The sequence below is a fragment of the Rhyacophila brunnea genome, unplaced genomic scaffold (genome assembly GCF_057557595.1).
Source record: "Rhyacophila brunnea isolate RB1 unplaced genomic scaffold, BYU_Rbru_1.0 scaffold_11, whole genome shotgun sequence".
Classification (NCBI taxonomy): Eukaryota; Metazoa; Arthropoda; class Insecta; order Trichoptera; family Rhyacophilidae; genus Rhyacophila; species Rhyacophila brunnea.
The window spans coordinates 31,932,724-32,047,906 of record NW_028232763.1 but is presented as its reverse complement, the minus strand read 5'-3'; the positions used below and the strand labels follow the sequence as shown (position 1 = coordinate 32,047,906).

Below are 115,183 nucleotides of genomic sequence, written 5' to 3'. Positions count from 1 at the left end.
ATATTCAATGCGCCGCATCTTGGTGCAGGGTTTTGAATGCATGAGTGTCCTACGAAAATGAAGCACGCATTATGCACGTGCAATAGTGTGTGTAATACACCAACATTAAATGAGCGTAAATGCATACATAAACCGAGAGCAGTTTTCAGTATTCGACGTAAAACGTATTCTTGACACGTGTGTAAGTTTAACCCGGATTCTTCCTTACTCGAGTCGGTTACCTGCTATAGCCTTACCCGTTATGTATTTCAGTTCCCATTATTTCTGAGTTCCCTGGTTTTTACCTTGCCTAAGCCAAACCATTATGGTTTTAGTATATGATGAGCGATTCGACAAAATAGTGCAAATAAAATTCACCGATCCTTCCATTTTGTGGTAAGACGTGTCATTTTTTTGCAATCTGTGTACCTTCTTATCTCTGCTTCACATCCGCCATTTCCATTAATGGTCGATCCCAGATATACAAACTCATCCACTGTTTCTAGGTTTTGGAGTATACTTGCTGCCGGTAGAATGTTAGCCCGATTGATAACCATTAACTTGGTCTTATTCGTATTAATAAGGAGGCCGTATTTCCGAGTCTCTTCCTCTACCCAGTGTAGCAGCGTTGTGAGTTCACTTTCAAGAGCAGTGGTAATTTAAGATTCTCCCAATAGCTTGTTTTATTACTATGGCCATGGTCTACATACCTTGAAGCGGGCCCCCAGGCTCGGATCTTTGGTGCCCCCTACCTATCGCTAAGGTTAAAGGTAGTGTGACGATCTACAATTGTGTATTCCAAATGGTGTTCGACAGTGACGTCCCGTGGGGGTAGGCAGATTGAGCGTCGCTTGGGGGCGGCAGTTACTCGAAGGGCGGCAAATCGAGAAGAATTATTAGCTATATATATAAATAGGTACATAAACTTAGTAATAACGGAAATATCTTTATATTAAAAAAATCAGCTCACTGGTTGGAAACAAAATGACGTATTAAATAACATAAAATGTATAACAGGACTAAATTTTTTTGTCGGGTTTGCGATGTCTAGTTTACTTAGTAGTCTAGGTATAGGTAGGTACATACTTACACAATTAATCTATCCATATATTTTTGCCAGGCACTCACGAGTTTTGAAAGTTGTCAGGTGTACCTATATTTAAATGTATCTGAAAACCTGGACTTGCAATTTTGTCTATTGAAGTAGAGATGGCATTTAAATTAGATTTAGTGATATATATTTTGTTAGTAATGTATCCATACAGCACATTTCTTGAATATTGGAGTCATGAAAGAATGATAAAAAATGCTGTATAAAAAATGGGCCTGCCTATGGGCGGCATTATGTCTAGGGACGTCACTGGTGTTCGAGGTAAAATTAAAAATTAAAAGGGTATTTTTAGCGAGTTTTTGTATTTTTGAATTATGGAGTTATCGAATATCGACAATATACAATATCTAATCAAAAATTGCATCGTCCAACCACATATCTTACAACGTTTTCCTTAGCTTGTATTCTTATTTGTCCGGCGGTTCTTTGTCCGGTACAAATCTTGCAATCGATTTTTACTTTAAGTAGAATTGAATTCATTTTCAGTTAATTCTGTATTGTATGAAAAGTTATTTCGACACCATTGTTGGTTGCTAGGGGTCTGGGGTCCTAGCAACTAAATTATTAATATATACGTGCGTAACTATGGAAATATGATATTTCAGTATTAAGTACAAAATTTTTTGAAAGTTCAAGCTAGTCAAGTCAAGTTTATAAATGATTCAACAGAAAATTTAAAAACGTTTTATATAAAAAGTTCTTTTTATCTTGTAATTATTTAAATGTTAGTATGCTTGAAGTGAAATAGCATTTTTTTTACTATTTGTGCAATTTTGTGATGTGTCTTTATGTCACTTGGTTGGTCGATCTGCGATCCTTAAGCCCGGGCCCCCAGGCTAGAGCCCTGTCAGCCCTCCCCTTGTGGGGGCTATGACTACGGGTGTTTTTTTTTTACAACGGGAGTTTTCAATACCTCAGTTGTGAGGCGAAAAAGAAAAAACATTAAACAGGTAATAAAAATACGATATCATTGTAATAATGTTGTACTGTTTATTTCAATTGTACAACAGCGCCATCAAATTTTTCATCGAGTTATTAAAAAACAGCACTCCTTTCCAATGTAGGTATATTCATATTTTACCGCGGGAATCCTATCGTGTTCATGGGGTATAATCTTAATATAGCTCAGAGCTTAATCGGAAAGGAAAAATATTATATGATATTTTCTCCGTAAACTTTGTGGTCTCTGCACAAACAGTCGAGCGGAAAAATTGGCGGTTGGCGGGACAATCTTGAGCAGGGTCAACATTCATTCATCTTGTCATCAGGCAATGGCGCCTCGTCGCGACGCATTCGCTTTATATAAAGTATATTATTTTATAAAAAAATATTATAAAAGTCCATTCATGCAGAAGAAAGAGGTAGGTATGTCCTAAATCAAGATCACAGACTGACTGTATTTTATTTTTAATATACTTCTACGTCGATATTAAAAAAAATATTTAGTTTCCTTTGTATGTTTTACAGTTTTACTATGAAGTATACTGGCACTGGACTGTATAAGTAAGTATACTGGCACTGGGACAACTGGACGCCTGAACAAGTGGGTGCTGCACTGTCGAATGAAATAACGTTGATTGATGAAATAAATATACATTCGTTACGAAATTTGTTACAGAAAGTAGATATCACTTCCCTCCATTTTGAATGTGAATAGCAAACTGTCACTTTTATTTTGTTGTCTGTTTTTCGTCGGGGCTCGGGATTTGGAGGTGAACAATAACACACCGGAATTGTTTTGGAAACGGCAAGGTATATTTACGTTAATATTATATAATAGTTACATTTTTAATAATTTAATTTTACGGAGCACGAAATCGGCGTGTTCGCGATTTAGCTGTTTGTAGCGTTCCCCGCGCCATCTTGTGTTTTCGCTTTTCAACGAGAGCCGTTGGCGAAAGAAGGCGACGTTGCAACATCTCCAACTGTCATCAAAATTTACGGCATTGCCTGCTCGGCTCTTTTATTATTATTTATTTTCGTAATCAGCGCTTTATTATTTGTTGGGTTTGATACCGATTCGGGCCTCTCCAGATACACAGAGACATCCCCAAATGGGGTCCATACGGGGGTGCCACATAGACTTAGTACTCTTCTGCAACATCTTCTTGGCTACGCTTCTAGGCGTTGTTGTCGACTAAATGGGAGGAGCTTGTTTGTTTATAATGAAAAAAATGGGAGGAGCATGTTAGTTCACAGTTTTAACACGTAGCCAAGAAGATGTTGCTGATAAGTAGTTTTAATTGATTTTGCTCTTAATATATTGTTTTTTATATTGCGGATTGAGAATTATTATGCCTGACGCTTCATATAAAAATAAAAGAACTCTCTTCACGTTGGAACTTAAACATAATATGCACAATTAAATCATAATTTACGTGTGCATATTTAAATTCTCACCAAGTATTAGGTAATATAATAATATATAAGTATTAAATATATGCAGATATTATAAAAGTACCTACCTATAATTAACGAACGTCTATTTATTTTCGAATTTCATTCAAATGCGTAGCGCCCAGTTCTCCTCTCCACTCTGGCGACATCGCTATAATTATGATCTCGTCAAGCGATGCGATAAGCCTGACGTCGTTAGATTTAACAGAAACCGTAGAGCCCATTTAATGTTCCATAATGAAAACGGAGTGCTTGTTGAAATTGTTGAAATAGTCATTATTTATTATTTAGTATTTAAATAGTTATTAATATTATAATATGTACATATTAATTTAGCAATTAAAACCTCAACATAATTTGATATACTCACCTACATATAATAAGTATTGTTATATCTTGAAACGCACCAGTGGATAAAAGAGTATACTTCAATATGTACTTAATTAGGTATTTACTTGAAGTTATTTTTACACCGATATGATTACGGACTCGTTATTGTTAATCAAGCAGTCGTATCAACTGGTCGCGTTAAGAACACCGATATTAAATAACTATTTAAGTACTAACTAAAAAATCCCATCTCAATATCTATAACCGTGTATTGATCTGTCAAGATTTTAAATAAATAGTTCTACTGTTAATATAAAAACTGGATTTTTTTCCTTTATAGCTTAAGGCTATACTTCAGTTGAGGCATGGTCTAAATAAAAAGATCGTGGCTAGGCGATGCACGGATTGTGCAAATGACGCGTGCCGAACGAAATATAATTTGTCATAAAAATTCAAAATGCGTCCTTTTAATGTTATGTTTATTATTATATTCGTAATAATAATAGTATATTCATCGACATGTTTTCTTTTTCAAGTACATGCGGAACGTTTTTTAGTCATCTTTACACGATTTAAGAATATATTCCTCCGACGCCATCACAAAACAAATTGACATGCTCACACCTCGACTATCAGTCTCCGATTGGCGACGACTGCGAAATTTCGTTCCACCTACTGTTGAAAATTATTTGCCGTTTCACTTATGTATGCTCTTAATATAAAAACTGGATTTTTTCCTATATAGTTTAATGATATTCACATAAATACAACCTTAATAATACCTAATAAATAGGAGTATAAGTGTACCGATTCTTGTTATTGTGTATTAATTATGTTAAAATATTACCAACTACATCTACCCTTAATATATATCTAATAATTTAATGTTGACGTAGTATTATAGCCCGTTTACACGTGCATGGATTTACTGCTAGTACTCGTAGTACGTATTATCGCAATGTTAACAATAAAATTCTAGTATAAATACGTATTATCGTGCAAGTTCCAAGACCGCATGCATGGATCAAAAAAGTTCTGCAGTTTCTGAATTTTCATGCGGTAGTTGCAACTTGCGAGATATCTGCGCATGCGCAATAGAACGACAGCGGCGAACCTGTCGGAGAAAATACGAACAACCAACGCGTCGCCCTGACACTTGAAAGATGAGATTGGTCCGATAATTACTATTTTTGTGTACAAACAGTTATTATCGCGGTTGTTTAATTTACACTCTATTGCTGAAAGTAAATCCGTGCACGTGTACAGGCACTATTATAAGGTATTTATGTTGAAAAAGTTCACAGGTTGAATAAATAAATTTGCAACATTTTGTTTCCATCTGTTATTTATTGAAAAAGTCTCAATATGAAATGGAATGATATATTTTTATTTTCAATTTACATTAATGTATCTATTACGGAATGTAAAAGTCATCAACAGAAAATATCAATGATTATTATAAAAAAATAAGACACTTTCTGGAAACAACAATAAATATTTGAAAACAGTAATAATTTTTCTACCATTCATTTATATATTAAGATAAATTTGTCTAAAGATGTATAAAATATATTTCTGAAATATAAAAAGAGATTTATAAATGTAATAATATATAACATACGAAAAACATACGTATTTCTATTGATAAAGTCGTTGGTGATAAATAAGTAAAACTCAACAATTGAGTTTTGATTAAATAATTTGGCTAATTGAAATTATTGTTTGTATACAGTAATTACTTCTGGTCTTTCTAATACTATCTTGTACACATATTGATAAATACTATTATCTAACTGTCAATTTGACAATAAAGAAAAAAATGTATTTGCTTACAATATACAAAATAACGGTTTTACCTAATATGACTCTCTATCACTTAATGAGTTTTACTTGTCCACTGACAATCATGCTTACATTGTAAATGCTGTGAAGTCAATAAAAATAAATATTGTTCTATGTTTAAAAATCACATTCAATAAATATATTCAGTTTATCACTTCAAGTTATAAAATATACGATAATACAATTGTAGGAATGGTTAAATTCATATTTTATCACCGATTTTATTATAAAGATATTTTTTAATGTTGATGTATTGTTTTTATTCAAGAAACAATATATTTAACATTTTATTTTCATTTAAAATGGACCATTAAAAACATTTTTACTTATGCTTTAAACGCGTTCAAATGTTACTCTAAGCTTTGGTATTCTTCAAAATATATTTATACATTCTATCTGTATTCATAATAATTGGTTTTTAATGTGTTTAAAGTATCATAAAATATATTTTATTATCATCTGCAATAATTTAATACTCGTAAACAACAAACTAACATTCTTAAGCAAGCATCACTGAGCATATTTATACTATTAACGAATATCTACGATAGTTTATATGCTAATAATTGTTGTATTTAATATCTACATTAAACTAACATTTAAAATACATTACATATTTATGTTTGTACAAATATTATATTTATTTTATAAGTTAGCTTTGTGTAAATCTTAACGCCACCACTGGGAAACATGTGACATCAGAATCTGAATTACACTGATATTGGTAATTGTTTGTATTGTCAAATATTTCCTTTTCATAATGTCGATGAGGATAGCGGACCGTGTGTCGTTGTATATACCGTTTTTTGGTCAGTATAACATTATTATATACCGTGTCCAGAAACTTGTACGTATAAAGTTCTCCGTATCACACTTCACCGTGAAATGTTGTATGGGAAATATTCAGTGATGTCCCGTGGGGGTAGGCAGATTGAGCGTCGCTTGTGGGCGGCAGTTACTCAAAGGGCGGCAAATCGAGTAAAATCATTTGGAATATATAGAAATAGCTACCTACCTAAACTTAGTAATAGCGAAAATATCTTTCCATAAAAAAAAAATCAGCTCACTGGTTTGGTCGAGTTCGCGATATCTAGTTTACTTCCGTCGCTCTTCGACGTCCTTGGTGACCAGACACGACACGACGTGCAGATTTGCGAATAATTAGTCTTATATTTTGTTAGTAATGTATCCAAACAAAATATTTCTTAGGTATTGGACTCATGAAAGGATGATAAAAATAATGTATACAAAATGGAGGCGGCATTTTGGCGCTGCCCAGGGGCGGCATTTTATCTAGGGGCGTCACTGGAAATATTATATGGCCTCATATCCAACCATCCAACCTCTTTGGGTCGTATAGTACCGACATAAAATTCATGTCTAAATAAAACACGGTTCTTGTCGGTTTACACTTTACAGGGAGCCAGCAGGAAACAAATTTTGAAAATAGCCGATATACTGGATTATTTGTTAGGTTAGGTTTTCATTCTTGAATTCATAAGTTTTGCCAAAATAAGCTATGAAAATTGAATTAATATTCATATTGAATCAAATAAAATTGGGGACCGTAGAGTATACGATCATCTCTTTCCGATAAGAGAGGTCACGGCGAACTGTGCCACGGTGAAATATTTTACGTACAATTTACATGTAACCATTATAATATTCACTATTTTTTATGTTAAAATGTGCATTTACTCAAGGATTTAGATCTACCATGTAAAAAGCAGATCATTGAGTAACCTTTCATATTATCAATGTAGTAAATACCAAAACTATGTTCTCATTTTTTTTAAAGGAAATAATCTTATCTGGTAAATTACGGCGTTCAATGGCGAATTGGTTATCATTGACCGATCCAGGAAATTGTATAGTCAATTGGTTTAAGATTTAATTATACATAAGTAATGTACAATGTGTCAATACATAACTTTTGGAAGCATGTTGGCTATGTGAATCAAAGTGCACATTTCCAAACAGTTTTTATATCTACAATGTTTATTTTTATTTGCAAAGTCTTAATGTCGGTTCAAATTTGTCGAGTAGTTTAGTCGAGTGGCGAATGATTTAATTACCACTAAATGATTTAGTAACTGAAACGTGTTCGAACACAGTAAGTGAGTGACGAGTCAAAATGAACAGAGCCCAACCAAAGCAAAAATAATTAATTAGCTATTTTTTTTATTCGACGAATAATTTACAAGATTTAAGAACACTATTATTTGAAAACACTTATGAGAAATAAACAACCAATAGAAAAAAAACTTTTTTTTCAAATACGACACCCAGCATGATTTGAACTACGTCTCTAGAACCATTAGTTTAAATTTGTTGCAATTAGATAAGATTCTTATAGCATAGCAGGTTTGAATCCTGCTGTGTCGTATTTTTTTCAAAAATAAGATTTTTCTATTGGTTATATTATATTACTGTATGATTATTAAATTATATATGTTCAAAAATAAATAAGTTAATAATTTCATTTGTAATGGCTATATTAGAAGAATTTTGAACTTGACTAAAGGTAACGTGTTCAGACTAAGACTGTCTTGTGGCTTGTATTTAGTGAGAGGTGGTGGGGGTGCTACTCGACCGAAAAATTAGAAGAAAATGGATTGACTCGACTAAATGATTTTACTAAAATTGTCTGTTCATACATGTTTAGTTACTAAATTACTCCCCACTCTACTAAATTACTCGACTAATCCAAACCGGCCTTACAGATACATAGTTGGTAGTTACTAGGCTTCAGGAAGCACCGCGTCTGCAGATACACAAGTGTACCAGCAATATAAAACCATTATCCGCGAGCTACGATGTACGTCTGTCAGTGCCATTATGGCCATATTACGTTACATATATTATATTGTATGAATCTATTTTGTTATTTGTTTACAAACGGCGCATGCACATTTGAATGAAGCATTACTACGTTTTTAGTTATTAGTGGGTACTAGGAATAACGTAGGAAATGCGCTCGTTGATGTTGATGGAGTGTCTGGAATGTTAGATATCAATCAATGAATGGTCTCTTTACTCACTTCCATTACATTAATATGTAAAGATAGTGTATCACAATATCTGTATATGTAATCGTAACAATGCCTAAAAGTCGATAATTTGATTTGTATCAACATATGAGTCGGTACAGTCATATTTTTATCTACGTTTTTATCAACTCATCCAGCGCTCGCAATTGAAAAAATACGGTCCGGAATGCATTAAAATTTTCCGAAAAATATTAAAGTGTACTTTTTGTTATATCGTGGACTTTAAATGAACCAAATTCCATTATTGTTTGTAGATATATGGGTTTACGTTCATATCTCTTACAATGTCTCATGACGACATTATTTGTGTTAAACTGTAGTGAAAATATAATATGTGTAGTTTTATCCATTGGCCCCACAAGGGAGGGCAGGGTTCTAGCCTAGGCTATTAATATGTGGCTGTACGATGCAATTAGACGTGATAATAATATGATGATTGGCATAATTAAATGATAGTTCACGTGTACAATTTTATTTTAAAATTATGTGTGTTTCCTGACTAATAAAAATGGCTATTTATACAAACAATATGGCAGAGGGCGCATGTTACTTTACAAAAATAGCTAAAAATACACGGAATACCCTTAATTTCTCTAATTTCCCACGAGACCCAAATGGACCGGATCTGCGCTCCGGTCCATTTTTAGTCCTGACTCGTCATAAATACTTATTTCGTAAACGTTTCATTTTTATATCATTATTAAAAACACAAATTTACAATAAATAGCTGTCAATCACTACGTATATAAATATTCGGATTTTATCCCAACATAAATTTTACTATATAGGTACTACCACTTATTTAAAAAAAAAAAAAAAAACTAAACTATATCTAAATTAGTTTAAATATAATTCAACCATTTACAATACAATATTGAATTTATTATAATTTGTCCATGTTGCGTTCAATTCCGTGCAATAGCTTTTTTAATTTGATTAACCCCATGAATACCGAACAACAACTTCACCAACAAACACATTAAACACAAAACATCTTTTTAGTTCTCGGCTCTACATGGGTTTTCTTTGGTACCACAAACAACATTCATCACAAACAAATTAATAGTATCAGAAGAAGTGACTAAAGCGTGTATTTAAAGTAGTTTTTGGTCAAACTGAGTTTCAGCGTATTAATCTCCTATCATCACTTTGTAGCTTCCTCGTTATTAGGCTGACTGGGTAACTGCTGATCTTTCTCTTGATGGTGTGAGACACGATTGACTATCACTGGATGCACTTTGACTAGAAGAGGCATAGCCCCAGGAGTGTGCTCCAAGTCGTTCTTGGAGACAATCGTCATGGAGTTTGCGGCGGTGGCTGCTGCGTTCTCCAGTCTGTTGCGCCGCTTTTTGACCCGTTCCTTCTGGAAGAAGAGACGAAGGTAGTAACACGGGAAAACAACACATTTTCCTCCTTCTTCTTCGGCGTCGATGTAGACTCCTCGGACGAGGACGGAATTGGCGCAGTTCAGCAGCATCAGTAGTAGTAGACAGCCACCGTGCGTGATCCAGTTACTCAGGAGAGGGTCTTCTGTTAAATTGAAAAAAAGAAAAATATTCAGACTATGGTAAATCACATTTACAATTATTATAATATTCTATTAAACTGTGGGGGACTCCACAAAATCAGTGCAATGTTAACAAATTACACACCAAAGTTAATAATAGTTAACGTGACCATACGTCCCGTTTTGAACGGGACTTTCCCGTTGTCCTCAAGCTCAGCTTCGAGATGCCGAAATGTCCCGTTTTCAGAAATTAAGAAACCCACGGTAACAATTTCAAAAAAGGCACGAAAAATAAAAAAAAAATCGAAATATAAGCACACGTAGAAAAGGGTCTTTCTCTTATGAGTAAGCTGTGGACGAGCGAAAAAACACAGTTGCAAGTCGCAGTACTTAAGGAAATATTAATTACCAAAGTAAATTATAAGAAGTCCTGCCAAGAATTTCATTCTTATTTGAAATCAAAACCAAATATACTTTGTTATTCAGAAAAATACAAGACCACATAAATTATATATGTTCACAATATGTTCCTTCGTGTTTTTTTTATTAATAAATGAAAACTATAAAGAAATATGCGTTTCAATACTATTACTTAAAAATTAGTAGATGTCCCATTTTGAGGACAAAAATAAATGGTCACGGTAAGTATTATCTTTGTGTTTTTTTTTTATATTAAAAGCAAGGGATCACTACCGAGTGGCTCGATTGTTATGATGATGAGTTGTGAGATATAATGAATTACCAGGTAAGAAGTAAATGTCAAGAAGCGACCAAACGCTTCTCCAGACGTTGATGGTGGCCGTGAAGCTGAGGAGGAGAAAGAGGTCTGCGGCGAGGAGTCTGCGGGCCCCCGTCAAATGGGCGCAGGCGCGACGAGCTCCCGGCTGCAGCAGGAATGTCACCAGCGCCAGACCGTAGCCCAGCACCTATAATAATAGAAGCAAATATAGAAAAAACTGGGTCGCGTAGTGTCTTACTGCTCTATGCGTAGAGGCCATCCATAGACTGAAACCGTATGCGGTTTAGAACCGTGTGACATACTAAACTTATGATTTCTGTTCATGAAAATATATTAGCTAAGGGCTCAGACACACGACACTGCAGTTTCCGTGCATCGACACAGGACTCAATTGATTCCAAATGTATCCGATTTGAATGATAAAAATATATAATTGGATGTTTGGAATCAAGTAAAACCTACGTAGACTCATGCTAACTGCAGTGTCGTGTGTCTGAGCTGACACTGAGTGTCTGTACAGTGTACATCCACAGTTAGTAAGCATTAAGCGTTGAAGTTCTTTGAGCGTTGTTTCTGTGATTGTCCACGCATCCACTCCATATAGCAGGACCGAAGAGACATGGCATCTTGCCACTCTCAATTTTATGTAGTTCGAGAAACCCATACTGAAATTGCTTTTCAAGAACGAACAAAGAAACCATGCCAGGCAGTGGCGAAGGGTGGAGGTAGGCTGTTAAGATCCACTATAAATAGTGAACACAATATTATGTCAGTTATACGTATTTGTTATCATTGAACTAAGACAGTAATTTATAATGAATGGTGTTGGTTAGTTTTTAAAATTCAATTGATCCCTGCGAAAAACAAACCATAATGGATAATAGTAAAAAAATACTCGTCCATCTATAAAATATCTAAAATTATTCCTAAAACTATTAGAATAATAGTTTTTTTATCCATTATAGTTTGGTCTAGACCGGGCTTAATGAATTCAAAAAAATAAGCAACAGCATTCCGTAATATTATGTATTTCTAATTCAACGAAAACAAATAAGTATGAATGAAAAAGTGTGCACAATTTTGTCGGATCGCCCAAAATATATCTATAAAACTATTATGCTTTGAGTTAGGCAGGGTTTAATTAATTTTAAAAACAAACCAACACCACCTGTAAATAATTGTAGTCTTAGTTCAATACAAACAAATACGTATGATTAACAAAGTTTAAAGTGAACACTTTATGTCGGATCTTAATAGCCTACCTCCACCCTTCGCCACTGATTCCAGGATATCAAAACTAATAAGCAATTCGCACCGTCTTTGCTATTATTTGATTCCTTAAAGTGCGCCTTCCTGTTATATTATGATTTTAATTTTTATTAATGCGTACCGAAAATTCCAACATGGCCTGTCCGACACATATATTGAGAGCGAAGGTTACACATTGTGAGCGTCCTTTGAACTGGAAATAAAGTATTTCTATTGTGCGACGTCCCGAATACAAATGAAAAAAATTGTCACGTCCACCTTTCATCAATAGCCTAGATATTGCGACCTTACGATGCGGTACAGGCTTGAGATTGACCGAATACTTCCAAAGTCAGACAGTTTTTGAACAGACTAAAATCTGACGGTGTTAGCTGTTGCTAAGCAATTAACCTGTTGTTATCCAAAGAAAAGCAGTTGGTAGTATTGTTTATACCTTTATATAAAACTACGTAAGTCTGCATAACTACAATAATAAAACGAATTTCACGCTATCATGGCACTGCATTCACAAAATTTAATTGACAAAGGAATCCTCACTAATTGATACATATAAACATTACATATTATGTTTTTTTTTAATTATTTATACTAGGTACTTTAAATATTGTTGTTACACATCCACGATGGCCGCGCGGCTTAAGCGTTCGCCTATTGTGTCGTGGGTCCCAGGTTCGAATCCTTGGTCTGGCAAATACACATATTGTTGTTTAATTTGTGTATGAGCATGGACCTAATAGGTTGAGCAAGTGGCTGGCATCCATTTCTCGTAAAACCAAAAAATGTCAATACAAACTTCCACTCTGTGGAGGTCCATATGATCCTATTTTTTATTATATTGTTTGGTCTAACCATTGTATTATTTATTTAGTAAATGGAAAAGAATGGGCATTGATTCAATTCAAATTATATATTTTACATATTATAATGAACATAACAAATTATAAATTTAAAGCGTTCACGATATGGCATAAAATAAGTGTTAATAATTTTTCAAATAAAAACAGAGCATTGTGAGTTAATAATACAATAAGTAATAAAATAAGAAATAAAATAAAATAGCAAAAATAAAAGTAGATGGAAGCACACAGAGTGAACTATTCATAAATCCTATGTTAAAAACTTATAAAACAACGCCCACCTAAATTCACTCTCTTATATACATATATCAATATCTGAAGCGATTTCATTAAAAATGGTTATTGCCCTCCCAATTGGCATTACTAATGCCAGGTTAGTTCTGCACATTGGAATAACAAACAACGGATGCCCTCGATTCCTAAGATAATTATCAGAGACACACAAGCCAACACCACCAAGAATGGCAGAGTATATAGGTACTCATTATATATTAAATTATCGTAAAATATAACAAAAATTACAAGTCAATTGTATACTCCAATAAATCGTTTTAGCGAATACATCTTACTCTTACTATTATTATAATGCTCGTGTTGACAAATCGATAATTTGAAAAATATGCTAAAACTACTGATGAACCGAAATAATATGACTGTTTATCAATTTTAGAACGAATGCCTTTAAAATAATGCTAGTTTACAAATAATTAATTTTGTCATACGTTGAGGAACGATAAGATATAATGACCAAAATAATTTTCCCACAATATTATACGGACTCTTCAGACATAAAACCCCAACACCCGTAATTCAATTCGACCGTATAAATTACAAACATCGCATAGGTACCTATTCTTTGGATTGCATCTTCAAACTCGATGATATAAAATAATATTTAATATTATAATATGAATTGGTGAATAACAACTGATAGATAATTATTTGTATTTAATAATCTTATTTATTTACAGTAAAACCTGTAAGAAAGCACGAAAAAATGATCGCAATTGCAGGTATGCAACGATTCCCCTTTGTGTTTTTATTAGATAATGGACGATAAAGTAATAATACGTCGCACAGTTCCGGTTGCTCTTGAAAATTACCGCCATCTCGCGTTGGCGTCGCAAATTAATGCGAGCGCGCGTAAAAATGGAAAATTGCCTCAACAAACGATTTGTCCTCACAGGCGAGCGTGAAAAATGTCGTTTTAATGGAATGATTTCAGTTTCACGCGTTTCATCTCAGATAACAAGACAATTTTGACACAATTATGTTAAAAGGCACACCATTAATAACTTCAATTTTGCATTATCTTAAAACACATTTTGACAGATAGTTCTGTGTTCTCTTTTCAAATATAGCAATGTTGCAATACAATTAATTGATATTCGTATGGATATATTATATATCTTTCCCTTTTTATGGCTGTTAAAGACATGTTTTGTTTTAACATTGGTTAGATACTAAAAAATGTCATAATTTATTTACCTACGTACCTAAATACAATTCTACATTATAAATTCTTATTCAAATATATATCACCAAACAATAGTGGAGAAATCCCAAAGATTATTTTTAGAATAGTAGAACTGGCCATTGGTTTTGTTAAGTATTTTTCAAAAGTGTAGCGACAGAATACAGATCAAGGAATTTAATACATTTTTAGTGTTTTCTGTAATTACTATGTACTCGCAGGGGCGGCTCTTCCTTTGGGTACCTAGGGGACAGACCCCGGTCCCCTCATCATTCTATAGTCAATATTCAATTGAATATTCATGTTATACGTTCCTACCATAATACATTGATTTTGTATAAATTAATTAAGTATATATTTTATTTGTACTGTTTGCCCATCCTTGATTCTTGTTTCTTGGCCCATCTCTAATGCTCTATGTGAGTTTTGGCACCACCTACATAGTACAATACAACGATACTGCCGGGGTCGAAATTCGGTGGTCCCTTTAAAATCAAAGCAATGTTATTCTCAAAATTCATAAGGAAGCTGAACAATGCGTACATCTGTAGGCCGTTCTGCACGTGCTATGCACATTTTATCCGCATGTGCCGATGCTGGACCGGGGACACTGTAGTAAATACCTGGTCTTGCATAAGTGTGAGTTTATAATATATTATCAAGTTATCTTGTCGGTCGGCTGTAAATTCATATCCCATGACCCATCGGTTTAGTTTATTAGTTAGTTTGCCAGTAAGTGATCAAATATGTCATCTATCTCCTTAAGTTTTAAAATATATTTGTTAATACATACTATAATAATTTATAATATTATCTTGAATGCTTAGATTATATTGAATGATAATAAAAAAGAGTAGGTAGGTATGTGCTATTTCAGTTAATTAAATCAATATTAATTTGTATTACCTACCTACCTAAATATTAATAATTGTAATGTACTAGTTGTGGATAGATGAATTTCACGTTAGTAAAATATTTTGATTAATAATATTAGGTATTATGATGAATGAGGTGGTTCATTTATTGAAATATAAGTTCAGTACATTGACATTTGAAGACAAACTAGAAGTGAAACAATTAGGACCTCATCAACCAGTCACCAACAGATTTAGTTATTGTGTATGAACTAATCAAAACAAAAAAAGCATTAACCTCCGAACAGTTTACCAAAAAACATGGTTGACGGCAAGTGTATCCTTCAAAAAACTATGTTGTTTTTCTTGTAGCAATAAGATTCTTTCGAACGCAGGAGGCATATGACGATGAAGTAATAGCTAAAAAAGATATGTTTTTTACGCTTTGATTAATATTGATTAGGTAGGTACTTATTAGATATTTCACGCCATCTGACCCCACTTACTAAAAGATGCTAGAGCCGCCACTGTGTACTCGTATCTGTTACCATTAAATTCTTCGTACATATTCTGTTGCTAGATACCGTTAGTAGTATTACGCTCTTCATCAAGGCCATGCAATAGTAGCAAAATGATCGACAGCCATGAAATACACGGTATGATATGGTTTCTTAAATCAAAAATATTGTATAAATAAATAAATTAAAAATAATCGATATTTTTTTCATAATTGAAGGCATCCCCGGAAAAGGGGTCTATATGCAAAAACAAAATTGTTCTGGAGAGGAAAAAAACGTTTTATTCGATCATGCGGACTTTTGTCTTTTTGGCTTTTGTGAAAATAATTATGTTCATGAAAACACTCTTTATCATTAACAACTTTTTTATTTTTATTTTGGGTAATAAAATAATCCTATATAGACCCCTTTTCTACGGTAAGCATTTTAGTGTTGCTAATATCTCAAAAAGTGTGGCATTTAAAATAGTAAAGCTATCCAATATCGTGAGCAATGCTATTTCTACCCGTTTTAGACAATAACATCACTTTGTGACTTGCTGTATAAATAGACCCCTTTGCCGGGGACGCCTTCAATTTTTGTGCTGGGACAAAATTTAATATAACCATTGAAATGTTATTTTTAAGAATGGTAGCATGAAGGAAGCAAGAATGCTGGCCTGTTGGCTTACTTAATGATGCAATATTATGTTCCATCTAGAATCACAGCTGGAAAAATCCACTGATGACTCTGTACCACTCTTATGGATTGGAGTAACCTTCGACATCTTCCACGTTTCCGGGAAGATACCTGTCTCCATTGCGAGATTAAATATATATGAAAGCGGGCCTTTAACGAAGTCAAAACAACCCTTTAAAAAAAATGTAGGAACATAATCAGGTCCCAAAGAGCGAGTATTCTTCAGTTTTTTAATAAACTGAAGTACATCGCCCTCATTAATTGAAAAAATATCGACGGATTGGGCACCACATGACGGTTTTCCTGACGTTGAGGCAACATCCAGATTTGGAATACTACTTGCGTAGACAGACTTGAAAGAAGACTTGCGGAAAAGACCAGCAAATGCTTCTGCCACTCCATGTCCGGTCACCTCTTCGCCCTTCCAAATCATCCTATCAGTAAACCCACCATCTCTTCTTAACGATTTTACGTAATTCCAAAACAATTTAGGATTTTCGCGAATGGAATCTCCTACCGTTTCCATATATGTTCGATAGGCCCGTCGAACAGCTTGTCTCACTTTCGAACGATAGATGCTAAACATGATATAGTCAGTCTGATCATGCCCAGCCTTCCATACTGTATGATAGTTATGCTTGACCTTAATGTCCCCAATAATCTCCCGAGAAAACCACCTCGGGTATCGCCTTCCACCACGACATGGCGACTTCCTCGAAAAACATTGATCAACAATATTATACACAATATTGTAAAAACATTGTACCGCCTCATTCACATCACAAATCTCGAGCAACTCACTCCAGTCCACTTCACTCATCAATGAGTAAAGTAGCTTGAAATTTCCGCCTTCAAACCTCCACCCGCCGAATTGGTTGGTTTTGTAAGAGGGAATTGGAGTCTGAAGCGGACGAGTCGACCGAAACCTGAGCAGAAAAACTAAAGTTGGATGATACACATCTTCGCGTACAAGAGGAGATGTGCATCGTGAAAGCGATAAGTCGATATTGCTAAATACCCTATCCAAAAGTCCATTGCTAGAGTTAGAGACATCATTGTGCTGAGAAAATCCAAAAACAGAAGATAGAAATTCAAGGTAATCGCTGACTCTTTTACCACTACGTGCTGAGTTTAGATTAAAATCTCCCATTACAATAATCTTTCTATCTCCAATTAAGTTGATATTAGATAGCATACTCTCAATAAAACACTTATACACCTCCAAGTCACTTGCTGGTGGAAAATAAATGACGCAAACGTAAATAGTGTCTCCGTCGTAGGTCAGTTTCACCCAAAGGTCCTCATTTTGAGTCTCCAAAGCACGGAAACGTTCGGCCTGTAACCCTTCCATACTTCTAACCCCCAAAAGACAACCCCCACCCTGCCTGTGGCCTGTGGCCTGCGCCGGAGTCTCGATCCCTCCTAAAGACTGAGTACTCACTTCCAAAATATTCACGACTAAAAACACTATCATTGAGCCATGTTTCAGTTAACCCTATGATGTCATAGTCATCAGCCAAAACATTGCTCAAAAAATCGACAGATTTTGTTTTCAAGCCCCGAACATTCTGGTAGTAGAATAATAATTGCTTAGGGCAATTCTTATTTTTATTGTTATTATTAAGTCAGCTACTCGGTAGTCGTGGTGTTTCCATCCTGGCAACCCATTCTTTAATAAATGAATGGCGGGGCCAATTTTCCGCCTTCAAAACCAACGTACTTAGCTTAGTAGGGATCCCTACCTTAAATGAAGCGTAATCACCTTTTGACTTCAGTTTAACTACTGTGAAATCAGCAGTACAATTAGTTTATTTACATATAGTACATTCTATTTATGTGTCGTTAATACCGAGTATTCTTGAATATGGGTCCATTATCTGGAGTCCTTATAATAAGATTTCAGCTTGAGCTTGTTTTAGAGCGTGTTCAGAAAAAAAATTTCTTCGACAATTTATTTTAATGTATATATATATTTTGCATTTGACAGTTTCTCAAACGAGTATTTTCCGACTAGCTTTCTTCAAGGAATGTTCGTGGTATAGTTTCCAATCCTGATATTCCGGAAAATTTGAAGTTCTATGCACCCGTCAATAAATTAGATGCGTGGTCGCAACGTGTCAGGCTCACCAGGCACCAATAGCGAGGACTGTGCAGCTGGTCAATGCACTCCCTAGAGATGTGGACATTTTCAGCGATGCAGTATGTATTTTGTTTTTAAAATTCTATTTTATTCTTTAATTTGTATTTTTCTTGAATTATTGTTGTTTTTTATATTGTTTCTTTTGCTATAAAATAATTTTTTTCTCTTCTAATTTGATTTACCTGTACATTTTTTTCTAAATATCATTTTGTGAACGTCTTGAATTTGTTATGTGATCAAGTTGTCTTTTTTAAATAAATAAATAAGTAAATAAAGTAAAATAGATGTATCAATAATAAAATAGTAGAAAAGCACAATGTAATAATTATAAGAAACCTTACTAGTATTACTTTTATTTTTTTGACATTCGAAGCAAATGTTTGGTATTTAATTTGCGATGGGTTGGTTTTAAAATAACTTCTGAAAATTGGATAAACGTAGGTAGGTACTTGATATTTACATAAACATACATATTATTATCTTTCGAAAGAATCATGGTATTATCTTGTTTTATGGATAAGATGTTTGTCATACAAACATACATTGCGTTATTTTGTGTTTCACTCGTGTATCCTCTTTGATAAAGACAATGGTATAATTTACTACAAAATGTTACCTCAGAATAATGTTCATTTTGACTTTAAACGTAGGTACACACCGTAAACTGAGGTAACTTTACTCCACAATAAAAAAACATAATTTAACGTCACCTGGCAAAGTAATACTCAATGATATACTTACCGAACCTTAGTTTTATCATAGATGACTCTAATGGAATTCATTAGCAGAATTATTTTGTAGTGAAAGTAAATATCTTGTATGATAAGTGTATTTTACAACGTTACAACATTTTTCTTAACTCGTATTCTTATTTGTCCGGTGGTTCTTGTCCGGTACAAATCTTGCAATTGATTTTTAACTAACTTCCCGACTAGCTAGACATTTGAAAATTTTAGAATATATCCAAACACGATGCCAATGCATTTTATAATACTTTTAGCCATCTTTTAGTATAATTGAATTCATTTTCAGTTAGTTCTGTTTTGTATGAAAAGTTATTTCGACACTATTATTGGTTGCTGGGGGTCTGGGGTCCTAGCAACTAAATTGTTGATATATACGTGCGTTACTATGGAAATCAATATGACATGTCGAAATGATATTTCAGTATTATTTCTATCAAGTACGATTTTTTTTGATTGTTTATATTCATATAAATCTATAATGGTTTACCCGTGTACATTATAAAGTGTTATAGTTTATGGAATAAAGTAACCAACTCCCTTACTCTTTACCCGAATATACATATAATATATATATATATATATGCATATTCTATTCTCTTGTATATAATATATAATATATATATGTATATTCTATTATCTTGTATATAATATAAATAAGAATATACAAGAGTGAGGTAAATAAATACATAAAAACGATAGTTTATATTATAAGCTTTAATTTAGGTAATATAATAGATTAAACATTTAATGACTATAGTCTATTTGTATGACTATTAAAAAAGAACATTAGGGAAAAGTGGACTAAAGTAATCTCGGTTTACCCTTAGAAACTGTGTAGGTATTGTAATGTTTGATAGAATCCTTCATATACATATGTAAATGGTACTCACAAATGACCCCCAAGCACTCCAGGCAGGGTTGCCAGGGAAGAGATAGGCGTCGAGAAGGTCCCATGCACCCCGCCATACGAATACCACCAAGGAACCCACCACCACCACCGAAAACAGGCAGTCCAGTGTGAAGAGAAGGGGATCTCGAGAACTCTGCAATAAAAAAAAAACGTATTATTGATTATACAATTAAATTACCGATATACCAAAGTAACGAATATTGAAACATGAATAAGGATAACCAGCCAACTATTTAGGTAGACACTGATATTATGCAGTGATGGTTTTAGAGATGGAGGACGGAAGCCCTGGGCAACGGCGGATTTTGAGACCCTACACTAAGGGTATCCAACCTTTTTGAGGTTGGGAGTTACTTTTTATCTTTATTTTCATGGCGATTACATCTAATAAGAATCTTATTAGAATTTTTCTTGTTGCTTATTTCATTTCTTCAAAGATATATATAATAATATTCATTTTAAAAGGTGAAATATTGTTAAATAAAAACAAAATAATTTTACTATTTTCGTATTTTTTATAGCAAGCAAGGAAGAATAAAAAAATCTTCATGCAGTTTTTCATTAATTCAAATATATTTATTAATATGCATAAATAGTGAAATTAACTATTTTCTTTATTCAACCAATAGGTAATTCACAAGATTTAAGAATGTAACATTCTTTTTATTGAACATACATAATTTTGAAAACACTTCTGAGAAAATATGTGTATAAGCAATAGAAAAAGATTTTTTTTAAATACGACCCCCAGCAAAAATCCAACTTGCATCTCTCGGGTTTAACTGCCACGCACATTGACCACAATGATATAGGTATCTTATTTAATTGTGACATATTTTAACTAATGGCTCTTAAAATACTCTCTGAAACGTTTTATAAATTGAGTTACTATTTGCGATCGGATTTTGTGTTTTAAAGTTAGTATTTATTTTTGGTTATATATTTTCTCAGAAGTGTTTTCAAAATTAAGTATGTTCAATTAGTGAAATGTTTGACAGTTTGTATGTATCATTGACAATCTTCAAATAATTCGGCCTCATCAAGGTGATCATTCGTTAAATGTTTTCGTTATTTAGATTATATAAATTTCATATGAGAAAATGAAGCTTCACATAAATATTATTTACTTCCAAAACACGACAAAATTCTAATATAGGTGTCCATTAAATATGAGTATTTTTCTGGATTTAATACTTTCCATTTATCAGAAGATTTCAATAATAAAATTGTGTCAATATAACGTCATTTTACAATTTAAACAATAATTGCCATTCGAAATTCCGCACATCTACTGGAAAAATCATTGCGATGGTTTGAGTTACACTTTGGGCATTATTTTCATTCATATTTAAAGGTAATGCGAAGAAACTGTAAATTTTATGAATCTCATTAAAATCAGTAAATCTTTAGTTAAATCATCTAATATTTCTTCAAATATGGTGACATAATCTTTGTAATAATTATAGTGTTTCGTGTACAAAACCAGACCGTAAAACAGAAACGTATTTCTAAAATTAGTCGTAAAACACTTGTGGATTAGCAAATTTAAAATATGGAAATCATTATTATTTCAAAAATTCACTATCGTAATTGGGATTGACCAAATTTTCCTTCGCGATGGACTGGTTGGGAACCTTTGCCCTACACACACACACGATAAAAAAATCAAATAAATAATATCATGAATTCCAACTACCGACATAGTAACCCAGTAAAAATGTCAATGTATCTCTTTCCTAGAAATACGTCCCGTAACTAAAAATAATTAATATTGAAGATGATAGTGATAACATAACATAGTATACTCATATTAGTGGTTGATATTTTTGTGTACAAGTACTAGATGTTTGAGTGGATATGTTATAGGTAGTTATGCCCTAATGATGTTAGTTACAGTGATTTTGATATGCGTTGGGTAATATGTTATACTAATTACATACTTAGTGTTAACAAGAATATAATAATATTATGTATAATTATATTGTAAGAATATATGTTAACGCCGAATGTGTGAAATTGCGTATTCCATGAAATCGGTAAAATTTTGCATATTTCGTGAGAAATGCAAGCCCGTTGCCTTATTCATGTATTAGGCAAAATATCTGCCGAGTGCGTGAATTCGCCAGTAATTTTTCTGCCTAGTTCATGCATTTGGCAAATTAGATAGTGGCGCTTTTTTGCAACTAAACCGAATGTGTCAATTGCTCATGCATTGGTCAAAATAGGTGGTAGCGCTCCGGTGGTGTTTTTTGCAACTAATCAAACTAACCAAATGTGTCAAATGTAATCTATATATGTGAAAGAAAGTCGGGTTAGTTACACCATTTATAACTCGAGAACGGCTGGACCGATTTTTACGATCTTTGATTTGTTAAATTTGTCTCAGCCCCGAATAGCAGAATAACTATTAAAACATCGGAAAAATTCACGATGAAGAAAATGAAGTATGATGAATGCTTCTACTTGCGGTTGCTGATGGTAAATGTTCGTGGGCCGACATGTGCTGCATGTCAACAGCTCAATTTGCTTGAAAACGATATTCATTGGGACATGAAAATCGCTGTAGCAATTGTTTCTGCATCTCCAAATACGCACATTATTTGCTATCATTATTTCGACATGCTTCCCATCAAATCCACCTGAACTGTGGAACAAGTACACGGATGACATGTCAGAAGACATTTTACATCGAATTCGTGTCGGTTCAGAGAATCCCGATCTCGAAGTGAATGAGGAGATACATAACCAGGCTTTGCTTTTGATCGAAGACATGTGTTATCTCATGTGCGGCAGTTTGTTAGTCAAGTTAGGAATGCCAACGCCACATCGTGGAATGAATGACGCTTTTAATCGAGAATTGGAACGTGAACGTGAATATGATCGAGATGCATTGAACCTATAGGTTCGATCGAATGTACCAATGTTGAACCCCTAACAGAAGGAAGTGTACGATACGTTAATGAAGGCAATTGATGGAAATGGTGGTTTATTTTTCCTCGATGCGCCTGTTGGAACTGGGAAGACATTTCTCATGTCATTGATTTTGGCCACTGTTCGTGCGAGATCCGAAATTTCTGTAGCAGTTGCTTCTTCTGGGATAGCGGCCACGTTGTTAGAAGGATGCCGAACGGCTCATTCAGCGTTGAAATTGCCGTTAAACCTTCAAACGACTGAAACACCGACAAGCAGTAATGCGAAACACTCAGCAATGGCCAAAGTTTTGGTAGCAAGTAAAAACATCACCTGGGATGAATGCACAATGGCGCACAAATGCGCATTGGCAGCACTCAATCGAACTATGAAAGATCTGCGCAATTACTCAAGATGTTTTGGTGGCGCAATGATTCTACTATCTGGCAATTTCCGCCAAACACTACCAGTCATTCCAAGATCGACCGCTGCCGATGAAATGAACGCTTGCCTCAAATCATAGACTCTGTGGCGCTATGTGAAGAAACTTCAGCTGACGACAAACATGCGAGTTGCATTGCTAAACGATCCATCTGCCGAAAAGCAATTGCTGACTATCGGTAACTGCCATGTTCCTGTCGACGAATCAAACGGATTGATTTCGATTCCGCTGAATTTTTGAAATTTCGTCTCAGCGAAGGATGACCTCATCAACAAAGTGTTCCCGAACGTCATTGCTAACCACAAAAATTACAATTGATTGAGTGAACGAGCAATTTTTGCGGCAAAGAACAAAGATGTGGATCACTTAAACTTCACAATTCAAAATCAAGTCGTTGGTGCAATGCATTCCTTCAAATCTATCAACTGTGTAATAAACGAAGACGAAGCAACCAACGATCCAAATGAATTTTTAAACTTTTTGGATCTGCCTTGCTTGCCACCGCACAATTTACAACTGAAGATTAACTTGGTAGTTATCATGCTTCGAAATCTGAACCAACCAAAACTATGTAATCTATTTCATTTTGATTTGATTTTTGCACATTTATTGAACTTAATTCACTTTGAGTATTTTAATTCAGCTAATAAGTTAACACAAGATTATTGATTCTGAGGCGGTACGAAGTTCGCCGGGTCAGCTAGTTGATTATATAAAAAAAATACTAATCAATAACTACAATGACGTTCATATCCATTTACCATGCCCAAAAAAAAAGCTAGAACTATAATATGATAACGGAAGAATTTTATTAAAATGTATTTTCGCGATTTGATTCGTGCTTGGGTATCAGGCAATGGTTGATTGTTTGTTTGTGATAGTTTGTTGACAGTTGTTAGCTAACCTCAAAATGGACATTCATTTCAATTCAGAATTACAAAACCTAACCTAACCTAATAATAATAATATTATATTATGTCCAATTATAACTAATAAAACCATCCGAATTAAATTTACTTTTTCTACTGCCATGTTGGCAGTTTAAGAATTCCATACCCTGCCGAATTCACGCACTCGGCAGATAATTTGTATAATTCATGAATAAGGCAACGGGCTTCCATTTCATTTCATTAGGCAAAATTTTGCCGACTTCATGAAATACGCAATTTCACACACTCGGTGTAACATATATAGTTATATATATATTCTTAAATAAGACGAGGTTGAGGCTAGTTGAGATTTTGAAAAATTAAACACATTGACGGGAAATTATTATAGGCTGTTAAATTTTTCACTATGACATTATACCTCATAAACGACACATTGCTGTATATATTTAATTCGATATCCGCCACTTCTACGGCATTTCCGCGACCGTTATGAGGAATGAACCAATATATATTACCGAGTAAAAAGTTTTTGTGCTAAGGCTAGGGTATTGACACGGCCCCAAAATGTAGGCCATCAGCCGGCATTTCCCCTTAATGAATTAGTGACGTCACAACTTTTCGATCCGACCGTAATTGTCGATTTTACTTGAAAATACGCGGCCTATCTCTAAACAAAGCTATAGTAATTGTGTATTAAGTCCCACAGTACAATCTGAGCGACTTATAGCCCCTCAGAATGAACTACGGATGAGTTTTCTTTCAAGGAGACCAAACGGTGTTATAAGGTGAACTGTAAGTAATTGAAATGTATAGGATTAAGGTTAAAAAAATAGATAATAAATTGTAAACGACTTATGGGATATCATTTGCTAAACATTGTAAATAAATGTCCATTTGCATTTAATCTGATTTTGAATTATATAAAAATAAATTTTATTTTATCAAATTTGGTCTCGATCTAATTGCCGATACCAAAGTAAAATAACTTAAATAAATAAATTATGATATCAAATATTGTTGTAATTAAAATCTAATGATTACGTTTTGTAAGTACTAATTACGCACACTCAATTTAAATAATAAATTAATATTTCGAACCGTAATAAAAATGGTACCAATTTAAGTACCTACTTTTGTAAAAGTTAAATGAAGGAATTTCGAAAATGGAAATTCTGATAATGTAAGTCTGAGGACTCGGTTGCTTTCCTAATTTACAAATAAAAATTGTTCTTTAGATCTGTCAATTAACCCTGACAGATCAATATTAAATTACCCGAAATAGGTAATTTTCAAACTCAATAAATGAATACTTGTCATAAAAATTTAGACTGAAACTAATGTTATACCTTTAAGTAAAAGTGTTCTTTAAATGTAATTAAATAAATTTTAATTTTAATCCCTTCTGGCTGTCCGTAATTAGCCCGCAAAAGTTCTGCATAAAAGAAACGGACAAGTTTGATTTCTACCATTCTCTTTGCGAATACGTAGCCGATCGGTGGTTTTAATGATTTACGCTTCTGTTACGCTTTATTTTTAGCGAAAAAAATTTTCATTTTCTTTACCGCTAACCCGGTAAACGAATTAATAGATATTTGGACAATCTATGTCAAAAGTACTATAAAGACTTTTACGAATGTTACCAAACTTGTACCACCTATAGGTATTAACTAATTACTTATTTTTATTCTATTAAACGATCATAATTTTCCGGAAAAGCCGGGAAATGAACGGCTTTTCTGTGATTGGTCCGTGACTTTGACTCTTGGCTCTGTAGAGGAGGTAAAAAGATCTCCCATTGGACCATTTTTCAAATGACGTCAAAATCTCGGGAAGTTCCCTTTCGAAGAGTATAAAGGAACGTGTTTTTTCTATACCGTCAGTCGTCGATTTTTCAATATTGCCGGGAGGTTGTGTCCGAAGGCGATCCGAATTCGCTTAGTTTTTGGATATTTCTCCGATATTCATTCGCGAGATATTTCTGTCGCGTCACAGTCTGACGTCACAGTGGATGACGTGTGTGATTCGAGTTGTCAGTTGATAACGTAAATAATACCGCGTCACGTCATCGTCCGCGATCTTATTTTCGCAATATCATTTTTTTTATTTAAAGAAGCATAGCTCTTTAAAGTTTACGGTCGGCGACTCATAGTTATAAGAGTGTAATCGTACATAAATTAAATATAAAATAATTATAATTAATTAACTTTACTTAATAATTAAGTTAAATAAGTTTTTATAAAATAATTATGCAATTATTTGAAATTAAACTAAAGTGTATAATTGTCAATCAACAATTAAATGAAAAGAAAATAAAGTTACTTATCGAGAATAATTTAATAAATAATTTAAACTGAATTACCACAAGGAGTTTTTATTTTGAAAATAACCAACGAAACATTTTATGAAAAACATCTGATACTAAGGAAAGTGACAGATAGTCAGCTGTCTTTGACGTTTACGTAAATATTTACGAAAATAAATTCGATTTGAAAGTCAATCGGATAATTAATAACCTATACACCAACCTATTGCTAGGTGGTGATCCTAAATAATATAAAGTTAAATAATATTGATTAAGTGTATTCCAAAAGTGTCAATCAAGAACTTTAGTTGATCACCCTCTCCCCGAATAGTACCGAGCTAGCCAAACAAAGGTTCTTAATCGGTCCGAGGGCAGGACCGGTTGAAGATAAAGTACCTTTGAGACTATTCCAGGACCGGGGTATCGTCACTATGTTACCAATCTAAATGAACACGTGCCCCATAAAATTAAAATAAGTAAGTTTATAATATATTGCGTTCAATACAGGTAAAGTTACTTAGCGTAAAACGGGGGGGGGGGGGGGGGAATATGAACAGTTCCCGGGGAAAAGATTCAGAGTACATATTTTTACAATTGCCAAAATGCTACTGTTTGCATTCCAATATGTATGTTATATTATGACAGATAATTTATTTTTCTGCTTTATGAAAACTCCGATAGGACAGGAAACTTGACCGTTTGTTATTCATCAGACGTGAAAAGGTTTATTGCGATTCGCATGTTTTACATGTCTGATAAAACTTTGTCTAACGTAGGATCTATGTACATGAATCAGGGCTCGAAATGAACCGGAGCGCACCGGAGCGCCGTTCCGATTCATAAAATCCCCAAAATTATCGCTCCGTCTCGTGGACAAAAATATTTGACCATCCGAGCTAAATAGGCCATATAACAAAACATCTATCACACTTATTATTTTCTTTTAAACACCCATAAAATTAGATAATAAGGTTAATATTTTTGTAAAATTATCGAGCGCTACGGTTCGTAAAATTTTCCATTTCAAGCGCTGACATGAATGAACTCAACGCAATTAAATAGTTACCTACTTTTATTACAGCTGATCCACCGATTAAAGACATATGTAATACAGTTTCTATTTTATAAATAAACATTTCTTTATTTAATAATAATTTTTATTTTTAGTTAGTAATTTTTCCTTCCCGTTCGTTTCGCTGGTAAATAGGAACAGCCCTTAATTTTGGGAAAATATTGATGGTGAGTGAATGAGCATTCCCACTCACCAAATCATTCTGCTGAATAGCAAACACAACTTTTTACAAGTAGATTTAGCTTTTCAGTCATCCAGCATAGGATTTAAATTGAAATGTTCCTTATTCACCCTATTTTACCATATATAACATTTAAATAGGTACTGCATCCACTGAAAATTTAACGTAATAATATCACTATTTATATTGTATGTATTCTTTTATTCAATGTAATTGGCTTTCCATTACCACGATTGTTTACTGATTGCTAATAGGTCTAATAAATAGAATATTATATTCAGTGTTAGGGTATATTCACAAATTAATACAAACATATTAGCTGCCTCAGTGACAAAATGTCAGTTTTGACTTATGAATTACAAAATATAAGGAATCAGTTTAAGTTTCTGGGAAAAACTGCACTATTTTTGTAGAAATTTATTTTTCCATAATATTTCAGATACATTTGTATGAAATCAGCATGAATATCAAAGGAGTATAATTGTTTTAGTGCAATACTACACTTTATTACATAAATTGATTTAATTTAAATATGGGAGGGAATTTAAGGTGGTTCTTTATAATTTTAGGTAAAATGTTAATTTATATAAGATATTTATATAATAAAAATATATAAATACCATAAAAATATCTAATTACTCTTTTATTGGTATTAAAAAACTTTGACAGACATTTTTTGTCACAACAGGTTTTTGTCAAATAGTGTATACTTGGACAGAGGTAGCGAATTATATAAAACAGTTAGTGCTTTTTTGTTTTTTAGAATTGCGTATCGATAGAAATTTACATACTTACTATAATCAGTGTATTTTGAGATTTAATCCGTTGCAGCTTTTAGTAGGGTACAAACTTAAAATCATCAGTTTTTAACACTTAGTTAATGCCTTTGTATGGTAGTATTTCTTATTTAGAATATTTAAGAAGTTTAGCACAAAATATTGAAATAAAATTTTTAATGATTTCTATTTTTATATCATTATTTCTAGGTACCTACTTATGTTTTTTTTTTATTTGTGTAGGTATCTAAAATATAATATTATGTAAAAATAACAATTGTCTCATTTCTAAATTGTTTTGGCGGCAATGTCTGGACGGTAATGTCCGGGCGGTTTTGTCGGGACCCCCAAGGGGACGCCGACGGGTACCGAATGGAATTTATCTCTATGCAGTGGCTACCTCTGATTTACAATATTCGTGTGTGATTCATTCATAAGAGTTAATTTCAGATAACTTCTTATCTAGAAGTAAATGTGAGTCTTATAATGAATATTAATGTTTCTTTAAGATAATAAATACCATTTATGGACAGTGCCCCCTAATGTAATCTATTGAAAATGGTATGCATGTGTTATTGTTATATATTTTTACCTATCGACTCCGTTTTACGACTGGTTTGTCTCGTATCTAATGTTGTATCGGCCTGTACTGACCACGTCGTAGTTTTATGCAAATCCGTGAGTCTATTGTCCGTTTATTGGCATCATCATTGTAGCGTATTTGTAATGCACACACTACACATGGTAGCAGAGCATGCTGGCCCAATAAAGCCTAATCGGGCCGAGACGGTGTTTTGTTCCTTATCAGAATGCAAAGAAATAGATAGGTAAGTCCTTGGCACTCTATTTGTTATCACTGTTATCGGTTGTAATATTCAAAACGGCGGTCATATATTTCGGTTTTTAAATGATGGAATTGATCTTCTGTTCTTGATAATTGATAACAAAAAGCCTTAATCAATTATTTGGTATTACACGCATTAAAATATTTCATGTGTATGCAACCAACAAAAAACAATCTGGGCAGTGCATTTCTTCAGTTAGTTGTCCGTTCAGTCTCAGTTGGGAAACGGCGATGGATATTTACGTATCTTTTATAAACTAAAAATAAATTTTATTCTTATAATAACTTTCTAAACACATTGGTTGGTTTAATGCAGTACATATATTTGAAGAAATAATAATATTTCAATTGAAATTAGAAGAGTAGTATGACAAATACGACAGCATAGTAATTTACAGATCAATTTAAGTGGCAACTCTAAAAACGAATACCTACGATAACTGATGGAAAACCCATCCTATCTCGTCTCCGTTTCCGCTTCAATCGGCCTCTTCAGTTTTCCGTTTACACGTCAGTTTAACTGACAGCTCGACTAAAATGGAGACTGACCGCTTAAAAGTACCTTTAATGTTCAACAAACGATCATGTTTCGTTTATCTTCTTCTCGCTAACACTACAATCCTATGTTGGTATTGGTATGCCTCCGGGTAATCTAGGTCTATCCATGAAGCTTCCTTCCAGTTTTGGATGCTTAGGGTGTTTAAATCCAATTTTGACACTATCACTCCACCTTGCAGTGGCGGCTCTATCTTAAGGGTTCGTAGGGACCCCACATCCCAATCATATCAAAAGAAGAGACTGAACTGTCGAGCCGTGCGGACGTGTTTTTGCATCGCTATTATTTCGCTTTCGTTATCTTCATTATGACCCTGCTATTCACAAGTTTTTGATCCCGTTTCTTCACTAATACCTTCGCCTGCCCTTGGAATACGATTTGTGAAACTTTTGTGTGTTTTCCCCTTGGACTTTCCCGGGAATTGTGACTTTTAATTCGTTTAATAATAGTTACCTAATTATTGTAACAATAATATTTATTGTGCGATAAATTGTGTTTGAGTGAGTAACGTGTGACGAGTGTTACCTAGCGCCATGGCCAACCACAAAGGGGACCCCATGCAAGTGGAAGTAATGTCCACTAGGAAGCGGAAGTCGGACGTGGCTGAGGGTATTTGTGACCCAAAGCAGGCCCCCAAGGTCAAGGATAAAAGGCCTGATAAAGAAAAAGAGAGAGACAAGCAGAGCGCTTCCACTTCAAAGGGCAAGGGCGTTAAGTCAAAGGCTGGTTCAGCCTCAGCATCTTGCGAGGAGATCAGTCCCGTGGCTTTGAGTATTCTCAGGAGAGTGTGTCCAGGGCGACGATTGCCATCAAGAGGGTGCTTGCCACCCTCGAGAAGGACAGTCGTATTTGCCAGAGCAACCGTGAACGCAGTAGCCGAGGAGCTTGAGATGGCAATCACTGAAACGTGGGCCATAGCTGTAGGCGCACAAGGCAATTGTGAAGGATCGTGCCTCCTTAACGAGAGCCATCATCCAGGCTCCTTTTAATGCTCCTCCAAGGGCTCTTTGGAGTGACGTAACCCGTAGAGAGGCTCAACCAACTAGAGTTTCTCAATGGCCACCAGTTCCTCCGAAAACTGTCGCCAGGCCGGGGGTGATGTTTTATCCGACTAAGGAGGGTCAGGAATCAACTGTCACAAAAGAAGCAGTCATGAAAACTATAGTGCCTGAAATTTTGCCTGATCACCGGGGTACGCAAGGTCCGGGGAGGCGGGATCATCGTGCATCCCAAAAGTGACGACGAGGCTAAGCGGCTCATGGCTTCCCCTGGGCTGACTGAGGCCGGCTTAAAGGCCCAAGTCGCGGGGAGAAAGCTTCCCCGCGTCATAATTTTTAATGTACCCATTGAGATGACAGAAGAGCAGCTCAAGGAGGCAATCATAAACAATACCCAGGAGGCGTCTGGCTTTGCATCTGAGGGTTACGCTGGAACCAAACTGAGCCATAAGGTGGGACCGAAGACCGAACATTGTCATATGATAATTTCGATCCCGGGAAAGGCTCGAGAGGCGCTGCTTAATGATGGCAGACTTTTCATGGAGTGGAATTCGTTCCCTGTGCGTGACTTTTGCGGAGTTGTCAAGTGTGCAAAATGCCACTTATACGGGCACATGGCGAAGAGTTTCAACGCTAAGGTTTAACGCTAAGAAGCCGAACGGCCACTTGGTCACCGATCCCGACTGTCCCGCGTGCCTACACGCTATTGAGGAGGAAAGAAGCCGCACTGATTACTGTCCGCAATGATCTCCTTCGCTCAGATCAACGTGGGCAGAGATCGAGCCACATCTGCCGAGCTGCTTGAGGTTGCTCGGGATCAGAATACGGACATAATTATGATACAAGAGCCATACGCCTTTGGTCCCAATTGGGGCCTAAGCGGTGGCCGTATCATACAAGCTACCCCGAAATCTCTAGCTTGCATATTTGTAATTGACACCTCACTGACTGTGTTGCATCTCTCGCATCTATCCAATGAGTTCTTCGCGGTAGCAGAGATTGCTAATAGCAAGGGGCTCTTCATTGTAGTTCTATCTGCGTATTTTCAGTACAGTTCTTCCAGTGGCGCACCCAGGGGGGGGGGGGGCAAGGGGCCTTGGCCCCCCCCAAAAACATTGAAATTGAAAGCCAATAGATTAGACAAATAAAAACACGGCAAAAAATGATTTGAAATTCTCCAGCAACCTCTAGAAAAATATCTTAGATTTTAATTTCTAATACAAAAATTTCGAAACACTAATGTCGGGTTTTTTTAGAAACCTAATCTCTAATGGAAATGTCAAAAAACTCTCGGTGTCCACCCGAATTCCGGAGTGGTGTACACCGAGTACAATAGACAAAAGTCCGATAAACGAGAAATTAGTCTGTGTTCTGTTGGGTAGGTTTGTGTACTTATAAGTTAAATGCAATAATATTTTTTTTTCTATTTTCAATTAATATTTTGGAATTTCACTATTAAAAAACCCAAAATCGACGATAAAAATTCAGCGAAAAGTACGACTACACCCACCACCATGGGCTGATAGGGCTACAGCCTGGGGGCCCGGGCTTAAGAGGGCCCGGCGTGGCGGCTCGTCTGAGATAAACACACACCAGAAATTTGTTATATTATAAATAAAATCGCATGTGGTGCTATACTACTTCATCAAAATTAACATAAAAAATATGAAGTATGATGAAAATATGATATACGTAACTACATGATAATAATTCACGTGTATCATTTTATATTACAATTATTTTTAGTGTTTCTAGAAAAATAAAAATGGTTATTTATCCAATATCGAAGGGTCGAATGCTACTTGGCTACCACAAGAGGGGGTCGCGACCAGTGGTTCATAGTATGATAACGATCGATAATATGATATGAGGTCCGACAAATCAAGAATTCAAGGGAATTATTTAACAATATAGATAAATCCACGGAATACCATTTGGGAACACTACTGTAGAACATCACATTCCCCTTAACCCTGGTGATAGGTAAGGGGGCCCGCCAAACATTCATGATGTGGGGGCCATGCCCACCACAGTCGGTGGTGGTGTAAATTTACAAAAAAACATTTTTATCGGTGGAATTCAGCATAAATATTGTGGCACTAGACCAGTGGTTCTTAACCGGTGCACCGCTGGCTTGTTGCAAGTGCACCGCGAAAATAATGATAAAAGCAGAAAAATCCGCGAAATAGCGAAAACCGAAAAAGTCCTTCGTGAAATTATGAAAGCCGATGAAAGATCTAATGTGATCTCGATGTTGCCGAATCGATCGCACGCGTCTACCGTTGGGCTCACAGGATTTCACTTCATAAATGAAAACAAAATAGTGGATCAATATCTATGCTGCAAACATTGATATATTGGATACATCAATGGCTGCAAAGAACTCACCGAGCGTACGACATGACAAGATGTTTTTGATTATATTTCTTCATATTTAGAACAATCTAAAATATCATGGAGGAATTTGTATGGATGGTGCTCCGTCAATGTTAGGCTCATTTAAAGGATTTGTTACCCTCGCAAAGACAAGAAACCCTAACATTATATCTACGCACTGTTTTATTTACACATGGAATCTATAGTTTCGAAAACATTACCGCAGTGCTAAAACCTGTACTAGACCAATATGGTAAATTTCATCAATTCCAGACCTTTAAAAACAGGCATTTTTAAAAAAAACTTTGCATTTCTATGGAAGCTAAGTACGAATGTTTGCTTTTTCACACTGAAGTGAGGTGGTTACAGTGGCGCACCCAGGGGGGGGGGGGGGGGGGGGCAAGGGGCACATGAAAATTATCAGAATGATTTTAACCATTGAAATTGAAAGCCAATATACCTTTGGGCTTAGACAAATAAAAACACTGGCAAAAAATGATTTGTAATTCCCAGCACCCTTTTTAGAACAATTTCTTAGATTTTAATTTCTAACACAAAAATTTCGAAACAATTAAGTTTTTTTAGAAACCCAATCCCTAATGGAACTATCAAAAAATTTTCGGTGTCCACCCGAATTCCGGAGTGGTGTAGGTCATGGCTGGGAGGGCTGACAGGGCTCTAGTCTGGGGGCCCGGCATGTCGGGTTGACGAGATAAGTGAGATAAACACACATCATAAATTAGCTTTAATAGTAAAAAAAAGTCGCCTGCGGCGCTATTATACTTCATAGCCGTGAACATTTTCAATTACTTATATAATTGTGCAATATATTTTTTGATTATTATGTGTCGATACTCGACAGCTCCATTATTAAAGTGGATGTATTGAAAATCGCCAATAATTCACTGTATAAGTACCTTTAATTTGAACTAAAACACAATTTGAAAAATATTAATGTAGTGTTTCACACTGCCTTTAATCTTAGGGGTAGGTAGGGGGCCCGCCAAATATCCTAGCCTGAGGGCCCGTTTCAGGATGTGGGGACCATGGTGTAGATACACCGAGTGCAATAGAAAACGAAATTAGGCTGTGAAGAAGAAAAAGAGCCTATGGGACTAATTTTAATTTACATTCTCCTCCTTCGGCCCCCCCCAATATTAAATCCTGGGTGCGCCACTGAGTTCTTCTACCCTGTATTGCACAAAACAACTGGAGAAAATCTTATATGATTGCAGAAACAAGCAGATAATTGTTGGGGCGGACGTTAACGTCCAGTCCTTGCTCTGGGCCCCCTCTGGGCCGAGACGTAACAAGGACAGTCCTGAGCCACTCGAGGAGCTCTTGGCCGCCTTTGATTTGACGGTGCTAAATGACCCTGACGGGCCGGCCACTTTCTCCACTAGAAATGGTGAGTCACATATTGATGTCACTCTGACATCCAGTGGCGTTGCCAGACGCGCCATGGACTGGCAGGTCCACACGGACGCGGTGGCTAGCGATCACCGTCTGATCACATTTTTGTTCAGAGTTGCGGGAGATGCGGCCCCATTGAGCCAAACCTAGAGCGTACTGCTTCCCAGGCGCTTTCGGACGAGCGGTGTCAATTGGAATGCTTTTGACATCAAAATTGGTGGACTGGCCTCTGCCATGTCGGCTGACGATCTCCACCAAAGAGCCAATGACTTGACTGCGTTCATTACTCAAACTGCGGAGTCTACGCTGGGTAGAACCTCTCTGAGGCCACCCAACCTTGCGCCATGGTGGATACCAAAATTTACGTCTTTGAGAAGGACCATGAGACTTGCCCAAAGAAAATTGCAAAGAGCTAGAAGATCTCAGAACGACTTACCCAGAAATGATGAACCTACGGAGATTGTTTATAAATCTGCAAAGGCAAAATTCAAAAAAAGAGTTAAATAAAGCCAAGAAAAAGCACTGGCGGGATTTTGTCTCTGAAATGGGGGGCTATAGTCCGTGGGGACCGCCTTTCCGCGTGATAAAGTGGACTCAAGGCCTGGTAAAGTCATGGCGGATATGCGGCGCCCCGATGGCACCTTTGCGATGGACAGTGCAGAGTCTGCATCCATACTGCTGGAAGCTCTAATTCCACAAGACATACCTACGGCACATGAGGATGACAGAACCTGTCAACTAAGACTATCTGCATTCTTGCCGTTGGAGACTCACCATTCTCCTGAGCTTACCCAGTCGGAGGTGGGATTAATTTTTGATGGCCTTAGGGCGGGCAAAGCCTCCGGACCTGATGGGATCAGCAATGTGATTGGCAGAAGGGCTTGGCTTCGAGCACCTCATGAGATAGTCGGGCTGTATGCTGACTGCATGAGCAGGGGCATCTTCCCGGACTGTTGGAAGAAGGGTCTCCATAGGATTATACCTAAGATGAGCACACGACCACCGCATGACCCAAAGCGTACCGTTCAATCACTCTTCTGCCAGTGCTGGGTAAGATATTGGAGCGGTTAGTCAGCAGAAGGCTGGAGGACCACCTTGAGAGAATCTACCCTATTTCGGATAGGCAATTTGGCTTCAGACCCGGCAAGTCTACTGAGGACGCCATCAGATTTGCACAGAAATTTGTTGAGGACTCAGAAGGAGTAATTGTGGCAGGCTTCTTTTTGGACATAGCCGGTGCCTTCGACACCGCATGGTGGCCATTAATTCTATCTAAGCTTCGGCTCCGACAGATCCCGGGGGACCTATTTTCCCTAGTGCAAAGCTATTTTAATAAAAGGGAAGTTATATACGACTCTAGCACTGATTTGATTTACAGGGAGACCACCATGGGGTGTCCGCAGGGTTCCGTGCTTGGCCCCTTGCTATGGAATATACTTTTTGATGATGTTTTGACGTTACCTCTGCCACCGGGCTGCGCGCTCGTCGCGTACGCTGACGACCTTCTTTTACTAGTTGGCTTGTCGAGCCGTCCGACACTCGAGCGCGTAGCTAAGGACGCATTATCGAGAATCCTTAACTGGGGTAAGCTTAATAAGCTTGCATTTGCACCTGGAAAAACGGAAGCTATCCTCCTCAAGGGCAGCTCAAGGATAAACATAAATAAGCGTTCACCCGCAGTGCGCTTTGGCGACTCCGCTATAAGGTTTTCTCGAGAGGTGACCTACTTGGGGGTCGTTCTGGACGAGAAGCAGACCTTTTTGAAGCATGCTAAAGTAATTGTGGCTAAGGCCAACTCAGCCTATCAGAAGGTTGCTCGCCTGGCGGGCAACAATTGGGGCCTAAAGCCTCGGGCCCTGAGAATCGCCTACGAGGCTATATTCATGGGCATCGCTGGCTATGCCTCCAGCGTGTGGCACACCAAAGCCTCGTTGACAATTGTGAAGAGGGCTCTGCTTAGCGGACAGAGGGCTGCTCTGATTGGCCTTACTAAGGCCTATAGGACCACATCTTCGGATGCCCTGGCGGTCCTTGCGGGGGTCTTTGCCTTCGACTTGCACGTTCAAATTAGAGGATCGATCACTCTCCTTATGAGGAGGATCAATACAACTCTCGCCGGTGTCCCTCTGACACCGCCATCGAGAGTGGAGGGCATGAGCTACAGAAAGACTGTATTTGCACCGGTCTACAAGACCGCATATGCGGCATGGCAGGCGAGATGGGTGGCCTCCTCTAAGGGCCGCCAGACTTTTCTATACTTTCCAGATGTCTCGGTGAGATACATGACGAGGAGACTGGTGCCGACCCACTGGACTAGTCAATTCATGACTGGCCATGGAAACTTTGCGGCCAAACTGCAGGGGTTTGGTTTGGCAGGACATGGGTCGGGTTGCTCATGTGGACACGACCAGCAGGACGCAGAGCACGTCCTGTGGGACTGTCCACTTATGGGCCCCAAACGAGCGGAGTTGTTTGCCCGGGTCCGACCCCATTCGGGCCCAATAGGACACGCGGACATGGTGGCAACCGAGGCCAATTTTGCGGTCTTTGCTAAATACGTCAGAGCGTACGGGGGGCGGGACACTCTCGACTCCCCTTCAAATTAAAGTCACTCTGATAGTTGCCATGTAAATTAACATCATGCATTCGCACTTCGATGCAAGGTTGCATCACCAGTCCCGTGCGGCTCTGCTCGGGACAAAATGAGGGCTTAAATTCTTTGATCTGGCACACATAAGGGTTATGTTAGCCGGCCGCGTATGACGTGGCTGCATATACACAACGGGTGCGGAGTGGGAGTTTTACACACCATCCCAATCATATAAAAAATATATGTCCGATATTTTTATCATTGTCATATAGGTACATACTTAATTACATGATTAAATTAACTATTAATATTTTCCATCTAAGCCCGTCGCTATTTTATAGAGATATTTATTATTATTATACGAATAAATAAAGCAGTGATTGTAAATTATGTAATAATATAATGATGATTACGCGGTATTAAAATACATATTTAATTAAATTAAATACGTTCTATTTCATATATGTATAAATTAACAAAGCTATGGCGTCTATTTTTCATTTTTAAAATATCTGTTAACTTCCTTTACTAGGTATGTACAGACAATTAAAAATTTATAAATTGGTTATGTATTAAACCCATGTTTCCACACCATGTTAACAAATACGTACCTATATATACCAGAAAACAGAAGAAGTAAGATAATAATTTATTGGCCCATTATAAAGAATCTGTCCAGAATCAAAAACGCACCTTTGGGTCTATTCTATTTACAAGGCGGCTATCGACTGTAGTTTATCATATGTATGTATTGAAGCGGTTAATTGTTACAATAAGTTAACCGTCTTTAAACTGTCAACAAATTTGTCCCTTTCTTGGCTGTGTTCAATTTTAATTTATTTTTTAACATATTGTGGGCATTACAGAAGTTTAAGACGCTCACAACATGACATGAAACATTATTATAAAAAAAAGTAATGAAAATGAATATATAAAAAGAGAACATAATATTATAAACATACAAAAGCAGTGAAATTACAATTATACATCTATATAAGTTCAAAGAAGTACACCGAGTTTGATAAGGATACCTTATTTTAACTTTTAGAGCGAGATAGACAGTTTTGATAGATTGTAACAATTATAATACCTCAATACATAAATATGATAAACTACCGTCGATAACCGCCGATAGCTGCCTTGTGTATATAATAGACTAATAGACACACTGGCAAGAAAGTTTTGGAAACTTTAAAGCTAAACACGTTCTGAGACGATACTACATTTAACCCCATATGCCTCATTCGGTTTTTGGAGGTTACGTCATTTAAGTTGTACTGGAAAGAGATAGCCGTATGGCATTGAGATAAATAAAATGACGCGTTGTTCATGGAGCATTACGGATAATAATGCTCAAATTGTATTTCAGTCAATAATAACATTAATATGATACTGATTGGTATCAAATATCTGATAATAACGTTGTCATTAATACTATTTATATAAATGATTGTATTTACAATATACTTTTCGATCTATTTTATTATGTATTTCGTTTGTATTCCGGTGGTTTTTATTACATATTTTTATGTGTTTTATTTAGACATTATTTTGATCTACACTATATCCCAATACAACCGAATGCCGCCTACTTGACGCTTGCATTCTGACGGTGCTGCTTTACGGTAGTGAATCACAGCACCTTACGAAGGCTGAGAGAAACCGTGTACTGAGCTTCGAAAACAGATGTTTGCGATGGATACTGGGCGTGCGGTGGGTATGACTTTAGGAGCAACGAGGAAATAAGAGAACGCACCAAGCAGTCTCTCATCACGCTGAGAGTGAAGAGGCGACGTTGGACCTGGCTCGGCCACGTGCTGCGGATGCCAGAAGAGAACCTCAACCTGGCTTGCCTCTTCTTCAAGGTCGCTAAATACTATATATCGTGGGTATTCTGCGAATAAGCATTAAGTCAAAAATACTAGTTTTGAGATAATCGAGTTTGAAAATTTGGACGGTCTTAACATTTTTTATATATATAAAAGGCAAATTCCTTTCTGCGATATTGCTTTGAGTATGACTTAGTGCAGTTTCGCACGCAGAATTTTGTGAATATAGCCTGAGAATGAGAGAAGCAAATGCACTAAGTCCCTTTAGTGCCTTTTCTCTGAATAGATGTATGTCTTTTTGACTTATAACATAAATTATCTTCACCAGTTTTATAGATATGACTGTGTTTTTGTAGACTATAGAGCGTACTCTTAATAAGATTACCTCATTATTAAGTCAAAACAGCAAAATTTTGACTAAGTGCTTTTTAGCAGGATACCCACGATATATAGTGTATACGGCGGACTGTACCTACGTCAAGTTGCGTAATTTAATTTCAAGAATTATGCTATACCTAACTCATACAGCAGTACCAACCGTGAGAAAGTTGCACTTGTACGTTATATAAATATTTTTTCATGTTGGTACATATTATTAATATCTATGAGCAATGCCCCAACGCCACATTCAGGGCGAAGGGTTCATATTTTCCACTCTCTAAACAAAAACGTGTATTTTCCATATACTGTTAGGTAGTAAAGAATATTTCTTTAAAGCATTATACGTAGTACCTACTTTTCTGCACTTATTTATATTTTATATTTTTAAATTACGTAAAAACTAGTCGGAAAATACTCGTTTGAGAGATTATCAAAAGGAAAATAATTATATAATATGTACATCGAAATAAAGATATCGAAGAAATTTCTTCTGGACACGCTCTAAAACAAGCTTATAGGAATCCTCATAATGACTTCAGATAATGGACCTATATTCAAGAACACTCCGAATATTATATTGTATATGCATATATCAGTAAGTCAGTCCCCACATCCCCAAGCGGGCCCCCAGGCCGCAATTTTCGGCGGGCCCCCCAACCCATCGCCAAGGTTAAGGACAGTGTAATGTTCTACAGTAGTGCTCCCCAAATGGTATTCCGCGGAACTCCAGTATTCCGTGTAAAATAAAGGGTATGCCGCATTGCCGCAAAGTATCTTTAGCGATTTTTGGTATTTATAAATAAATCCATTTGAATTGTAAGCACTCAGCATCATATTATGAAGCACTAATCGCCACCCCCTTTTATCATAGTCAAGTAACATGTGACCCTTCGCCATATTGAATAAATAGTCAGGAAACATATTATAAAACATAAAATAAAATTCTACTCGTTAAATAGTTTCAAAACACTCGTTTGACTTTTTAAATTGCGTAACTGGTTGAGTCGCCACTCCGGGCCCCCAGGCTAGAGCCCTGCCAGCTCCCCCCTTATGGGGGCCATGATGTCAGTATATACCTTCATACTTATCTAATCAGTGGCGAAGGGTGGAGGTAGGCTGTTAAGATCCGACATAAATAGTGTAGATAGTGATTGTTATTTTTTAAATTCAATTAAACTCTGCCTAATCCAAGCCATCGTAGATAATAGTAAAAAATATTCATTTATCTACAAAATATCTAAAACGATGCCATTAAACCATACTCACATAATTTTAAATATTTTATAGATTGAAGAATATTTTTAACCGATTATGGTTTGGTTTTTTTTTTTCGACCATGTCTGATCATAATACGATCATACGAGCCTCCACAGAATGGGGGTTTGTATTAACAGATTTTGTTTTACGAGAAATAGATATCAGCCATTTTGCTCAACCTATTAGGTCCATATTCTGACTCATACACAAATTGAAAAACAATATGTGTACTTGCCAGACCCAGGATTCGAACCTGGGACCTACGACGCTATAGGCTGATGCTTAAGCCATCGTGGATGTTTGGTTTAGGCAGAGCTTAATGAATTAAAAAAAAGTAACCGATACCATCTGTATTATTATATATTCTTAATTCAACAAAAACAAAAGTATGACTGAAAAATGCACGAATTTTGTCGAATCGCCCATAGCATACCTAAACTATTATGATTTGGTTAGGCAGGGTTTAATTGAATAATAAAAACTAACGAGCACGATCTGCAAATTGCATTCTTAGTTCAATGAAAATAAATAAGTATGACTGACAAAGTTTAGTGTGCAATATTTACGTCGATTCTTAACAGCCTACCTCCACCCCTCGCCACTGTCTAATATGTATAAATGACTAATTTCAAGTATTCAATTTTCATCTAGATTACTCTACATTCAGCTTCTTTTGACTTATCGTCTTATCCAATAACGTTAGTAACTTAGCAATACTTTCGAATATATCGGTTATATAATTATATACCTAAATCTAATGCCATAAGAGTGTAAGAGCCAGCGATGGCTGTGTATTTATCTGACGAAGATACCTCCTTTTGCTAGTAGGTATCAGATGCGCAGTAACAAAATTAAAACTAGAAACTTGTCAGGGGGGGGGAATCAGTGCCTACCAACATAACCATTTGTTTTCTTTTCCAGATGATTGGTGCTACTACTACATATTTAATAATATTGATACAGTTTTCAATTAGTTCTAAAATGAAAACAGATTTATTATAATTTGATGAAGACATTCCTACTACATACTTAATTATTAATTAACTATTTTTTTATTCAATGAATAATTCACAAGATTTACGAATATAGAATTCGTTGTTGAATTTATATACTTGAACTCAAACCAGCATACATATTAGAATATGATTTAACAATTAATCAACATTGCATTACATAAACAAATCAACTAACAGATATGCGTAGTCTGTTGTGACTTTGAATCAAGGATATTAAGGATATATACATAGGTACTTTAATTCTCAGATGCCGCCAAGATCTCTCTAAAATTTAGATTCAACGTACTTGCACTTTTTTTATATTCAATAATCCCAATAATAAACGTAAAGTGATTAACAATAATTAATGGGTGCCACCAGTGCTCATGTAAGAGTGTGAAACATTGATTCTTAATGTAAGAGGAATTCAAAAATGTTGAGTACCTAGCATAACGTGCATGTTGAGCATAACGCAGGAAGATCATAAAATAAACCAATGAATAATGAAGCAGACAAGAGAATGCGGTGTGATAGAGGTCGATAAGCAGATGAAATGGCAAAGGGATGCATTATGTTGCTCGGCGAGCGGACAACCGCTGGGAAAATGCCATCATGCGATAAACTACGGATCGAGAAGAGTGGAGGGAGCTATATGGAGGTCATCATCCAGCAGTGGATCGACCCTGGCTGATGATGATAATGGAATAATTCACAAGAGTTACGAATTAACATTGTGTATTAATAAACGCGAAGTAGGCGTAGAATGGTGTAATTTTCAGGCCCTCCTAAGTTTCTTTCTTTAATAGAAATTTACCCGTTCATTCAAAAAGTTTTAAAAATAATTGATATATTCTATGTATGATTGTATGAATAACAACGATATGTATATTATATGATGATCACCCCGTTGTCAGACACGTGAAAGTTGGGCGACTCCGTTCGGCAGGTCATGCCTTTAGGAAGGAAGACACACAACTCTTCAATGTAACAGAAAGGGAAATGAGGGTCGGGGAACATGCACTGCGCTGGTTGGACTGTATAGAGAGGGGCCACAGCATCCCTGAGGTGGTGGAAAGAACTTGCGGTAGACTGAGTGGATAGAGACCTTTCCTGGAGACGGCCAATACCCACATTAGGATGATAATGATGACTACCTAGGTATGCATAATATTTATATCATGATTTTCTTCATCACCTCTTAAATATTTTATATTCAGCTGACTCTCGATATAGCGATGTATCTATTTCCCAGTTAATCCAAACCTACAGAATTATGATACTCGTATTATTCTCAGTGACGTCCCGTGGGGGTAGGCAGATTGAGCGTCGCTTGGGGGCGGCAGATACTCGAAGGGCGGCAAACCGAGGAGGATCATTTGGTATTATATAGAAATAGCTAGGTACCTAATCTTAGTTACATTATAACCAGAGCGTTGGAGCGGAGCTCGGAGCAGGAGCAGAGCAGTAATGGGGTTTTACCCGGAGCAGAAACGGCGCCGGAGCACCGAATATTTGTAGTACTTCACGGCTCCGGATGTTTTTTAATTATATTATTTATTACCCAGTAGTGAGTAGGTATTCGCGGCGATTTTAGTATGATGTCACCACTCTCAGTCAGTGATTTTTTCTATTATTTTTAACTACTCGGGTTCGTAATACAAATGCCTTTTTGCCACCTAGACACATTATGCATAATATAATGTCGTTTACCCAGATTAAAGAGTTCTTTTCATAACAGTGGCTGCGCAAAAGCCAATTATATGGCGCCAATGAGCCAAGAAGTTATTGAAACAAAATAATATTTTATACCAATATGTCAACGTAGGTAACGAAACAATAAAAATTATGGTGGAGATTTATAGGTATATACATCCGTATTTTTTAATTTATCCAAACATTTTTGCCAGTCACCCGCTAGGTTTAAAAGTTGCTGGATGTACCTATTGTAAAATTGATATTTGACATGATCTAGTATTCGTGCATATAATAGGTATTTACGTTAAGTACCTATTATATGTTAAGTATATACCTACCTAGATTATAATATCATCTGTTTACTACTATTTGTTAGTAATTATTGTGCTGTGAATAACAATACCTTATTTTAATTTGTTTTTTGTAAACATATCTTTTGCTGATAATAGTGTGGATTTGTGGTTTATTTAAATCATCAACATGAGTGCAAGACAACGACTTTCAGGAGCAGCGTATAAAAAGATAAGAGAACGAAAAGAGGCAAATGCTACAAATAATACAGGTACACTTAACAATTATTTTATCAAGAGTGAAAAGCAAAATCAGAAAGTCAGCGCAGAATACCTATCGTCTAAAACTAAAGAACCAATAATTCAAGAATCAGATGCTACAACGCTAGAAGAGAATGTAAATTACGATGCCAACGATAATAATTCAGACGACGATAATTTTGATTATTTAGACAAAGAAGAAGACAATAATTTTGATGATCCACATTTTTGGCCAAGTTTTCTTGATGAAAGTACAAGGATAATGATATTAAAAAAAGGACCTATACAGAAAAAACTTGCTGATTATCCTATCAATACGTGCAATAGAAAGTTTTCCAATGCATATTATGAACGTACGTTGAAAAATGGCGAAATATATGAAAGAACTTGGTTAGTGTATTCAGTAAAAAATGATTCTGCGCATTGCTTTTGCTGTATAATATTTAATAAAAAAAAATGTGAGACTGGAATGGGATCATCAGTTGGCTATGATAATTGGAAAAACTTGTCGCAAACTATACAAACCCACGAAAAGTCAAAAAATCACCACGAAAACTTTTCAATCTGGCAAGATATTCTAATCAGATTAAAGCTAAATAAAACAATTGATTGTTTTCAACAAAAACTTTTCAATGAAGAAATTATACGGTGGCGGTCAATTTTAACTCGATTATGTGCAGTTTTGCGAGTCATGGCGGTGTAGAATATGGCTTTACGCGGACCTAAGTCCACAATCAACACACTGCGCAATGGAAATTTCTTAAAATTAATTGAATGTTTTGGACTGTTTGATAATGTTATTAAGGAACATTTGAAAACCATAAGCTGTAAGTCCCGCACTACTCATTATCTTGGACCAAGAATTCAAAATGAATTAATTGCCATAATGTCGCAAAAAATCAAATCAGAAATTATTAATATGTTAAATGAGGCAAAATATTTTTCTCTTATATTAGATTGTACACCTGACATAGGACATATAGAACAGATGTCGATTATAGTACGATTTGTTCGAAAACACTCAGAGGAAGTACGTGAGCATTTTTTAGGTTTTATAGAAATTGACGATAAAACTGGAGCAGGATTAGCAAAACGCATTGTTGAAGAACTAGAAAATTTAAACATAAATATACATAACATGAGAGGTCAAAGTTATGATAATGGTGCGAATATGCGGGGAAAAAAGAATGGTGTCCAAAAGCATATTAGAGACATAAATCCTCGTGCATTTTATGTACCTTGTAACTCACATACGCTAAATTTAGTGGTAAATGATGCTGCAAAATGCAACTTAGATGCGATATCATTTTTTGGGTTAATCCAAAAGATTTATGTTTTTTTCTCGGCATCTACTGATAGATGGAATATATTTTTAAAATTTTTACCATCATTAACATTAAAGGCAGTTTCTGATACGCGATGGGAGTCCCGAATCGAAGCAATCAGGCCTATTAGATACCAATTGGTAGAAATTTACGATGCCTTATTATATATTGAAGAGAAACATGCCAATTCACACACACTGAAAATAGTTTTACCAAAAATGATGCCATCGCATTATCAAAAAATATATGCAACTTTAAATTTATAAATTGTCTTATAGTTTGGTATGATATTTTGAGTTCTATAAATCCAGTCAGTAAACAGTTGCAAATGATAGAATTTAATATAACCAGCGCGCTTGATTCCATTGAAGCTGTTTTAAATTTTTTGCGTAATTATAGAAAAAATGGCTTAGTACAAATGAAAATAATCGCACACCAATTAGCAGAAGCCCTCGAAATACCTGCAGAATTTCCCAAAGAAACAGATTGCAGAAGACGAAGAGTACCGAAACATTTCGAGTATGAGAGTTGTGATGAAACGCCTCTACATAACCCTGAAAAAAAATTTGAAGTCGAGTTTTTCAATCAGGTAGTAGATAAGGCTATAAATTCAATTGAAGATCGATTTGAGGAATTAAAATATCATGGAAGATTTTTCAAATTTATGTATAATATTAGCCTCTTAAGAAACATGACTCCTGAAAATTTATTGGAAGATTGTCAAAATTTAGAAATTAAACTCACTGCAAACGGCACATCTGATGTCGATGCAGTGGAGCTTTGTGAGGAGTTAAAATTACTGTGTAGACTTGTGACTGAAAAGTCTTCGCCACAAGACGTATTAAAATTTATTTATGATAATAATTTGAAAGAAATCTATCCAAATACGGTCACTTCAATTAGGATAATATTGACAATGCCAATAACGGTGGCTAGCGCAGAGAGGAGTTTTTCAAAACTGAAAATTATTAAAAATTATCTCCGATCTAGGATGACCGAAGAAAGGCTAAATGGACTTGCAATATTGTCTATTGAAGCAGAAATGGCATATAAATTAGATTTGGATGACATAGTTACGGACTTTGCTACAAAAAAGGCCAGGAAAGTTTGTTTATTGTAGCGGTTGAGTGTTGAGACAATTAATTAATAGTGTATTTGTGATTAAAAGTATGTTCATATTAAATAAATGATAAGGAAAATGATTTTGTTTACATGTTGTACAATAATAGCATAGAAAAATAGTGTGAAAATAATACATCTGCGTATTATTACTAAATGGTACTCTGCAAACTCAGACATATCAACAAATAGAATCTCAGACTCTGGTGATTTGGGTAAGTGTCTAACTAATATTATGTTTATTCGCTTTTAATATCTAAATTTAATTTTGTATGTTTTAGTGGTATATATTTTGTTATTAATGCATCGATACAACACATTTCTTGATATAAAAAAAATGGGGGGGCATTTTGACGCTGCCTAGGGGCGGCATTTTGTCTAGGGACGTCACTGCGGAGCTACGGGATGCTGGTTTGACCTGGAACGAAGCAAGAAGACTGGCGAGCGACAGGGTTTCTTGGAGGCGCCGCGTGATGTCCATATGCTCCAACCAAGAGCGGATATGGCCGAAGAAGAAGACAATACACCCATCAGTTTGTGATACATCAGCTCACGACGAACTGTTATACGGCTAACTGCATACGCACAATTTTCCAGACACGACTTTTGGAAGCTAGACTATTCAACAATGCTGTATCTGAGAAGGAAATCACTAATTTGACAATGCTGATAAGTGTGCAATTTCTTCGAGAGCTGATAGTAAATGATGACAAATGAAATGATTCATGCCTTTCAGATCGAGTTGCAGACAGATTAGGCAGTTGATGTACCACTTTAACGATGTTAACTGTTAATAGTTCTCGATGAAAAGACATTGTATTAATTTAAATAAGACATGCTATTATGTTGTACTTATTTCAAATATTTGAAACTTGGAACAGGACCGGTTATGTATCCTTCAATAGACACTATCAACTGATATTTACAGCTATATATTTGCTACCCAATATATTTTTAATTAGGCTATAGAATATAGCAGGGTTGGCGTACCTTTTTACATACGCGTGCTAAAATTTCCCAAACATTATTTTTCGACTGTCTGACGTGCCGAGCAGTTTTTCATGGGGAAAAAATAGTTTTTTAAAATCATATAGAAAAATTATGTTTTTCTAGATACGATTCAAAGAACATAGCACACATAATAGATTAATCACTTCTTTCAATAACGCCATACATATCGGTCCACCAATTTTGAAACTGTTTGCCAGAATTACTACTACTAACTCCACTAAGTTTTTGTTTCTTATTTGGCATCAGTGGCGCACCCAGGATTTAATATTGGGGGGGAGGGGCAAGGAGGAGAATGTAAATTAGTCCCATAGGATCTTTTTCTTCTTCACAGCCTGATTTCTCGTTTATCGGTCTTTTGTGATTGCACTCGGTGTACCTACACCATGGTCCCCACATCCTGAAACGAGCCCTCAGGCTACGATATTTGGCGAGCCCCCTACCTACCGCTAAGATTAAAGGCAGTGTGAAACACTACATTAATGTTCTTCAAATTGTGTTTCAGTTCAAATTAAGGGTACTTATACAGTGAATTATTGGCGATTTTTAATACATCTACTTTAATAATGGAGCTGTCGAGCATCGACACATAATAATCAAAAAATATATTGCACAATTATATAAGTAATTGAAAATGTTCATGGCCATGAAGTATAATAGCTCCGCAGGTGACTTTTTTTACTATTAAAGCTAATTTATGATGTGTGTTTATCTCACTTATCTGGTCAACCCGACACGCCGGGCCCCCCACAGCCCGGGCCCCCAGGCTAAAGCTCTGTCAGCCCTCCCCAGCCATGACCTACACCACTCCGGAATTCAGGTGGACACCGAGAATTTTTTGACAGTTCCATCAGGGATTGTGTTTCTAAAAAAACCTGACATTAGTGTTTCGAAATTTTCGTGTTAGAAATTAAAATCTAATTATTACAAATCATTTTTTTGCCGTGTCTTTATTTGTCTAAGCCCAAAGGTATAGTTTATTGGCTTTCAATTTCAATGTTTAAAATCATTCTGATAATTTTCATTTTTGGGGGGTGCCAGGGTCCCTTGCCCCCCCCCCCTGGGTGCGCCACTGTTTGGCATAGCCATTTTGTGGGTAGAAATGAAATTGTTTGTTACTGTATTACTTAGTTTGGTTCTTTATGCACAAATTGATAATAAAATTGTTGAGATCAGATGAGGCATACTATTGCTACAGTGATCTCATGCGTTGTAAATTGATCAAAATCAAAGGTTCGAGGCACGGCTTCCACCGCCACATGATAATATTAGTGCGATAATATTACATGTGACGCATTGTGACGCATAAAGCCTAAAGACCAACCCCTGCAATTATTTATTTACATTACACGTAATGCTTATTCTTGACGATTATTTGCCTGCAATTTTTCTACAATGCGATATATCTCAAAATAAAACATTCGCGTGTAAGTATTGACAATTGAATGTAACCAGAGTTATAAGGAATTCAATCAATACACGAGATTAAGTAGGACGCATGTAGTTCGATGGTAAAGCACAATAACGTAAATCTGATCGATGCGCGTTCGATTACCGTCCGCTTCGTATTTTTTTCAAAGATATTTTCCAATACTAATTAAGCCCACAATGGCTGAGCGGCTAACGCGTCGGCTTATAATCTCGTGGGTTACGGGTACGAATCCTGGGTCTGGCAAAATACACATATTGTTTTACAGTGCGTGTTTGATTCAGATTATGGACCTAAAAGGTTGATCAAGTGGCTAACGTCAATTTATCGTAAAAACAAAAATCTATTAATACAAACTTCTACTACGTGAAAAGAGGAGCATGTGATCTTACGATCGGACAAAAAATGTATGTTCAATAAATAATGTTACATTCTAAATCTTGTGAATATTTTCTTCAATAAAAAAATAGTTATATAAATATAAATATAATATGTATGTATGCAACTATTGTATATTACGATAGAGCCCAAGTGAAGTGAATGTAAATGTATTATTCTTCTGTATTTAGTATAATGGTATTATCAATAAATAGTTCAATATAAATAAACAATATAGTCATCTAAATAAGATAATATGATAAAGGTTGCTATCTATCACCTACTAGGTGAAATCAGTAAACAAAAAATAAATATTACATTAAAATACTCTATTTGTCATGATTTATTTATATGTTTGTAACGCATAAGCTGTCTCTCTGACGCATGTAAATTTGCTTGAGAAATAGTTTGCGTCTTCGTTGCGCGATCGCAAAAATAGAACACCCACATTGTACCCGTCTCATGTGCTCTGCACTTAATCTTTTGTCATATATACGCTTCTTAACCCGTTCACTATATTGTATTAAATTAAAGTTTCTTTATATTTATAAATAAAAAAACTATTTTAAAACTCACGTAAAATACATCGGCTTTATCGAAGTATATACCAACCAATATAATATCCTGGTATTCAAATCGAAAGTTCGGTAGCTACGACTATTGTTACCCTATATTACTTTTGCTTATGATATAAAAAATAGTTTTATTCTTAGCTAAATAATGCTGACAATAATGTTGACAATAATGTTGACAGTTGGCTCCGCCACCTAATATTTTGTCTAGTATGCAATAAATATACTAAACATAATATTGGGAAAAATCTGTAAAACACAGCCATGCCGGTTTAGTCTATATCGTCGGTGTTTTGTAAAAAGGGCGAATTAACCAAAATGCTATTTTACAGGAGGAGGATTTTTAACTATTGCCATTTATTTGTTTATGTGTTACCTGTGGATGATTATAAATATCTAAGAAGTTTATAATAAAGCTTAGAAAGAATACTGACATTATAATAGACATTATTATATAATATTTTAAAAGACCTAATATGTCACATTCGCTTTTTATTCGTAATTTTAATTAATTTAATTGTTTTTACACAACAAAGCTAGTGGGGTTCATATTGTATTTTCATTAAAATCGCGATTTCGGCGAAATGGTTGATTCGCCCTTTTTACGAAACACCGACGCTATACACAAGGCTGCTACGGCAGCTAAATAAGGTAGGAAAATATCGAATTATTAACACTTATTGTAGCAATTACAACAATTTAGTTATAATTGTTACAATAAGTACATATATAATTAGTTTATTATTATTATATGTACATATAAAGATTTATGGAAACCTGATTGGAGATGTATCTATAGTCTAAGGCAGGGGAGGGCAAACTTTTTGGATGTAGGGCCAAATTCAAGAATTCAAAATGAGCGGCGGGCCGCAAGTAAAATACCATTTTTAGATATACACTATTTATTATCACGAAAAATAAACATTACAAAAAAAATGAGAAGAATGAAACTGTTTATTAATTTTTAAATTCAGGTGTTAATTTTGTAGTTGACATTCTCAAAACTGCTTGTAAATGGGCATCGGAGGTATTTGATCGTAAATAATTTTTATTGAGGTTCATGATCGAAAATGTTTGTTCACATATATAGGTTGATCCAAAAATAACGAACATTTTTCTTGCAATAATGACAACGATGCAGTTCTCTTAAATCAGTGTCACACTGTAGATCAATAATCTCAAGTTGTATCTCTGTCGGTACACTATCAATATCTATTGAAATCAATGTTCATCGTAGAAAATAGTCATTACAATATAGTGTGAGACGAAACGCAAGGAAGACATACTGAGTTAATACATTTACGAAACAGCAAATTCTTCAAATTCAAATCTATTGTCAATGTTTTTTTTAAAAAATTATAAAAAAGTTATTCGTAATCAGAAGTACAATTAATGATGGCGGGCCGCAAAAAAATACCCGGCGGGCCGCAGTTTGCCCTCCCCTGGTCTAAGGATTGGGACCTATGTGTACTGTGCGGTAAGTTTAACGTGAAGCGTGGCCGTTTCGAGAACAATAATATTGACATAGATCGCAACGCCACGACGGTACTACATTTTGAAAAGTCATTTTGCAATGTGACCAGCGCTTGAAATGGAAAAGTTTACAAACCGGACCGCTCGACAATTTTTTATAGATATTTACATAGTTATCAAATTTTACGTGTACTTTATAAAAATAAGTGTGTTAGGTTTTCTAATTAATATATGGCCTATCTCGCTCAGACGGTAAAAATATTTTTTCCACGAGACGGAGCAATGGTTTTACCAATTTCACGAACCGGAACGACACTCCGGTGCGCTCCGGTCCATTTCGAGCCCTGATCGTGACGTAAGCTCTGACAATAATTACTATTTGGGGTAATGAAAAACACATTGGCACTATAAAAGTTTTTTTTAAATAATTTACTATCTTTACTTAGCTTTTAGAATATTATGCACATATCGCTAATATCAATACATACCTATATACTAGGTATAAGAAAGTATCCAAACCAAAACGTCAAAACAAGCCGAAATTATCTTGAGTTCGTTTCATTCAACTTGAATAAAACAAATCAAATGGAACCGTTTGATTTATTGGATTTGGGACCGTTTGGCAGAATGTCCACGGGAACGCTTTTCTGGCGACTAATTAGTGTTGCCAGTACTTAAAATTAATTCAATAACATATTAGTCTCTAAAACATAAATACATTTATTGAAACGTCAACTTGTTATGAAATTCTAACCTATCGTCGTCTACAATAACACACATTTAACAAACTGTCGTATTCATTTATTTTAAATGTACAAAATATAAATAATGCTTCATGAATAGGTAGCCATTTAGTTCATTTATAAGATTTATAGGTAGGTATGACAGAAGTTTTTAAAAATTACTTTTGATTAAAGCTTTTCATAATTAATTGACCACTTGTTTGATTGTTTTCATGTCGACTTGAATCGACTTGTCGACCGAATTGGTTTGACATTTCATCTCAAACCATTTCTGATGGTCCGAGAACGGTTTGATTTTCAATGATACACTGAACCAAACGTCAAATCTCAAACTATTTCCGGTCTACTTTCTACTCATACAATTTGTACGTATATTGTCTATGGTTTAGTTCGATTTGTTTCGTTCAGGTTGAAAGATACGAACCTCTTTTTGGTTTCAAAACAATGTTGTCTCTGTTGCCAGTGCAAATAATACCGTTTTCCAGATTACTGTAGTCAATATTAAATATTGTAAGACGAACAGTTTATATGGTTTATTCTAGTTTTAGGTATCTATGTTATTAATATTATGTAATCTTTATTTTATATAAATGATTAATATAGCATATAACATATACAAAATATATATGAATAACCAAAGATTGACGACATTTTTATAATCCTTCCTTTTGTGCTATTTACTTTGATATAATCACCTTCCCTCCTCTCCACTCCTCTGGATCTTTTATCATGCAACCGTATTCGAAAACTAAGGGCATTGATGTTAATGGCCCCTCCGAAGCACAACTTCCCCGCATCACACCGGGTCTTAATCTAGCGTATAATAGGATCCTACGTTTGTTGTGAAGCATCAGTATATCGGATTTTCTCTGAAAGTTGGATACAATGAAAGTGTAATAAATTAATATTTTGGCTTAATCATTTGCACGAGTGCATGTTATTAAAACATACTTATTTACAAGGAACCGTCGCCACCGAATACTGTAATTCATTGTTTAACTTTACTTTACTTTTAAGTTTATACGGGGTCGTACATATATGACGTCACACTCTAACGAGGGAGGGGATCTGATATACTGTGACTTGTCACGAATCTTATTTGAGGTATGGTCCCAATATTTAAGCTCGATTTGATATAAATAAAAAGGATTTCAAGTTACACATTTATGTTTTTATAAAAATCGTTTTTTTTTAAATAAATATAAAAAAATAGTCAAAAATCTGTACGAGGAAACATTGAAAACTTAATAAACTAAATTTTAATAATAAATATGACCATAAAATATAATGTAATGCTAACGTAACTATGTACATAAATAAATGTAACAAGTTCGAATTTTTTTTTACAATTGTAAGTTTATCTTTGACTTAAAATAAAAAATATTTTTCTTTTTAATGTTTTCAGATACATATTTATTAATTAATACAGTTGAAATTGTAAATTATCAAAAAAATGTCTCAAATTGCAAGCTTTGTACTTTTCCGCTATGTGCCTCTGGTAGGTAGAAGCATCCCCCATAATTATTTTTTAAAAGCTAACTAGCACCATCTGCATTTTATTATTACAACGTTTTTATTAGCTCGTATTCTTGTTTGTCCGGTGGTCGTTGTCCAGTACAAATCTTGCAATCGATTTTTAACTAACTTTCCGACTAGCTAGACATTTGAAACTTTTAGAAAAATCAGAACACGATGCCAATGCATTCTTTTAATGCTTTTAGCCATCTTTAAGCAGAATTGAATTCATTTTCAGTTAATTCTGTTTTGCATGGAAAGTTATTTCAGAAAAATCCGTAAAAAGTAAAAGACTATTATTGGTTGCTAAGAGGGTGGTCTTAGCAACTAAATTATTAATATATACATGCGTGCGTTACTATGGAAATCAAAATGAAATGACATTTCAGTATTCTATATTTGTTTGTTTTTTATTTACTTCATATCAAGTACAAGTTTGAGCATATTGAGCATAATAATTCAACAGAAAATTTAAAAACGTTGTATTTAAAAAGTTCTTTTTATCTTGTAAATATTTTATTATTAGTTCAATGAAAACGAATAAGTATGACTGAAACAGTTTAGTGTTCACTATTTATGAAGATTCGCCATGACTTCGCCATTGCTATGCAGAATATATTTTTGAGACGACTATCTGTTTGTAGTATTTAATTTTATTGTATATTATGCTATTTTTAGCAAGTGGCAACAACTGAAAGACATAATCCCATAATCGTGTACTCAAATGTATCTTTGTTACTGTTGATTTACTATTTACCTGGATATCAAGAGATTTCGGTTTGTTATTTTTTAAAACAATCGCAAAGCATAATACATTTATGTTTGTTTTCTGTGAATCACGAAACCGCCATGCAGTATTGTTGAGTCATTCTTTGTAAAAAAAAAAACTACTTGCCACCCCGTTTCCAGCTATCACGAATGTTTGCTGTTTTTGTCTCTTTAATTTGGATTAGTAGACTTAGGAGAGTTTAAAGATTAAACCATCTGGATAATTGTACTCTATTAATAAAGGGAACATCAGAGAAAGTATACAATATTTAAAAGATTGACATCAGAAACTATCTTTTAAATTTTAATCATACCTACTTCTTCAAACTCTAATAAAATGCTTGGTTTCATCATCCGGTGCTCTAGTGAATTAAAAAAAAATAATGGCCCCACCAAACCATACCGCCCCGCACCACACCCGGTTTTAATAGGGCGTATCACGGGACCCTGGGAATGTCCTAAAACGTGTACGGGAAGGAAAGAGCTACTCATGTCGGTTCAACCAGCTGTTGGGCCCATCGGACCGTCCGACTTGTTGTTTTTGTTAAATTTATAAAATTTGCGGCGCCATACTGCCAACGTGAAGATGACTTCACTTGTTCGGCAGTTTTGTGTTAGCTTTTGTTACTTACTACAATTTTTAATATTGCCTCTACGCGGCAAAGCATATATTTGAATGGCGACGTTAGTCTTGGATAACTGCTACTGAGACATTCACAGTCATAAAAAAGATGCTTCACATCCAAACATCTTAACAATTAAAGTCTGATAATAGATATACTGTGCGCTTTCTATATTATATTGACATCTACGTCGTGGCACCGTATGCGATGACAGTATTACGTGATATTGCAGCGGTTTTAGTTCCACAAAAGACCGCGGTGACGTGTATGTCTCGATATAGAAGCCGCAGTGTACTTCTCTTCTGCGCCTACTCATACACTAATATCGCCCACTTCTAGAAGGCATTTTTACAATATCATCTCCTATTACATAGTTCGCATCACCATTTCACCATTCATATCAACGTAAATGTCTACGCTGTATTAACTTTAAACAGGATATTCTAGCTGGACTTATTGTCTACAGTAATTGGTTAGAGATAACTAATCCACGTTATAATCAAAACGTCAAAATAATATTAGCTGACCCTTTTGTTATGTTTAACCGGGAAACTAATATATTGGGAACTGAAATACCTAACGGGTAAGGAGAAACAGGCAACTGATCTCGAGTTAGGAAGAATACGGGATAACTTTAAACACGTGTCTGCTCTCGGTTTATGCATTGACGCTCATTTAATATTGGTATACAGTGACGTCCCTAGACAAAATGCCGCTCCTGGGCAGCGCTAAAATGCCGCCCCATTTTTTATACAGTATTTTTTATCATTTGTGCTCGTGTCGTTTCTGGTTACCAAGGACTTCAAAGGGCAACTGAAGTAAACTAGACATCGCGAACCAGACAAAAAATTACAGTTCTGTTAAATATGTTATGTTAGGTAATTATGAATACATTTTGTGTTCAACCAGTGAGCTGACTTTTTAATGTAAAGATATTTTCGTTATTACTAAGTTTAGGTAGCTATTCCTCTATAAACCAAATGATTCTCCTCAATTTGCCGCTCTTAGAGTAACTGTCGCCCCCAAGCGACGCTCAATCTGCCTACCCCCACGGGACGTCACTGTTGGTATATTACACACACTATTGCATGTATATAATGAGTGGTTCATTTTAGTAGGACACTAAGACATTCAAAACCCTGCGTCAAACTTTACTATATTGGTATATAGCCTATCGAAACTCTATTTATTAGCTATTCTGTATTTAAAACTATACATTCAATATGTTATGGTCCAGGTTCGTATCCCCACCAGTCAGACAATAATTTGTGTCCTTTTGCACTCAATTTTTTCTAAAGTCAACTTCTTTATTAATTCCTCAATACGAAGGATTCATTCTTTTCCTAATAGTTATTCTATTATATAATTAATATGTATACAAGCACTGCATTAGATGATATTTTTTTGCTGTTTACCTACTCAAATTGAATGGTACATTGTAATGTGTTACTATAATATACCTGATTGTAATATTTATTATTATTATTATTATAATTATTATTATTATTATTATTATTATGAGTGGTTTGTTTTACAGTTATATTTTAAATAATATTGTCTTTCATAGGTGCATGTTCGATTTAAAAATTAAAAAAAAAACATATAAAGAGGTTTTACAGACCTACAAACTTATCTAAAGAATGGCCAAAATGGAACTACGAACTACCATGGGACGCAATTTTGAAAATGTCATTCGAATGTCAGATTTTGTCCAATTACGAGTCTTGATTAGGTAGTTTTCGACAGAGGCTTCCCCATCCCATTCTTCAGATAAGTTTATAGATCTGTACAATGATATTGTGTCTATCAATAAAATGGCAACATTTATTAAAATCATAAATTGCATAGAGAATTACATGGGAAATTAATAATAATATTATAATATACACAATAATAACAATAAAAAAGTAAAATAAAATAACCGTGAGAAAAGGTAAAATAAAATAAAATAAAATAAAATAAGACTTTCAATTCGTCAGCTGAATACAGAACTATTCTAACTCACATTTTAAATATTTTGCAGAGGAGCTTTTTGATACAGCCTACAGTTATTTATTATTTATGTAGACAAGTGTATGCATCATGTTTTTTTATCAATAATCCTACTAAAATATGATGCATACATTTATCCATAAAAATAATACATAATTTCAGTAAGTTGTTTAAAAACCTCTCTCCTCAAAAATTTCAAATGTAAGTTAGTTCTGCATTCAGCTGACGAATTGGTTTTTTTTTAAAATGTAGGTTTTGGACTCTACATCTAAGAAATGAGGTACCCATATATTAATACTCTTTGACATCACCTAATCTCAAATATTATTATTATTAATTTAATGACAATTATTTCTCGAAGATAACATTATTGAAATGTAACGCAAAATCAATTCGATATGTATATCTATGTTTATGAATATCGTATGAGATGTCGTCTTATATAAGTATATCTATAAATAAAATTGAAGGATCTGTCTGTGTTTTCAACGCCCACGTTGGCAGAGCAGCTTTCACATTGGCTTATAATGTCGTGGGTCCCAGATTCGTATAGTGGATCTTGCAATTAATACACAATCTTATATTGTTTTTCAATTTGTGTTTGGAGTCAGAGTATGAACTTAATACGTTGAGCAAGTGTTAATATCCGTTTCTCGTAAAAACAAATTGTAATAATTACACCTCTTAATTATTATTATTAGTATGGTTAGGTTAATTAATACTGGGTAATTATTCAGTTTGGAAAAAAATAAATCATTAAACCCATATTAACTGATTATATTGCTGCAGGTATTTATTTATTAATTAAATAATTAGGAGAACACAAATTGTGACTTAGTAGAAGTGAACAGTGTACATATTAAATATTATATCGATCACCCAATCACATTTTTTTATAATTAACAAATACTGACTTTTAATTGGTATTTTTAGTAAAGTCATGAATTGTTTAGAAAATCATTTTCTATACAAATATATATCTAACAATCGTTATAATTGTTCTTTTTTTCACTTTTAAGTACTCGGTCTCATTAAAAACCATAATTTCTAGAGATGGGGGATTCATTGTAGAACTGTAAAAATATACTATTGTATTGTGTAAAGCAGACTTTTCACACGCAGACTCAGCGTTTACACACCTACTATACTATGCGCACGAAAGTAAGTGTGCTTCTGCGCAAGTCCGTGCTTAAGTTGTTTAGCTATAGTTATTTTTATTGTTGTCTGTCATTCTTTGTTTGTTTCGTAATAACAAAAAACTATTGGATCACAATTAAATACGTGTATTAATTAAGGCTCTAAGTACCAAAAAGTAGTATTGCCTGTAGATACAAAATACCGAGTCATTGCAGTAAAATTTCATGAAGCAGACCTTTTGAAAAATGTGGTTTTACAGTGTGAAGCAATCACGGCAGCTTCTATAATTTTAGGTATTAGGAAGTCGCAAGTGTCAACACACCATCGTCAGCCATTTTATATTGAATGAAGTTGACCACTGTAGTGCTATTTACACCATTATAAATAAAACAGGCCAACGGACTTACAACGTCAACAGGTTTAAATATTTTGCTGTATTTTTTTGACTTGCTTGAGGCACTTAGACCATAGCTGAAGTTATTGGCGTTAGTATGTAGAGCACTTTTCTATAAAAATGTCAGTTTTTTTGTTTTTGGTACTTAGAGCCTTAATTAATACACGTATTCAATTGATGAAACTTTCATAATGTATGCAGATATGTACTACATCATTCTACCGAATTCGTAGAGATTCATCTAAAATCGTGCCAAAGTTAAGACAAAATTCTCGAAATTACACCCTTACACCAAACAGTGGTCGAGTCGTAAAATGAGGTACGGGAACAAAGGCGGGGTCTTACATGCATACGTTGTACATATAGGTGGATGAAATATATTAAAATCTAATCAATCTATTTCTTTGTTGTATATTTTTATTTTCGTACCTATTTCATGCGGACGAAATCACAGACGGTTTCACATACAGCGAATATTATCGTACTATCACGGTTCGCCGACGTGTATTTGGAAAGCAGTGGCGAAGGGTGGAGGTAGGCTGGTACGATCCACCGAAAAAAGTGCACAAGAAACTTTGTCAATCATACGTATTTGTTTTCATTGAAATAAGACTACAATTTACAGATGGTGTTGGTTAGTTTTTAAAATTTAATTAAACTCTGCGAAAACCAGCCAAAATAGATAATGGTCAAAAAATACTCGTCTATCTACAAAATATCTAAAATTATGCAATTAAATCATACATCACTTTTGATTTGTTATAAATTAATAGAATAATATTTTTTATCTATTATAGTTTGGTTGAGGCAGGGCTAATGAATTGAAAAAAAATGAATCAACAATATGTGTGTATTCTTAAGCCAGCGAAAACAAATAAGTATGAAAGAAAAAGTGTGCAAAATTTTGTCGTATCAAATCAAATCAAATTTATTTATTTTACATATAATGAACATAATAAATTATAAATTCAAAGCGTTCACGACATGACATAAAATAAGCGTTCACATTTAAAAAAATAAAAATACAGAGAATAAGTAATAAAATATAAAATAAAATAAGTATTTAATAATAATTTCTTTTAGACTCTCTCCACCATAAGGCCGTACTTCAACTGATGCGGGACCCAAACGATAGACCAAAACTATTATGTTTTGGTTAGGCAGGATTTAATTGATTTTGAAAAACTAATCAGTACCATCTGTAAATTGTAGTCTTTGTTCAATAAAAACAAATACGTATGACTAGCAACGTTTAATGTGCACTATTTATGGCTTATCTCCACCCTTCACTACTGGTGGAAAGTGGACGCGCAATTTTATTTCGCGCAATATTTTTTTCTGCGTGTGAAATGGGGGTTAGTATGCTATATGAAGCGCGAGCCTTAATATAAATAAACGTCATACTTTTGGTAGTTAGTAAAGTTGATAATGAAGCGATGCTGTGACTCGATTTAAGTTGACGTCAAAGTTACACATTTTCTCATGGATGTCAACAATTTTAATAAAATTTATCTTATACATATCGGGCACGAATAAAATATAACGATAACATGTTTCCAAGAGTAAGTGAGATCTTTACTCTTCAAATCTATGTATATAAATACGACTACGGTTGTAGAATAATTAAAATTTGAATTTATTATTATTAATTTCAAAGAATAATAAATATTTATATTATGTCATCACATCACTCATCAGTCTCTGATCGCCATAGATTTAGTCATTACACGAGTGTCGAGTTAATGTGACATTAAAGTGATATACCTATTTATATTCAATTATTCTAAATAACATTGTCACCGAATCGATCGCTGCGGGAATCAGTACGATAATATCATTAACATCTGTGTCAAGTCTCTGGACATCCCGGAAGTAAGAAAAATATATATGAGTTAAAGTGATCCTTACCGAAACACGAAAGACTGTTGGCACGTCGAAGTATTCAGGAGCTTGGTCCGTCACTAGCGCAAAAGGCGGTGCCGTTATATTCCTGAGACACCTCAAGGCAGCCAGGGCTACGAGGCTGACCCATGTCGGAGCGATACTTGATCCGTGACCCATCAGAATTTCCAACAACCGCCAGGGTCCTCTCCAAGAATTCACACTCACAATACCGAACACGTACGTATAAAATCTGGACCCTACGTAATACATAAGTCTTGATCTATCAGGGTGTAAGTATTTCTTCAAGAAGTTCTGCGTCAGCATTAGGAAAATGTGACCGAGGAATCCTATTGCCACGGATATCAGACTGCTTATCAGAAGAGAGTCTTCGTAGATGTATATATTCGACAGATTCCACGTGCCTCTCCAGTAAGCGACGACGGCTGGAGCGATGACGGTGCAGGAGAGGCAGGTGTCCAGGGCGGCGAGGAGGGCACGATGGTAGCGGGACGCACCCTCGGGCGCGTCCGCCAGCCCTGCAGTACTCCCTCGCATTGCACCTTCACTTTAACCTCTTCCAGATGTAAACATTGACAACATTATCACTTTAAATCACACAGTTTTGCACCACAAATGTCACACCGTCTATACGTTTTTAAGCAATGACTCGCAAAATAATTTATGCAGGTAAACAATATTAATTCATAATTTGAAAAGTTTAATCCTTGTTTCTGTTGAATTTTTTTAAAACAACTCAACAACGTTGGTTTAAGCGTTTAAGGCTTAGGTGGGCTTGAAAAACAGAGCCACGTTTTACAATAACACATGTGATTGTACACTGTTAATTATTTATTTTAGCATTTCATTAAAAAAAGAATCTGAAAGAGATGACGAAGCTAGTCAAATATTAACTGCTAGTATTAACGATTGATTTTATACAGCTTCTTAATTGGTAATTAAATAATCAATAGAAATCACAACACCACTACAATCGATTGATTATTATTTATCATAATAAGATTATATTATTAAATCTTTGATTTCAACAATGGATCTAATCTTTTAATAATCGTCATCGAATTTCATGAATGTTCACTATCTTTCGATGATCAAAAGTAGCGAAAGCACATCTTGCTGAACAGTCCCTTGTTATTATCATGACGCCACAGATTTCAACTAGACGCCGTGTAAATTAGACAACTTTTCCATCAAGTAACTGTCGGAATCGTCAGCGTTCAGTTTAAAACTTAAAACAACTGTCAAAAATGTCAACGAAAGGAAGTGTGCGGTGACTTCCATCAATCAACGCCAAACTTGCCGGACGAATTCTATCCCACTCGACGTAACACTGCGCGCCCAGCCACGGTGTACTAAACCAAACAATTAGCGAATCATACGTGTTCATCAAAATATCGATGACTATTTGAATTGTCGTTGCAGTTTGAAAACAATCCTGGTATGTAATACTGTAACAGGAGTCGACCGCACAATCAGAAGTCACGTTTACGTCTGTCGCAATAGTCCCGGAGGAAGACGAGATTCTTTGACGCGGGGAATTAATTATCTCGGTGTTGATTATTTTGACAGTGACGACCGGAGGCAACTTAGCGACCGCAGGTCATCTCGTCTCCTGGAGCTGCGCCGCTCGAATGGCGAAGAGTGTCGGAGTTTGATGAGCGACTGCATTCGGGGTGCATGTGCAGCAAGTGGACGCGAGTGTCGGGTGCCCGCGCGCTCCCGTGACTGATAAGGGGCCCCGCGGGGACCCGGGAGGCGGCGGTGGAGGCAGGCAGGGGGGCCCTCGCGGTTGGCGATGGTAATTGCACCGGGACGACCGCGGTCCAATTATCCTCTTGTGGGAGTCGAACGCTCCGAAGAAGCCCGCCTGTGAAGATGACCAGCGCGGCGTCTTGACGGCGTCTCCGTACGCTCAGGCGAACCAACCTATACCCACTAACTAGGGTTTGCAATCCCGGGATCCCGGGATCCCGCTCGAAGTCCGAAGTAAAGATAAATAAATGTAAGTACATCAAAACATATTTAAATCTGTAGAAGTTCTCATATTAATCTAATTTAATACAGTAAAGAGCCACATGCAACCTCCGGGATGTTTTTTTTTTTTTAAATAATAATTTGTCAAAGAATAAATAAGATTTTATTGTTGTGTAAAATAACCGGTGTCGATAATTATGCAAATGCAGTCCACAAATAATTTTTGGTTTTTAATTTGGCCTTCGTGAAAGGAAATGTTGCTTATAACTGATTTAATAGGTACTTATGACAAAATATCGTTTTACTTCCTTAACATTTTCAGAACAATACTATGTTAATATATACTTACGTTAATAATAATAATAATAAGATGACCTTTCTTCAATATATTGAGACAGAAAAATATCGCTGAATTTCAAATGAATTTCAAATGAAAATATTTTCAGATTATAGGTATTAATAATTATAAGACTGTTCTAAAAGACATACCTTTTCTTTTTCTATAAATAACACACATTATAATATATAACATTAATGTTGTTTTAACATGTTCTGAGTACTGGATCAATCAATCATAATAATCGAGTATTTATTTCTCATGGTTTTTAAAAATATAATTATTGTATAACCTCTTCACTTCCTTCTCAAATATAACAATATAATAATAATAATAAATGTATACAGTTTTAATGGAAAAATCATGCATATAATAACACGTTTTTACTCGTTAAAAATAACATGAAAAACATGCATTTTTTAACGGTACACCATTTTATTTGTATATTGGTAATGATTATAAAAATTTTATATTAGAAAAATAGTACACACATAATATAATTATATCGCCAATATCAGTACATGGGTAAACAAATTATATTGATAATTCTTATTATTATTAAAGGAAATTTGTAAAAAGACCAATTTTTATCTTTTTTTGATATTATTTTACAATTATATAAGTATTTTATTAATTATAGCTGAACATTCAATGCACACTGTTATCCAATGAGGTTTGATTTTTCGCTGCGCTAATGGATACGTTATAACAAACTATATTGCCCACATTGAGTTTGGACAAACCCGATATAACATCTCATTGGCTGAAAAACACTCCATACTAATCAGGAGATACCACATTGGCTGCATATCGTTTAATACCAATACGCCGACCAGTGAATGGGTCCGAATGCTTTACGAACTATCAGAATTTAACTAAAGTTATATCCTATATTATAGTAAGTAAATCAATGGTTTATTCTGTATCGTAGTTTTAAATATGGGACCAGTTTCAGGAAATAAACACTAGAATTAAGATAGCAAGGAGTGCCTTTCTCAAAAAATGAAACGCCTCCTTAGCAATCGAGACCTTAACCTAGGTCTGAGACTGCGTATGGTACGTTGTTATGTTCTCTCAATTCTTTTCTATGGTATGGAAGTATGGACGCTAAACCAAGAGATGTCAAGGAGACTTGATGCTTTCGAGATGTGGCTGTATAGACACATCCTCAAAATTCCTTGGACTGACCGGGTGACAAATGTTGAAGTTCTTAATTGAATGGGTAACGACCGAGAAGTTCTGCATAGTATCAAAACCAGGAAACTACAATACCTCGGCCACATTATGAGGGGACAATATAGTACAGCATTCCCCAACTTGCCATTCAAGAAAAGATCAATGGTAAGCGTAGCAGAGGACGGCGCCGCATTTCCTGGCTTAAGAACCTCTGTGATTGGTACGAGTGCAGCTCCACTGAACGATTCCGGGTAGCAGATCGTCGCTATAGGATTGGTTTATCGAATATCCGTTTTTGTCGAAATCGACCTTTTAATGCAAAATATTTTTTTGTATCTAAATGGATCAGAACCACCATTTTATTTAAATTGCTTTGTAATGAAAACAGCATTCATATGCTGTAAAAGAACAATTTAAATACCTCCATGTATTTAAATATAGGATAATGAAATTTGTTTTTCGTCTCCTGAACATTTGACATTTGGTCTATTCGACAAACCAATCCTACAGCGACGAGATGACAAATCTAAGATCGCCTTGATGGTGGCCGACCTCCGCTAAGGGATGACACGTCGGACATAGCGAATTGGTAATGTACGCGACCAGTAATCGTTCGATTCTAAATTCGAATCGGCACGCCGCATAAAAAATGAATTTCGTTTATAAAATATAATAACTTTACGCATCATACGAAGCGTAGGGGAAATGATTTGAAAATGTTCAATAACGTGGTATTATACGGAAATTGCGTATTGGGAGTGTTGGCAGTGTTCGCGACTGTTAATCTATAGGGCCAACGCTCAAAACAGCATGCGGCATGTTTCAAAACTTGTATTATAGATAATTGCACAAAAAAAACGTGACACATGATTTTCGAGGTATATCCTGCCAACAAACGTATTTTACGTTATAAATGGGGAAAATAAAATTGATGTTTAATCGGTGTCGAGAATAGTAATCACGGAATTAGTAATTTGTCCGGGATTGCAATCCCTAGTGCTTATTCATTTTTGATTATTCTTTTACTCAATGAATGAGATAAAGCTTGTTACTAAGATGTTTTTAGCGATTTCTGCAGGCAAAGATACCTGATGGATACACAGTAGAGGATTTTTATAAGGATTGTACCCTTGTTAGATAAAAACAAATGGATAAACCTTATGTTATGGACATGGTATATGTTTTTGATAATAATAGATATAACTATATAATAATATTCTTTTATAAATTAACATAATAATCACAATATAATACTATGTTATTAAGAAGTTCGAATATTATAATGTAGCAGTCCGGAGTCCAACAAAAGAGTGTCGATTTACATATTATTAGAATTTTAAAATTATAAACAAAAGAAAATTCGTTGGGAAAATTCGAATTTGACAAAAAGAAAAAAAAAATCTATTTTCTAAATGGTGTGACTCATTCAAGACTTCCACTGAATTTATAGTAGACACTCAATCAATTTTACAAATTACCTAACTTTAGTAAATACGAGTATAACTAAAAATTAGTACAATGCATGCATACCATTAATAATTAAAGGATAAGCTTTTAGGTTATTTCGCATAGTTTTGACGCGTTCATAGTTAAAATGTTTTCATCTATTTTCGTGGGCAAAAATTCCTGACGGATATACAGTAAAGGATTTTCATGGGAATTGTTCCGTTGTTCGATAAAAAAATGGTAAAATCTTATCAATTATCATTATGATAACCGTGAATATATTTTTGTTGTTATTTTTTTCTAGTAGCGCAAAGATCTGATTAATAAAATAGAAGGACAACAATACATATATAGTTATGGGACCGGAACCGCCAAAGTACCATTCTTTCAGTGATTCTAGTTAGAGCGTATTAAATTTGTGTGCAATTCCTACTACTTGAGTAAAATGCTGTCGCGATATTGATCGGGATATGTATGTCTTACGTTTTATAGCCGGTATTAAGTCATAAATTAAAACTGGCTTCAAATCCTTGGTATATGCCCTATGGCGACTGATTTCACATTTATATTTTGATAATCCGTCCTGTGAGTAGGAGTAAAATTAATATGAATGAAGACATACTTTTCTTGTCAAAAACAACTGCAAGATTCAGTTGATGAATAAACCAGTTTAAGCTCATGATAGTCGAATTTCATTGTCAAGAAAATTTTACCATAATATGTATTCATTAACCGGTCATAGTAGTATTATGTCGTATGACGACATTTTCCTTCACAATAAAACTTGAAAGATAACAGTTTTATAATGTTACTTTAGGATTAAGCCAGCAGCTTATAAATATTTACTCATTGCCTAACTAAAGGTAAATTATCTTTTTCGCTTAGGAAAACGGACCATACGCCTGAAAGTCGACTTTGAGTCAGACGCTCTGCCAATGTCGCCAAACATTTCTTAATTCAAATTATTACTTCAACATAATTATAATATTATTATGACGTAGCAATCACGTTTCGCTAAAAATCAGCTAAAATCGAGCATTATCTGGATCATTCTTCGTAAGGCACTCCTTAGGCATTTTAGTGTTTGCATTATGAAAATTAATTGTTCGATTTTTAAAACTATTATTTCAAATATTTGACGTTATACGACAGGTCTACCAAGCAATAAATAATAATTAATGCCAGGCATCTAAAAAATATAAAAAGTAGGTAAAGTTGTAATTATAGTGAGATGCACGTCGCGCAATGTCACGCTGTCACGGCGACAAATTTAATCTATGGTTTCGTCACTTTGCAGGATAATTTGAACGATCACCATCCTTGTAAATTCTATGATGGAGAGTGCCAACTCTAATGTATTAGTATTTTGAATTATTATTCATTATTTATGCTAATTTCAATTAATTTTAACAATTTCTACGTGTGCGTACGTTAAAATTACTTGCGATATTACATCCATAGATAATATTTTGAACAGAACCCAACCTGCAAAACATAGATAATAGACAAAATTCTTATAGAAAATACATAGTGCCAACCGCTAAAAACAAAAGACTCGCGATTTTTACATGAGTCGAAAATGTGTAGGCACGTAGAAATTGATAAAAACGTTCATTGAGTCATGCCGGTGTCGATTCAGTCCGGTACAACGTGAGGTGACCTCAATGTTGTTCTGGTGATTTCGACATATTTTGCAATGTTCGTTTAAGGGTTCAATTTGTGCTATGGGATGGGAGCATTAGTCTGATATCATCTTAAACACCAAGAAAAACGACAATACATACACATTTTCCCCCGTAGCGGCAGCTTACTGTGACGTCGCGTGATATTAGGTGATATGCACCTCAATTCGATCAGAACTTAAGAAATAAAAGCGATAGTTGTAATCGTTATAATGATTTTAATTAAAATTATATCATAGTAAAAGCCAAACTAGCTGAAGTACCTATTGATTGATACACATATCTTACTTAACAAAATAATAATAATTACATTATTCAATATTAAAATATCTGTATCTGCATAGAACATGTCAAAATGAAAATAATTCTGCCAACAGCCAAGTCAGACAAAAGATTAATTACATTAAAAAAATGAATTGAAATCGAATCCAAAATATGCAAACATTATCTGACGTGAAAATTCATAATTTAAATTGGGAGAAAAGATCATTTGGACAAACAAAATACACTTTCATAATATACAGGATTGTCATCAACATATTTGTTTAAAATTTGTTAATATTATTTGTTTAAAAATGTCATGGAAGAGGGGAGGCGATTCAGAGGTGTAGTAAGGTGCAGTAACAAAAAGTGCGCCCCTTGCGTAATACAAAACCTGTACTTATAGGTACTATTTATAAATATTAAGTTCATCTGCGTTAGGTTACTTTTTTTAATTAATCGATAATATCTTTTATAGATTTCAAACACCAAAGCCATTTGTGCCATAGGATTTTTTTAACAATTACACATTCGTTTGTATCGTAATCACAAGGAAAATCATTCTCACCACAATTTGGTCATTACGGGATGATATTTTAGTTACACTATTTTCGCTTTCTACTCTTAAATTTTTTCTTGATCTGGAAATACTACACTGACCTTTGGTACTACTATCTGGAAATACTACACTGACATTTTTTTTGCATCTATAATACCATGAATATGGATCATCGGGGGGGGGGGGGGGATGCACCATTGTTAGTTGCCCGCCAATATTAAGCTCCGTTTTTCACTAATCATAAAGACCCTACTGAATTTTTATTATTGTCTCATTTTATTTGATATTTTCGAAAGTGCACAAATTTACTTACTAGTATTCTTCTGAAAAAAGTTTTGTTAACAATGATTCTGCATATAATGTAATAAATGATCACTAGCTCTTGACGTACGAAAATTGTCAATTTTTATTTTAGCACGTTCAATGAAACTTTACTTTTGTGCCCCCCCCTCCCACTCCACAGAAGGATTTATCATACTGCTTATTACAAAAACAAAATAAAGCCATAACACGAGCTAGTATAAGTACCTATATTGACAATGATGTTACTGCAAAATGAATAGTGCCTGGATTAATGAATGATGTCTCTAGTTCCGAGAATTAACATTTTCTTTATTTAACAAACTATTTCATGGTCGCAATAGGCAGGATTAATTGGATTGAGATAAACATAAAGGACCCAACTAACGCTTTTGGGTATTTTGAATTATGAATGGGAAATAGTCCTAAATATCCCAAGTTTCAATTTGATAAAGAGATCCAAGTTACATTTGGTGTCTTTCTCGCGTCATTTACATATTTTCCTTAGGTTATTTTATTAAGTTATTTTGTTTAGGTTATTAAAGATTATACAAATATTTATTTGGGCTTATATATTTTATTTTGATATTTTATGATAAATAAATAGTTTATATGAAATAATATTAAAGAGAATTACTTGTTGGTTCCTTTATGTACAATATAGTTTCTAGTGATTGTTTGTATGATATATATCATAAAGTGAAAAGGAACTAACTCTGTATTACCGATTAATATCCTAAGATATATTGCTGTATTTTATATTCTTTTACTAGTAATAGAGATATATTAATAATAGTCACAGTATTTAATAGTTTCAATGTTCACAACATTTACATAAAGTATCTAAAAACACACGGAGACTTTAATGCTCAATATCTCCATTCAGCAATTTTTCAGTTGGGTTCTTTATGTTTATCTCAATATTCACAATCCAAATGTGAAGCAGTTTCCTGGTAATCTATTCTGTTGATCGTAAAATCTTCGTTCGTAAGTGCCTAGTTCTCGCCATTTTCGCGGTAATCAACACTGTGGTAGAAATAATAATTTAGTGTTTAATGATTTCTTATTATTTGATGAATCATTCGACGTGATGTTGTTATTTAAATTTATCATATAACAATCAGTACATTGCAACATTCATATTGATAATATCATTAGATAATCAGTAGATAGTCACAAATCGATATAAACATTTTCAATTTACTATTTATTACAATAATTGATATTCATCTATTTATCATGACATTCTTAAAGCATAACATACTAGTTGAAAAGCCCATCCATTGATGTACGAAACAATATCTAAACTTTTGTTATGTATAAGAAACTTTACGCTATTACCTATAATTTAAGAACATACCTCGTGTAAAATAAGAGAAAAAGATTTCCTAAAGTTTCCCTATTAAATTGGTAGGTACCTACGTCATAATCTCATTATAATTTTGTTACTACTGTCAATTAAAATGTCTATTGTTTCCACAAACAATAATTAAAGAAGTCATCCAATGATCCATCTTCTGAAAATGTCTGTCAATTAAAAAGTCTATTGTTTCCACAGTCAATAATTAATGAAGTCATCCAAATGATCTATCTTCTGAAACTTTGAAAAATGTTCCTCGTTATTTTAACAAATTATTAATAATACAATTTATTATTAACTACTTTTTAGTGCGTAATGAGTAAGGCTATTTTAATTTGTTTTGTTCAACTGTCATTATTATCATCTGACTTCAAAATAATGTTTTTCAATATTGAAAACCTGTGCGCTTTTAAATTGACGGAATTTAAAGCACTCATATAGATGTAGTTGTTAGAAATAATTCGCACGAATCATAGACGGATCGATAGCTTAAAGACTAGAACACGTCAAAGAAAATGAAAGATATGAGTTCAAGTCCCACACGGTACAGCTTGTTTTCTAGGATTAATAAGAATAGTTATGTTTATGAGGTTTTTAAAATTTATGAACGTTATATAAACTGACGGGCCATATATTTAATAAATATATACCTATATTATATATATGCAGTGTAGAATTCATTGATCAGATACCATGATACTTAATTTTTTTTTTTTTAATTTTTGAGGTGGTTCGCTATTCTATAATGAATGTACTTATACAACGTTCTTCAAACAAACAATAAAAACTAACTCTCGTATAATAAAAACACATTATCGATGTAGCATAAATCTGAATTGAATAAACATGTTAGATTGTAATGTTAAGTCGGCACTGATACGGTGGATGAATTAACAACCTTCATCTGTATTTTATGGCAACGGCGTATTTACGATTAGCTTATTATAGGTTGACATTTAAGACGTATCTTAATAATTTACACCTTTTCTGTGTATATTATTTTCTGACCTCGCTATATTGTAGTTCATGTCATTACACGCATTGCGAATGCTTTCTCACTTGCACTTATGCTTAAATTTTGTTCAGGGCTTGGTTAAAATATCAGTAGTGTAGTGGACCGCGCTTCTGCACTTCTTCAAACACTTCACTAGAGATATTTATGTCGTTGTTAATTTTAACACGGTGGTTAAGCGGGTTAAGAGTGATGCTTCTACCTAACAGAGGCACCTAGCGGAAAAATACGAAGCATGCAATTTGAGACATTTTTTTGATAATTTACAATTTCAACTGTATTAATTAATAAATATGTGTCTGAAAACATAATTTTTTTTATTTTTTTATTTTAAGTCAAAGATAAACTTACAATTGTAAAAAAATGTGAATTTGTCACAGGACCGCATCTTATTATTACATTATATTTTATGGTCATATTTATTATTAAAATTTAGTTTATTAAGTTTTTCAATTTTTCCTCGTAAAGGTTTTTGACTAATTCATAGTTTTAATATTTTTTTAACGTCGTGGGTCCTAGGTACGAATCCTGGGTCTGACATAGTACACATATTGTTTTTCAATTTGTGTAAGAGGCATATTATGGACCTAATAGGTTGAGCAAGTGGCTGACATCCTTTCCTCGTAAAAAAAACTGTTAATACAAACCTCCACTCAGGCCCCCCCATATGATCTTATTAAGATCGGAGATAGTCGAAAAAATTTAAAAAAAATCCAATCGACAAATGTCTACCATGAAAAATACAAGCGATTAGTCAGTTCAATTTTGAAATGATTATGGAATATTAACTGCCTATTTGAATTATTTGCTGCCCACTGCCTATTTCTAGTATTTCGCCACTTTTGGCGTCTTGTGATAATCGTTGTCATTGCTATATAAAATTTACGGTACGTAACAGTCAAAATATTGGAAATAAAAGAAAAAATGAAGGTTGGGGGGGGGGGTTAATTAGTAATTAAAGGACCATACGACTGAAGAATAGTAGAATGTATCAATGTGCCGATAAATATTTTAAAAATAGAACATGCCAACCCTCTACGGCCTACGGCCTACGCGACGTAGAAGGTGTAGACATGCTACGCTATTTTTTGGAAATTACACCAAGACCGTCATCATTTTTTGTTCCATTCAATCGATTTAAAACGCATTATGTATTGTTAATGTTTAGGTATTCTGACAATTCTTTTTCATGAGTTGGGGATAGCCATACACATATTGTGTTCTCTGGTGGTACATACGTCTCGGCGACCCTCGTAGTCTATTACGTAAGACGATGCTATCAATGTTTAGGTGTTTGTTTCACTTTTATATACATAAATATACTTTTACTTGCACTGCATAGGCCATGAGGCCCAATGACAGTAGTGTAGCGAAACATTAGTGTAGTGATTATCCTAATCTGACCTGGGAAAATTTTAAAACTCAAAGGAATCATAATTGTTAATCGTCAAAAGTATATGCAACTAGCATGTGGTAAATTTGGTAAACATTGAATAATATACTTTTTTAGGTTTGTGACTCTAATTGCCAACATTGAAAATAATCCTTGTAACACAAGTGTGAGTGTTATACTCGTAAATGAATTAATTAATCTGCAGTTTTATTCAATATTACAAAAGATAATCAGGTAGCAGTGCTACCTGTCAAATTTCTTGTCGACGCGCTCAATAACACTATCCACTTTTATTTACCCCTCTCACACTTATTCACAAAATACATTTTATCTCACCTTACCCCTTTTAATATTTCTTCTCTCTCCTTTGCTCTCTCCCGTAGAGTTTCGCGTAAGTTTTTTTTCGTCCTCTGCGTTACAGACAGATACAGACAAATATTATATAATATAATACTGCTTCAAAGAGCGCATTTAAAATAGATTTTGTTCATAAATTTCGTGTTTCTTAAAAAAAAAAACATTTCAAATAATCACGTGGTTAACAAAAGGAATAACGGGGTAACTCATATTATTGATTTGCAACCTTGAAGAAGGTTATTAAATCATAATATTATATAATATAATATGAGATTATATAGGTTTTCCATGTAGTGACCGATGAACCAATTACATCCCCTTATGTATTATTATTAGATATTGTGTTTGTAGACTGGAAGCCTTTCAAATGCACTTCTCATTTTCTTGTTTGACACCCTTTAAGAAAACGGTCAAATGGAAAACATAAACAATAAAATCAGAGCACATATACGATACCAATAAAGTGATAGTTTACCGGCCATTTGTGTTTCATGTTTATCCATGCAAATACGATGCAATGTTACAAAATAAATGTTCAGTTTATCCGTGCAATATAAAATATAATTACAATGTATTCATAGTTTCTATGCAAATCAAAGTAATTAGTTTTCATATTATTATTTTACATTGCATGAAGACAGCGTATCTCTAATAGTTCTAAATTTAAAATACAGTATACATAATATCGCGGTCTCGACTGTCAATTGAATATTGAATAAGAAATCTTAAAGAAAAAAGGAATGTTGAATCTAAAAAAGAAAAACATTGTTCCGACGTATCGATTTAAGTTGAATTGATAGTCGAAACCACGATTGTGCCAATAGAAATAAACAAGTTTGACGGGTCTAGGACGATTTGGCACCGGACAACTGGAAGCCACGGAATTCGAAAATAAATAGACGTAAGGTACTTATAGGTACTTTAAAAAAAATATTCAATATTATTATTTATATTTCAATGATTATATTATGATTTAATAGTTAGTGAGAATGTAAATATGCAGACGTAAACAATGATTTAATCGTGCATATGTTTAAGTTCCAACGAAAAAAGAGTTTTTTTTTTATATAAAGCCTCAGGCATAGTAATTCTCAATCCGAGACAAAGAATACATTATGTTGAGAGTAAAATGAATTCAAACTACTAAGTAGTAGATAGAAACTGATTAAAATACCTCGTCTACACGTGTCTACGACAGTGCGGCGTCCAATTGTCCGGAGGCCAGTCGTCCCATTCCCAGTTTGACGTACCGATGCAAATTGTTATAGTCCGACAACATTAACGTTAACTTTTCGATTTACGGTTGTTTTCGGCCAGTACGGTAGCGACTAAGAAAGGAACAGCCCGTATTACACGTAGCAAATCGTCAAAGATACTTTCAATATGAATAATTATTAAACTACTGTCCACACCAAGATCTCGGCAATAACAGGAGGTCGCCTTAGTCGCGCGTAGAAGATTTCTGTGTTGTCATTTTTTGAGAACACAAATCCAGCGAAATTAGATTTTTAATTTATAACAATTCTATTCTCAGTAATTCACTTACAAGTCCAATTATTATTCGATAATAATTAACAATAGAAAAATAATAATTTTACCTCTTAATTATTATTATTATGATAGTTAGGTTAGGTTAGGTTAGGTAAAAATATATCATTAAGCCCACATTAACTGATTATATTGCTGCAGGTATTTATTTATTAATTAAATAATTAGGATAACATAAATTATGACTAAGCAGAAATGAACAGTATACCTACATATTAAATATATCGATGACCCAATCACATTTTTTTAGAATTTACAAATGTCTTTTTAGTAAAGTTGTTGTAAAAACACATAGTGTAAAAATCATTTTCTAGAAAAATATATATCTAACTGTCATTATAATTGTACTGTCACTTTTAAATATTCGGCCACGTTAAAAAACACAATTTCTCGTGCTTGTCTTTGTAAAAGTTTTTAGTAATACGCCGATCGGGATGGGGATTCATTGTAAAACTGTAAATTAAATTTATTATAGTATCGTGTAAAACAGAGTTTACACACACAGACGCAACGCTTACACACCTAACATATGCGCACGTATCTTGTCTATGGTTTTCGATTTCGAAATATTGTAAGTACTGAAACACGAGAGGAGGGGATCTAGTTCTCCAAGCCACCGCCTATCACCGTAAAGATTTCGCAGTATAGGTGTTCATCGTTCATCGCACATCCTGAAGCGGGCCCCAGGCTACAATATTTGGTGACCCCCTATTATATCGCCAAGGTTAAGGGCAGTGTACTGTTCTACAGTAGTGTTCCTCAAATGGTATCCCGTGTAAAATAAAGGGTATTCCGAGTATTTTTAGCGATTATTGGATTTTTAAATAAATCCACATTACCGGCATCATAATATTATGAAGAACTGATCGTAACCCCCTTTTGTGCCAAGTAAGATGCGATCCTTCGCCATATTGGATAAATAGTCATTTCTATTAGTTAGGAAACACATTAAAAATAATTATAAAATAAAATTCTAGTCGTCAAAAAGCAGGCGACTTTTTTCCTATTAAAACAAATTAGTGGTGTGCATTTATCTCACTTAACTGGTCGACCTGCCACGCCGGGCCACCATGCTAGAGCCCTGTCAGCCCCCCCCTTTGTGGGGGCCATGCCTAACCGTGTTCAATTTGAATGTTTTGAAAAAAAATATTTCTTCATTCTGTATATATGTCATAACTTTTATTTCCGTATTTCATGCTGACGAAGTCACGGACTATCACTAGTTATTGACATGCGTACGTAAACTGTCACGAAATAATATGTTGTACCTGTAAAAATGTGTTTAGCGACCACGTGATAGTCTTAAACTTAACATTATATTATGAATATATTTACCAGAAATTTCCTTGGACTTTATCAACAAGCGATTTATACTGTTATTAATAATTTAATATTATTACACAGTTAATGTATATAACACATTTACATTTGTATATATTGTACATTATATTATTGCATTTGTGATTAGCACCCACGTATGATAATAGCAGGGACATCCCTAGGCAGTGCCAAAATGCCGCCACATTTTTGTATACTTACGGTACTTTTTATCATCCTTTCATGACTCCAATATCTAAGAAATGTGTTGTATTGATACATTACTAACAATATCACTAATTAATCTAATTTAAATGCCATTTCTGCTTCAATAGACAATATTGCGAATCGATGATTTCAGATAGGTAGATTTAAAAAGGGTGGAAATTAATCGCACAATGCAATAATCAAAATTCACAAAAAAAATAACTTTAACATTTGGAAAGTAGTTTTCACATATATTAAATGATTTCACAAATAAATAGATGAAATCACATAAAATAGTTTGTTTCACAAAACAAAAATCATAAATCACTCATTGTAAATATAAATTCACTCAATTTTGACAACTGCACACATTTGTAAAATTGTTTTCGCCGATAAATAATATATCGCACAAAGAAAAGGTAGAAATTCACAAATGTCAAACTAATAATTGTAGCAGCAATACAATTTATTAGAAGGCAATCGCAAAAATGATGCTTAGGTGACAATATAATTTATGTTTAACGCAGTAATATAAATATGTATATATTCGTGCTGCTATCGTACATAATTTATTTTTGATGTAAATCTACAACCAAATAACATCACCTAGGTATATCTTTTTTGGTTCATCGATATAAATTTTGGTAAATGTGGCGCAGATGCCGTCATGAGATTGTATAAGTATCTTTTTTGAACTAAACCTAACCTAATCTAACTTAACCTAACCTAACCTAACCCAACCTGACCTGACCTAACCTAAACTACCCCAACCTAATATTACCTAATATGATCTTAGTTTGTGATAATGATGCATCAAAATCTATGAGCATTTCAAATTTTAAATTAACAATTATTTGATCGAAAAACCTATGCGCCGACAGAAAAAGGTATTTATTATAACTGTCTACATGGAATAAACTGTTTTCGTCACAATTACCTAAGTTTTAATTAACGTCACTTTTTAAATAGGTACTTATAGTATTATTTGAATCTGAAAGTAGGTACCTAATACATACTTATGTTTTGCCAAAATATTGTTTAAAATCATTAAACTTAATTTTCTTAGTGTTTGTATTCTTTTACGATTAATTGGTTGCAATAGTATATTGATACGTGGAGACTACTTTTTCCTTAGTGCAAATCGATCATTTGAGTGTTGTAGTTGATTTGTGAATATCATCCATTTCCGATGTGACGAACATCTTTTTAAATGTTGTCAGCGCTTTGTGAAAACAGTCTATTCAATTGTGCGAATATATATTCCCCATTTAAAAATACGCCTGACAACTTCTAAAACGAGTAACTAGTAAACATATTTGGATACATTTTAAATTAATGTAAATATGTACCTACCTACATTTCTCATATTATTTGCAAATCTACACGTGTCATTGCTGTTCACTTTAGGACGTTACGTCCAAGGACAACAGAAGTAAACAAGACATCGCGAAACCAACAAAAAATAAAGTCCTTTTTAATCTTTTATTGTAATAATTAATACATTTTGTTTACAACCAGTGAGCTGAATTTTTGAATGGAAATATATTTCCGTTATTACTACGTTTAGGTAGCTATTTCTATATATAAATAATTATTCTTCTCGATTTGCCGCCCTTCGGGTAACTGCCGCCCCCAAGCGACGCTCAATCTGCCTACCCCCACGGAACGTCAGTGGATAATAGTATATTAAAGACAGTAGACATTAATACTTATCGTACATGTATTAACATTAATTTGTAAATAATTTATAGTAAGTAGCTGATATATTATTTAAACTGTTTATAACAATATTTTATTTTTCAAACGGAGATTCGAGATGTGGCCTATTCACTGAACCGTAGGTCGATCACCTAACCCAGTTATTCCCAACCTTTTTTGTTTTGGCGAAACCTTAAATATTTCTAAATCTTTGGTATATAATAAGTGTCAATGCGGAAGCGATGAAGAAGATATAAACCGTCTCCAAGCAGTACAAAACCGATTTCGTAAGCACGTACATTTTAAAGCTTGCTGTTATGATTTATTTCATGACAGAAATGACTTAGCTTATTCTATTTCAACCACAGATTTTTTTATGGTACCATCTTTGGAAAGTCGACGTTCTCTATCTGATCAGTATTTTCTTTTCAAAATGATCAATGGTTTTGTTGACTCGCCAGACCTACTCGAAAGGGTGGGTTTCCCCATTGTCCATCAAGATTTACGCGAAACCAAGCTTTGTACTATGTCAGTCGTAGTGATTCTAATTATGCACAAAACTCGGTGCTCTTGCTTAAATTACAATATGTATTTCTCCACCGTTGATCCTTTCAATAATTCACCTGTTTCGTTTAAACGCGCTATCTCCAATATTTTGTATAATGCACATTAATCGTATTTTAGATGTATGTTTTTTTCCCCCTTTATTGTTATTCTCTTTTTCTGTTCTATCTTAGATCACTCAAATTATGTATAAATTTAAATAATTCTTAGCACACATATAAAATATAATATACTTTATATACTTATTTTAAAAATTGTTACTTTTTTATCTATAATTATTCAATATTCTTCCTCATTTTCTTATGTAATTTCTTTATATTCATGTTCTTACTTACTTTCTATATTGTTAGGCTTAACTATATTATAATTTATAAATGATGGAAACTTTGCTGGTTGCAATATTTTTTGATTATTCTATTTTAAACATATTTTTGTAAGCAAAATGTAACTGTTTGTTTCCATAATAAATAAAATAAAAAATAAATATCGTGGCAATATCCGCTTAACGATGGTCAAAGACGAAGGCTAATTTAAAATTTAAAAGTCAAAATTATCAATTATTACCACTTAATCTTGAGATGTTTATAGCCCGGTCAAACACCAAAGCACTTTTACGTATGCAAATGTTTTTGAGAGAATATAACTTGTCAGTATAAATAAATACCACATGGTTGAAGCTACCATGTGATATTATGTATAAGGCGAGTTCCATAAGTTCGCGGAATGGTTGTGAAAATAGCAAGTATTGAGGTTTAAATTATTTTTTTATTGTTATATAATCGTTTTAGGTATACTTGTGCAATTTAAAATTGATTGTTCCATTTATTCGCTTCCAATATTCAAAAGAACAAATGAAAGTCTATGGTAATTTATTTAAAAATGTCAAATATTGAGCTCCGTGCAGTAATTAAATTGCTCACAAATAAGGAAAAAGTGTGGAAACCATCAAAAATTAAATGAAATTGGTTTATGGCACTCTTTGTTGTGGTAAAACCATGATTTACAAATTGTCACGTTTATTGAAACAAGGCAGAGAGTCATTAGAAAACGATGACCACTATGGAAGGCCAAGTGACGTCCTACACATGAAATTGTATTAAAAATCGAAGATGCCCTTATGGAAAATGGTCGGCTAAAACTAATCGAAATCGCAAAAAGGTTCGATATATCCAAAACAATAATTTCCAGAATTATACACGAAAATCTTGGGATGTCAAAAGTAAGCGCACATCAAAAAAATTACCTTGTGGAATGTTTTAAGCAGTTTTTAAAGATGTCTGGCGACAATCAAGAGGAAAGCAAACAGCAAAATTGTTACGGGAGATGAAACAAGGTTTCATCATTATGACCCTTTTTAAAGACAGTAGTAGATATGTGTCGCTACATTTCAAAATCAGCCAAGTCCACCTTTAGGTATTTTTGATTTTTTTTTGAATTGCTGAAGAACTACTGCTTTCTAACATTTCTGCATAATCAAAATGTGGAATTTATTAATCTTAAATATTCTATACTCGAAATAATATAATCTTTCACCCTTGTGACTGTGTATTTGAGAAAACAAAAAGCTGTTTTTCTCCTATTCATCTATTATGGACTTGGCTGATTTTGAAATATAGCAACACATATATTTTGTAATTGAAGAGAAACAATCACAAACACCCAGGCTTAGAGAAAATCATATAAATATATTGTGACCTCACCAAGAATCGACCGCAAAACTGTTTTTTCTCTAATAAAGAATCTAAAATGCTTTACTATATTCTTAGATTCTAATATAATGTAATGTATGAGCACTTCAAGCTCTGATGTATATTCAGTATCAAATAAAAAATAGTAATAATTAATGAAGTAAATATTGACAAAACAATAATTTTTAAATGTGTTAAAATTGCAAACGTAATTATTACTCGATAATACTACAACAAGATAACTCTGATTTGGTCAATGTTGGGAAAATAAATTTAAACTTTACTTGGTTAACATAAAGCTAGACTATAATAGTTATTTAAAATAAAAATGGAAGATTGTGCTTGTCTAATTGGGAACAACTAAATAATGTTTAATTGTATGAAAAAATATTGTGGATAAATTATTTCATTTATCAAATGCATTTATGGTTTTAAAGTAATCTAATATTTTCAAACACAAAATTAATACAGTTCCCATTAACTTCTGACTTACATAGTTTTATCATTTTGTAGAGAAGGAAATATAGAATCATGTTCAATAGCTATCTCAAAGACAGTGAAAGTCAAGTTCTAGTATTGAGGTCACAATATATTATTTTATATTATGAAGTTGAAATGTTGTTTATTATGATGATAAAAGACAGAGTATTATTATATGTATCGTAATTTAACTAATTGTCTTTATACACCAGCGCATCTATTCTATACCTACACAAGGTTGCTATCGGCCGCGGCTATCGAGGATGGTTTATCATATTAGCCGTTGAGTTAAAAAAACAATTTATAAATAAATTAAACTAAGAAATAAATGTCATACATAAAATATGAGTTAATATAACTTTGCAAAAAACGGAAAAAATAACATTTATTTTACATACATAATTTCTAACTTCTGAGAAAATATATTATGACCAATAGAAAAAATCTTTTTCAAAAAAGTAAGACACCCCGCAGGAATCGAACCTGCATCTCTCGGGTATCGCGCCCATGCACATATACCACTATGCTAAAGGCATCATATTTTAACTAATGGCTTTTAATACTCTCTGAAGCGCTTTCTAAATTGAGCTACTATTGGCAATCGGCTTTTGTATTTTAAATCGACGTAGGTACCTATTACTTTAAATACTAAAAGACGTCACGGATCACTCCAAGATTTTTTGTTGTAACTTACTTGAACTTATAATAATATTTTTTAATAACTGTTTTTTTTGTTAAGCAAATAATTTCAAACTAATAAATTCTTAAATCTTGTGAATTATTCGTTGAATAAAAAATAGTTAATTAACATTTATTTTGTTCCATGTTGCAAAAACGTTGCGTTGGAACTGTGCGTGATTCCACTCATTATGACTATTCCTGGCAAGTGGGACAATATATCAAAAAAAAAGTGCTGAACAAACAAATATTATTTTAATATCGATCGTAATATAAGGGATTCGCATTCACCGGGGTTGCGGATGAACGAGGGTTACCTATATTCGCAACTGTCCTATTTATAGATCTTCTGCTCTTGAAACACTTTTGCCTGTTATCACGAGGGATGGTTTCCAATACTGGTGTCCTAATGAATTTGAATTTACATGCGCCGTTTCCTCGTGTCAAGCCTATCAGTCACCATTAGCGAGGGATGCAAGACTAGCCAATGCGCTCCCCAAAGACGTAGATATTTTCGGTAACGTGCTATGTAATTTGTATTCGAAATTTTATTTTTCTGTATAAAATTGTACCTAGGTACTTATTACATATTATTATTATTATTTTATATATTCTCTTCTTCTCTTTTGTGAGGGTAATATTTTTTATAATGTAAATCTCATGTTGTGTACATCTTGAATTTAGATTTGTTATATCCACAATGTTTTGTATTCTTAAATAAATTATTAGCTGGATAATATTCACTTACCACTCTGTATCTCGTCTTGAAGTCATACGTGGCATTGCGTCGGTCTACGGCGATGATGTAAGGCACCGCGATCAGATTCCTGATGCTTTTGAGGGCCGTCAGCGCCGTGAGGCAGGCCACCGTGATGGGGGCCGAGTGGGCCCCCACGTGCCCCAACCACAGCTCCCACCCGCCCCGCCAGTGCAGCACGCACGCGCACAGGAAGGTCCAGCAGTACAGCCTTCCAAATAGGTTGATCCAGATTAACTTGATGCGACCGGTGTCTTTCGTGCCCACCTTGGTGATACTGTCCAAAGGACCTCTGAAAAATAATTAATATTCACTTTATTGATTGAGGTCACAATTACTTGTTACTTGATTGTAATTTATTATATTATGTATGTTAATAAATTGAAAAACTAAAGATATTAGTTACGCTATTAGTTAAGTATTGTTATGACGTATAGGTAATACGATGTCTTTCCATCAAGAGTAAAAAAACAGTATTATTACAATATAAAGATTTTTTTGTATATTGGCATATTTTCGGAACATTCTTATTTATTCGTCGTGTGGTGTGTATTGTTTAAATTCAAATCTTAGTTACGATTCCTGAACATGTATGTTCAACTTGTTCCCATTATAATAAAATTGATGAATAGTAATTGATTTTGCACTATTAATGGAAATTATATTGAGATCATGTCGCTCAGCGAGTGGATAAACGCTGGACAAAATGCTGTCATACAGTGGTACTCAAGGAGTACTGAACACCCACAGGGACGCCTTACAACCCACTGGATAGACGAATCATAGAGTTCGGTGGATGGACATGACAGCAAAAAACTAGGGACCGAGAAAAGTGAACGGCATTAGGAGAGGCCTTCATCCAGCAGTGGATCGACCACGGCTTATGGTGTTGATGATGATGATATTGAGTTAAATATTCTTTAAATATATGTGTACGATACCCGAGCGTTAACGTGTCATTCACAGGCTGTTTTTCAACGTGTGTTTGGAGTCAGAGTATGCAAGCTTGAGCAAGTGGCTAACATTAATTTTTCGAAAAAAACAAAAATCTGTTAATACAACTTCCACTCTGTGGATGCTCATAATAATGATCATACAGAATTTTAATGAATTTGTTTGCATATCCGCAGAAATATTAAAATGGAAAATGTATTGAATTTACATAACATTTGAGGCTATAATAAGTGTAGTCTTAAAGATGGCACTTTGGTTAGGTACCTACGTCACTAATTACTGATTTAGTAGGTACTGCTCTATTTTGTAAAATACATATTTGAATCTTAATACAAGTATGTATCATCCAGGTAGGAGTTCCACGAGTTTTTACAAAATGGTCTAAAGATCCCGCCAACCAAAAAAGGTTGAAAATCTTTAGTATACATACAGTATTTGATATATCCCACCCATTACAACTAGTAAACTGGTAAATATTTGCTTAAAATTACTATCAACAGAATTATATTGCTTGGATCATCATTTGTGTAGGTTTAATGTTTTATATATACAACCAGGGGCGGCTCTATCTCAAGGGTTCATAAGGATCATCTCCACATCGTTATCATGTCAAAAATACACGTTCGATATATTTATCATTGTCATAATATACCTACTAAATTATATGATTGAATGATCTATTTAATTTATTTTATCCATCTAAACCCGTCGCAATTTTATAGAGGTACTTATTATTATTATATAAATAAATAAAGCAATAATTGTAAATTATATAATAACATTATGATGATTACGCGGTATTAAAATAATTAATTAAATTATATACGCCCTATTTCACGGTGACACATAATAATATGTACAAATTAAGAAAGCCATGGCGTCTATTTTTTGATGACCGGGGTCATTCTGTTCCATCCCGTCGCCACGGTACTAGATCTACAAAGGATGTGAATGCGTTAGCGTTAATATACGCATACTGGGGCGCGAATCAAATGACCCCTAGGTGAGTAAAAACGCTCGCCGTAGGTCATTGGTCAAAACTGATAATGGTAAGTCTAGAATAATTATTGTTATTAACTAAATATTTTAAGCACGCTGTTTAGATGTGATTAAGTGACGACTCAGATAATCATATTATCTATTCTGAACAAATACTCTTTTCCTTGTAGTAGGTAGATAATAATATGTATAATTAATCAATAATGACTAAACCCCACCACATAGAAAGTCGTCGAGCCGCCACTGTATACAACACCTCGTTTCGTCACCAGAGAACTATTGTGAAATTTCATACTGTTCATAATTTGGAACACATCATAAAGATAGGTATACTGGTATACATTTAATTTTGTGTTCAATTCAAAACGTTGGAGCGGAGTTTGGAGCAGGATCACGAAGCAGTGGAGCAATGGGATTTTACCCGGAGTAGGAGCGGAGCCGGAGCACCGAAAAATTGTAGTGCTCCATTGCTCCGGATGTTTTTTTTATTATTAAATTTACGTCCTATAATACGATGAAAATATTATATTTGATACTTTGCAACACTGGAATTATTTGAAATACGGCAACACTGCCGAGTGATAAGTAATCTCACTTTTTTGACAGAAGATGTAGATAATGAAAGACGATTTGCTTCCGAAAATTTTGTTTAATATAATTAATAATGAAACGTACGAATAATAAACCTTATTTCAAAACTACTTATTTTTTTTGAAATTTTAGCATTTGTATCCCGGAGCGGAACAGACCCTGGAGCAGAGCTGGAGCAGGTATTAGGTCCCGGAGCGGAGCTACTCAAAATAGGTCTGCTCCAACGCTCTGGTTGTTAAATTACGTTGCTTGGCAATGTTGTTTATGGTAGTACTGGTAGCACGATACGTTGAGTGAACAAATTTAGTGATTTGTGATAGAATTATGACCTCACTGGAAATCGAACCCCGAATCCCCGGTATGAGAAGCCAGTGACTAGCCATTATAGTGCTCTTAAAATTACCGTTGAAGAGTTGTCGATGTATGTTGATAATAAATACGTGTATGATAACTTGATTAGATATTGGGTACAGTTACAAATAAAATCGTTAAATGGGGATTAGCAGTTATTTACATTATACATAATATTTGGATAATTTAATCAATGTGTTGAACATGTTGTATGCCCAATTTGTCAGGGAAACTATGTTAGCCTGTAAGTTGTAAATAATTATGATAACATAAGTCAGCGATTTCAAACATGTTTTTATTTGGAGAAACCTTAATGCCGAGTTCTCATCTGTCAATTGTTGTCATTCAACTGTTTATTAAATGGCACATTGAAATTATTTCGAACTTGTTTTGTAAAAAATTATTAAAGCTATAGGTACCTCAGTTGAGGCATGGTCTAAAAAGATCGTGGCTAGGCGATGCGCGGATTGTGGAAATGACGCGTGCCGAACGAAATATAATTTGTCATATAAATCCAACATGCGTCCATTTCATGTTCTGTTTATTGTTCTATTAGTAACAATAATAATATTCATTGACATGTTTTCTTTTTCAAGTAAATGGGTAACGTTTTTAGTCATCTTTACACGATTTAAGAATCAATACCCCCGTCGCCATCACGAAACAAATTGACGTGTTCACAGCTCGACGTTCGCTCTCCGATTGCCAGCGAGTCCAAAATTTCGTCGCACCTATAGTTGAACCGTTTCACTGAAGTACCGTCTTAATAACAATAACCATGTCATTGCTTTATCGTACAAGGTAGTGGTTAGTAATTTTGAACAATCACAAACACCGAGGCTTTGAGAAAATCACATAAATATTGTGTTCTCGCCGGGATCGAACCCAGAACTCACGGGTGGAAGGCCAGCGCCTTACGGACTGCACCATGAGAGCCGCCTAATTAGTAAGTTGAGAGTTTTCTACTTTTGTGAATCATAATCGGCGCGCGAAAAGGACATAATTTCGTTTTGAAGTGGTCGGACGAAATGATTTTAACAAACTAACAAATTTATTCGATGCCATCTCGGTTACGACTAGGGATTTCAATTCCGGAATCCCGAACTATTTTTGATACCTATGAATCCCGGGATTGGTAAACATAATCCCGAAACTTTCGGGATTGAGGTTTTTATCAATTTTTATGGAAAATAAAATAAAAACGAAAATATAACAGAAAAATAGTTTTAATAACATACAACTACATTAGAAATAAACTGAGTTTGAATGAAGTTTCATTTATTACCCATGTGTTGCCAATTCATTTAATTTTTTCACATGAATTAATAAAAATGAAAAAGATTGGACAAAACAATGCTTCACACTTTTAACAAAGCGATTCCACCATGTTTTTTAATGCATTTATCATTTTTTTATTTTAATTGAACTTGTATTTGTATTTATCTTCTTTTCATAAATATATAAAACTGTTTTACTTTTATATTATTATTTATATTACAATATTATTTACTCCATTAAACCTATATATTTCCAAGATTGAATGTACACAATATTAATAATAAATGTCTTTAATAGTATAAATTATACTAGATTTATTTTTGGCCGATTTTATCAACGTTATTTGTACATATAAAAATTTCATATTAACTATTGAAAAAAATGCCAATCCCGTGACCAGTCCCGGGATCCCGGCATCGTCAAATCGTAATCCCGGGATCAACATTATGGCTCGGGATTGGATTCCCTAGTTACGACTATCGATTTAAAATTCCAATTAATTTCTATTTCAACATTCAATAGAAATAACCTGGCTGACACGTCAACAGAGGTTACAAAAAAAAACAGTTATTCTTTAGCAAAGTGAGTCAGACAGTTTATAAACCTAGAACTACGTTTTCCAACGAAATCAGTACTATGTGAAATTAGTGAAAGACTTGTTTTATATATTGCACAAGCTTCATGTCGCAAGGGATCCCATTATTACGAACAAATGCAATATACCTTCTAACTGCTACTGACCATCATGGAAACGTCCAACGAGATAGATAATACATTCTTTTGATTCATAATTATTCATTTGAAATCTTTAACAATTCTACCTGTTTTACTCAGTTACAAAAAAGTAGCATGTTAAACAAGCCTTTGTAAATTCTCACAGAACCGCGAACACGAGCTTGCGTAACTGTGATTGAGAATCACTGGATTGGGTGTAAGTGGGTATTATATTGATTAATTGTTGTCAGTGATAGCAGATTACTGTGTATATTTAGATACGAGTACATTCATAGCAGACAGACTTTTTTTATAAATCTATCCTAAATCTCCACCAAAGGGTAAGTGGTAACAGGTATCGGAGACGTCTGGAAACGGAATTACGGGACATGACATGAATTCCAGTTTACTGAACTCATTCACATTCACTTTTGAAGACGTATTATAGTCAAAATATATCTTTTTAACATACATATATAACTTGAAAGATGAATAAATAAATATTATTAAAAAAAATCACATTTGAATAAATACAACGCCCAACAAGATTTGAAGCCGTATTTCCACTGGTATCGCGCCAATATGCTTTAATCAATTAAGGACCCCTAAACTATTAGTTCATACATTTAATTCTTATCAAAATGGGTTATTATTGACTATCGGTTTCTGTGTTTTAACATCGGGCGTCGTATTTTTTTGTGTTTTTAAGTAGGTAATGTATGTTCAATATAATATATAACATTAAATTCTCAAACATTGTGAATTATTTGTTGAATAAAATAAATCGTTTATATCTTTTTAATTAAACATTAAACTTTCTATTAAAATTCTATAAGTACCTAATACAACTAGATGAACAATTTAATATTAGGTATTATCCTGACTTTTTATGTGTGTATTTTAATATACGTGTTCACAGAATGGGACTATTTTTTTACATACGAAATTATTACTTTCCCATATTTTTTATTAATAATACGTGTATTTCAATAATATGTTTGTGGAAATTAATTTCAAAATTTACGAAACCATTTTATTTTTTTTGTTTTATAGAATGTTGAATAGAATATATTAGTATGTTTAATACGTCTTTTACGATTTTGAAATAATTCATAGATTTAATGTATTTTAGTTTTCTAAAGAACTTTGTATAAGTTGAAATCAGTGGCAAACCGGAATCTGATACACAAAAATCTTACAATATCGTTTGATAGGCCACATCCAAGGTTATGGTTATGTATCCACTGTCATATTTTGAACGTATGAACAGGGAAGTTATGAATATGATCCATGAGAGCTCATGGTTGGGACTAAGATCTCCACAGCCTAACCTCTTTCCAAAAGTCACCCTTCGCCACTGCTATGTATGCAATTGGCGGCCGCGTATAAATTCAAATTCTTTAGAGCGTCAGGATTCGCAACCATCCCTCGTGAGTATAAATGTCTTGAGAGCAGAAGTGACTTAAGAATGTCAAAAGAGAATGAGCGAGCATGCCTTGAAGAAAGGCAATCGGAAATAATCGAAAGGAAAATAGTTATTATGTGTTAAAATATGACACGAAATAAATTTCTTCTGGACGCACTCAAAAATAAACATGTAGAAAACTTCATGACGACTCCAGATAATTGAACCATATTCATAAATAATTACAAGATGAAAAGAACTTTTTATATACCACGTTTTTAAATTTTCTGTTGGATCATACAAACTTGACAATTGTATGTATATAAAAATACTTTTTTTTTGTATTTGATAGAAATGCTGAATAAATATAGAATACTGAAATGTAATTTTAACACTTCATAACAATTTCCATAGTAACGCACGTATATATTAATAATTTAGTTGCTAGGACCCCCTTAGCAACCAATAATAGTGTTTTACTTTTCACGAATTTCTTACGAAATAACTTTCCATACAAAATAGAATTAACTGAAAATGAATTCAATTCTGCTTAAAAATGGCTAAAAGTATTAAAAGAATGCATTGTCGTCGTGTTCTGATATATTCTAAAAGTTTCAAATATCTAGCTAATCGGGAAGTTAGTTAAAAATCTTTAATCGTCCAATACAAATCTTGGACAAACAAGAAAAAATTTGTACTGGACAAACAAGAAAACGAGCTAATAAAAACTTGGTAAAATAAGCACTACTAAAACGTAAAGTGTACATATTATGTCAAATGTCTGTCTATAAAATTTACGTTAGATAATATTCAGATTTTTACTAACAAAAGGGGGGACATGCTCGTCGAACTGTACTGTTTTAAAAAAAAAAAACATGTTCAAACACGCGCGTTAACATAATTTTACTCCCTACTTTAATTATAGTTTGTCAATTTATGGCTATGGCCGTATGTTGTAGCTTAACCACTTGGGGAATAACATAAGAAATGGCGTATTTCAAAAAAAAATACCTTATTCTTAGGTCAATAATTATTATAAAGCAATCATTATTCATAAGATGTTTTTCACACTTGAATGGTCAAAGACATAGCTTATAATAAGTTTTCTTAGAATCATCTTCAAATGTGTTAATCTTGCCGATTTTTTGAATAATAAAATGCCTAATTCTTGTCAAATTTGGGATCACAGAGATTATCAATATTATTTTTTATCGTGAATATTTTACAAAAATTATCTCGTAATAAATTATACTAATGGTTTCATAAATGCGTTTAAAAATTAATAAACGTAAAAAATCTTAACACCACTGCACAGTTATGTACCGAAATATGACTATATTCTAAAACATTAGAGCGAAAGGTTTAAAAGAATACTATTTTATGTAACAAAAATACTTTATGCAGTCATCAAATGCTTAAAATAACTATAAAGGATAATAAGGCTTCAAAATTATATAAATAGATTATCTACAACGTTTAAGGAGTGTCCAGGATCATGGTTTGAAAATACAATAAAAACTCAATTTTGACCTACGACGAGCACGTGGGCCGTCTGAGGAGTTATATTATAATATAGAATTAACGACAAATGCCACAGTATAATTGAGTTTTATGTGTTGTGTTGAGATAATTTATTTTCATGATTTAATGGATGTTATGTTATTAAATGATTGAGGTTTGAATACTAACCGTAAAAGTGTGTAGAAGAAATGGACGCTTAACCCGATTGCGATGCTCCTCCAGGGTGGAAAATGTTCCGAATAAATGTCCATCAGCCCCCACAATCCTCTCCAGCAGGCAACTCCGAGGGTGCAAACGAGCCCTCCGCTCACTAACCCATCTGCCAGGGCCCAGAATCTTTTTCTCTTTTTCTTCTTGCGAATTGTAGATTTACTAACTTCCTCGTCCTCCTCGCAACTTTGAAGACTTGACCCGTCACTTTCGTTATTTTCTCCAAGTCGCTCTTCTAAATTTAAATGCTTCCCTAATGAAAAATTTGATTCAGATACTTTTAGACCTTGTCTATGGTTTTTGGTTTCGATTGAATTTCCTATTGAAGTTTTAAATGGTTTTGATTCTTTCGGTTTACCGATTAGGGTTGCCCTTTCTGTATATTTTGGAGATCTTGGTGATTCATTTGCATTTTCTTCTATTTGGTCTTCATTTTCTAACGTTTCTTCAGTATTCTTACTTATACCTTTCACTTCCTTTTTGATAGCATTGGCACTTATAACAATATCAATTTCTTCTATCAAATAAATTGTGTGCTCCCCCGATTTTCGTCTTTGCAGAATTTCATTTGCTACATTACTCGTAATAGATGTCATACTTGCGTCGATCATTTAAATCGATTCATTTATAAATATTATAAGTATTAATTGTCTACATGTTACACGATTGTTTTTATATCACCATTAAATCGATTATACATTAATTACAAGACAATTAACTTGTCAGTTAATTTGTTAATGTTGCCTATAGACTGACAACATCATCCTGGCAATTAATGTGATAGTGAAAATGACAGTTTTCTGCGTTTGATGTATCACAATATAGTTCAATTAAGTCCACGCTAAGCACAGAAAACAAACAAACATTTCGCCTTTAATACCCAAATTATTGCAGTTTCATTTATCAAGATTAACTGTTCAACGTAAAACACTGGATATTGCCGTCAGTTATTTTCCTTTTTCTACCTTCCACAAACACGGATAACTTGTCTGATTACTCCCACAATGTGTCAGTTGATATGAAGTTTAAACACACCTTGAATTGTTAAACATTTTTTAAATACCTACTTATAATTTTATAGAATTTTAATTCTTCAAAAAATGACACTCTATAAACCAGTTTAGTAATAGTTATTGTTTTCTATAGACAATTATTATTTTCAAGTCGCGCTCTGAAATATTTCTAACATGAGTATTTTCAATTATTTAATTCAATAATGTATATTGTATTAAAAAAACCTTTTATTATAATAATATAACTAACACTAATTAAACTTAGGAAGTATAAAAACCATGACCTACACTATTCATCAAATGGAAATTAATTGATTTAAAAAATATCCATATGTCAACATGAAAACACAAAGAAAGCTCCGAAAAATAAACGCTATATCAGAAAACCCTAATAATGGATACTGATTATTATGTATAACTTATAAATATTTCATAATAATACGTAACCGTGTCCGTATATGTTTTTTTTCTACCGCGATACATTTGTTTTAAAAATGCATTTTTTGCGTAATTTCGAGTCGACACGTTGACGGAACTTTCCTCGTCTGAGTCAAATTGATTTGTGGCCAGATTTTCATTTACGAAAGGATGTACAGCTAAACGAGATGTCGTCATTCCATGGTAAGTCTACGCGAGCCTGTTTAACCCTTGCGACAACGGAAAATTGGGTTTTCACGATTTTCCGCGCATTTCAACTACTCTAAAGATAAAATGCGACTGTCAGGCTGAGATCACGTATAGGGTAGTAGTACGGGAAACAGACAATAAATATTAATGACTGTTTTAACTATTTTCTAGCAGAACATAATATTAAATCGGCCTAGATCAATGGATAAATATAAACGGAGTGAATAAATCATTATGAAGCCATAGAAACATGGAATATATACAACATGCCGCTAAGCTCACCTGCAAACTTATGATATGTATAACACGGTTCCATAATTATTGTGATAATAACAGCGAAGAATTTTATTTTACGTGTGAGAAATGTTCATAATTTTACATAATTTCCTTAATGTCTGTCTGCTCCATATCCTGGAGGTAAACGGACAATTTGACCTTATATCCTGTTTACACGTGCATCGATTTACTGCTGTCAGTATATATTATCGCGACCATAACAAAAAAATGCATCTGTAAACACGTATTTACGTGCAAGTTGCAAGATTGCATGCAAGTATCAAAAAAGTTGAGAAGCTTCTGAATTTTCACGCAATACTTGGTATTTGCATGGCGGTGCGCATGCACAGTAGATCGATAGTGGCGAACCTGCCGGAAGAAATACGAACTACAACGCACATAATATTTTGTCGTCTAACGATTATCTACGAAACGTGCGTTTACGCTTGAAAAATTAGATTGGAGAGACAGTCAGCACTTTTACGTATAAACAGTTATTATCGCGATAGTTCAAAATATCTACACACTATTGGTGAAAGTCCATGCACGTATACAGGCGCTATTAGTGTGATTTTCGCTTAACTTTAGATTCTTGATTATGTGAATTTAATGATTGTACTATGTACTGAATAAAATAAAAAAAATATCTTACATTTTGTTTGTAATATAATTATCATTAAACCTATATAGGTAGGGGAGCGTGGGGTAATGGGAGCTTGCGGGTAATGGGAGTGACTGCAAAACAGGTACCATCTAACACTAAAATGACTCGGAAATAACCAAAACATCTTCGTCAATCGTCGGCTAAGCCCATCGATCGCTGTCAGCTGCTTAGTGGCACGTGCACGCGCGTGGCGAGTGGAAGTGTGTTTTGGGCTAGGTGCTTATATCAATTTACAATACATAAACATCAACGTAAGTACTTAAAATTTTACTTATTTTATCATATTTTGTGTCCATTGTATAGCCAGATACATGTATTTTTGTTTAGTAGTTTCAGAATCAAGGTTTAAAATGGTTTGGTTGCGTTATTTATCAACCTTCAAAGTGGTTGACATTCGGGTAATTGGAGCCTAGGTGGCTCCCATTACCCCTATATAAATTTCACACCTCTTTTACTAGTAGAAAAGATTTTAATTGTTCCAGATACCCAGAAATAGAAAGCTGACAACTTTCAAGGCTGGTTGGACTGGACGGTGACTTCGTTGGAAAATGCCCTCCGAAACCAAAAAAATTATATTTGTGTTTTTTGCTTAGTTTCATAACATGACGTATTGATTCTTTTGATATTTTTAGTACTAGAGGATAGTTTTGTTGAATTACATTAGTAAATATTTAACATTTTATTGTACCTATGTCTGTTATAATGTGTGTAAGTGTTTGTAAGCATATTAAAATATGAAGCTCCCATTACATATTTGGTAAATTTTTGGCTCTCATTACCCTACATGTGGGGTAATTGGAGCCAAATGTGTTTTTTGGGAAAACGTTTTTTTTGTACCTTAGTTATAGAATTTTTGAGTGGAAATTGCATTAATATTATTACTATGTAACCAAAGGACTCATTTCAAGTCTTAATAATAAACGATTAGAACATTTTGTTACTTTTTTTCAACAATTTCCTTAGTAGGTTCCAATTCCCCCTTGTTCCCCTTCTAGGATGTCCGTTTGACCTACTGTTACCCAAAATAAAGTGACCAGACGTTCTGTTTTTACGGAACGTGTTCCGTTTTTTAGCATTATATTGCGCTGTCTCAAGATAGGTTGCGGGAACATTAATTAAAAGTCCTGTATCTATATATTTTGATTATATAAACAGTATAATAGCGAAGCAGTAAATGTATGTATTTGTACAAGCTATGAACTTGGTCTAACTGTCGAGCTAAAACTATTCTTCTCAAACGTGTACTACTACTATTGAAATTTTCGTGATAAAACAAAATTATACTAATGAATACAGCATGGTGATTTCTGAATTTACCGAATTCAATATCACAAATCATTTCTGTTAGCAGATTATAACGATAAACTATTTCTAAGAAACATTTCAAGATCCCACACAATCGCAAAATACGAAACTAAAATAAAAAAATGTTAAATTTTGTAAAAACACACACCTACTTATAGAAAAACCATTTTTTTTTTAAATTAATATCAGATGTCAGCAATCATAATACATACCGAAAAAATATTCCCGTATACCCAATTTCAAAATCTGGCCACCCTACGTATCCAGTGACGTCCCGTGGGGGTAGGCAGATTGAGCGTCGCTAGGGGGCGGCAGTTACCCGAAGGGCGGCAAATCGAGGAGAATCATTATTATTATATAGAAATAGCTACCTAATAGTAGTAGTAACGGAAATATATTTCCATTCAAAAATTCAGCTCACCGGTTTGAAACAAAATGTGTTAATTACGTACTATAAAATTTTTAACAGGACTCTATTTTTTTGTCGGGTTCGCGATGTTTTGTTTACTTCTGTTGCCCTTCGACGTCACGTCCATGGTGAACAGCAATGACACGTGCAGATTTGCAAATAATATTTGAATTATAGGTAGGTACCTACTTACATAATTTAAAATTTATCCAAATAATATGTTTGCTAGTTACTCGCGAGTTTTGGAATTTGTCAGGCGTATTTTGAAATCGTAGATTCGCAATATTGTCTATTGAAGCAGAGATGGCATTTAAATTAGATTCAGTGGTATATATCTTGTTAGTAATGTATCCATACAACACATTTCTTAGATATTGGTGTCATGAAAAGATGATAAAAAGTACTGTAAGTATAAAAAAATGTGGCAACATTTTGGCACTGCCTAGGGGCGGCATTTTGTCTAGGGACGTCACTGTACGCATCAGTAGCGAAGGGTGGAGGTAGGCTATTAAACTGTGTTAATCACACGTATTTGTTTTAATTGAATTAAGACTACAAGTTACCGATGGTGCTGGTTAGTTTTTAAAAATCAATTAAAGCCTGCCTAAACAAAACATAAAATAGTTTTTGGTATATTTTGGGCGATACGACAAAATTGAGCACACTTTTTCATTGATACTTATTTGTTTTCGTTAGATTAAGAATACATATTACACATATTGTTGGTTCATTTTTTTTTAATTCGTGAAGCTATACCAAATTATACTAGATAAAAAATATTATTCCATCTATAAAATATCTAAAGTTATGTATGAATTAATTACATATTTTCGATATTTTTATAGATAGACTAGTATTTTATTACTATTATCTATTATGGCTTGGGTTTCGCAGGGTTTAATTGAATTCTAAAAACTAACCAACACCATCTGTCAATTGTAGTCTTATTTCAATGAAAACAAATACGTATGACTGACAAAATTTAATGTGCACTATTTATGAAGGATTTTAACAGCCTAACTCGACCCTTAAATCTACCTAGGTAATTGAATACATTAATTATTAATACATCTTGATTCTATGAACAGTGAATTTTAAGACGGTCACACGTGTATAAATATGTATGTTTATAAACAACCCATGCACTTTGAAATATAACAAATGTATACCTACATAATATAAAAGTAAATAACCAGTACACTCCTCAGCATAGCATACTATAGACCATTATGTATCAGTTTTTTTACGAGCAATATGCTAATACATTAGGAAATCTCTCATATTGATACTGACATTGAAATACTAATTAACTAACTATTTTTTTTTGCCAGACGCCAAGATGCCTGGATCCAAATGCGTACCCTGGCGTAGTCAGGCGCTCTCTACAAACTGCTTCGTCGTGGGGATATATTTATAAAAATTCACCGTACTAAGTAAAACAGTTTCAAAAAGAAAATACCTACTTAGTAAAATAAAAAATAAATATGACACAGGTGAAACAGATAGTAGTTATAAAGTGCATAAAGAAATTACAATTGGCAATAAAATAGACAGAAGGCGTAAAATAGAATGTAACACTTTAATAATTATAATTATCTACTTAAAATTATAGCAATAAACGAGTTTATTACGCAATACAAAGTATTTATTTATTGTAGGTACATAATGGGTCGCTGAATGGAAATATAGAGCATGTTAATGGACACATTATTTGATCGAGGACGAGGAACGAGAAATTGCGCGATTTCTTTAAGTCGGCAGGGCACAAATTAGTGTATTTATTGTCTATGGGCGCTATCGTCAATAATTGTATTTTTACCGCGCTTTTTTATCGCATTTTATCCCTCAGCAATCCCCAATCAACTAAGCGTCGATAACCGTGTTGCTAAAATTACTATTTTTTTTGTGTAACATAAAGTCAGTGGTAAATATTTTTAGTTAATTAAGTAGAAAATATGGTTCTGTGTGTTATATTAAAATGCGGTAGCCGTACTGATCAAATCAAATCAAATTTATTTATTTTACATATAATGAACATAACAAATTATAAATTCAAAGCGTTCACGACATGACATAAAATAAGTGTTAATATTTTTTAAAAATAAAAATACAGAGAATAAGTAATAAAATAAGTAACAAAATAAAAGTAGATGGAACCACACAGAGTGAATTTTGATAGACCCTATCTTAAAAACTTATAAAACAACGTCCACCTAAATTCACTCTCACGTAAGTGGAATATATCAATATCCGAAGCGATTTCATTAAACATGGTTACTGCCCTCTTGAGCTCTGATAAGCGAGAAGATGGTATTACGTTTCATAGGTAAGTTGATACATGTTCGTGATAATTTATTTGTATATTATTATGCATTCTAACATCAAGTGACCTAGTATTTCTTTAAAATAACTTAAATTATGGATATCTTTACCTAATGGTTGCATTTTGACCGCTTAAAAATATATACTATATAACGTAAAAAATAGAAAATTATATTTTTTTAATTCTGAGCGTCTAGTGCGAGCACTTTGGGCGAGCACTAGTGAAATGGTCTATGGTCTCAAACATTTGTATACGAATGCGTTCGCTCGCCCACAAACCAAACGCACGGCACGCAGCTTTGTTTTGCAATGCAATGGGTGGCGTCTAGATGTATCTATAGTCTAAGCACCAATCCGTATTTATTGTTTCCCGCCTAAACAATCGAACCTTATAGTAAGGCTGTTCCAGTGGCGACGACTCCATACTAGGCGAATATTTAAAGCCTACCTTCATCAGAAAATATTTTTTAATTGCATATTGACATACTTATGTAATAACTTGATTATTTTATATTCTATAAAAATGATTTTATTTGCCAACGACAGATCATATATGTAGGAATACAGATTACAAAACAATCTGCAAAGGTTTAAAAAAATATACCACAGCGAGCCATCTGTCTTGACGTAAATAAATGTCGGATTGTTTGTCAAGGAATAGTGATATTTTTTTTCGTATGGACTTTACGTCACGTAACCTCAATCAGTCTATCGAATTGTATGAAATATGGTAGCCTCCTATCGCAGAACCTAAAACCTTCGTGCATAATATTGTTGTCATGACTGCACTTTGTCCAAAATAATTAATTATTAGATAATTTAATTGCATCAATATAGATTCTGTTTAAAAATAAAAATAAATTTTAACCAATGATTTTTTTATGTGTATAAATGTTTTGAAAAATACGTAATTTAAGCTCGTCGCTCAATTTTATGTCGTCAGTGAGGTTTTGAAGTTTCGCTGACTTAGTGTGTCGTTGTCATTATTTAGTGTGTAACTATTCAGCAGTAGTAATATCGTATTATATTCTTATTTCTCGTAAGTATACCTGAAAAGTGTGCTCTTTTTCTCAGACCTCTACAGTCTACCTCTTTCCAAAAGTCACCCTTTGCCACTGGACTGTTCGTTTATAATTTATAAGAATGCTTAATATTTTTTGATTGCCTGCAAGTTAAAAAAATACTGTATGACTACTAAGTTGGTTAAATTGAAAGACATGTTACTAATTCAAGTTGTAGATGTCTACGTTAAAATTTGCTTTGTTATACATACAAGATTTAACATATTACGTCACAATACTATAATTTATTTTTTGTTTACGTATTTATCATTTAAATTATCTATTTATAATATGTTGCCATTATCATCATCAGCCAGAGACGATCAACTGTTGAATGAAGACCTACGTAGAAGCCTTATTATGTCCTTGATATTAATGTCGCTTTCATGTCTTTCCGCTGAATTTAGTTCGTCGATTATATTAAAATTTCCTATGTTTAAGAGGTGTTATCTCAATTATCTCAAATTCCATTAATATCGATGACCATGTTTTGTATTGTTTTTATTATTAGTATTGCACCAGTCAAGTATCGCTTATTTATATTATGTTACAAATATGTTTTTCTAACGAAAAGTTCCAAATTATGCATGTTTAATACAGCGCTCGAAATGGAAAAGTTTACGAACCGGAGCGCTCGATAGTTTTCTGAAGAACAATACATAGTCATCATAGTTAGAACTGTTAGAAGACATAGTTATCAAATTTTATGTGTATTTCAAAAAATAAGTGTGTTTGATTTTCTATTATATGGCCTATATAGCTCAGACTAATTATTTTTTCCACGAGACGGAGCGATAATTTTACCGATTTCGCGAACAGGAACGTCGCGCCAGTGCGCTCCGGTCCATTTCGAGCCCTGGTTTAATAGCTACATTCTAAAATCGTGTGTATTATTCATAAAATAATATATATACATATTATTTTAAATTAGGACGATTAAAATAATTTAATTGTGAGATTATTTGAAATAGACAAAAATATCGTAATTCTATGCAATTTAGTAGACAGGTTTCTTAAGTGTCGATGTATATTTTATGGTCTAATGATTTTATTTTTCATAACCAAACAACTAAAAAGATTTTGGATCATGTATTATTTGCCGCATACACAAATACGTATCAGTTCAAATTCACCAATACGACATAAATTATATTTGGACGATTTGGCGCCGAGACAACTGGGCGCCATGCAATCGAACTAAATTCGAAAATAAATAGACGTTCGTGAATTATTATAGGTACGATTAAAATATACATATAATATTATTGTTTATATTTAAATTAACGCGCGTGTTTGAACATGTACCGTTAAAAAAATCGGTTAAGTACATGTTCAAACACGCGTGTTAACATCATTTTACTCCCTACGTCAATTATAGTTTGTCAATTTATGGCTACGGCCGTATGTTGTAGCTTAACCACTGGGGAATGCCAAAAGAAATTGCGTATTTTTAAAAAAACACTACCTTATTCTTAGGTCAATAATTATTATAAAGCAATCATTATTCGTAGGATGTTTGTCACACTTGAATGGTCAAAGACATAGCTTAGAATTATCTTCAAATGTGTTAATCTTGCCCATTTTTTGAATAATAAAATGTCTAATTCTTGTCAAATTTGGGATCACAGAGATTACCAATATAATTTTTTATCGTAAATATTTCACTATAATAATGTCGATATAAATTATACTGATGGTTTTATAAATGCGTTTAAAACTAATAAATGTAAAAAATCTTAACACCACTGCACATTTATGTACTGAAATATGACTATATTCTAAAACATTAGAGCGAGAGGTTTAAAAGAATACTATTTTATGTAATAAAAATACTTTATGCAGTTATCAAATGTTTAAAATAAATATAAAGGATAATAAGGCTTCAAAATTATATAAATAGATTATCTACAACGTTTAAGGTATGTCCAGGAGTATGCTTTGAAAATAGAACAAAAGCTCCATTTTGACCTACGCTGAGCATGTTCCCCCTTTTAAGAGTGATACAAATAACATTTATAATGTCAAGATTATCATTATCTAGTGATATTACGAATAGTGCAACGTAGCATGGAATGGAGCATGTTGGACACAACACGAAAGACCACAAATGAAATCAATGTATAAAGAGCCATACAAGAGTACACGATGTGATAGAGGTCGACAAGCTGTTGAAATTGCAATTGGTTCATCTAATGAACAACTGTTGGACAAATATCGTCATATAGTGGTACCGAAAAGGCACTGAATGACCGCAAGGATGCTCTGAAACCTCCTGGAAAAGTTAGGTAGGTGTACTTTGGCCTACTGGGGGCCGAGAATAGTGGAAGGGGCTATAGGAGACCTTCATCCAGGAGTTGATTAACTCCAGCTGATGATAGTAATGACCAAATGATATTTTAATTAGTGTTATCGCAACAAAAAATATACTCTTGAAAGAAAATTTAAAAAAAGCTAACACATCACATCACGCCTGTGAGGAGCGTATTTATGTATCCTAGGCTTAGATATTGGTGGCTTATTTTTTCCTCCAAAATGATATTGCCCCTTAAATATTAAGACCGTGTAGTGAAAAGGTGCATTACAGGGGTATGAAATAGACTCCCAAACACAACACGCTCTCGACGAGGCAGAGTCTCCACTGTACCTACAGTCTACTACAACAGTCTACATCTTAGACTATAGATACATCTAGACGCCACCCATTGCAATGCTAAATGAAGCTGCGTACCGTGCGTTTGGTTTGTGGGCGAGCGAACGTATTCGTATACAAATGAGACCATAGACCATTTTGCTAGTGCTCTCCCAAAGTGCTCGCACTAAACGCTCAGAATTAAAATATAATTTTCGATTTTTTGTTACGTCATATAGTATTTTTAAGCGGTCAAAATGCAACCATTAGATTAAGATATCGATAATTTAAGTTATTTTAAAGAAACACTAGGTCACTGATATTAAAATCTATAATAATATACAGATAAATTTCACGAACATGTATCAACTTACCTATGAATCGTAATACCATCTTCCTGCTTATCAGTACGGTTACCACATTTTAATACAGCACACAGAACCATCTTTTCTAGTATTTACCACTGACTATGTTTAACACAAAAAATATCAATTTTACAATAATAATAATGTAATAAACACGCGCTCGCAGGTTGACACATCTGTAAACCTTTTATCTTACTTTAGCGCATGTCGCAGAGATTATAAGGGTGCCGAATACTTTCTCACTCGCACTTATGCATCGTTTTTGTTCAGGCCTTGGTCTACATAGTACTAAAATTTATAAACGGAATGTGTACCGCGCATAGATACACTTATTATTATTATGGTTTTGTTACAGTTTCATTGCTATTATTAACTAACCATGGTTAGTTTTGATCCAGTGAATAGATTGTCAACCCGATAACAGCTGCGCACACAACGGCGGAGAGGGAGGATGTTGGGTTTCGCGTCCCCGTCAAAAGTCTTATGATATAGCCTGAATTTTATGATAAGATTCCAGATAAATAATAATTATCCATTTTTCTTGACATATTATTTTAATCTACTTAGAATTTCATGAATTAAAATAAACACGTCTGTTATACTAAATAAGTACGTATACAGTTCACCGTATCACACTTCACCGTGAAATGTTGTATCGGAAATATATGGCCGTATATTATAGAGCGTCCAAGCCAGGGAACTCAGAAATAATGAGAACTGAAATACACAACGGGTAAGGCGATAGCAGGTAACCGACTCGAGTAAGGATGAATCCGGGTTAAACTTACACACGTGTCTAGAATACGTTTGGCGTCAAATACTAAAAACTGCTCTCGGTTTATGCATTTACGCTCCTTTAATGTTGGTGTATTACACACACTATTGCACGTGCATAATGCGTGCTTTTTTTTCGTAGGACACTCACACATTCAAAAGCCTGCTTCACCATGCGGCGTATTGAATATAGCCAATTAATTGGTATTCTATTTATTATCTGCTCTGTGGTCCAAGCTCTTTGGGTCCGTATAGTATTTCCATAAAACTCATGTCTAAATAAAACACGGTTCTTGTCGGTTTACACTTTACAGGAAGCCAGCAGCAAACAAATTTTGAGAAAAGTCGATATACTGGATTATTTATTAGGTTAGGTCAGGTTAGGTTTTCATTCTTGAATTCATGAATTTTGCCAAAATCAGCTATGAAAATTGAATTAATGTTCATATTGAATCTAATAAAATTGAGACCGTATAGTATACGGTCATCTCTTTCCGATAAGAAATCTCACGGCGAACTGTGCTACGGTGAAATGTTTAACGTACAAATTACATGTAATCTGTTTTATGTCCATAATTCGTTTTGTGATGATGTCAAAAATGCAATGCATCCTCGTGTCATCAATGTCTATGTCAATCTTTTCGAAAAGATATAGATATATATACATATTATATGTATCGAAGTGGGCACGAATTAGGGGGTGTCGAATATGAAGCCATATAATTGACGCTACCCCAACACCAGTCGCATCTCGATTTGACCTATTTCTTTTTTCAATTGAAAAAAAAAATAATTGCAGCCCTCAGGCAGCTCTTTCCACAAAGGCGTCTCTGCAACCCTTTTGGTAATTTATTAAGTCTTGGAATCTACTGGACGAGACGTCCAAGTGATATATTTTTGTTGGTAAATTAATTTTGTTTACTCTTAATCATGGTGAAAAGTTACAATTGAATATCGATACATTTTCTTCTAGAGCTATATTTTTTTTAAAACAAGACCAAGATTAGCTTAATGCTACTAGGGGCATCTAGCGACATATTCTGAAACGTATACTTTAATATAATTTACTTATAATAATATTATATACCTAAGTGTTTCTATTAATCGATACGTAGGTACCTACTTGAAACAGTAAATAGAAAAACAAATATTTTTTTTAAATTCAAAGCTGAACTCACAACTTAAAAAATCGCCATAAAATATATTTATTCAACGTAGATACCTAAATGTAGTTTAATGAAATAACGTCATTTTTGAGTAATTCATAGGTTCAGTGGGGTGACTGATTACATTAAAATAAAATTTAAGATTTTGGTATAATTTATTTTTTTATTACTGGTTTGAGCTGTTTCAAGACCCCTTTCGAATAAACGACCCGACGAATCGATTGCATCATCTGTGTCAAAGAAGATCTACATAGATTTAATGTAATTTTTTTACAATAAAAAAATTGATTTTTCTAGAAAATAAAAATATGTACACCTACCAGAGGCACCTAGCGGAAAAGTACGAAGCTTGCATTTTGAGACATTTTTTTGATAATTTACCAACAATTTCAACTGTATTAATTAATAAATAATATGTATCTGAAAACAATAAAAAGAAAAATATTTTTTTAAGCCAAAGATAAACTTACAATAATTGTAAAAAAAATCTGAATTTGTTACATATTCATGTCCACAGTTACGTTATTATTACATTTTATTTTTTCGTCATATTTATTATTAAAATTTAGTTTAGGTTTTCAATTTTTTCTCGTACATATTTTAATAGTTTTAATATTTTTTGTATTTATTTTCATCGATTTTTATAAAAATATAAATGTGTATAACTTGAAATCATTTTTATTTATATCAAATCGAGCAAATATTGGGACCATATCTTAAGATTTCATTACTACTATTAGAAATTTATAGTTAGATATATTGCTACATTCTTAATTCTGTGTATTATTAATTTGAAAAAAAATATATAAACTTACGTGTCTAACATTAAAAAGAAAAATATTTTTTTTATTTCAATAAATGGAAACTTTAAATCTTTTTAATTTATATTTTAATCAAGCATCGCTATTGTCACAATATCTACCACCTACCTATAGTGGACTAGGTGGCAAAGTTTCCACATCTCGTGTTTCCACTCGTAATTTTGAATCTCGTGATTGGCAAAATACGTTGTTATTTTCAACGTGTCCTTAATCCGAAGCACGGTTATAGAATCTACATTATGGAGCGAAAATGATAATTTACCTTTTGTAGTAGGTATTTTCATAATTCGGGTACTTTAATGTAATAATTTCAGGGTTTTAGAGTTTTTTATAAAAAAAAGTTGAATTAAATTAAATCCACTACATATCTACTTTGCTAATTAAAATTAACCTAGGTATATCACTTGAGAAATGCATTATCACTACAGTTGAAACGTGTTCACTCATTTTATTGAGATGTAATTTAAAAAATTACTATACATTTGTGTTTACCACGTTATTAAAACTATTAACGCTTTCGCTGCTGAATAGATAATGAGATTTTAATTGCCCCCTTTAAAATGCACGTTAATTACATCGATCGGCCGCCTGGTCATTACGCACCGTGTGCGTCTTCCGCGTCCAAAGTATTAAGCGCGACCCAAATTGAGGTGCACGTCGCTGACTATCACGTGACATCACAGTACGTAAGTAGGAAAAAAATGTGTGTAATGTCGTTGTTTTTGGTATTTAACGCTTTCGCTGCTGAATAGATAATGAGATTTTAATTGCCCCCTTTAAAATGCACGTTAATTACATCGATCGGCCGCCTGGTCATTACGCACCGTGTGCGTCTTCCGCGTCCAAAGTATTAAAATATTACCAGACTGATGCTCTCATCCCGTAGCACGTTTTGAACATTTAAGTTTAAACGAACATTGTCAGTTGGCAAAATCTGCCGAAACCACTAAAAAAACAATGAGGTCACCTCACGTTCAACCGCACTGCATCAACATCTGCATGACGTTTTGAACGTTTTTATCATATTCCACATGCCTACACTTTTCGAATGTCATTCATGTCAAAATCACTTTTTTTTGTTTTTAGCGGTCGGCACTATGTATTTTCGATAAGAAAGTTGTCTACTATCTATGGTCTGCAGGTTGGGTTCTTTTCAAAATATTATCTATGGATGTCATGCCGCAAGTATTTGAACGTACGCACACGTAGAAACTGTTAAAATCAATTGAAATTAGCATGAATAATTAATAATAATTCAAATTACTAATACATTATAGTAGGCACTCTTCATCAGTGTGATTCTTCAGTGAATTTACAGAGATGGTGATGGTTCAAAATATTCTGCAAAATGACGAAACCATAGACTAAATTTGTCGCCGCGCAGCGTGACAGTAGGCGACATGCATCATAATATGCACCTCAATTTGGCTCGCGCTTTAGCTGCTAACATAAAGTAATAATCTAACTCAGTGGCATAGCCAGGATTTTCTGTCTGCGGGGTATTTTTTTAATACCAACCTTTTCTATGCAAAAATTAAGGGTATTTAGTGTAATTTTACCACGTTTTTATTAGATCGTTTTCTTGTTTGTCCAGTACAAATCTTGCAATCGATTTTTAACTAACTTCCCGACTAGCTAGACATTTGAAAGTTTTAGAATATATCACAGAAAACGATGAAAATGCATTCTTTTAATACTTTTAGCCATCTTTAAGCAGAATTGAATTAATTTTCAGTTAATTCTGTTTTGTATGACAAATTAGTTCGGAAAAAATCCGCAAGGTGGCGCTTCGGTTGAATTCAATGCTTGCACTTTTGCGTAACGGCGTTCGACGATTTTGAAAAAAGAATTAACTCGCTTTCTTATTTTTTGTTTGTTTGTTTGTTTTTTACTTCATATCAAGTACAAGTTTTTTTGATCGTTTAAGCTATTTAGTCAAATCATTTTCTTTCAAGTTGATTCAAATTCGATCAAAATTTAAAAAAAAAAGGATTTATTAATACATTGAATTGTCAAGTTTATATGATTCAACAGAAAATTTAAAAACGTGGTATATAAAAGTTATTTTTATCTTGTAATTATTTAATACTTACATCTTACATTATACTTGAATTAAGGGTTTATCAAGTAATGACACAATTTAAAAATTACATCGCACAATCACATATTTTAAAATATAACTATTATTGAAGGGAAATCGCGGCGCAGGCGACTTTTTTTTTTACTATTAGAGAAAATTTGTGATTTGTGTTTATCTCACTTCTTTAGTCGATTCACCACGCCGGGTCCCCCATGAGTCCGGCCCCCCAGGCTAGAGCCATTGTATTACGAGAAACGGATGTTAGCCACTTGGTCAACATATTAGGTCAATATCACTCCAATATCACTCCAAAAATACATAAAAAACAATATGTGTATTTACCAGACATCGGATTCGAACCCGAATAACACATACGTGACACATAACACCTTGGGCAGCGTGTAATACCTAGTCAATGTAAATCATATAAAGGTAGGGGGGTCGTGTAGCTATTTTCTGTTCAATTATATTATAATATGTATTATTTATTTTCTCACAGAAATAGGAATCGATACAAAAAGTTAATATTCATAATCCAATTCCTCATACTTTTTATATCTATGCATGTACCTGTATATAAAAATCAAAGCTTCTTCCCTTCGATGATTCTGTATAAAAAAATAATAGATATTTAAAAAAAAAACTAAATATTATGTACTTGCCTACATTATATTTATATACTTGCTTATAAAGCAAAAACATTAAATTTTCAACAAATAGATAATTGACACCAATCAATATTAAATTAATTTTCTTATTGAAACTTTACTGTCTGGAATACTCCACGAATAATGCGTATTTTTTTATTCTATTTCCGGTAAAACAGCTCACAGTCTGGGATTACTGTACTGATGGCGAAATTTTCGGAATGTGTGAGAAGCACGCCACTGTCACCTACTTGATGATAATAAATTTAATTTTCCCCTTCATTGAGCATTAAAAATAAAAATAATATTGCCACTTGACTTACCTACTTACATATTATTTTCTTTATGCATTGCGAAATGAAAACTATAAACACGCGTAGGCAATCTGTTATTTAATTATTGTAATCATTCACGGAATCGCATGAAGAATTTTCTAAACATAATTTTAGTTTTTTATAGTTTGTTCTTTTAATACTTAGATATTTCTAGTTTTGCTACAAATGCATTTTTTGTAGTTAAAAAATTGATATATTATCAAGTTTTTGTTTTGTTTGTAATTTGCGACTATAAGCGTAGCATCAGGAAACAATCATTATAAGTATTCATCAATATGACACCTCATAATATAATATCCAATATTTTGTATGAGCGTGAGAAATTATTGTCAATTCGCTAATTTATTGCAACTTCTATGCTTCTCAAATTGCGTGTCCGGAAATTTGTAGGTATGCAGTTCGCCGTATTACACTTCACCCTGAAATGTTGTATCGGAAATATTATATGGTCGTCTATATTGAAGACTGTCCAACCTCTTTGGGTCGTATAATACTGAGATAAATTTCATGTCTAAATAAAACACGGTTCTTGTCGGTTTACTTACAGGAAGCCAGCGGCAAACAAATTTTGAAAATAGCCGATATACTGGATTATAGGATAGGTTAGGTTAAGGTTAGGTAAGGTTAGGTTAGGTTATGTGACGTTAGGTTGGGTTATATAATGTTTGAGGCTTTCACGGTTGTTTTTTATCGTGGTATATTCTTGGGTTTCCACCGTGTCTCCTTCTTCCTTCTTTATTCGACGTTTCGGGCTAGTTGCAGAGGCCATTATCAAGAGATGATATGTTTTATGATCCGTTTTATGATCATGCCTTCCGGCCCTATTAGCAAAATCTAATATTCGAGCCGGTATCCCTGGTCATAACGATTGACAGATTACTCTGAGCAACGTAGCAACTCCGAGCTAATCGGATTCCTTTTGAAATTCTTAGAGCAACATTTAAATTCACATACCTACACTACATTTTCATAATAAAACATATCATCTCTTGATAATGGCCTCTGCAACGAGCCCGAAACGTCGAGTAAAGAAGGAAGAAGGAGACACGGTGGAAACCCAAGAATATACTACGATTAGGTTAGGTTAGCTTTTCATTCTTGAAATCATGAATTCATGAATTTTGCCAAAATCGGCAATGAAAATTGAATTTATGTTGATATTGAATATAATAAAATTGGAGACCGTATAGTATACGGATAAGAAAGTTCACGGCAAACTGTGTTACGGTGAAATGTAATACATACACTTTACATGTAACCCTCAAATTGCTGGGCGCTGTCCCTATGGACTACGACACTCCTTCCAGGAAGTTGTGTATATTATTATTATAATACTTATGTGAAAAAAAGTTGATTGTTAAAATTTTACATTAAATATTCTTAATGATTTATCTATCTGTAACGCACGAAACAAGACATATGTATATGAGCAGGAGAGAGCGAGATAAGGATAAGACATATTAGAAGAGGTAAAGTAGAGGAGGCATACCTATATACGTAAACGCAATAAATTTGAAAAATACACTGTCACGCAAATAAAGGAATCGTTTATTTTAGTCGGGTCGTGAAAAAAATAAATGATAGAATACTCTCATAATAGTTTTACAGATGCTTACAGTGCCAGTACCAGTACTAGCATAAAGATACATCCAATAACGTTGACATGGCGTGGCAGTTTTTTTCTAGTTAACTATAGTAGCACAACTTTGTGCAATATTGAATGCCCAAACTAAATTTTAGTTAATATTAATTGCAGTTGTGGACAAGTATTCAGTTTCAAACAAATGTTGTATAAAATCAATAATTGTATGATTTGTTTGCGGACAGATGTAAACACGCGGTTAGGGTAGTTGAGGACTGAGTGCCAAGCCGTAAACGTCCACACAAAAATATATTTTGAATGGTAACATAAAATCAATTAAAAAAGCTTGAGCTAATAATTACTATATCTTCATAATATTAAGTACATAAAAAGAAATATCCGGTGTTTTGAAATGATAAATTTTAATAGCACGAAGAATCATGAGACAATTATATGAGAAAATATGCATCTTCATAAAGTTTGTTGCCTATTATGTTCCCAATTCTATTGATCCTTTGAGAGAATACTTCTAGGCATTTTTTGCATACAACTGTGATATTATTAACATTATGATAGGGTCAGAGATCTTGTACTTCTATTTAGGATTCAGGATTATTTTAAATGCATTATTTAACTATATAATATTTCAACATAAGATTTAGTTTCAGTATCTGATCGAATGTATGTAATGTATATATTTTAACAGTATTATTAAAAATAGTTTTTTACGTATTTTTCCCCTGCCTGAAACCCGCCGCCCCAAGCTGTGCACCCCTGCTTGGTATGGCCATACGCAAATGTATATTGGCTTGAAAAAGTCTTTACTCTAAAAATGTTAATTTTTAAATTCATCTTCGAACCAAACTCTGTTCTTCGTTATCATTTTGCAAAATATTTCAATTACATCTGCAATGTATACTTTTCTTATTTTTAGAGATAATATACAAAACATACAAATTTTCTTTCGAATTGATGGGTGTGTACACGCACTTCCACGCCACTGTAAAGTTTCAAAGATATTCCATCTTTTATTATGGACAAGCTGTTTGGAAAAGTCGTGATACAGATAGTAATGTCGTGACACAATCATGTGAAAATGTCGTGATACAATTTCTGAAACTGAAGCTATAGTTTCAACGCTTCGTGTTTAGCATTATGATTAAAGGTATTAAAGCTGTGGAACAAGAGCATAATATCGTTCATTCCGGAAGAAATATCCATTGACAGTATTGACACGAGCACACATTTCTGACATTCTTTCACTCAAATACTTCAGCCAAAAAATCCGTATAATTGCGTTTAAGGGGGGACATGCTCGTCGAAGGTCAAAATTGAGTTTTTATTGTATTTCCAAACCATGATCCTGGACACTCCTTAAACGTTGTAGATAATCTATTTATATAATTTTGAAGCCTTATTATCCTTTATAGTTATTTTAAACATTTAATGACTGCATAAAGTATTTTTATTACATAAAATAGTATTCTTTTAAACCTCTCGCTCTAATGTTTCAGAATATAGTCATATTTCGGTACATAACTGTGCAGTGGTGTTAAGATTTTTTACATTTATTAATTGTTAAACGCATTTATAAAACCATTAGTATAATTTATTATCAGATAATTTTTGTAAAATATTCACGATAAAAAATTATATTGATAATCTCTGTGATCCCAAATTTGACAAGAATTTGGCATTTTATTATTCAAAAAATCGGCAAGATTAACACATTTGAAGATGATTTTAAAGATACTTATTATAAGCTATGTCTTTGACTATTCAAGTGTAATAAACATCTTATGAATAATGATTGCTTTATAATAATTATTGACCTAAGAATAAGGTAGTGTTTTTTTAAAATACGCCATTTCTTTTGTCATTCCCCAGTAGTTAAGCTACAACATAAGGCTGTAGCCATAAATTGACAAACTATACTATGTTTATCACACTTGAATGGTCAAAAACATAGCTTATAATAAGTATCTTTAGAATCATCTTCAAATGTGTTAATCTTGCCGATTTTTTGAATAATAAAATGCCTAATTCTTGTCAAATTTGGGATCACAGAGATTATCAATATAATTTTTTATCGTGAATATTTTACAAAAATTATCTCATAATAAATTAAAATAATGGTTTTATAAATGCGTTTAAAAATTAATAAATGTAAAAAATCTTAACACCACTGCACAGTTATGTACCGAAATATGACTATATTCTGAAACATTAGAGCGAGAGGTTTAAAAGAATACTATTTTATGTAATAAAAATACTTTATGCAGTCATCAAATGTTTAAAATAACTATAAAGGATAATAAGGCTTCAAAATTATATTAATAGATTATCTACAACGTTTAAGGAGTGTCCAGGATCATGGTTTGAAAATACAATAAAAACTCAATTTTGACCTTCGACGAGCATGTCCCCCCTTAAGAATCTAAAATCGACTGCGATCGAAATGTGAAATTTTCCTGGGAGGACTTAGCCGGCTCTCACATCAAAACTCGTCCCGCCTACAACGTATCGAATACGTCAATATGACGTCATCGTTATTCACAAAACACACGTTGCCAAACAGAGCTTTGCAGATTGGTTGAATGCGACTTTTTAGTTAGAAAAAAAAATCTACTGTTGCAATCGACAAGTTGCATGCTTCTCGGGCTCCGAGTCGAAGACGCCAGAAGGCATACTACTACGAATTGGTCATTCCTTTACCGGCTCGCCGATCGCCGCATTCAAATATCCAAATGTTTCGAAGGCTACGTGCGACTGTCGCTAGATAGATTTGCACCTTCATATGCAACACTAGATCGCCGTTCTTGGAAGGTTTGATTTATGGCTGTGCGATATAAAATATGTATTCTAAATAATGATGTTTGGCTACCTCTCTATGGACAATAGTTGACATGTTCTGTCCTTTCACATGCAGTTATATCTATAGATTGTGTTTCAATAATAATATCAATGCTTTGGTTCCCGGTACAAATCGGCCAATGTGTGTAGTAATTAACTAAATGATTAACATTCATGCATTGAATAACAAGTTTCAAGACTTGCCTAGACTTAAACTCGTAGAGCAAACTGAGATTTTAAAAATCCATTGCAAAAGAGTCCAGAAGTGACCTAATTATTGTAGACCAGTATTCAGGTTCATTTCAGGTTCGTAGAACTATTTCTAAATGTTTCTAATAACATAAATGGTAATAAAAAAACATATCTAAAATAAATGCAATATCGCCACTGATGCTCGAAAATGAAAAAGAGACTAACCCACATAATTACAAGAAATATAAACCCCGATAAGTGTACATACTCAAATATTATTTCGTTTACGTGAAAAAAATGCAGATTAGGTATGATACATACTTACGTAGATATTAAAAATAATATATTCTTTATCACGCGTTTAAGTTTATCCAAAATTTATCCACACTCGAGAATTGTACCTTCTTACACCAGACACTGAATGTAACTCACTCTTCATAGTTCTGTTTTCCCTGATTAACACAACGCACGCCCCCTCGTTAGCTACCATAGCTTAGTTTTAAGTTTAGGAAATCAGTTATCTTAATGTCGTTCTGAAAATTAATCCATAACATAAACAACTGAAATTCTAATAGATTTGGGTTTTTTACTATTCCATTTGAGTATTTTTTTGCGACCCGGATTTCGTTTTTCGGCATCTTCATGCACTATGCGCACTCACAAATGGGAAATACACACTGACAACGAATTCAGTTATTTTTTATATTTCAGTTATTTTTTATCGTAGAATTAACAAATAAAACTTTGTTTATAAAACCATTATCATTTTTCCAGCTGGGTCTGTATGAACGTTTTTGGCATAATATGTAAATAGGTGTTACGATTTGACCCGTAAAATTGGACATTGTTATATTTACATTTTTATTTAGTTTAATGTCACGAAGAGGACATCCGAGAATAACCAATCAGAAAGCCTCATTTTTTATGATCCAGACATGATATGTATATAATATGGTTATTGACATTTTTCTTTGCGGCGTGTATCGTAATGGTGATGGATGACATTTAAAACTGTACTGAAGATGTTAAAGTCATTCAAAGCACCAATCAATTCTGTTTAGTTGACCGATTTATACTAATCCACCTGTCCTGTTGGGATCAGAACTTGACCTACATTGATGTTCTAAAAAAATAGTACATTGTTTATCATTTAACTTAACACTCGCAAAAAAACCCACTTATATAAACGTGCCTTATTTTTAGAGTTTGTGTTAGAGTTACTCAAATGTTTGATTTCTTTTCTTCAGTATATCGCTGCGATCTTGATTTGGTTCAGTTGTCATGGAAACCGAGTTGGAAAACAAAGTAGGTTTCGCGCGCAATACCATGCTTCATATGACCATTGATTTATCACCAATGTATAAATACTCCAAGAAGGTTTGAAGTTAGATCGCTGACGCTTAACCAATGCTACGACATATTAAGACTTTTTCTTCTTCTTCTTCTTCTTCAGCCATGTTCGCTGCCTAGGCACAGAGTAAAATAGTAGATTGTCGGTAGAAGTCGTCCCAACTTGAAACTGTCCCTCCATCTTATATGAGGTCGACCAGGTCTCAGTCTGTCTTTCGGCTTCCCGAATGTCAGTTTCTCTGTCATGAGTGACTCGTCTATTCAGTGTCGATACATGGGTCAGCCATCTACGATTTGATGGACTGTTCGATGTGTACTGACTCCCGTAGAAAGTGTCCAAGCTCGTAATTCTATCTTCGTCTCCACCCCAACTGTGTGCCATTGAGGGTCCGAAGATACTACGCAGCACGATCTGCTCAAACGAGACCAACACACTTTCCATACTTTTGGTTACGCACCAGGCCTCCGAGCCATACATGACAACTGGTATTATTAGCGTTTAGTACATGATCCATTTCAAGTATCGGTTCAATACTTTGGAACGTAGCACCTTTATTAGACCGACGTGACATTTGTTACCTAGCACAATTATTCTTCTTCTACTTTCGATTTACATGCTACTCTCACTGTTAATGGAGAACCCTGGGTACACGAACTTCTTCTTGGCTCACTCAAAAGTGATGATGTGCATACTGGAAGTATCATAACTTTATTTATTTAACTGACTATAATTTATATGAAGTACGTTTGAGGACAAATTTACGTTTTCCGTTAAACCTTGATTTCATAGTGTCATTTTTACAGATATTGATTATTTATGAAGTTTTATTTAACTTAACTATTTCACCCTATTACGCACCGGCATTTGAGGATCGGGGGAGCAGAAAGGCGCACCCTCAGAGTAATAATATAAAGAGAGTGGCTATTGTTCGGAAAAATGAAGCCTTGTTTCTTGCGTATAACGCACAGTAGAACCTCATTTTTTATTATTAACTTAACTATGAAACGTTATAATTTCATGTTGCTTCTGAGTACGGCTATCAAATTTAAACACAACATAGTTAACCATATTTTCTACTAAATTAACAAAAAATAATTACCATTAACTGTATATTTAACACAAAAACAATACATTTCAGCAACACGTGCTCGCAGTTTTTAAACGAATGTAATCATTTAAATCAATATTTACCGGCAACGTTTACAAAAAGTATTTAATTCAGTCGTATAGATTCTATCTTACTCTAACGCATATTGCGGAGATAATATAAGCGTGCCAAATGCTTTCTCACTTGCACTTATGGTTCGTTTTTGTTCAGGCCTTGGTCGCACCAAATATTTGCAGCGACACTTGAAATGCAGCGCGTAAATCGCTTTTAGGAGAGTCAGCCACGAAGACGGAATCCTTGATGTTAATTCAGAGCTGGCGAGAGTAGGTGGTGAAGATCATTGTTCGAGACGTCCACCCCAAGCTGCAGTGCCAATGTTGATTATGAAGATTTAAAAAAAATGGTTTGTTTGTAAAAATGCCTACATTTCATATTCGTATTCTTATCATAGTCTGCATAATATAATATATGGATTATATAATATATAAATAATAGTTACATGAAAGGTAATGTTGATAAAGACAAATAAATAAACTAATCAATTTAATTACACATTGTTTCACAGCAAAATGTCATTCCAATGGCTTAATCAATAAAGCCTCTATTTAATGTGGTCGCATTTAATGTCCTGTTAACACGACTTAATTCGTTTACTGTATAATTAAAAGCTTTATTCGGTATGTTGCTGTACCTATTACCAAAGACATCGTGGAAAATTTTGGAAAATTACATTTAGTAAGAGGTATTGCCAATGCTTGTATATTACACTTATATTATTCATGTAAAATGCAAAAAACAGTGCGAAAGCATTATGAAAAGAACACATAAAAAGGGGAAAATTCAAACTGTTTTCTTTTTTCATTCGCTTTTAAAATATTAAGCAGTTTCAAATGTGTTACACCAGACATTTTTTAAGCTTTAATATGGATATATATAATTGATATGGATGTGAAGGTTATAATATTGTTTATACTTTTTCCACAGTTAATTAAATTTATAATTACAAGACAAAGACAGAAGAAATAGGTAAGCAAGTAAATTAGAAATACAATCATATCGTAAGTGTATACTTATTTATATAAAATTCTGGTAGGTGCTGTAAGTATCAAGTCGTACCATAATGGCAGCGATCAATATATTATATTATCGAATATCAGATATTTGATACTCTAGATCAGTGCTCCGCAACCTTTTCCAAACCATGGCACACCAAAGGTCTTCCCAGAATTCTGCGGCACACCACACGTAAAACAATTTATACACCAAAACATGGACTCCACATCCTGAAGGGGGACTCTAGCCCATGATCTTTGGCAGGCTCTCCTACCTATCGCTACGGTTAAAGACAGTGTGATACTCTAAAATAGTGTTCGAGGTAAAATTAATGGTATTGATTTTATGTTTAGCGATTTTTTGTATGGTTATATTCTATTAATATAATTATGGTTAGTTGTCGGGTTAGGAATAATTATTTGTCGAGTATTGATACAATAATAATAAATTGTGTCCTACAATCACATGTTTTAAAATATTAATACTTACTAGGGCAGTAAAATAGCGCCGCAGGCGACTTTTTTTAATCGAAAATGGGAGCTGAACTGCGATAGCTTTGTCGGAAATCCAAGGATATTTTTTTATAACCGAAATCCAGAAAATAGCCAATGGAACATCGGCGAACTTCAGTTTTAGCGTCCCGTCGTTTATCAATTCAATAAATTCCTCTCGAATTTGTAGGAAAAACGCTTCTATAGAATTTTCAGCATTGGTTGCAAAAGGGTTTCGTATCCTGTCGCATTTATTGTATGAAATTACTGATGAAATTTCTTTTGCAGCAAAGTTAAATGTTTTTGAGACAGATCCAAAATTAATTGCTTGTTTTCAATGGTGGTTTGGTAGTTCCTTTGGAACATTTGTAGAGATTCTTGTCTTAACTCCTTCTGCCAAAGTTC

The 115,183-nt window shown here is 33.9% G+C and overlaps 1 protein-coding gene across 1 annotated transcript; it reads right to left on the bottom strand.

The window, feature by feature from the left end:
- Positions 1-9,647: 9,647 nt before the first annotated feature.
- fusl (transmembrane protein fuseless) lies at positions 9,648-61,429 on the bottom strand. Its single transcript, XM_085957491.1, has 4 exons — positions 60,844-61,429; positions 20,382-20,534; positions 10,959-11,142; positions 9,648-10,239 (listed from the first exon to the last, which is right to left on the bottom strand). The coding sequence occupies exons 1-4, from the start codon at positions 61,372-61,374 to the stop codon at positions 9,854-9,856; spliced, it is 1,254 nt and encodes a 417-aa protein (XP_085813617.1). The 5' UTR covers positions 61,375-61,429; the 3' UTR covers positions 9,648-9,853.
- Between the last annotated feature and the right edge of the window lie 53,754 nt (positions 61,430-115,183).

Coding starts and splice junctions, on each gene's coding strand:
- fusl (XM_085957491.1), bottom strand. CDS start 61,374: ATGCGAGGGAGTACTGCAGGGCTGGCGGACGCGCCCGAGGGTGCGTCC. Junction 20,535..60,843: donor CAACAGTCTTTCGTGTTTCG/GTAAGGATCACT, acceptor TTTTTATTGCAG/AGTTCTCGAGATCCCCTTCT. Junction 10,240..10,958: donor TGACATTTACTTCTTACCTG/GTAATTCATTAT, acceptor TCAATTTAACAG/AAGACCCTCTCCTGAGTAAC.